We start from the raw sequence: 144,179 nt of genomic DNA, 5'->3' as shown, positions 1-144,179 counted from the left end.
CAGAGTAAAATTGACACAAAAAAACACTTGTCTTAAGAACGAAAGAAGAAGAAGATCACAGCACTGTCTTATAAATCTGAAACGCTGAAACTAGGATCTCTAACCCTTATGCTAAGCGTAAAGATTATCCGGGGCTGCGGACTACCTAGCGAGTTTACCGGGGCTCCGGCTTGAAAAGTAGAAGTAGGTACGAGGTTGTTTTTAGGCAGTAAGAGTCTAATACTCCCTTTCACCTCGCCTAAGGGGAGAAAGTTATTGGATGATTGCCTCCCTTAAAAAAAAAAAAAACACCCGCATCAAGCACCACCGAAAAGAAAATCCTAGTGGGAGCAACGTTTTAAAAGATTGCCCCAAATTCTTTTGAATCAGCTTGTTGTATATAATATCAGGAAATAACAGACAAAGCGTTAATGTATGCGTTTATGTATGTACTTACAGTTTTATGTTTGTATTCCAGCATTACTGTGGGGCAAGGCGATTCTCTTCCATTTAACTTTTTTCTTCCCAAACTTGGTTGCCGGCGGTTCTCGGCGGAGACAGTTTAGCATTTCTTCAAACTTTAATACAATGTTTATTGGAGACCACGGAAGATGTTGAATTATTTATAAATGAGGGTTCGATTATGTAAATTTTTCGGTGCAAAGTGAACGTACATAATGTTTCATAATAGCGGTACGTTTGATACTGTCTGTTGGTTGAGCGATTATACTGGGACCTGGGTTTTATATCAACAATGTTTGTTTATTGTTGTAGTTGATTGGTGTTTGACATTCTTCTAATAACTATTGTGAAAAATACTAAATTAACTAAAAGTAACGGCATGCTTACGTAAATATACTGAGAAAAACTCTACTAGTTTCAAGCCACAGAGGAACTCTTTCTTGTAAGCAGCGTGACGTCGTCAATAAAATCAGACGTCTGACGTCTCACTGGTAGACACCAGTGAGACGTCGGACGTAGGATTTTATTGTCTGTATGAGTGTGGGATCTTGTTTCATGAACCCGCTACACGTTACGCGGCAGCCGGTTGCCTAGCCACCGCACCAACCGTACAGTCAATGATAAACGTAATATAAAACTTCTGCGCACATTTAAAAGAATAAAAGCATTATGTGACATAAGTTCGCCTCTTAAAAAACTGTAATGTTCGTACTAAAGTTTTGCACTAAGACACTTTTAATCAAGAAATGTGTCCCAAAGGAATTCATAATTAAGATTTCTTCCATACGTTTCTTGGAAGAAGGTTTTGAATTTCTGCCAAATAATGTACTTTGTTTACTTGGAGATATATTTGTGTAGGACCATGATCAACTTGTCATTTAAATTTGAACTTTAAATCGTATGTCGTATGATATATTTCATTACGTCAATATAAAAAAAAGGGACGGTGGGTGGCCCGCGCGCGGTCCTCTTGAGTGGTTGTTGACTCGCCTGCGTGCTTCAAGGAAACGTGCGGGCCGGCCGTGCGGGCCGGGCGACAGCGAGCCGTCCGAAACCGGTGCAAGTGAAATCATCGCATCGTGCGCTTGCAGCTCACAGTCGGCGCGCCGAAAGCACGTTGGTACCTACCGGTAGTCACAATTCGAAACATGACAAACGAAATAGACAGGAATGCATGTAAAAAAATAAACATTAGAATACTTAAAAAAAACAGAAAATGTACTACTTTCATAACGTAATACATAACGTAACAAACGGTGATTGATTTTGTTTTACCTACCTCTTTTTTACTTAGATACTAATATTATTATTGTTCAATCCTAACTCCTAATAATCCTCTAGTTATTCGCAAAATAGTCACAAAATGTTTGCGTTTGCAATGGTATCTTTCACCACGTGGCCGCGTGGGCGAAACCGATGGTAACAGCTAGTGTTTGCATAAACGTTGCTCTATTCTAACAGTTTGCAGCCAGAGGCTATCATTTTCATTCATCATGACTACGTACACATAATTCCCTTGCGGCCGAATGGAGATAAGCGATCTATTGGATTAGATAATGCGCTATCTATTTACCAGGTATGGCGAATATGGCCGGAGGTCAATATACACTGGTGGAAAGTAGAAGTTATTTTTCTAGCATGTTTTTTCCTATTGTCTTTAGCTTATTACAAAGTTATTAGGATTGAGATGACTTTCACCTTCTCATAGTACCTATTTTTTTTCAATGGGTAAAATTCATGCAATGACTTCTCCCGCCCTGGGTGAGGCCAGAGAGTGTCAGACTATTATTGAATAAATACGCCTCGTTCCCTACTCCTGCTTTTCGAGCCGAAGCCGTTATAATATAGGTTACGTTAATTTTTAAGCTGTTATTAATTTTTACATCAAAACTATCGAGTTTCTGTTATTCAATTTTGAGCTTATTTACGATTCCATTTGAATACATATAAAGTTAATATGTACTGATAAAATTTGTTCGAAATACAGTGAAATATAAATGATCGGATTGACAAATTATTTTATTGAAGTTCATTGATTCTAAATATTGCATAAAATTAAATTATGAAATGGTTTCATTAAAAAAATATAAATTCTATGTAGTGCTCAAATTGATAGTCTAGCGAGAATCTAACTTCGTATAAGCTTTCAAAGAAAACCAAACACAATATTAATTCTAAAAATTCATAATTATGTTAACTTTGATATAAAGAATGTAAGAAAATACTTTATTTAAAATTCCATCAAAACATCAGTTTTCCGACGGTTTCTGTTTAAAAAATATAATGAAGTGAAACAATTCTGATATTTGGTAGAAGGATTTCCAGTGAAAACCTTCAAACCGTGACAGTTGCTACAAATTACTTTGACGTGAAATTAAATAATAATAAGAATGAAAACATTCTTCGTTGAGTTGACTGCCTCGTTGATCGAGTGGTCGCAAGTGCGACTGCCGGATAAGAGGTCTCGGGTTCAATTCCCGGGTCGGGCAAAGTATTACTGGGCTTTTTTCGGTTTTTCGAAAATTTCTCAGTAGTAGCACGGAGTCTGGAAATGTGCCCAGGAAATGGTGAGGTGGAAAACAAGTTGTATTAAAAAAAAACCATGTTTATTTTAGGTAATAATAGTTGTAATCAACTGGTTAAACCTAATGTTGCATGAATAACACTAAAACAATAACGATTTAATTTATAAAATCAAAAAAAAAATTTCTTTCAGGAGCATTCTCTTTACATTCTGTATAGTGTCCACTCCAAAACACTGTATTCCAAAATAAATAAATAGTTCCTGATACAAAAAAAAAAACAAGTTTGGTTGAAAATAAAAATATGATCACGCCGAATACACACTACTATGATTAGATGTCCAATAGCAAACATTCCAGAAGAAAGATTACCTACCGAAATCAGTTCCATGAAATTCACCATCGCACGTAATGGTATCGGGCATCAAATTCTTTGATACGCTCACAAACGGGCTTTAATATTAACATCAGAAACGTGACGCTGCCGACTATGAATAAATCAGGTTGGCTATGTTAATGTGTACTCTGTGGTTTGAGATATTGTAGGTAAAGGTAGACTTAGGCTGCGTTTACACTAGCGATGGGTAAAGAAAGTGTGGCCAGAAAAATTACATTATGTTAAATGTGTTAGGAATATTTTATCAGTCTATTCATGTTTTGGACTGTTATTACTAAAATCGGGTGTAATTCTTAAGTTCAAAAAATGTTTTGCACAATTTGCGGATTTAATTCAATATATTGGGCTTGATTACACTTGCGACTATTGGCAAAAAGAGACAATGAAACTCTGCCCAAAATTATTGTCGTTAACAAGAATACAATATAATGGTGATAAAGATGTGTGTAAAATTTGATTCTTTTTTTTATACTTTCTTATATACAGATACACATTGACAAAATTTCCCATTACAACCAGTCCTGAAACAATTTGTGGTTCAATATCGTGAAGTGAAATAGGAAAAAAAACCTCATCACATACCTACACCATAGCTTCGCTGTACACACAAATCTCCGGTGAACACGCACCCTTAATCTGGCTCAGGAAATGTGTACCTCTGAGGATGATAGACGATACGTGATGGAACTTTCTAGAATAGAATATAGGGTGATGGAAAACGTTATGATGTATCGAAGCGTTTACAATGATAAAATAAAATATCTACAGTTTAAATCAGTTACATAAAATTTTATAGGTTTTGATTTTTTTGGTGGTTATTTCGTTAACATATTATTATGCACATAATTGTGACAGTAGGTGTCAGGTGGTGGTAGGTGCCTATAATTATAAAAAGCATTCTTACGCGACACGCTGCACCGAAAGCAGGTCCCTCAACCGTAGAGTAAAACGTGCAGTATAACGAGTAAGTGCTTTATTGATGATCTAAATACATAATATTATTACAAACTACATTTTTTTTTGAGGCAAGAAAATCATCCAATTTGTTCTTCCGCCTTCTCGGGTGAGGCGACAGGGAGTGTCAGACTTTTACTGACTGCAAACTAACCCGTTCCTACTCCTGCTTTTCAAACCGGAGCCGCAGTAACCCGCTAGGTAGTTCGCAGCTCCGGGACACAAACAAACTTACACTGACAACAAGAAACCATAAGAAACTCACAAACACCAGACACACAAATAACACACCTAATTTATTTCAACCAAAATTCGAACTAGTTCAAGAATTTCATCCCATTCTAAACTCCAAGAACCAAGAAATAAACAGTGATCAAATTATTCGGATCACACACGAAACTGATTCGCCGTGGGCCCGTTACTCGCATGATTTGTACCGTGGATGTACTAGTAGACATTTGCATACCAAATGCTGTTGGTATAGAGCAGTGGTTCTCAATCGATGGTCCGCAGAAAACTAAATACGGTCAACGGCATTGCCGGAGTGTGTGTTTCTTACATAATAGAACTTGGGTGTCTTCAAGTCCCGAGTAAACAGGTTGCTCATAGGTAGGCGTGCTCCATCGTCGGCCACATTATCGCTTACCACCAGGCGAGATAGTGGCCAAGTATAAAAAAAAAACTAAGAAAAAATCAATAGAAAGCTGTCTTATTAATACCTCGGTTAAGGCTCGAATTAAACTCTCGTATATGTCAAATAAGACAACTAATAAGAACAACCTGATTTGCAAAGTCACGCCTTTTATCCCCGAAGAGGTAGGCAGAGGTGCACATTATGGCACGTAATGTCACCGTACAATGTACCATATACCACTTTTCACCATCTGTGTTATATAACCTGATTTCTATGATCCAAAAGTCACAATTATTATGAGAACGTTTAGAGAAAATCAAATTGGGTGAACATGAAAAAAATACCTCATAGTAAGTAGTGTTAACCCTAACTAGAATCCTATAAAAGTGATCCTTGACCAAGAAAAGGTTGGGAACCCCTGGTATAGAGGATTTCATTGGTTTAGAATTTCAATGCGTACGGATTCTGGGCGACGATATCTTCGTGCTGTTTGAACTGTTCAGACGCATTGTTTTGTAGAGTGTGAATTGGTTTTGTTAGTCCCAAGTTTGAGTTGGATAATGAAGTAGTTTTCTATTGAACATGTGTTTGTTTTTACTTTTATTCAACATCCTTTTTATAAGTTTTTAAACTGACATGGTCAGTAACACTAACATTAGAACTTAAGCCGGGATGTTTACCATGTTCATCCGTGAGCATGGCGCTTGCAACAGTGCCGAAATATCTGAGACTCATAGACATAAGATGGCAAATATCCTGCCTTAAGTTGTAATGTTACTATTATTTTTGTATATAAAATCCCGTTTTGAACATGGACTGTGTATTTCTTAGCATCGACAATCCTTGTGGTAATTTTCTCAATTTGGATATTGAACATTTTACTCAGTTACGTGTACAAGCAGTTTGATCGAGATGTCAGTAAAATTCTTAAATAAGAATGTCAGTAGCATTGTGCATCACTGGTGAACAAAGCTCTGCCCTAATGAATTTCGGTTGGTTAAAAGCAACCTGCATCCAACAGCTCAATGCGACCTTTATCAAATTGTTACATAAAACATAAAAATAAAAAATCCAATAATACATTAATTACACTCGCTCAAACGAGCATTCAGTACATCCACCTCATTCTGACGTCACTACTCTGACATTTTACTTATTTTAGAATCTCGACTTTTAAGGGCATAACACACATAACACGCCGCCTACAACCCAGCAATTAAATTGCCATTACAATTTGAACTTTAAATTATATGTCGTATGATATATATTTCATAATTCCAATACAAAAATGCCGACGGTGGGTGGCCAGCGCACGGTTCTCTTGAATTGTAGTTGAAGCATCCTTACGATTTTAGTCTACGGACCGCAAGCTGGTAGCGTGCGGTCTATGTGCTTACCATTACGTCGACAGCGAGCCGGTCGGCAGCGACACGCGATTCAGGCATAAACGAAACAACGTCACATCGCTTGCCGTCAGCGCGCCGAATGCAAGCTTGTACCTCGCGGGCAACGCACCGTAAGCATGCTGGTAGCCACAAGCCGTGTCGGAGCCGATCCGGAGCGGTGCTTGTTACGAGTAAATGTGCTTTGACCTTTACGCAATGTTACGATCACAAGCAGCTAATATGTTCAACATCTCTCAATTACAAATTCACGAAATGTTTTTACTCGAAAGTAACTGAGTTTCGCAACAAAATGAATATATTATTACACGAGTATGTCGTCTCAGCGAAAAAAAAATCGTACATTTTTTTTATATATTTATTAAGGTCGACGCACGCTCGCTACTTTTGTAGTATACGTGTTAATTTGTGTCGTGGTTGGCGTGTGTCGCAAATTTTGGCTTATTTTGTGTACCTATAACTTTAACACGTATATTTTTATCAGTAGGTAAGACTTGGGTGATGTGATATCTTTTTAGAGTATTACGGATGGAGATGGAGATTCTTGTTCGTTCTTCTCCATCCGAAGCTACACTTTGGAACGAGCACCTAGCTTCACTGACAGTCAGACTGACGGACAATGCAAGTTGACGTTTCAAAAGTGCCTAACTGAGAAATAATTTTAATAAATGCTTTGACATTGACTTTGACATTATTATAATTTCTGCTAAGACATTTGTAGTTAGAAAGGCAAAAAAATTGCGTGAATTGCATCTGTGCATTTAATTCAAAAAAGCCTTTATTATTCACACACAGATGAAAATATTGTGACTAAAAATGTCGTAACGACAAATCGTATGTTTAAGTCGCACCTTATAAGCAGTCATGTTTCTTATGAGCAAAATAATATGTTTTTATTTCGTATTCATATCTACAAGCAACGGATAATTATGTATCCAATCTTAATGTAGGGCTCTGCAGCGGAATGTAATCAAACAATTTTATTATTTCAAAAACGTTCGTTGTAAATGAAATTTTTCGGAGATTTTATTTTTTATTTTTTTCTTAAGTTGATGAAAATGATGAAAGAAACATTTGATAGATATACTGCATATTTTATTCATTTTGGGTATAAATGGAAGTGATAGGAAAATACTCTTAATTTCCTCTCAATTTGGAGCATTATTTTCAACTAATTATTTTTCCAGCCATTAACAATAGACAAACGGTTTCGTGGTTAACTAACCAGAAGACCACATCCTTAGCGACACACCATATTATATAGAAGAACTAAATAAAGTACTGAAGCACCATGAAACACAATAAAAAATAGAAAATACGTCTGTTATGCAGAAATTTATGGAATATGGTAGATACAGTTACGCTCACAGCTATATTCTGTCACAATTTAAATAGCCATCGACACGCTATGCGCTAGGAGGAGCGATCGTGCGTCATTGAAGCGTTGCGTGCACGTTGCGAGTAAGCGGGTCTGCCTATAACACCGTACTGTAGCAACCGAACATGGGATTAATCAGTTTATTATGAGATTTAAAGTTATGAAAGACTGAAAAGAATATCTGGTATCAAGTAAAAAAGAGAGAAATAGATTATAGAACTACCAATGGAAGAAGAAAGATATAGTGTACCTAAGCCTAATGTTTCTCACACACATAAAACGTTGATGTATTTAATGATAAGAGAACTACTAAAGGAAAAGGATTATGTGTGATTATTATCAACAGCGTATAAGTTGCTGACCATTGCTGACTAAAGGCGTCTACTCACACGAAAAAGGTTTGAGCATTAATCACCACACTTGCTCTATTCGGGTTGGCGATTTTATACCTATAATTAGAAAGAACAATTATTTTATTTTTAGAAAATTATTAAAATTTCGCCTTTCTTACGACACGGTGTAACAGTGACACACCTAATGCACAGTCATGTCGAACGCACGGCTGTGAACTCGATGCGTATTCCTAGTCGAATGTACGCACGTCCCGCTGTTATAGTCACGACAAGGGTGTCTATTGCTTTAGCGTAAACAGATGCATGGGAATTTATATTATTATGAAATCGCGTCCGATTCCCTTCTAAAAGTAAGCACGGAAATTGTACTTTTTTAAAAGTACAATTTCCATGCTTAAAAGAACTGAACGTAATCTGGTGAAGCCTCTATATATTTAAGTTAAGCTATAGATTTGCTTCCGACACCGACCGTTGTGTAGTATTTATAATTATGTTTATCAATATATCTATCCCTTTGGGGTATAAATCGTGTAATTTTAATTGAGAGACTTGTTATAATTTTATGTTTGGATTTATTTGCCCAATTACCTCCCTTCCCAATCCCCAATTCCTAACAACCCTTAAATTCCTAACCCCACAAGGCCGGCAACGCATTTGCAATGCCTCTGGTGTTTCATGTGTTCATGGGCGGCGACGATTGCTTACCATATCAGGTGATCCGTCTACTCGTTTACCGGCTTATTCCATAAAAAAATGTATTTGATTTTATTTTGCTTTATTTAAAAAAAAAACATATAGACGATTTGGTGTAAACTGTAAGTCTATAATATTGTTATTTAATTTTGAATAAATAAATAAATAAAAGGTGTGATGTTATGTAAATATTATTGGACAGCAAAATATACTCGTACAAACAATATTATATCAATATGCCTATCTTCGTTTAAATTTTCACTGTTACTAATTCAAAACAAAGTTTACAAACACAATACTCTTCATGCTTCCTACAGTCGAGCAAATAGGAAGACGAATACCTCCCTGTAGGTATTTTAACCTTGAACAATATGGTAAAACTTCCAATTCGAGATTGTGACGACAATATTGTTGTTGACAGACTTAGCGCTGGAAACAGTCTGATAAGAACTTAAATCAGCGAACAGAGGTTTGTAGGCTCAAACAGAAATTAATTGGCAAGTACTTTGGACACCTATAAAGTTAAAAATATAGTTGTATGTTGTTGACAAAAATGTCATGGTGACCCGGAGATTTACCGTCCGCTACTCATGCATGAGGGTGCCGACCTACCAAGACATCCTTTTTTACAAAATGATTTAAAATACTTTTTTTAAGAATAGAAAATCATCCAATGACTTCTCCCAACTTGGGTAAGAAGAAATATCACTTTTACTGACTAAAAAGTATCCGTTCTTGCTTGTTTCGAACCAAAGCCCCGGTAACTCACTAGATCATTCGCAGTTGCAGAATTAGTGTCCCTATGTATCTTAAGCCGCCAGTTTCCAATATAAATAAATATAACCCAGCACATCTTTCGAATCATCAATCTTTAAAAAAATACTTTTTTTACAAAATACTTCTTTTAAGGGGAAAATAATCTAATGACTTCTCCCACCTTGGGCGAGGCAAGAGGAAGTGTTAGATTTTGACTTACTAAAAACCACCCCGTTCCTACTCTTGCTTTTAGAGCCGGAGCTACGGTAACCCACTAGAAAGCCCGCAACTCAGTGTATGCTTTAAAATACTACTTCATGAAAACAAACCGCGAAGCAAGTTGCGCCTATTTATACATACAAGTAAAGCTATAGTGGAAGTTGTGCCGATCTTCAATTGTCAAGTTCGAACAAAAGAAACAGACAGACTGAACAAACTTGTTCATAGTACAAATGCAAGCAAGACAACCTACCACAATCTGTACAACGCAAACACAATGGAATTCCAACCTTAGTATTCGGTGATAAAGTTGAAAATTTGTTTATGAAGTTTGTAGTTTTGGGTAGCTTGATGTGCAAGTTGTCTACGATGTTCATTGTACGTTGAGTTAAAAGCGCAAATCCTTGTAAAAGTTTTGTATTATCATAATGTTAGGGGATGTTAACTACACGACGAGCGTTCAGTTGCTTCGTTTATTCTGATTTCAGAAATGGTGATATAATTTTGATTTAAAAATATGACTGGTTTTTTTTCAGCTTTTCAAACATTTCTCAGTAATAGCACGGAGTTGGAATTGTGTCCAGTATATAACAATATGTACACTCCTTATTACATAGGACTTATAACACAAATTGTAAATAGTGGATGTACACTGTACAGTGGTATTACGTGCAGTAATGTGCAGCTCTGCCTACCCCACTTTTCACCATTTGTGTTATAAGTCCCATGTAATAGGGGTTACTACTGGGGAAAAAAGCGCAGTAGTATTTTGCCACTAAGACCACTTCCACGGCACCGACGAGGCAGGCGCTGTAGCAATTCACAAAATTACAACAAAAATAAAAATTACCAATTTCCCTTTAACTGTACTAGTCCAACGACTTAACCCTTGAGGCAATAAAATATTTTATTAATATCGAATATTTTTCTTACGATCCTAGGTACAATTTTGAGGGCACCCTTCTACAGCAAGGAACTACACATCATATAATCGTAAAACGAAATCAGTTGGAATAAATAACTTTTGATCTGATATTTTACGACCATGTTTTATTATTATAGTCTTATAGTTCTGTATTTCGTATGTTTCATATACGTCAAAGTCAGAATCAAAATATTTGGTTCACATAAAATATTTGCTGATCTTGATTGTAATCTTATTAGGCAAAACAAACAAATCTATCGGATGGAATATCTTGGTGATAGTTGAAGGTTAAACAGAAACTACCGTATTATGTGGTAATAGAATACATTTTCCAACTCAACCTTTCCGCAGGTATTGTACCGCGCGACGATCTCCAACCACCTTAAATGCGGGTCTGTGGACTGCAGACTGCGACTAAAACCAGACCTCAAAGAGCTATCAGACCACCACAGATGAGCAGAAAGTCCGCCAGGCACCATCACCTCGCCTGGTCGGAGGATCCGCCTTTTTCTGGGAACTTTACTCTCTGTTATTCAGCTATTCAGCTTTGCAACATAACATTCATCCAAACAACTATCAAAACAAAATCACTCAAACGTCCCTTCAATCGCAGTTTTAAAATATAATTTATCCATTTCACCGCTCAAACTTTCCAAGACATTTCAATGGTCCGTCTCCTCTACCAATTAATCTTAGTCATGTTAGGGCACACGGCTAAACATCGAGCTATATATAACCAGTTTATCATGGTCTAGCTATGTATGAGCTTTCCGCATATTTGATGGTCAGTTTATACTTGTTGTATGTTGTGATGTGAAACCGTATGGTTAGAAGATCTGACGAATGGTTCCACGACTATCCTATGATTGCTTTCACAATTTTCTTTTGGCAGCTGTCCAGTCATCGTCTGTGGCCATATTTGTTTGATTGCTTACTACGTATCCTATTACTGATAACTTGTATGCAGCTACGGTTTCGAATCAGCAGAATTGTGATTATTGTGGATGGTGACCGTTGTTTATGTTAGTGGTTCAGTGTTCTCTGTTGTTTGGGTGTATCTGGGCATGATTTAATTGATTGTTTTTTATAAGTAGTTTAGTGCTTATAATCTCACCTTACTGTTATACTTTGAAGACAAAATTGAAAAAGAATTAAAACATCTTTGTTTACAAGAAAAGTTTGCAGAATATGTCTAGTACATACATAATACATATACATTAAATTATGTATTTTTTATTCAAAACGTGTGTATAGTCATAAGAATAAGAGAGTGTTCCAAAAATCCGATCGATGTGTATTGTCAGAAAGGGAGAAAATTTCCAATTACTAAACTTGACACAAACAAACAAGCAGATCAAGCTTAATAAAACCTGTTACGTGAGTAAGCCGATAACATAATAATTAATTTAGTATGTCTCACGAAAGTTACAATAAAATCTTAATAAAACCGTTTAGTAATAAATCCAAAACTGTTTGATTGAATTTAAACCTAAAGAACATTTTACATTCCTAATATTACATCCATATCATAATTTGGTTCATGCACGTGTTTTAGTTGGAAAGTACGGAAATGCTGATGTACGGAATTGAAACGAAATCCTTATTCCTCGTACAGTAACTAGATTGAGTTTCCTTTGCAGTTCACTTTGGCACCGACCCAAAGTTTTTAGATGCCCATATTTGTTTGATAGCTAAACTCATTTTCGATAACAGACATGGAACTTGCTAGAAAACGCATCCTAGACTAAAGTTTTTAATAAATTCAATTTTCTTCATGTCCTCATCCCAAACTACTTGGAATCGGTGCAATATAAGGTGTTCTAAATTGCTACGGCTTTACTGGAAGGTAGTGTTGTGTTTGAAGATTATAAAAGTAAATATAAATTATTGATTATATGACAATTTTTTTTTCATAAAAAAAACTACGTATGACAGAATTATTTGTGAACTACTTTATGCAGAGTAGAATCAATGTTTATTTAACTTCTTTATGTTTTCAAATTGAATTAACTCGTCCGTGGTACGTACGGTACAGGGTCCTTCAAACACAATACTAGCTCCCATTACACCTTATGTACCTTCTATTTCTATTCTCTTTTTATCAGGTGGCATCCTATTATAAATGTTTATGCCTAATTATTATTGATTTATTGTTTTTGTTTCTAAATATAAACGAATACAGGTTTAGTGTTTGATTGATATTACTAATCAAATGGATATTTGTAATCCGATATAATTGAACTGCATTGAATTTAATAAAATTTTGTAAAACATTGATAAAACAAATAATTATCATTCATAATATCCTTTCACGCAATGAAGTTATGGACATGCTTTAGAAAGATTTTTTGTTGGAAATTACTTCTTTTGTCTCCCTATTTCGTTTGATCCACGACTTCTTGACCAATTTGTATATTCGTATATTATAAGCATAATCTTATATAACTTTCATCAATCAAGCAAAACAAGTGAGAGTTTTTGACAACCCAAACCTAAACTATAATTAGGCACTTTATTCTTTCTGAAAGAAATGTTTAGCTCAGAGCAGAACTATTATAGAACTAGATGAAATAAGTTACTTAAATATAACTTGTCAAATACTAACTTCTATATTAGATCTTAATATATTAATGTTGCTAAGTTTTAGGTCTTTGAAAACATTAATCTTCATCTTCATATATTTATATATAGGAATAAACGGGAATATTTTTTTTTGTTAGTAATATTTCTATGTTCAAGCAAGGAAGGAAAAATCCCTCTGTAACTCGAAACTAGTGAGCTTTTCTTAGTATATTTACGTGGGTAAAACGTTATTTTTAGTTTCTCTGTAACTCGAAACTAGTGAGCTTTTCTTAGTATATTTACGTGGGTAAAACGTTATTTTTAGTTTCTATAAATCCCAGAATTCGGGCCTTTTTCGACCCCCTGGTCACCAGAGGCCAGAATATTTAAAATTTCAGTCAATTTGAGAGAAGAGAGAAATATACTCACTGACTCACCGATCATCAAAAGTAAGGCACTAATAATTTTTTCGATATAATATGGGAAAACTTAAATATTTTGTAATTTCGGTCCAGTTTTCCAAATACACCAACTGCATCAATAACTTTGTAATCCCATATAAATATATGGGATTACATGCAGTTGTGGCGGCTTAATAGGTGTTCCTACCATATGAGGCAAGGGAGGGGGTGGAGGTCTAATCGCGGGAGGCTCTTTGTTCAACAGTCAAAAGCCGTCTTCTATTTAGCTGATTCTGTCTTATGATTATCATGCCATCATGATGACTTAAAAATATATTACAATATTATATTAGAACCAGATAGTGGGCATCATCTTAAAAATCAAGCGATGTCCAAGTCGATCTATTTGTTTAAAACGTTAAATATTTTTAATATTGGCATGATAATAACTTATGTAATAACTTAAGACAGAAGGTCCTTCAAGTAGACACTAAATAGATTAACCGACTTGGTATTACATGGATCTCACAACTTTTGACGGTAGAAAGACTGAGCTGCGAGACTTGGGTTTTTTACAGGATGTTTTTGATGGGATTTCAAGTTTACTAAAACAATTGCGAAGCTAAAAACCTCAAGTTTGGCGTATACTACGTGTGATTAGTCAAAAAAATAAAAAGCTAATACCCCTTTAAAAGTCGTGATCGTCAACACTTTATGCTCAGCTAAAGTGCTAAAAAATATAAACACTCATTGTTATTATTCACAACTGAACATAAAAATGCCTTCTTAAAAACAGCACTATCACAGTAATTACCCAAGAGACTTGGAAATAAAGACTAAAATCATCTTGCTAAAGTTTTACATAGACACAGCTAAAAGGCTTTCGAACAATATATCTGTCCATTAGCCGCTGACTGGCGTGAAAGCGGAATAAGTGAGAAAAAAATAAAAACGCATTTTCGTTACGCTCCACTCCTTCCCTACCTACCACTCTCTATCTCTCTCTCTTTATCTGCGTTTGCTGATCGATACGGGAATACTATTGGAACAAATAATTTACTAATAGGCCGTCGTTTAGTGAAAATGTGACTGTTTGAAATGTACACTCAAATATAATATTACAAATACAGTAATTGTATTATTCGTGTAGCATGGATTTCCACAAAGTAACATCTGATTCTATTCTATATGTTTGAAATGTGAATTTTAACAGCAAACCTATAATATAGCCTGCTCCAATGAACCAATCAAAGCGCTGAACACGCTCTTGTTTCGATTACTTTAAACGTAAAGCAAATTCATACTAAGGTTACTGATCGGCCTGCCCTCAGTTAGTTCACACTGTAATACAATGTTAACCAAAAAAAATTCATTTCTAATCCTCCATGTTTGATGTAACTTTAGAAGTTATATTTAGAACACAATTAAAATTTCCCAGTAAAGCTAATTCAAATGAAAACAGTCAACGTCATAGTAATATGATCGCACGTTTTACATTCATACAAATGATAGCAAAACCTGTTTCGAATCCCGAAATAAAAATGTTACGTTCATTTGCTACTAATTATAATGTAACTTGAGTATTTACGTAGATTGTTGCGTACTGTGTTGTTTTTAGATTATTCTATTTTGGTTAAATGTGAAAAGTTTGCTATTAGGTATAATCAGATGTTGTGTAAAAAAAATATCGACACCAGCAATTTATACTACGCTAACTCGAAATTTGGAAAAAACTTTTTTTATGCCAAGTTGCTTAAAATGTGTGTTTACATACGTCATAAAAAAATTGAGAAGAAATATGCAAAAATAAGAAAGTTACAAATCTTATAAAACGCTAAGTAAAGGTACTTTTTGAAATCACTCGATTTATATTACGCCAACTATTATTAGCGGAGTGTGCGCGCGGATCACTTTGGTCAAAGTCCGTGCAACACTGCACTAACTCATAGTTAGCGTAGTTTAGTGCGTTCGTGTGTATAATTGTTCGTTTGTAAAATGAACGACTTAGCGACTTTTACATAGTAAATACTTATGTGTTAACGCATTAATTAGTTTATTAATGGTACGTTGACTATTCTTTTTGTAAGTAAGTACATGTTCTTTATAAAATATTGAAATATGCATCAGATGATTGATCATGCACTACGACGTCCCGTACTACACTACGCTAACTTTAGTTAGACGTGTATAAGATGTAACATTTTTTTTATGAATTACGCTTATATACGGCTAACTTGCGTTAAATCAAAAAATTGAAATAATTAAGGAAATATAAATATAAGATATTACAATGAATAAATTAAATATTAAGCATACCAAATTTCAAAAAAGTATCTTAATTAATGTAAAAGTTATCACGTTTTTCCCTTTAAACGCCTCTACTGTAAAGTACGCTTTTTGAGTTAGCGCAGTATAAATTGCTGGTGTCGATATGAAAGTTGTTTATTACGTTTTATGATAATATATTACTGGATTGGCATTACTGAGTATTTTTATAAAATTGCCGGGCCGGGTGATGCGACGAAAAATACAATGCAAGACTCCCATTCTATAACCGATAAATCTCAAAAAACCTGTTTACTGAACCTAAGAACCATCATTTATCAATCGCTCTTGAGACTCGATCAACGCCAAAGCAACAGCTAAAGCACATTACAAAATGAAAAAAAATCATAACAAAAATATAAAATGTTAAAAATATCTTACCAACTCCTCGTAACACGCTTAATTTACACGAACGCGGAGTAAGTAAGAAAATTTAATTCCATCTCTAAATTTTCATGCACAAGTTAATCATTCCCTGTGATGTTACTCCATTAATTATTAAATTACAACTTTTTTCCACCGATGTACGAAATTGCAAATTATTTCATGTTTCAAGGGAGTCGCTCCCATCTGTTCTTGGAGCTCGTGTTTAAATTAGGGGGAATTAAACGCCGTAACTAATCTTGTAAGGGAGTGGAGGGTGGGGTGAAATTAATTTGGCATATAGGTCAAGTTATGATAGACATTTATACGGTGTTCGAGTCTAAAATGAATTGTTAAATTAAGCTTTCGGAGATTGATTAGGATAATTTTTAATTTTTCTTTCTGTTGTTAAGTAATGAAAAATATTGTGGTGGCCCGCAAGTTTAAAACGTATGCATGATAGTGCGCGTTCGAAACCTATGTACCAACAGCAGTTACCAATGTGACATTTTTCGACCTGTTCGTACTTTCTAAGATTATTAAGACATTTCCAATTTTAAGTGGGAAATTACGAACCCACATTGAGCAAACGTGGTGATTAATGCTTAAACCTTTTACGTGTGAAAAGAGGCCTTTAATCAGCAGTGCCCACTTATAGGTTGTTGATGTGAAGTACCTAATGTAAAATAAGATCTATTTATAGATTTAGTTAACTAAGCAAACCCACGACACAAGAAAAAATTCTAATGTGGGGCGTTAAAAATAACTATCTATATAAAAAATATACATACATACACATTCAACCCAAATATTAACGACCTTGGACCCATAAACTTACAACACACCGTACCTAATAAGCCCTGGTTTTAACGCCTCACATTTATGTTACCCTGGTAGTCACGGAAATCCTTCACACATGCTATTAGTCTCATAAACCCAATCCCAATTGCTATAAATTACAGCTTCATTTACAAATCCAGGTAGCAAAGCGGTGGACAGAGCACACATCGGATCTGTTTCAGTTGGGAAATAAAAAATACGAGCCATTCAGAATCGTATGGGCACTAAAAGTTCTGGTTCCAATTTCTTATTTTATCACTTGTTAGGTTATGTCCCTGACTTCCGGGATTTGATTAACATTTTGTCCATGTGCTGCGTCGTGGTTAGTCTTAACTGTGGTGGTTGGGTTGAGATATAAGCTAACAGTTGTTATGTTTCTGAAAGAAAATCAGAGTCTTGAGGTGGCTATGTGAAACGAATACACACAGGGTTAAGGGTTGTCTAATTAATTACAGAAGTTAAACGAATACACACAATAAGGGTTGTACAATTAATTACAGGCCAATTTTCCTGGAGATATTTTTTGAAACGTAGTCCAACATGAAAATTTTCTCTTGTGTCGTGGATGCGGTTACAAACATACAATTTCACACACCCAAACCCGAAACAATAATTGGTGGATCACACAAAGTAGTTGTTTTGTGCGAAAATCGATTCCGCATCAAGTTACACGGCAGCTGCCTAGATAATGCATAAAAATGTATGCACAAATATATGTACGTACGTGTAAGTAGAAAATAAATGCCAACGGCATTATGTCCGCCCATGTATTAATAAATATTTATTTTTAAATAAAATAAAAAAAAATTTCAACACAACCTTGTTGTCACATATACTGTTGTCTTTCTGTATCATCCCAAGGTCGACTGATAGAAAATGCCAAATTGGCATTAAGTCCACCTTTGTATAATGTACAAAGTGTAAAATAAATAATTAAATAAAATATATACGCTCTGCTAGGCACATAGTCTAACATGACCAAAAACACATCAAAAGAAGGGTCACTATAAAAACATTTTCCCAAAAAATAAACAAAAAACTTAAATAGAAATTCTTTCAAGGTCAGTTACTCAGTGCACACCAACTTAACGTAGTCTAACAAAATATTCTGCGGAGAACGTTTCTAATGAATTTTTGTACCAAGTGAATGAACCTTCAGAATATTTTCATAACACCTAAAGTAATGAGAAGATTAGGACGCCCATTTGTTTCTAAAGTGCGATATTTTATTTATATTTTTACTTTCTTCTTTTTTTACTTATGATTAATTGGAACATAGCCTTAGTAACTTATATTTTATGGTTACTTTTTGTAACTTTGTTGGGTTGATAATTTATTATTCTTCAAAATTATGAATTTTGATATCAATTGCCTTATTGACCGAACGATGCTAAGTGTAATTGTTAAGAAAAGATACTTTTGGTTTTATGCCTAGGTATGTGAAATAATTATTAGGACTATGTTTCTAGTTTTCACATTCGCTTACCTGATTATCATCCTCATCAACAGCCAGAAGACATCCACTGCTGGACCAAGGCCTACCCCTTAATCCTCCACGCCAAACTATAGTTCGTCACCTGCATCCATTGGCTCCCCGGGACTCTGATAATGTCGTCAGTCAACCTAAACTTGCCTCATAATACAAACAATTTAATAAAAAAACACGAGTTGTAAACTACTGACGATCTTCGGCCACCGTAAGTGCGGGTCTGCGGCGGCGAGGAAGGATAGCTCCCGCCCGACTAGAACCAGATCCGTGTGTACGGCCCATCGCATTCCGCGCGCGCCACAAAGAGCCATAAGACCACCATAGATGAGGCCCAGTAGGGCTGATGCCGATCCGGACCTGCGGACTGTCTAGCGGGTTATCGGAGCTCCGGCTCGAAAAGCAAGAGTAAAAACGGGGTGGTTTTTAGTCAGTAAGAGTCTACCAGTTTGGTAAACTAGTGCAAAGTAACGTAATGAGAGTTTTGTAGCAATATTTAGTTTACTTAAAAATTTAACAGCCCGCAATACATACTGTCCCCAACGTTACAGTAACCATCATGAATAAACATATTACGTTCATAATAAACCTGTAGCTGAACTTTAAAATTACCTATGTGTACATTTTTATGTATATTTTAAAGCGGTAATGGAGTTAGGAAGGTTAATATAAATATTTATGTTCGTTACATGATTACATGAGTTAGTAGGTACAAGTATACAACGTGTAGACTCATGTGAGTATTACGCTGTGAGTATACTCGTATATGTAATTAAGCAACTATTTTTTTAAATCTTTTTTAGTTTTAGTGTTGACCTAATGTTGTGGATTGCATATTTTTATTCGGTGTTCGTTTCTGTAAATGCATAAAATGTTTCAGGTTTTCTTTGAGGGTGGAAAATCATTCAAGATTCGAGATCTAAAGTAACAATTTCAAAGATTACTGGAATTAGCATTACGTAGCTTTTCTTTATAAAATCAAAATCGAATATTGAAGTTAGTACAGTCAGCTAAATAGCATAAGAAAGAATTTGCTTTCAAAACTATTGCCTCTCGTCTTGACCCAATGAAATTCCCGTTTTCCTTCAACGAAAATTCTCTTAAAATAAAAAATTCTGTTTCGTTTTCGAGTCTCTAATTAGGCTGGCACTTAAGTTGTACTTTCTTTCAATTGGCAAACAGTCTCAACGAGAATTCTTGCAGAGATTCGTGGGGTATACAAAAAATATCTTGTCATGCTGCCCAAGTTTTAAGAGTTCCTAAGAGAAAACGGGTCGTTCTGACGTTGCGAAGTTTTTCGATGCTTTTTTTATTTTGTAACTGAAAGACGGGAAGATTGGTTATTGTTATAGTTTTTTGCTTTTGGAGATTGCTTGTCGAAATTGTTGGTTCCTTTAACATAGCTGCGTTGTTGTTGTGTAACAGTCAAAATTTTGTATTTGATGTAATAAAATTTGGTGAACACTGCTTGCATTTGAAATTCATCCTATGTGTTTAATAAGTCCTTTTGTATCATATGTTGGACCTTCAAAGCCTCAAACTCACGACTTTCGCCCGAATACCTACTGAAATGCTACTCAATTTTAAGTTGTACTTAAATTGGTGCTATCTCGATCATTTTATAAAGAATTAATAGAGACAGAACTTGTTTTGAGAGCGTCTTAAAATTGAGTAGCGTTTGAGTATTTGGACATTAATGCTTTATAGTACAACACATTGGCATTACCCTAGAAAGTCTCTTCACAAAAACACGATCTTCTTACTCTAAACCCACTATCTAAACCGTACACACCCAATTTTACATTAACTACAACACATCGCCGCTTAATGAAGCTATGAGAACGATAATATAATTTTACCTGACATTTACTACTGCCTAACTACCGTCAAAATGATAATGTGGGGCTCGACTAATATCCTACGTGAGCTGCGCATGTGACGAATTCTCAGCTACACGTTAGACATTTTAAGTGCTAAAATGACTCTTGTAGCCCCTTTTATATGCACAGGGCTGGCACTGGTCATTATTAGCGTTTTTAGCTTTGATTTTTTACTTTCTTGAAGATTTCTTGGTCTATTTTCTGTGGATTCTTTTAAATTTTCTATTTGGAGTTGGTAACTTTTCTTGTAAGCACACGAAAAGTAATTATTAAGCTATTGTGAAATAAATGATTGAAAAAAAGTAATTCGCTATTGTGAAATAAATGACATCCATACGGATGGGAGTTTATATTTTTTAATAATTCTCGTCGAAGTCAAAGAAGGTAGGATATCACGTGGTACAAATTTTAACTCATGAAAAAAAAATAAAGAGGTGTTTATGTCTCATTCCTTTTTTAGATAAATTCTAAATCTGAAATCCAGTATCAATGATGTCTTGGTCATCGTCTACAAACGACATACGTATAAATGTCCCATGAAAAAAAAAGCAACATTGCAAAATACCACCTTAGCGATATCGATCTAATCGCCCCAAAATCCACGTGTTCCCAATCCCCATAATAATCCCTTCACACCGTCCGCAAAACCGCATTCTCATAAATAATAACAAGGTAATTGCTTTTATATGATAATATTGTTGGTTTATTACTTCCTTTCCGACGCTGACGACTATTACAGCGGCAATTATACCGAGCCGCCAACATGTCTGCAAGTCGTCTTATAACAATTTGTCCGTATCGCTGATGTTCACTTCATTTGCACGATACAGGATTTGTTCGGAACATTATCTTTCTTTTGTTTTTTGGCTTTTAAAGAAGTAGATTGGAATTTGGAGGGGAAGAATTTTTTGTTTATGCATATGAATTAAGCGTCTTACTGTGGTTTTTAGAGTCGTTTAATGGTTGATCTTAAGGAAGTATTTTCGAAAGAAATCGTTACTAAGGACTTAAACTATTTTAAGTAATCGCATTGACAAAAGTGATACCTATCATTTTGCTTGGTATCACTTTTGTAAAATGAATATCAATGCTTTTATTCAATACAGTTACAATAAAGAGCTCAAACATGATCCGATCGTTCACAATTCCCAGAAAATCAATTCGTACTGAGTTGATTTCGAATTATTGACTGCAATTTGATGGAACAGTATTAAGAGCCGCACAGACAATGGAAATGGCTAATGTATAGATAGAGTTAATAGGATTGTGTTGTATAATTCCATTCCACAAAAGAGTCAACGAGTGAAGAATACAGATAACTTGCTTCTGCTAGCAGCTTTGCCCGTGTTACCGTGGGATAATAAGTACCTGCCTATCCTATCACCCAAGTCAGCTCATACTGTCCTGTCTGTATACTAATTTTCATTCAAATCCGTTCAATAGTTTCAGTGTAATAGACGGATAAATATGTAAACAAACAAACATTCACATTTATAGAATAAGTGTGATTCAATGAAAATTAGGTTTATTGGGCAACTAGTCACTTTTGTTACCATCATAATGAGTTACACTACATATAAATGATACTTTATTTATCTATTAGACTTTATACTAAACTTTTTCTACTAAGTAGTTACGCAGGATTTTACCTACACTGCAATATTCAGATCTGAATTGTCGTTGGCCAGCCCTACCCGATGTTGCATACGCTGTGGCGACGGCAAGAGCCCTCCACTGCACCAGAGGGCCCCGTAATTTGGGTCAGCAGACGCAAAAGTTTCTGTCTAGCAAAATTTTTAATTTGATTAGTCTTCATTTCTGGCGTTTTGAGTTCGTTTCGGGAGCTGTTATTTTAGCTTCGGGGTTGAGAGGCACAGATTGAGGTTTGACGGTCGAGAAATGGAACTGGAATAAATTTTTAAATGCATCCAAAATGGCAAGTGGTCTCTTTTATATTGTGGACGTTTTGCTCTGTTTTTATTTTCTGTTACATTTCAGAATTAATGACGAGGTACCAGTTAGAGATACGTAAGAAAAAAAATATAATAGGCCTGCTGTAATTTTTTCTGCAGTGCTATCCACAAAGTCTGACAAATCTTGAGTTGAAATTTGGGACTTAAGATTTTCACAACAGCAAAAGATTTTTATTGTAATGAGGTAGGTACATTATAATATCATAACCAATATTAAGGGAGCCTTCTGTCACATTGCGGTTAATCCGCAAGGGTAACCCGGATCATGGTTACAGACAGCGTGAGAAGTTCATAAGGATTTCCATTGCGTTACAAAAAGAGCCTTCTATCACACGAAGTCTGTAGAAAATTAGAGTAAAACAGTTTTGACTTTGTCTCATACATATTCCCCGTCTCTCCGTTTCCTACAAAAGGCGCCACATAACTTCTTCTAAGATAAAATATACTAAAGATAAGTTTGAAAATAATAATTCTTCATAAATGGTGACGCTCACTAGCCTATCACTAACGGCTATGACCCATTTTCTCCAGAGCTATCCAACGGTGCAGATTTTTATCGGCCATTAAAATCTTCAATATGCTGCCACGGGTTACAGTGTACACTTAACTTATTAAAAGCGTAAGATCTTATGAAGCTGGAGCTGTTTATTTTTAAACTGTCTTATAATATTTTTAATCTCTTAACCCTTTTGTAAATTGTGACAAAGGCGTTTTTTGCCTCCTAAATATTAAAGTAAGCGTTAAGGAAAATCGTATAGAACAGATAGACATGCCGTAGTGGCCCCGAGGTTTAAGACGCCTTCTTACGTGCTTCACATGCAACGGCAAGTACCTATGTAACTATTTCTGAGTTAGGTATATGTACTTTCTAAGATTATTTAGATACCACTGACAAACGGTAAAGAAAAACGTCGTGAGGAAAACTGGGCTTATAATCTCTAATTATAAGTTCGAAATCGCCAACCCGCAATGAGCAAGCGTGGTGATTATAACCGACAATTGTGATCGACATTCGTTATTAATTGTTATATTTATTAATGCTTGTTGTAACTTATTTATTAATTTATTAGATTCCTAGCTTTAATAGCAAACCAATGAAAAGTTTTATACTAAACCTCTACTTTCTTCCCATAAAAGCAAAGACGTGATTTTTAGTTGTGATTCAGAATAGAGGAGACTATCAAATAAACTTTCGTTCTCGAATGTGACTCGAGAGACCGTTTCTGTGTGAATTATCATAGGCAGCGTTTCTGTTCTATACGACAATTCTTACTTTACGACGGAGCTGAGATACTGAACCCTTTGTATGTTGGTTCGTGTACCTACAGACGAATAAAGACTTTGATATATCGTTAATAGGTACTATAATCGTTAATAACCCATGTTTCTTATCTCTTTCAAAATTCATACATGCCTACGATGCGTATAATTTTATAGATTTATTTTCGTATAAATATTTTTCTATATTTTTTCTATTTTATCCAAAATGAATTATATATTCTTAATTTTTTTTCTTAATTCTGGCTTTACAGTAATACATATTACAAATTAATTTTACTTAATCAGACACGTTTACCTATTTGGATGTGAATGAACCCCACATTTTTAGTCTGCGACAAAAAAATCGACCTACATACAAAATTTTATTCCTAAAATGTATTTAACAAAAATGTTCGCGATCCCGTTCATGTCTTACATCGTCAAAAATCGCGATGACCTACATTTCCCGTCATCAACGAAATGTAAAAAACCGTTCCCGCGTCGTCATGTGAAAAATTAACACCACATCAGATATCCTTACTAATATTAAAGTGGGAATTTACGTTTGTTTGTTTGTTACGTTTTATGCTGGAAATGCTAAATCAATTTTGATGTGCAGTTTAAATTACAACCTTGAATTTATAGGCTGACTTCTTTAACTTCATTTTCAATTTTTTTATGGAATATGGGGCAAACAAGCAGACGGATAAAATAATGGTAAGCGATCAGCACCTCCCATACTCACCCGCAACACCAGAGGAGCCACAGGTGTGTTGCCGGCCGTTTAAGAAAGAATACGCCTTTTTCTTGAAGGTTTGAATCATAATATGTTATTCTTTACTTGAATTTTCTCCTATAAAATATTTATCAAACAAACGCTCTGAAACTTAATTCTAATACTAGAAGACGCATTAAAAAAAAAACAAAACTAAATTTCAAAAAGACAAGCCTAACCACGGTACCAAAGCAAGTAAGTAAAGTATAAAAATAAAATATAGAGGAAAAATGAAGCTGTTATATTATACGCCGCTAAAACCATGGGACGTACGGTGACGTAATGTGTACCATGAAAAAGATGGGACAAGATAACTTCATCAAAGGTGGCTCTTTATAAAGATACGTAGGTATCCTTTTCTAGCTAAAAAGCATCAAAGTGCCTTTCACAAGAAAATGGACTATTCGCTTTTAGACGCGACTCTGGGCGGCATTTTAGATTTTTACAACAGTTACTAGTAGTAAGTGAACGTTTCGGACTACTGTAGATTTACGAAGCGATTTTTAGTTTATTGGATTTGAAACAGAATGGAGATTTGGGAATTAGTCGCAATAGAATCTAATTTAGTTTTAAATTTACATATCGCATTTATTTCGAAAGAAATGAAAAAGTTAATTTCTTGAAAAATTTCAGTTAGGAGGTATTCGTACTTTGTCGTCGATATACTGTTTTTTAGCTGAAGTGTTATAAATTAATTCAAAATTCTCAATCGCACATCATGTATTTTCGACAGAAATTGCACTCCTAATACAATGGTAACAGCATAATTTTCTAGCTATATGTTATAAAAAATGGATAAACCCACCACAGGTTCATCCCTACTTACTTTTAGGGCAATAATTATTCTACTCTTACCCTTAACCCACCATAATAACACCATCAATTCCACACACCGTCATACCTTCTAAATTAAATCCACACTGTACTTACGTTCAGTCCGAAAGCTATCAAACTTAGTTTTAAAATTTGAGACAAACATCTGCGCCTTCACGTTAGCCTAATCGACTTCTAAGCATGATGTCAAGTTGTCTACTTCTGTAGTCTTGCTTATATTCTACTTATTTTGTAGACTGTGAGGAATAATTATGTATGTTTGTAATATTAGTATATGAGTTAGTTTGTTTGTGAGTTTGTTACTCGGTCACGTTAAAACGGCTGAAGCTGAATTGGAATGTGATTTAGAACAGGGGTAGATTATAATTTGGAATGATATAATTATGAGCTATTTTTATCCCACGGAAACGCAGGCAGAACCGCATACAGAAGCTACTGCACTCATATAATATATGTAGTTTATACTTAAATGAATAAAAATATAGGAGCTATCAAAGACCCCCCTAAAAGGCCGGCAACGCACTTGTAACACCTCTGGTGTTTCGGGTGTCCAAGGGCGGCGCGTTTACCATCTGGTGATCCGTCAGCTCGTTTACTGGCTTACACCATAAAAAAATCAAATATAATCGTTATACCATAAAAATAATTATTATAGACGCTATTGTCGACAAGACCAATGCTAATAAATCTGACTTAGATTTGCGATATTGAAATCTATTACGATTTTCCTTTTTATCTTATAGTTGTATTAAATAGTACAGGAGCCAGTCGCCCTATTACTATACCCATAAGGACCAAATTAGATAACATAGCCTTGGCTACAATTGCTGTCGGATTTAACCAATAGCATAGGCTGAATTGAACTGATGAAATGTTTAGTGCACCAATCCGTTCCAGGAATGACAGGAGCAATTACTGCGTCAATTACGTAACTATGTGTTGATAACAATCTAATCGTTGTTGTCTAATAACAAGTAACATAATCGATTCGTGTATTAAAAAGTCGTTAACCATAAAAAATACTATTGGATCATTATTAAGTGTTGAGTTTTTAAGTGTGGAAGAGTCATGCTTCGGCACGAATAAGTCGGCTCGACCGATATGATACCACGGCCTCACAGAAAACTGACGTGAAACTACTTGCGTTGTGTTTTGTTGTATGACTGAGGTTACCTGAAAGCTGACATGAAACAACTTGCGTTGTATGAGTGAGGCTACGGAGGCACAATTACTCCTCTTTCCAATCTTCACAATCCCCGATTCCGAGTTTCAAATATCCATGGGCGGCGGCGATTGCTTACCATATCGGGTGGTTCGTCTGCTCTTTTGCCGGCTTATACATAAACAAGTCTACCGAGCTAAAAATCTGGTGCCAAGTGGTCCACCTGATGGTAAGTGATTACCGTGCTATGAAAGCTTGCAATAGAATTTATGCAATAGGCTTGCAATTGTATTTATGCAATAGGCTTGCAATTGTATTTATGCAATAGTATTTATGCATATTGCAATAGGATTTTTAAAAATGACTATCTGTCGGTCAGTCCCCTAATGAAGATATTTGCTCGTTCCAAAGTGTAGATTCATAAGTTAGACTTAAAACACACATACTGAAAAGTTAATTCCAATACCCTTATATGCCCTTTCGGATACTAAAAGATATATGAGTTACCTTCCAGTACAAAACGCTAACAGGTTAACATAACAAACTCATTTAGTACTGAAATCATAAAACAAATGAATGCCATATTTTTACGAGCCCAGCGCAAACTGTACTGAGTTCATGGCCGGTCAATGGGCGATCGATCACCAACCGGTCAAAGGTTTTGTAATGTTCCTAATACATTGCTGGCTTTTTTACATTCTATTTGAATATTGGTCCTTTAGGAGCAGACGTAGTCAGCATTTTTATTTTTGTTGAGAAAAGTTTCATTGGCCCTCACGTGTTAGTGTGTGTGTATTTATTTGGTTTTGTTGTTTGGGATGTTTTGTGTTTGATTTATTTGTGATAAAAAATACATATGTTAGAGGTGTGCATAACTCAACTGAATGGCGTTACGAGAAATAATAGACTATCAGTCGCATTCAGAGACATTCAATGAATACTTCAACTATTCCATAGTAGCGATTTCATATCAACAATTAAATGACTCTGAGTAAGACTGTTCATGATTATTTTACTTACCTGTTTAAGTTTTAAATATGTCTAAATGTACGTGTCCACGGGCCCGCATCGTACGCATAGCACGCCACGAATTTTAGTTTGTCTTGTATAGAAACTGCGTCCACTGATCCGCATCGTACGGACGGCATCATCAGCAATTCCTACATACGATGCGCGCTGATGACGTCATATGGAATGCGTACTATGGATACTTAGCTTAAGGAACCAAAGTTGTAAAATAAAACAAATCCCAAAAAAAGGTTTTATCACGAATTTTATTCTGTCTTATTCTTTTTTAATTTTGATACTTGTCATAAGATTTCATAGTAACGGTTAGATAACATGTTATCTTATAAATTTCCAACATATTATGATAATTACCAAGTTAATAATTATAATGATTTTTACATAAATTATAATTCAGACAAAAACATTTCGATACAAAACTTACTTTAACATAAAATGTTTCTGGCTCCTGGACTATAGCGAGTTTAAGAGCTTATACTCAAACGTCTAATAATTTTGTAATGTGTTTCTGTCACTATGAAACTCATAAACCTCGTCGCTACTAGGAACATCTGTCAAGCGACATGTGTCCCCAGAGACATCGGACGATGTCGGGCGACGTCGGACGACATCGCCGCGACATTGTTGTAACCGTTCCTTGTTTTACAGTCAACAATGTCACACATGTCGCTCGACAAATGTTCCTAGTGTGACGAGGCTTTATAGTGATAGAGACACCGTGATAGTTTCATCAAAAACTATACAAAATAACTAACGTTTGAGCATGCGCCTCTTAGGACAAAAATTAGTAATGAAGTCGGTAACAAATTTATTTACAGAATAAAATAATTAAAAGAGAAACAAGTTATTAAATTCTTCTATGATGCTTCATTTTGTTACGTCATAGCCAAGGAGTCAAATACACATAACACCAAAACGTATGATGATATTATAGTACAACAGTCATAAAAATATACATCAATATAAAAACGTAGAACAAGAGTTAAATTAATTACATACAGAGCACATGTGACACAGACTTGTTTCATTTTGGGTGAAGATTCAGTTGTTAGAAGCTGGTATTTTCATTATTATTAAAAATTTATAACTGCCGGTTATTGAGGGGGCCTAGTAGGGCTGATGCCTGATCAGGTTACAGGGCTCCGGCTCAAAGCAGGAGAAGGAACGGTGGTATATTGTCAGTAAGTGTCTGACACTCCCTCTCGCCTCACCCAAAGCGAGAGAAGTGATTGGATGATTTTCCTCCTAAAAAAAATGACTGCCCAGTTGGCGCGGTGGCTGGGTTTGACGGCCGTGCAACGTGTAGTGCGTGCGATTACCGCACAGAGTAACTCTTTGATCAAAGAATGATAAAATCCTGGTGTAGGGCAATGTTATAAAAATACAAATACAATGGGCTCGTTGCAGCATAATTTCACAAAAAATAATTTAAGAACCCAACAGACACAAAACAAGCATAACTTACCGTTTTCTTACACCTTGTAATAAAAAAACAAACAAGAACATTTTACACACATGTAAGAAAACCCTACAAAACCGACATTTCCCTATCACGGAGCCGTAACTCAGCCAAAAATAGGTGATGCGTGAGTCCTAAATCGGTTCAGTATAACATGTACACGCGGCAGCACTCTCAGCTATACAAAACCAGTTTACCATGGTCTCACTTTACACAATCTTCCCAAACATTCGACGGTCAGTTTATACTGGTTTGCATAGCTTCATGTGTAACCGAACCAACTGCCGACCTCGAAAAACTCACAGCCGAGCAAGCTATTCAACGGGCCTCTAGTTTATAGCTAGATTTCCTGACCTCATAAACACAGCGTGTTGATATTAAAAACCTCTGTGATTCGCTGCGAAAATATTTCCCCTTTTTTTTTCATATACTTTTCACTGATCCGCCTGTATATGAAAATGTGCTCAGTTTTTGCTAAAAATATTTATGTACAGTATGCTTTGAAGTCTGCGTGGCTTAATATTTTGCTTGTGTTAGTAAATTTGACACTTTTTTTTATTAAGATTTAAATTAGTTTCGCTTTTGTTAGTGGTTTTGTTATGATTCCATTTTTTGGTTGTTTTATGGACGCTAGTATGTTTTGGGGTTTATTTTGAAATCAAAGTCACGTTAATATTCTGTTTGAATTAATCAGTGGTTGGGCAACTGGTTGCTGAGCAAAGAGGTTCGGGTGTGATTTCTATATGGAACATTTTTTATACGGTTTTATTTAGTTAGGCCTGTTTGGTGATTTGGGTCTTTAGTAATTGGAATTTCGTACACACTCTTAATCTCGATGACCATACAAAATAAGCCCATTACAACCGTTTAACATAAAAAATAAAACTACATATTACTAGATGTGGGATCCGAAAATGCTTGTTCTGGGTCTAAGTGAAATGTGTGTGAAAGAAAAATCCTAGTATGAGGCGACAACTTTAAGATTTAACGCATTATCTCATAACACTTTCAGTAGTAATAACCGCTTTATCATTTTGCCAGTTCAAGCCCCTACTTCTCCAATATTCTCTATAAACAATTCCCTTCCACATAAAACAGTAAATACATTTCGTGGAACATTTTAATCATGTATTGTTTGAAAGCGATTCTTTTAAAAGGGGATTTGTAAGCGTATCTATAAATCAGGATTGTTCGTTCGTTCACGATAACTTCCAACAGTTTATTTATGAGTGAGAGGTAACAGAATGGTTGGATCCAAAGCTTTGTTTGGCTTTGAGCCATTTCAACTAAGTAAATGTTTTGTTCTATCAAAATGTTTGACAGTGACGTCTGTGCTAATTTCACTTTGAACTTCATTTATTTGATATTAAATTGAAATGTTAACTTTCCTACAAACATACCTAGTCAAACCCAGTTCAAATCCAGTTAGATTTTGTTCCCGAATCTTTCTTGTATGAAAAATCTATAATTATTTGACTGTGGGAATAATATTCATCTTATGTTGTAAAAATGGATGCGAGTCGCTAGTGATAGAGCAAAGTGGCGAATAATTGGACTATGTCCATCCGTACTGCTATAGGCTGATGATGATGCTGATGATGTTCTAAAAATGATTTTTCCATAATATTTATCACACACATGTTTTGGACTAAGCGATCCGTACCCTTAGTACGTCTGTTACCAATTGCGTTATCTGCCATATCTAATCCATCGTAATTCATTTAAGAAATATTTTATCAAAGTCAAACTAGAAAAGTTTTATTCATGACTTATTCACCGCGAGAGAAAACGCTAATCCCCACAATATTTCACCGAAACTCTCTTAACGAAACAATTTCAAAAAAATATTGAAACGAAAATATAAGATGATTTAAATAACGCTCTACATAATTCACCATCTTCGAACTCGAAACAAATAAGTAAATCAACGTCTGAGAGCTCCTTCATCGCTCGTACTTATTTTATTTTACAACAAATTCACGTTTTCTAGGTACTCAATTTAATACTCCGTTAGGTTCGTCGTGCAAATGAAACAAATTACTTTTTTGTTCTAGAAACTTCCAAGCACGTACTTAGAAGGAAAAATAAAGATAATTCGCAGCCCTAAAAACTTCCTAATGCCGACATTTTAACATTCCCAAGTAATTCTTCTGCAACAATGAAGTTAATGATCTGTGTCACATGGCTCTTTGAACCGAAAGTGTCTTATTTTAAGTATACAGTCTTTAAGATTCTAATTTATTTACAATAATAGTCATTTTCAATGACAGTACTAAGTGAAGTAACAATGTGTTTGTTAATTCTGCTGCATGCTCTGACTGACCCGTGGCGACAATGTTCATGTAGCTCATTTGCATGTACAAGATTAATTACAGTTTGAATCATAATAAGATTATCGAGTTTATCTTCATACAAATGACCTCTGTCATCCATTTAAAATGGCGATGAAATTACAATAATATTATTTACACGATTAACAAAAATGTTCAAAATGTACAGATTCATTGTTTTCGATTTCTGAAAAATTGGATTATCGTTTTAAAAAAGTCAATTTATTCAGAAACCTATAATTACAATTACATCTATGAATACTTAAAACTTTACCTGTATTACATATTACATTAATTTAACATCGTATGTACACTGTGTTCATTCGATATTTACAACCATGGCTTGTCCCGTGACACACACACTGAATGTTTTTCGGTCACTTTACACATAATTGTAAATATCTTCCATGTCTCATACATTCATTTCAGACATCGCCGCTTGAGGGACGCGAGACTGAGAGAAGTGTTGAGAGGGCGGCGAGGAGGGAGGGGGCAGCACAGACCCGTTCCCAGGCCCTTGAGACTGCCCCGTCTGAGCCTGAACGTCAGGCAAATTCCCCGCACTGCTCATAAAAGTCGCGTTCTTCGGTAGCGTCATACAATTCGACGCGTTACATATCTGATTTTGCTGATAACTGAACCCCACTTTTCTCGGCAAAGTCGTACATTGTCCCCTATTTGTTGGCGGGCTCGATTTCTGCGACAAATTCGACATTTGTATCCCCGTGTGACAAACGTTCGGGCAGTTCGCTGTAGTGAAGTGGGGAACTCGATTTGTCATTGCGATTATCGCGTTTTTGTCCTGATGATCGATGTCGACAATCGTACTCGAGCTCTGCGAATGCCCGACGAAGTAATGGGGATGCTTCGACGATACGCTATCGAACGTTGAGTTATGATTCCTTTTCTGTTGCTGCTGAAGTGCTTTTACTTGTAGTCTTGTTTTGTCTCTTTGATAGTACACGCCGGCGAAAATAAGGACATTTAGAATTAGAAGAGAGCATCCAATGGCGATGGTAACACTGAGTGCGGTGGAGTATGCAGTATAGCCGGCTACTTCCAAATTAGATACGTCCTGTGTGTGCGTATTGTTGGGAACTTGGCTCTGTGTGACGGCGGACCCTGGTCGCGCGGACATCACACTAATGCACGTCGTGACGTAAGTGTCCATCGTAGTCGAGGGCATGTCTAATGTGAGGTTGTAGGTCGGTTTGCGGTATAGCTCCATTGTGGGATCGAAATAGTTGGCGCGTGTGAGAGGGTCCGGCCTGACCAGCCCATCGTACAACTCTGGATCGTTGTGGTTCCTAAAAAGGTTGTGTTTCGCAACCACGTCTTTCATCCCTGCGCGGTGGATCTCTGGGATCAACCGAAGCCACACGGACAGCTGATGTGCCCTATAATGGTTTTTCATCCGCGGTTTCATGCCTGCAATGGAATTTATGATTGTGTAACGGGTTAAGGCATTTTGGAGGATAAAATTGTACGACCCGAACTAATGGGAAAGGTCTACGCAATTATCTTTTGGAATTGATATTGCCGCGGTCGTGAGGTGAACGAGATTAAAAGTCTTTTGTAAATTTAATGGGAAGATAACGTTCTGATATTAGATTTTTTGATAAGAACGTTCATTGGTATATTGAGTTATGATAATAGATTTCTTTGAATGGGTAATTTAGACAGACATCTAATAAATTCTTGTGGTTCACTTGATGATAACATCAATTACTTTACCTTCGAAGAAAATAAAGGAAATATACTAATATCTACGTAAATAACGTGCTGCTTACCTATTTCCAAATACTTCTGGTACAATGTATCATACTCGTCCCACAGGATGCTCTTGTACTTATTCCTCTCTCTTGATATTGGAAGCACTGACTCCTGGCGATGAACTTCGTTTGGATTTCTAAATAAAAATAAAAAAAAACATTGATTAGTTTCTTTTGTTTCACCTTTTACATTAACTCTTTTGTTAAAAGTAGTAGAGACATAATATTGAGCTGCTAATTCAGACCAGCATTCGTGACTAACAAGTTGTATCATAATTTCGTAAAATAAAGACGATTTTAATAAAATCAGTAATTCACGTCCAAATTAATTTATCATTCAGACAACTGGAAACTTGAAGTTAAGCATTACAAGTTTTATTCAAAACAGATTGGCACAGCCTGTCTGTCTCAAAATAGTTAAACTTTAACAATAATAAATAAAATATTTTCGACAAAACTTTCTCCTGTCGACTAGTTTAGGAAAATAACTGTTATTTCAATTAAAATTGGTAACAAACAAACAAACAACAAATGGTACTGAAATAAAGTTTCGTCGGGAAATTTTCAGGAAAACACTGAATTATACTCAGCGAGCCTTGCAATAGGTTTTTAGTTTCGTTCTGCTAATGTTATACACGTAGAAGTTTATGTTTAGAATTAATTTAAAAGATAAATAATAAAAAAAAATAGTCATCTAACCTAACTTTTCACTACAAACAAAATTATTGGTGTTACAAAAGTTAACTTGTAAATTCCACAACTTGTATGTTGCTATACTATGTATATTGTGAACTAACAAAAAATAACAAAATATGTAGTTGAAAATTAATTTCCGATAGTTTCACACATATTTCTATCGTTATTGCACGTAACCAAATGTGCTATGGTCGTTGCAAAATGTTGCCATAAAAATATCGGCGCGTTTTTAGATCCTTGTCATAAAATAGCAACTTTTTTTGATAGCGTAAAAACACGTTCAGTACATTAGCGATATAGTGTTTTGAAGACCATTTATTTGGTTATGGCGACACTTTCGATAAACATATTGAACTCTATATAAACTATATATAGTCTTATTTTGCTTAATTGACTGTCTGTGCTGTTTTGGGTTTCCTGTCCAGTTGGTCCTGTATGTATGTTTGTGCACGATTATCTCACGTTTGCCGTAGCCGCTTTTGATACTGTTTTCAGCATAGTAATTTTCGTACTAAGAGAAAGACTTTAGGTATATTACCGGACTAATAAAAGAAGGTTCGGCTTTTAAAATGTGGTTTTAGTAAATGAATATGAAGTCATTATTTTTAAACATAGTTTTATATTGACTTTTTAGAAACCCACTTTACTTATAAAGTAAAAACTAATGATAAAGTGTTTTGTTGTTTTTATTCGTATAGACTAAATAATGCGGTGTTGTGAGAAATAATGTTCACGCTAAGTGGTGTGACGGATATGGATTTACTACACACGCAAGTCTGATTTATTTCGCTTAGCCTAAAGCTTAGTATTGATTACCTTTTCTTCAAGTGGGCAAACTTATATTTAGCAATAATATGTTTTAGTACTCAGTTATGTAGGTACTTAAGTAAGTTAAATTTTCACGTCGACTAATAGAAGTTATTGTCAAAAAGATCAAGTTACAGAGAAATTCTGTAGTAGCACGGAGCCTGAAATTGTGCCCAGTATATGGCAACACCTTTATATTACATGGGTCTTATAACACAAATGGTGTAATATGGGTGGTACATTGTATAGCGGCATTACGTGTCGTAATGTACACATCTGCCTACCCCTTCGGGAATAAAAAGCATGACGTTGACGACGTAAATAGTATTGTAAACATAACACCGCAAATCATTTTTTAAATTAAACCAAAACTATAATATTAATTGAACGAATAATTTATCAAAATAATGAATTGACCACGACGTGTCATATTTTTCAACCTCTCATTACGCAGGTTATAATGGATCACTGTGATGGTGTGGTTGCATCAAGTGGCTACCATTGACCGCTGTGACTGACAGTCCATTAAGAGACTGGGTTTTATAGATATTTGTATACCGACTACAATGAATTAATTATGGTAAAGTATGGCGTTTTATACCGAGGATAAAGGTAATTTTTCAGTAGTAGCACGGAGTCTGGAAATGTGCCCGGTATATGGCAATAGGCTCACCACCTATTACATGGGACTTACAACATAAATTGTGAAATGTGGGTGTGCATTGGCATTATGTGCCATGATGTGCACTTCTGCCTACCCCTTCGGGAATAAAGGGCGTGACGTTATAAAATAAATAAATAAATAAAGGGAATTTTGTTTGTAGAAACTGGATATTAGGGTAAATAACAGTACCTAACAATCTCTGTTATCTTATTTAGATATCTTCCTTTGTTTTCAATGCAGTCTAGATTGCATGTTTTAGCTTGTGAACTAGTTAGTTCCTGTGTATTAGAAAACCAGAGTTACTATAACCCCAGACCATTTCACGCTTAATTTAATCTTGAGATAGTACAAAAAGCAGACCGTAATAATAACAACTATATATTGCTTTCTCTTTATACACATTATCTCAAAACAAAAGTGTGTTATAAGTCCCATGTAATAGGGGGTGAGCTTATTGCCATATACTAGCCACGATTCCAGATTCTGTCCTGCTACTGCGAAATTTTCGAAAAACCGAATAAAGCCCAGTAATACTTTGCCCGACCCAGGAATCAAACAGGAGATCTCTTGTCCAGCATTCGCACTTGCCACTCGACCAATGAGGCAAGCAACTCTTCAACACACAACTCATCTCAAAAACACACAATTTGATGTCACATATTCCAATCTAACATTTGAAAGCACTTAAAACGCGAACAGCTCGAAAATATGAATAGCTTCTAGCGCGACTATGAAACCGCTGAAAGCTTTGATGTCTCCAAAATACGAAACAAATAACAACGTTCGTTCAAATACAACGGACTGAGCATTTAGCAAACTAATTCTCAGGCAAGCAAACAAAACATTTGGCGAAACTCACCCGGTTCTCGCAAAATTAGCCATATAAAGTATGAATGCCTCTGACAAAGCCACTTCAGACTTAGTGTAGTTTCTCGGAAAATGGCCAAGCCCATCCACTAATGGTGCCCCGAATAAGTATGGCAGCTCTTCACCGTGAACTGACCCCATCCTCTGAAATATGAAAGGATATTAGTACGATAATTTAACAGCTGAATGAATATCTATAATGGAATTTAATTAAGGATTAAATCTATATAAATAAAAATGAATCGTCAAAATGTATGTACGCCCATAACTTCTGAACGACTGTACCAAATTGGACATTTTTTTTAAATGTATTCCTTGTTGTAAGGAGAAGGTTTGTATAAAAAAAATTGAAAAAATTGCTGTTCGTTAGTCTCGCTAAAACTTGAGAACTGCTGGACCGATTTGGTAGATTTCGGTCTTGAATTATTTGTGTAGGTGCAGGGAAGGTATAAAAGGTGAGAAAAAAAAATGTTGAATGCAAAAAAAGTTTGCTGAGTCAGCTAGTGACAAATATAATATATTTCCCTCAAAATTACAATGTTACAACCTTTGACAGAATTCTTTCATTCTTCAAAGAATGCAATGTGTAATAAATAGTTTGTAGTCGTAAAATGTTTAAGAGAAAACTATTGAAAGACTGCCACTCTACGCTGAAACTCATGCCGCACTTTAGAGTGTACTGAATGGAACATAATATTTTTAAGATCATTTCACAATGAAAGCAAGAAAAATAAGTAAAAAATATGATTCTGTACTATATTGTCAATAGTCGAAATGATAAGATCATCATAAAAAAAGGAGAAACAAATATTAAAGATTTGGTTAATTACTATTACGTAATGGTTTATGGAATAATACAACTAAGACTTTATGAAGCTATTCTTACTTCGTTTAATACTCTAAAATTATCAATTAAAAACAATGGGATTGAATGAAAAAAACAAAACGTTCATAACCAAGGTAATTCAAAATAATTTTATAGGTAAAATAATATAAAAACATTCTAACCCTCACCTGCGGATAATCCCCATCTTTCGTCTGGTAATCGAACACGTAGAAGAAGGTCCTGGGCGATGTGTCTGGGGAACTGAGGAAATCTCCAGTCTGTACCAGAGGGGCTACGTACTGAGCATCTGACAGCGCCAGTACTGCTGCATCTCTAGTGTTTATGGGGTGCTGGTGCGAAAGAGAAAAAAGCAGAATTACTGTGTTGTATTGCAACGTATTAATCACAAATTTAACTCATTGGGGGAGGACTATGTTCAGTAGTGGATGTGTAATAGCTGATATGATGATTGCAATGAATACTTTATGACTAACTAATAATGTATATAGAAAGTAGACATATCATATAGAAAGAAAAAAGAAAACAATTTTATTTATCCGTAGTTAAGGAGACAAAAGCACATACAGTTGTAACACTATCATGTAGGTTAGATATGTCAAGTCTGCAGCGAAAAAGGTTCAGCTTGTCCAAGATAGGGGCATACAAATTCCTCCGCTACATCTGACTGGATGATTGATAAGCTGAAGTAGCACAACCGTTCAGACTAATTGTAGAAATCTGGATTTTGGCAGGCGGTCTTTCGGGGTATAGGAAAGTACTTAGAGGAGATATTTTGAAATATCTACAAAAGTAGAATTTGCTTGATCTATTGAGGAATTGGATGAAGTAAAAGTGAAAGATGACATCGAAATAGAAGAAGAATCTAGTTAACATCAAGTAAATGAATTATGAGGATTATCTTACAAATGACTAAAGAGCCAGACAATATACTAAAATCATAACTAATCCTTTACCTTTATTTAGCTCATAACCCAAATCAATAAGCAGAAAGCCTTCATTAAAATTCCGTTTAAATTCTCGAGAGAAATATTTGTAAGTCCACCACAATCATTAGCAGGGTTGTGTTTGGACTTATGACCTTTTGATTGGCGGTGAACAACCTATATATATCATCATACCATTTTATCTTCTAAATGATCATGAGCAGAAGTCTACACATTTGATAATTGTTATCTTAATATTATTAACATATTAATATTTCAATTGTTAACATAAGATTTGGAGATAATGATAGAGGAAAAATAGCACAATACAAATGACACATTTATAGTGGTCAAAGAAATGTTCATATAATTCCATTTAGCTCAGTTGAGACATTCAATATATCGTCTGAACTGGAAACAGTACGAATTTCACAGAGGGATTTAGGAGCAAGTGCCAAAGCTTTTGAATTCTCTGCCAAGTCATCATAACGTGTCTCACCTAGTCTCATGTAGGTCAAGTTGTTGCAACTTAAGGTATTGTTTTGTGAAATTCGATTGATGGAAAGATGATGCAGAGGAGTTTTAGTCATGAATAGTTAAGGTCATAGGATTAATGCCTGGCTAGTATATCGATCTATTGAAATTAATTACCAATCTCAATCCATATCTTTGAATCGTAGTCGAATTATGACATTGATTAGTCAGAAATTCTATCAAAAATCCTAGATCCAATTGAAATTGGTTATTACTTTCATCCATAAATCACTTTACACATAAAATGAATCCTAACTACCAACCGCAGACGCAATACTATCAACAAACATCAAATATTTCACACAAATTATGTCACCTCTATATAAATAAATTCACATTAAAGTCCCAATAATGTGAACGAACAAGTAATAAAGGCCAGTGGCGAATAAATTATTGGACCTATAAATAAAATCATAATTACCTGCACAGTCCTTTCCCAGTCAGTGTACTCATTAACTATTGTGAAGAATATTTCGCTCAAATGATATGTGTATGCATTTCTGACGTAAGTCCTGAAACAAATGAGGTAATTAGTACTTGGAAGAATAACAAAAAAGAAATATTGTGAGAGTATAAAACTATACTCATTGTTGAACGTATCGTAAAATATATTAATTTACGATACGTTGATGGCATTTATAAAGAAGATGTTACACATAGGAATACTATTATCGCATTTTTAATACAAATCATAATGATAAAACGTTCCAAAAAATATTTATTACCAAATAAGAACGTTATTGCCAAATCAACCTAAAATATATTCAGTTTTACCAGCAAAATTCTAACCTACATAAAGACAACAATAGAAATCCCAAATTATATAACTCAGCACAGAATTCTCTCATTACATTAGGACCTATTATGTGCGTCGTATATATATTCGACTTGTCCTAGAAAAACCTAGACAATAAAATCTCAATGACACTCTACCAAACCCATAAATCAAAAACAATTACCCTATTCAACTCACTTTACCTTCTACACGAATAAAACCTTCTCTTATCTAACAATACGTTTGCAAAGGCCTCAGCCAAAACCGAACAATTTCTTAAGGAAAACTATTAACAAATACGGCGAAGAAAAAATATTTTTTCTTCAAGCAATTCTTGGGATATCGATTGGCATACCTGTGCCCAATAGTTATTACGTAAGGGAGACTCTAAATCGGTTCAGATTGTTGTACTTGCGGGCACTAGACGGTAATGGCCCAATAACCTGTCTCACTTCATTCGTATTACCGACCCTAACACGAATATTACTTGTTATTGGTGCGTCGCTTGAGAATTTGGAGCAAAATGTTGAAATGACGATTGAGTTTAAGATTTTGTAATTTTAAGAAGGTTGTGTTTAATTTTGTGTGTGTGTGTGTGAAATTTAATGGGAGTGATAATAATTAAGTAGGCAACCTATAAAACATTCTACATTAAAACAAATTCTAAATTAAATTCTTAAAAGAGTAGGTATTTAACAATCCGAGTCGAAGTACAACGATCGAAGTCACTAGAGATGTAATTCCCAAAAATGTTAGCAAAATACAAAATCGAAAGCCCATTTTTCACCAGTAATAAACTTCTAATAATCCTATCAGATTGTTAAACAAGCTCCATACAAAGACTTATCAAAATAATACAATTAATCACACACCCAGCATACGATACAACATCAAAAGACCGTTGTTTTAGCTTTATTAAAAACCTCGTATTTTTGCGTTGAATAAACCCGTAATTTGTCTGGTGAAAGACATCAAAGGGAAACGCTAGAGAGTTGCACATTCACATTAAAATGTGGATTTATAACGCTCATTCTCATAGCGGCCATTTTCCTTGGAAAGGAGACAGAGTAAACGTATTTTGTTAGTAATGTCCCATGTAATGAAGGCATTGCTTTAAGGTGAATAGGAATTAAAACTGTATCTTATATAAGACTTGACATGTTATGTTAACAAAAGGTCAAGATCTTAATAAGCTTTTGGGGATAATTTTCATACAAAACCCAAACCCTGGAACTGGCTATGAAAAAATACAATACTATATTTTTTCTCTGATAATAATCGCTCATGTACCCATTATTTCGTGTTAGGTATCTCCAGTGAAATATGACGAACAATAAAGGTATTCTTTATTCTATTAAATAGACTATTTTATTAACAGTTAGTTACACGAAAAGAAAATAAGAACCGTATATAAATAGTAGTCTAGTATGTTTATTTGAAAATGTTTGTAAACATCTAGTACTTGGTACCACGGAGGAATATTCCACGGTATTCCCCAATAACACGTCTACGTGACTATCGACTATTCAATAAAATTCTTCAAAATATTTCGCTATCCAACTCCACTACCCAATATGTTTGATGACAACCTATTCACAAGAAAACGTTCCATGACCGTATACCGCTCAAACATCAATTTGCTGAATAAACATCGTCCTTACCTTATTATTCTATCCCTTCGTTCGCCTTCGAACCCATTTTGTATATCCTGTGCGGAAAATTTCCACAGCGCTTCACTGGTGACTACTCCGAAGAGGAGATCATACTTATTCTGACCTCCCCTTATCCCAAACATCCTTTCTCCACTTCTTTTATCAGCTTTCATGTTGTTTACTCCTGATACACTTGAGAAACCCTGAAGGTCATTGGGAATGAAAAAAGTCAAGAGTTCTTTAGCATAATCAGTTTTGACGACCACACCGTCCACTGATGGACCAAATGCTGTTAAGTAGCTTGGTGTACTAATTTCAGCGGACATTAGTTCGTCTAGTGGCACTTCTCTTAAGCAGTCTACTATGAGCTCATGGTCTTTTACAATGTCTTCTGGAAGCGTGCAGTTAGCCTGTTTCGCTAATTGGACGGAGAAACTGACTGGGTCTTCAACAAGAGCCCACGAGCTTAACGCTGACCCTGATAGCAGAATCGAACGGTGAAATAGACCTGCAACAAAATTATGAGTTAATTTTTTTCTTAAATGACTTGAAAATTTTACTACAGAACATTTCTTTGGAAAACGTTAACGTCTTAAACTAGACAATTTAAAAAATTCCATTGCAAAGAAATTTAATTAGAAAGACAAAGGGACGTTAGCGTAAAATGTTTAATTTTTTTCATTGAAAAAGCAAACGCAGAATGCAATCAAGGCAACAACAGAGACATAAAGTACTGAGATCCTAGCTTCTACCCAAGTTCCTTTGTAATCTTTAGTTGAAAGGTAAAGTCTCAAGAGTATTAAAAAGACTAAGAGCCACGTTTTAACTACCCAGAGATTTAATTAAAACATCGTTTAGTTTACTTTTACATTTACCTGCTCTTTTAGCAACGGCCTACAATTTTATTACCGACAAAGAAGTTAAAAACTAAAGTCTATTCTTATTGCCTTCGTATTTTTATTAAACTTTTTTAATCCAGAACCATTTTCCCTTTTATATTCGAACCCTATCATAAATATTCAACTCAAAAGCTTTCCTAGTTCCCGAAAAATAGCATATCGATCGTAATAGGCAATTTCATTGAAAATTCTAGTTTGCACGTTGGAATAAATTTGGAATCCCAAAAGCGCCTCTAATTGTAAAAGTGAGGGAATAAATTTTGGGTTCAATTTTGCTGAATTTGTACAGGTCGGACGACTGATGATTACTTTAGGTAAACGAACACTTTGCACTACGTTTGTGCATTGCAAATTGAAATGTGTAACCATCAATTTAGGATTGATTTTTTCAAATCCTATTACGATAGGAATTGATACGGGAAAGATTTTTTATTTCAGGGATTTCATAATAAAGGCACTTTAAAACTCAAAAAAAAACTGAACTGGACTGTCCTGAACTGGAGTGATACCATGACCTCACAGACAACCGACGCGAAACAACGTTTGCGTTGTGTGAGTGAGGTTACCGGCAATTGCCAATTTTCCCAATCCCCAATTTCCCAACAACCCTTAAATTTCTAACGTCCAAAAGGTAACGTCCAGCATCTTACTTGTAACGCCTCTGGTGTTTCGGGTGTCTATAGGCGGTGGCGATTGCTTACCATCAGGTGATACATCTGCTCGTTTACCGGCTTATACCATTTTTTTTTCACGTACTATTTTACACATATTTTTCGTACAGTTTTTACTCCATTACACCCACATATGACAAAAAAGAATCTATGGAGTAAATGTGGGGCAAGCGATTAAAAAAAGGACTTCTAAAGATGAAAATGTCAATGGAAGGCTCGGCAAGGACCGCCTTTGAAGGACACAACGACCTTATCGTGTTATTGGTGTTTTTCAAAAAGGTCAGGTAATGTAACCCACAGCGAGGATCCGTGGTTGTGTTATGTGTTCTGAAGGTCTGACTACGGTTCCGTTAATATTATTTGCAAAAAATATATCCGTGTCTCGGTTTAAAAATAGGATGTGATCACTTACAACGCTGAGTTATCGAAATAGTAGGACAAACTTTGTAGACTTAAACTTATGAATAAAAGTTTCAATAAATTTATTGGTAAATTTTAAAATAGTAGAATTTATTATAGCAATTAATTTGATTTGGTTCATAGATGACTAGAACGTCACCGTTTAGAATACGAGATTTTTTTAAGTAAAATATGTTACTAATGGAGATCTTATTATTGAAATCACGAACCTATAGCATGATTCAATTTTTATTTCGTGTTCTCAATAATAAATCATTTTTCAATCAGGTAGTAATAAATATCGTTATAAGTCTCATGTAATAGAGGGTTTGCCTATTGCCATAAACCGGACACATTTCCAGACTCCGTGCTTAATTTCTCAATAGTAACTAAAAATTTTACAATAACCCACAAAAGCTTAGCAATACTTTGCGCGACCCGGTAACCGAAGTCCGAGGCAGTCACTCAGGTAATCATGCGACAAATCGACTAATAAGACACCAGACTTTAGGAAATATCTTAAAACACTTACCAGGCATAACAGTAGGGGAAATCATGAGGAAATTGATGCAGGCGGCTCCTGACCCATGGCCCAGCATAGTGACGTTACCCGCGTCACCTCCAAACAGGGCGATGTTCTGTTGCACCCAGTGTAGGGCTGCTATCTGGTCCATCAACCCGTAGTTCGCTACTCGGGCCTTTAGATGCGGTATGGGATTCGCGTTTAGGAAACCTGTTGGTAAAATTATTGAGGTTAGAAGAGATATGTATTTTAATAATAACTAAGTATAGTAAGATTTTAGTATAAATTATCTAAACATCACGTAAATTTATGGAGAAAAGCTCTACTAATTGCCAGTCACAGCGGTACTATTCATCATGAGTACCATGCGCAAACGCGACGATGACGTCGCTTAGCCTACTGATGATAATATGCCTTTTCTCCATTAATTTACGTGAGTAAACCGTTACTTTTAGTTAAGGTATTAATATGTATTTTGTTCGAAGGAAAATAATCAATGCTAACATTCTTTGCCTTAGTATATCGGATTTTGTTAGTAGATTTGGTGATATTATTGAGGGTACAAGAAAACTTTTTGGTTCAGGTCGAAAGTAAAGGATGCTAGCGAAATATGTTATGTAAGGTTGTCGGATTTCCATAATAGTGTAACACTATGTTTTCTAAAAACGATTGGTAAACTATTCAATATCAATAATTATATTATATTCAAACTTTAGCGAATAAAGGGCGCTTCTGTCAATGTCAAGTTACCTGACATTCAACTAATTTCCTTGTTTCAAGAAAAACACAAAGTGCGCAATTAAATTACAACTAAAACAAAAAATATAATAACTTTGATGAGATAAAAACCTCTATTTGTTGTTGTATACAATATTTTATCTTAGTAACAAAGAAAACATTTAAGTATCAAATTCTAAGAAAACACAATACAAATTATTTATTTTTGATTTTCATTTCCTTTGAAGATTTTCGTTTTCAAGGTAAAAGGGTAAACCGATCAAAGTGGAAATATACAACAAAGGTATTGAGGTTTGTTTTTAAGGTTCCGTACCCAAAGGGTAGAACTGGACCTTATTACTAAGAATCCGCTGTCTGTCCGTATGTCCATCAGTGGCCTTAGCAGATATGACTAGTTTTATTTGGAAAATTCTGCAATTATGAAATCAATGTTAAACAATAATGCAACTATTTGCAAAGCAGATTTCGGTATGCTGCCGCTGTCTTTTTTGTATGTCTGTGCATACAAATTGTCAAACAATATATTTCCACAAAATACAACTACCCAATAAAATTACAAAAAAAGTCAACACTTGTTAATTGAAAATAAATTTTATTGCTACGAAAATAGAGTTTCATATTCAATGAATCAAAACTATGTAGCAAAGTTCGTGAGTAATATTTGATTAGGCAAATTGGTACGTGACAAAAGTAGCAGTTCAAAGCTAGTCATAATATAATTACATTGTGTGAAAACAGTGCTTTTATATGGCAATATTCAACAAATACGTTTAGTTTTTTATGACACGCTTCATACTATGGACTGGCAAACGATATTAGATTTAATATACTCGGTATTTAAGTAGACTTTTACTTACACTGTCTTCAAATTTGTTAAAGGTAGTTGACTATTGCTATGATCCTTAGATTTCTTTATGAAAAGACGTAACTGCATTGAAGCTTCAATCAAAAGCAAACCTTGCATTCAAGGTCAAATAAGGATGCTTTTCAAAAATCACCAAAAAGGCACTTACCTAAAATACCAAGTCTGTAGTTGATGGTGATGACGACGAGACCACCATAGCTGGCTAAGACGGAACCGTCATACACGTTCCCTGAGTTCCACTCGAAGGACTCTCCATGGATGAAAATCACCACTGGATACTTCGCTTGTAGTGTTGGTCCGACTGCAACAAATATTTAAATATTAGATTTTAAGCAAACGTAGTGTAGAGGGTCCTCCAGTCCTTTGGGGCCGCGGGTGCATAGAGCGCTGATTGTACATAAGTGCTCATCTAACGTCATCAAGGAAGACGGTACTTGCAAGGCTTATAGGAGTCACATATCTCCCTAGGGATGTGCCATAACAGGCGTTGTTTAGGACTGCATACGATCAGGACCCAAGAGCAGGTGTAATTAGAGGACTCGGTGTCTCTTATCGGTGCTGAAGGTGGTCACCGGAATGGTTTTAATGAGATAAAAATCCCACACTCCCTAGTTTTTCTCCCCAAAAAGGCCTATATCTAGCAGTAAGGAGACATAACATTTCACATGTTGTTTAGTGAATGCTCTAGGCAAAAGTGCTTTAAAGATCGGTACCTACAACTAAATTGAAAAATGATTCTACAACAATCCCTATTGCATTTCGGATAAGCAATCATACTGAAAGTCGACACACCCCGCAGAACGTCTGTTACCTACAAAATTACAAACGCAAAAATATTATGTCAGACTCAGAGGTCGAATTTCAACCAACAAATAACATAAATCAACACTTCACCAATAACTGCTACACCACAAAACATTATAAATCAATCTACATCACACTCCCACAATAATGTAATGGAAAGAAAAATTCAAATGATTTTTCTCAAAGCGTTCGACTTTTCTACTACTTGCCTATACTTTTGTTTATGTTATCAAGTTCTCGCATGAAGGCTCGGCGTGCACGCTAGATAAAGTCGAAACATTGGATATGTGCCAACGGATATGAATTATATTTTTATCATTGAATAACAATGGATATAAACACAATGATATTGTTTTGTGAATAAATTGTTTACTATGGTTTATGGGTAGTCTGGACCAGTTACAAATGGACTAGCGATTGGTATCAAGATAATCGTTTCGAATCGAATTTCTTGGAAATGGTAGCAGCGGTAGTACCTTATCCATTCAAATAAAGAAAAATAAGTAATGACTAAAATTGTCTCTATTTACGAATCCAAAGATATCGATAGATAAAGGTCAATTTCGAAGTTGGTCTCATTTAAAAGACAACCGTAAAAAAGTTACATGTCACTACATTATGTCTGTTACTAGTTTCTGCCAGCGGCTTTGCCAGCGTTCCCGTTGATTATAAAGTATCCTAATCTAAGTTAGCTCATGCCCTGTCTGTATACCAAATTTCATCAAAATCCGTTTAATAGTTACAGCGTGATTGACAGACAAACATCCAAATAACACATTCACATTTATAATATAAATGTGATTAAAGAAACTGTGCGGTCTGTTCTTAACTAACCAACATCGTTTAAATGACGTCATTAGTTTAATTGTAAAACAAATCAACTGAAATACCTTCTCAGTAACATTAAATTGAAATAAAAAAATACCTAGTAATATAAACTCAAACATATCACGATCGCAGTACAATTTAAACTCCAATATATACGAGGAACTAAAGCACGATACCAATACTAGTTTCCCTCGGAAATATCTCGTGTTCAGTTCTCAAATAACTAGTATTTTCGTATCGAATTCACAAGTCACTGGCGTAATAACATCGATAACGTTTGCCTGTAAAGGCACGTTCAAATTGTTTTTGGAGTAGATTCTTTAGTTAAATATATGTTTGTATTGTCACCGAAATCGCTAACCTGCATTGAGCAAGTGTGGTGATTAATGCTCGAACTTTCTTGTGAGAAGAGGCTTTGGTTAGTAGTGACCACTAATTGATGTGATGTATCGTCACGCCTTTTATCCGTGTAGATGCCACCGTAGTATACAGGTACCCACTTTACACCATTTCTGTTATAAGTCAAGTCGAGTTGTGTGTGTGTGAGTATATTGCCATGCACGACTCTAGACTCCGTGCTACTACTGAGAAATTTTCGAAAAAAATATAAAATCACTGCAATACTCGATAGCCCGACCTGGGAATCAAATTCGAAGACTCCTTCATACTTCTTCGAGATTTAAAATACCGTTTTTGTAATTAATATTCGATAAATAATTGAACACAGTTTTACAATGAATCTCAACAATTCTTAAAGTACCGACGTATTAAGATAGTAACGTAAACGTAATAAGATACCTACAAACTAAATATAGCATTCTAGACACACCTTAATATCTACTCCACAACTACCCTTAGAAGGTAGGAAATATATCGCCGTGTTTAGTATTAATAAAATGGAGGAATGAAATGTGGTTGCCACTGATTTGAGGTTTGTGGCGATTGGCATCGATTGTGAATCGGATCGATGAAATGTTTGATGATAAAGGATAATTCAATGGTGCGTGAAAATGGATTGGAACTGAGAGGAAGGGATAGGTTGAGGTGAACGTATTATTGTTTTGGACGTGTGTGTGTGTGTGTGATTGGGATTTTTGTTTATTTCTTCTGTGAGTTTAGTGTTATGTACTAGCTACTGTATTTTTATATATATATCCTAATCAAGTTAGGTTTTTAGGGTACTTTTCTACCAACGATGTACTTTGTAGTTATCAGCTGTGTGACCGTTTCCACCGATATTAAGCTATGTAGCTGTGCGAGGAAGATGCACAGCTCGAGTATGCGATGTATCGATAGTAGGGAAGTCATCTATAGCACACATCCATAGCACGCATCTTTCCATATAAAAGCATAGCTTAGCTGAGTCCGTTTTCAACAGTGCTAAGCTATGTGTACCAATGAATATGATTGGTAGAAGCTATCCACGGCAAGGTAGGATAGCACATAATAGATGGAAAGCAGCGTTACACTTAAAAAATACTGCTAAGTATAACGTTGACATCAATAATATATTTACTCATTTTATATCATTATTCCCACACGAACATGCCATTTCACGTGGAAAAGCATGGTGTTAATTACCGCAACTAATCTAACAATGCTACATTGTACTCAAAATAAATAAACAACAGATAATTACTACACATTAATTATTATTGTTCAACTTTACATTCAACTGCCAGCACAATTCCAACTCTAAACACAAATCGTATAAAAACCATGTTTGTTTACAAAAATATTTTTATACTTATAAAAAAATAAAAAGCTGAAGTAAAATATTCGTCTTCAAATGACATGTTCGTTACACCCACTCTCTTGGTACAGACTGCATTCAATACCAACACACATTAACGAAAGGTATTCAGCAAGAACCAGTATAAACTGATCTTTGAATGTACTGAAGCATTTTACAAAGCGAAACCATGATAAACTGGTTTTGTACAGCTCGATGTGTTGCTTTGTTTACGCTCATGTTCAATGGAAAGAATTTGCATTTTCTCTACCCAATATGTCTGTCACAGAGCTTCAATGAGAATGTGCTGGCATATACGTATTTTTGTACTTTATAACTATTATTTATTTTCTTAAATATTTTTATTTTTCGATACTAGGATTTTGTCCTGGGACGTGGGTGCGTTTACAAGCACATTATAATAATGTATCACACTTAGACCCAGAACAATAATAATTTATGGTTCTAATGGATATAAGCTGACTATATTCAAGACAAACTTTTTTTTTAAGGGAAGCAAATTATCCAATGGCTTCTCCTGCTTTGGGCGAGACCAGAGAGAGTGTCAGCCTCTTACTCACTGAAACCTGCTTTTCGAGCTAGATCCGTAGTAAATCCGCTAGGTAGTCCGCAGCGCCGGATTTTAATTCACGCTAGGCGCTCATTGTCATGAGATACCTCATCAAATAAGTACGTCAGCAAGCACAAAACATTTTTTTTTAAATATAGATTTTGCAGTTAAAATATTAATACACATAGGTATACTGTATGTGGTTTGGCGTGAGTGCTATTTGAAAACATAATGTTAGGTGCTTATGTGAATTAGTACATTAAAGTGGTTTGGTTTTGTGGGAAAATTATGTGCATGTTTGTGGTAAATAATAATGAAGAGTGGGTACATAATGTATGCATACAAACTGTTATTTTATTACATCGTTGTTACGAAACTGTTTGTTTAGAGATTTCAAAATGCCTGTTTTTTGTTATGGTATAAGCTGATGAACGAGCACCTAGGTTCACTGGCGGACAGACTGACGGACAATTCAATTTGATGTTTCAAAAGTGCCTAATTTAGGATTAATTAAAATAAATGCTTTGACTTTGACTATGATGAATCCCCTGATGGTAAGCAATCACCACTACTCATGAACACACGAAACACCAGAGGCGTTACAAGTGCGTTGCTGGCTTTTTGGGGGTTAGGAATTTAAGGATTATTGCGTTATTGAATCGGGAATTAGGAAGATTAGGAAGGGGGATAATTGAGTCCCGGTAACTTCACTCACACAACGCAAGCGTTATTTCACGTTGGTGGTTTCTGTGAGGCTGTGGTATCACTCTGGTCGACCAGAAGCTAGTTTCAAATAATTTGGAATTTCTATAGCTGCTATTAGATCTTCGTGATTGAAGCAACATACAAAACAGATTATGTTCCCAATAACTTCACACTATAGTCTATTAACTACCAGCAATCCGCCCATCACATACTCTGGGAGTGTGGTCTCTGGCAATCTGAGCGTAACACTATGTTGGATAATTTAATTGTTTCATCAGGTGTAGTTTATTACACGGACCTTGTGGAGTCTCGAGCAAATTTCCGTGCGTTTAGGCGTTTTTGCCATACCTATTATTGGAAGCAAGTATAACAGCTCACGCATAGGACCCATTTAGTATTAGCATTTAATATTTTAGTTTTAAGTAAAATTTCCGTGGTGCTTGGCGACTGGGCTTCTCCCAGTTGTGCAGTCTCTTTTGTGCCTTAAGGCTTAAGTCATCCTGTCTCCTGCATTAAATTCACCGAGGGAAGTGGAAACTATCGTTTTCTTTTCTTCTCCTCTAATAACATCTTCTGATTTGTTTCGTTGCGGGATCCAAGACAGTCATTCATTTCCCTGGGACGCGCCGGACTTCAGTGTTCCGGTGTTTTCATGTTTGTATCTACTGTAGATCCTGGCTTACAGGAGTTGCAGCGGTATGGGAGGTTGTGGCGGGCTTGTCCCATTAAAAAAAATAACTACCAAGATCTTACCCATATAGACAGGCATACCATGAAATACGACTCATTCCATTATAGTAAGTAAGCAATATTTCATAAAGTTCAAAATGGAATTTGAGGATAACTTTGGAAATTAATTTGAATACCAGCATTTGAGAGCAACGACTGCTCATAACCATAAAGTTAAACAATTTGTTATTTAACAGCCAGATAACGGGAGATAATGAACGTTTGCGACGTTTTGACGTTAAATTGCCGATTATTTTAACCTTAAGTTTGGTTATTATTGAGTAAATGTATGAAAAGTTTGATGTAGATTGAGTTGTAATAATAATATTACATCGTCCCTTATAAAGTCATAGTTTTATACAATTTAATTTGCAATTTTTAAGTCGGTTTGTGTGTGTGGAGTTAAAACCAAACTCACAATAGGCAAAGAAATAAATTGTTTTATTTGACTTGACGAAAAATTCATAAAATAGAAAAAACACTAAGTTACAGTAAACATAGCCTCGGCAGGCCCTTTTTGAGGTGCGCGCGGCCACGGCTCGCTTGATGACGCATTCGACGCAAGTTTAGTGTTGACCCGATGGCTTGTTTGGCGCGTTACAATACAAAATATTATTCAGGAATTCGAAAATCAGAAACTCAAATCTCAGATTTCCAGTCAAACACAGTCAGTAATCAGTAAAATTACTCACTTTATCGTACAATGTGGCAAATAAGAGACAATAAGTAGGGTAACAAACACGTAGTAAGGATCTTAACCTACAATACATACCTATATTTAATGCACAATGTCAAACAAAATACCTAATACTTATATTCTTTCTTTTCTTTTCTTTTTTAAAAAACGTTGCCCCATATTAGGATTTTCTCCTGTGTCGTGGGTGCGTTTACAAACATACAAGTTCACATACACATGACACCCAGACCCGAAACAACAATTTGTGGATCACACAAAGAGTTGCTCCGTGCGGGAATCGAACCCGCTACCCGTTGCGCGGCAGCCCAGCCACCACACCAACCGTGCAGTCTATTAAAACACAGATATAAAAAATGCATACCACCTTTTAACAGCATATCGTTTAGAAAACCGTTTAAAACTTAGCGTTCGTGAAGTGTATCAAAAGATGAAAGTTGTTAACTCGACTGGATAAAAGTGAGTTGGTTAGACGTCGGCACTGTGCACAAAAGGTGTATTTTATGGAAACTAAAAGTTAGAATACAGGCATTGTTCATCTTGATACTGGTTTAGTATTAAGTTAGGAACTAAGTTTTTTCGTATGAACTGTTATAAGAATGCTATGTTAAAAAGGTAGCTTGATTTCTAACTTAAAAACAGTACTCTTAATATGAGTTTGTTTAACGTTGAACGAGATCGAAACAAAACCGCTTTCTGCTCTCTGATTGGTTTGTTCATTAGTGCTAATCAAAGTGCCAAACACGGTCTCGTTTTAATAAAGAACTCGTACTAAGCCCTCAGTGTATACTTATAAATTCTGTATAATGAGAATAGTACAAAGTCTGGAGTGTATGTCAAATGGTCATAGGGATCTTTATTGCAGAAAACTCATACAAAACATAACTGATGATAATTAAATGATAAATGGCTGTTAAAAGCGTATTTTGCATTTATCCCTAACCCAGTAGTGTTAAAAAAGATAAAAGTTGTATTATTATTAGTTACGTCATTAAATAGAAAAAAAAACTTCGTAAGTAACTACTTATAAAAATTATGTGCAGATATAATTTTCGTCCCACTCCCTAAATGAAAAATAAGCGCGATAATATTTCTCAGGATCATACGATTTCCGCATTAGGATGGTATAATATAAAATTTCGCTCAATTTTATTGGTGCTGTATATTCTGAAGGTTACAAGGAAAATGGAACAGAAAGATATAATAAAAAGAAAACAAACGTGCCAAACGATGATGTGAACACAAAAGGAAATGATTGAAGAAAAATGAGAAAAAGATAACGACGTAAGTATTCAAGTAGGAAAATATAAAAGAATCAAATACCATTATAATACGCACTCTGCTTATAACGTAGTATTCCATTAAAAATCTTAAGAACTGGCTCGTTTGTATGGAGTGGATGTAAGAGCTACTGCCGAACAATGAGATTCTGGTGCAATTTCGAAGACAGTAAAAATTATCAGTAATAATAGCATGGACATGGTACCTCATGGACTCATAATGCAAAACAAGTGAAAAGTGGGTGTTAGTGGCTTATCCCTTTGTTATTTTTTATGAAATAGAAGGCAGATAAGCAGACGTATTACCTGATGGTAAGCGATCAGCTCCGCCTATGGACATCCATAAGCGGCCATAATCGCTTACCAGAGGAGTCACAGGTGTGTGTATGGTTTCTTAAAAAGGAATACCCTCTTTTCTTTAAGGTTAGAAGATCGTATCGGTTCTGAAATACCGCCGATGACAGTGTGATAAATTAAAAGCGTGACTATATAAGTAAAAACAAAAACATATTTATTAGTTTAGCGTCAAAATACGAAGCACAAAATAGCTCAACATGAAAAATATTCAATATAAAATACAACAAAAATATAGCAGGTAAAATAACTACTAAATATTTTATGAAGGTTGAATAGTTAAAAGCAGTAACGTTTACAGGTTTTTATCATAGCCAACAAGTTGTTAATATTAACTGTGAGACCGTTACCGTCGTAAACGAATGGCTACTAACGTTTTGTCTATAAATAAGTTTATGATACAACGTAAAATTATATAATTTTCATTACATAATAACTTCAATGTGAAACACCATTCTTAAAATTGCATGTTATTATGTGTAATTTTGCCTACCAATTTGGTAGTAAATAATATACATTTCACTCACTTTTCACCATTTATTTTAGTCCTATGCGTATTAGAAGTATACCGGGTACAATTCCAAACTCCGCACTATTACAAAGAAGTTTTCAAAATACTCTAATATTATTATTTTACCCAACCCGGTTACCGTGCCCTAAACTACATAACATAACACTACTTATTTTTGAAACTTTAACTCAAAAAGTACAATCGTAGTCACTTAACCATACCCAATTTTTTGTTTATCAACTCTAGTCATATAATTGGTACATACTATAACGATAATAATGTCTTAAGACGCCTGCTTCTCATACATGAGAGTGTGCGTTTGAAACCTACCAACGACTAGTACCAATATGACATTTTCCAAGTTATATGTACTTTCTAAGATTATTTAGACACCACAGACAAACGGTGAAGGGTAACATAGTAAGGAAACCTAAGCTTATAATTTCTAATTATAAGTTTGAAATCGCCAACCCGCATTGAGCAAGCGTGGTGATTAATGCTCAAACCTTCTCCGTGTGAGAAGAGGCTTTGGTCAGCAATGGCCACTTATAGGCTGTTGATGATAGCGATAATAATGATATTGTTATAATATTACAATCAGTATGGAACGTCGAGCTCCGACCTCAATGTCCTCAATCATAAACCGCTGCAATTAACGATTTCGGTGCAATATCCGTGTAATTAATACGTATTATCGAATACTACACTATAATTATCGACTTAATCGTTTTTCTGTTAATGATCTCATTTATAATTATTAGTATTTTCATTTTTAAACCCATTAATCTGAACTACGATTGGTGGTTTTAAAATCATATGAGTGTCAGAATGTAATGTTTATTAGTAAACTGAGACAAAAACTGATAAAATATTTTTAAGACGGAATTCGAAAGCTCTAGATTTTCTATTGGTTCTATACTTCTTGCGGCATTCTGAATATTCTATCGCAGACAGAAGCAGATAGGTCTTCTGCACCCTTTATATATTTTACAGAACCTGTATGATGCCTCATATAATGGAATAGGAGGCAAACGAACAGACAAGTCAAGTTAACTATGGAATGAACTATCGTCAGCGGTATTTCCAAACCGATACAAACTTCAAACACACAGAGCGTATTCCTTTTTAATAGGCCCGCAACGCACCTGTGACTTATCTGATGTTAAGGGTATCCATCGGCGGCGCTGGTCGCTTACCATGAGGTGACCTATCTGCTCGTTTGTCCGGCTATTCCATGAAAAGGTCACCTGGTCGAGAGCAATGATCATACCAGACACAGTGAAACCAAAAACAACCTAAATAATAATTGATAATATGACCCAACATTCCATTCCAAATCTTATACCAACACCGCTAAAATCACAATTCCCAAAACCAAAACTACAACCTGCCGTAACGTTAATAACTTCTTCACAAATACTTTCGCTCACGAATCACAGTCTTGCGCATCTCACGTGTCTATTGTTAAAGAACAAAGGGACAAAACTATTTGGATGAAAGAGGGGGACAAACATTGCGAACTGTGATTAAAATGTTCGAAGAAAAGTTCTGCTCGTTGTAACCGTGGTTATTGATGCAAAACGTTTCTTCGGGTTAACAATGGCCGTTTTGGTTATTAAAAGTGCAGGAGTTTTGATTGCGGAATGTTCTAGAGCATTTTGGTTTTAATTGGTATTTGTTGCAGATAATTCTTTGTGTTATTTGGGGTAAGAGAGTTAAGGGATGAAAAGTGGACTCATTTTCTGCCTTACGTAATTGATTGCTGAACTATTATTGTCGAATGTATCTGCTGGTTATACTCATAGTTAGTACGTTATGAGACATGACTTTTTACAAAGTATGTTTAGTTCACTATCGCCAATTACCCCCTTCCCAATCTGTCCAATTCCTGATTCTCCAACAACCCTAAAATACTTAACTCCCAAAAGGCCGGCAACGCGTCGATTACTTACCATCAGGTAATTTGTATGTTCGTTTATACGTTACGCGGCTTATACCATAAAAAGTTCAGACATTACCCTAATTCATTTAAAAAGTTTCAGATTATTAATAAAAGAAAAGGTATAAAACAAGATTCAATTTCAAATCCACCAACTGCAGCTTTAAATCGACAAATTCTTTTGATAAATAATCAGTCTATTTTAATACCCATCAACATATTCATTGCAGAAAACCTTGTTATCCAAAATTCAATACGCTTCATGCATCGCTTTGACTAAAGTTCTTTGAAACACAAAACCTATAATGTTACCCAAAGCATGTGTTAAAAGCGTTCAAGCACCGTGAAATTCATTTTAAAATTGTCTCTTTAATTCAATTTCGAGGTTACATTACAAAGTCATTGAATGCAATAATACCACGAACTCACCAACATGCCGTGAATGCATTTCGCGAATAAATTGCATGGAAATATGAAGTCAAACATTTTCTTTTAAAACGTAACTCAATGTTATTGCATTTTCGTTTGTAGAGAATTTCGTCGAGTCTAACTGTAATTGAATGGTTGGGAATCTAAGCATTTGTATTCTGAACTAAAGTATTTTTATGATGAAACTAGCTTGGCTTTGTTGTTTGATATTAAGTATAGGGTGAAAGATCGACCTTTCACGCTAGCATAGTTTTTTTTTTTAGGATATAAGCCGGTAAGCGAGCAGACGGATCACCTGATGGTAAGCAATTGCCGCCTATAGACCCCTGAAACACCAGAGGCGTTACAAGTGCGTTGCCGGCCTTTTTGGGATTTAGGTAATTAAGGGTTTTTGGGGAATCGGGGATTGGGAAGGGGGTAGTTAATCTCATTCACACAAAACAAGAGTTGTTTTACATCGGTTTTCTGTGAGGCCATGGTATCACTTCGGTCGAGCCAGCTCATTCGTGCCGAAGCATGACTCTCCCACACTTAAAACTAGTCAAGTTACCTCGTCAAACAGTTATGTGAGTAAACTTTAAAACTTAATAAAATTATTCATCAATCCATTTCAGTTTATAGCTTGACATAAAATATTTCTCTTCAATAGAGCGCCAATGGATTGCATTCATTTTTTATAATATAGGTATTCAAACACCGACGATGTCGCTATTGTTAAATGTGTACGCATCATACGTTTTTAGCAAATAATAAATTCTTTAAAAATTGTAAAGGCATTTTTGTCCTACTTGAAACCAGAAATACCGCATTTCATATCGACCAAATCAATAGTCACGGGGTAAGATGGAAAAGCCATAGGAAACAGCTACGGCATAAATTACACCGATTTCCATAATTTATCAATTTGGTAATCGTTATAATTTCTATCATTTGAATCTTCAATATTATTCAATTTTGATTCTATCTGCATTTGTAAATCATTTTTGAATTCATAAATCAGATCAATATAATGGTAGGTAAGTTGGTAAGATTCCACGGTACGTTTTGTACCCTACGTGAATATTAATAAAAAATATTCCATTCTTGCTATTCTTGGGGAACCGTGCTTGTAATCGATTATGAACATACTTAAATGTTTTTCTTATAAAAGGCTGTTTTAAACTGACCATTCAATATATACTTTTTTAAAGTTTGTCAACTGTAAGCGTAATTGATCCAAGACACTCCGGGCGTCGAGGATTGCTAGACGATCTTCGGTCACCATAAGCACAGGTCTGCGGACGGCGACCACGGGTAGCTAACGACGAGTACGAGTGGTTCTGGTCGACTACCCCGTCGACCAGAACCAGACTCGAGCGTAGGCATGTTTTTAGTTTTAATAAAATAGTGCGTGAAGGAGTTTCAGACTCTAATGAGTCTGACACTCCTTCACGCACTATTTTGGGTAACCAAAGTCAGAGAAGTCATTGGATGATATTCCCCCTTCGAAAAAAGCGTATGTTGAAGGTGTAATGACATTGCTATTTTTAAAAATTGAATTCAATTTAGGGCACAATTTCAATGAATCAATGACTTACAACAAAACAGCTTTTCAGCGTTAAAATTATTAAACTAAACGCTGCGTTTATATTAATGCAAATGAGATTAACAGATTGATAGAAATATTGATTTCAATCAACATTGAATTAGAATTTAATTTAATATGAATAATCTGATTAGTTTGTGTGCCTGACCAACTGATTGTAATGTCAATAACGATTGTTATTTCATAAATTAAGCTAATCCTTTTAGTCAACATTGTAAAATTATTGTTATTTATCTGATAAATAATACTGTGTCATGGGTTTCAATCTGCGGGAAAAGTATTGGTGATAGCAGGATAAAAATAACTACCTATGCAACCGTGAAGCCTCTTTTTTTTACATTTAATGGGTCGACGTTTGGCCGATGATGCGGCCTACGGTGGAGCACGCCTCTTCTCATACAGGAAGGTTTGAGCATTAATCACCACGCTTGCTCATTGCTGGTTGGTGATTTGAATCTTATCCTTCACCGTTTATAACTGGTGTCTAAATAATCTTAGAAAGTAGACATAACTTAGAAACAGTTACATTGGTACTTATCGTTGGTGAGTTTCAAAACGGACTCTCACTATTCTACCATGACATCGTCTATAATGGACAGTTTTCACAAATCTATAGTAAACAATAAAGCAAAAGAACAATAGGAAAACCATCCAAAAGATTTAAGACAAAACCCACAATCAAATACCAATCTTAAATTATCTTAGATTCGAAAAAAGACTTATGTCAACAGGATTACATAAGCAATAAGGGGGAAATTGGGTCAAAACAGGGACGTACGTGATTTGCCAACTAAACAGGCTGCTTTTGGTTACATCTATACCCACATATAGGGATGACAAAGCATTTGCACGGATGCAAGCTGAATTGTAAACGAAGGAAATTAGAAACTATGAATAGGGTTGCGAAGGCGAGACATATTGCTTTCTGAAGATGCGGTTTAATGAAATGTTTCCTGATGTATTTTGGTAATGGGAATTTGGGAGAAAGTTGGTTTTGATTAATACGAATTAATATATCATTGATAGGTATTTTTTATTGGCATTCCTAGAACAAAAGGTAGAAGTGATGATACAATTTAATATTTGCGTAGTTTCAGTTAATTCTATAATCTGTTATACCGACGGTTGAAAGGCTAATTTATATCAGTGATAATTTTTGCGATATTGAGTTACCGGGAATTGCGTTATAGTCGGAATCACCGAATTTCACTCCATCGAATGATATAGAATTGTAGATAACTCAATATCGTAAAAAAATTGCTTACATTAATTAGGCTCTCAACCGTCGGTATAAGTCTAGCCACATTTTGTCCAGGTTAGAACCAGAGATCTCAAGCTACAACAATCAAATACCAAAGCGAGAAGGAAACATCAACAAACATAAATTCAGACAAAGAACACAATAAAAGTATGAAAGTGAAGAATCACCAAGTTCACCACTAAGGAGTGCCACGTAAAAGTGTTATATCACTGGAAACTGGAACTCACCCCCCACTTTAATCTAGGGATGGAAGAACAAAGCACTTCGACCACTTACCTTCTAGAGTAATTTGTAAAAGTCAACTTGAACTAAACTTTCTTAGCTCTTTGATAAAGCTGAAGTGTTTCTGTAACCCTAGTGCAATCTAAACTTATCATATTTGAGGATGATCACGCGATCACCAACTTCTAAAGCGACTCGAATGTATAAAGTCAAATTTAGTTACAGAGATCGATATCAGAAATATAGTTTCTGTATATGGAACTTTTGTTAGTTTTATTATGATTAAAATAAATACCTTTATTTATATGTAATTTCCATTCTCCGTTCTAATATCCTTAACCACTTTAACTACAATCCAGCCCTAGATAGAACTATATTATACAAAAAATCCATAATATTTTTCTCCATCGTCATTCTTGTAATAACTAGATCAAAGCAGTAATCAAGTCAAAAAAAGTGTTACATTCTGCTTACCAAACTTATCTGTTACTTAAACCACATAACAAAAGTTAGTAACAAAAATTCAATATTTACATCCAACACAAAAGACATCTACGGACAGAGTTTAAACTATTTTCAACTTTAAAAGCTAGAAAAGGGGACCGACAAAGAAAATATTACTTTTCCTTCCAAAGGACTTCCTTACTAAGTTACTGCGAACGATCGACTACAAATACGACAAATGCGACAAACGCCGCGTCTTCGTTTCTACATGAATGGATATCGTCTATGATTTTCCAGAAAAAATATTTCTTTTGACGATTTGGTTGATTTAGTGTTCAGTGCTTATAAGTCTGTGAATGTGACGTAGATGTTTGTCTATTAATGCTCATGTGTATGTGTAGGTATTGGCACAAATATAGTGTGAACTTATAAAATTAAATTAAATAAAATTCAACAATATTAAACTAGTGTGGGACGCCATGTTTCGATACGAATGAGCTCGACAATAACTACCAAAAGAACAACTCTTGGTTGTGTTTTATTGTGTGCAGGTTACCGGATGCCCGATTACTCTTCTCCCGATTCCCCAACAACTAGAATAGTAATCCCCATAAGGCCGGCAACGCAATTGTAATGCCTCTAGTGTTTCAAATGTCCATGGGCGGCACCGATTGTTACCTTATATCATAAAAAAAAAACTAACACTGCATAAATTTTCGAAACTGAATATAATTATTCTCAGAAATTATAAAAACTATCTGCCATGTTAATGAGCATAAAACTACCAATAAACATAATGATACAAACACATTTTCACGGAAAAACAGATCTTATGAATACAATGTTCTATACAAGCCCATCAAAAAATGTATTTCCGTATCTAGCCTCAAGGGACCGGGATTGTGATGTTATGATACAATACCGAGAACCAGAATAAGATTCAGAAAATAAGCCTAAATGAAAGCTTGTCTGTACAAGCGTGGGAGGATTACTAGCTTGTTCAGATGGAATGTTAGGAAAATCTTTTGATATAAAGGTCAAATGATGATGGATATTGTAAAAAAAAAACAATAAGGCCCCATCCATACTAGTGCGACACGGTATCAGCTAGTACGGTAAAACTTAGTGGACGGAAGAGCCCGAATTTCTATAGAGCCGAATTGCTATGCGAAAATCATCATCATCAGCAGCCGAGAGACGTCCACTGCTGAAAAAGGCCCCTCTCTTAGTCCTCCATGTCGAACGACAAGCCGCCACTTGCATCCACTGTCTCCCCACGACTCTGACGATTACGTCGGTCCATTTAGTGGGAGGTCTGACCATGTTACCTCTATGCAAAAAGCTAAATCATTATTCCGTATCTGGTAAGAAAACCGTGCTCAACATTTTAACCAAGTATTAAGTGAATGCGAGGCTCCGGTAGAACACCCGGACCGGAGAAACCTGAACATGTTCGCTCTGGTACCAAAGAGTAATGTAGACAGTTCGGTTTTCTTGTGTGATTCTGTAATATGTGAAAATACTATCGTCCCAGAGATATAATCGGCTTTATCGAAATGGAGTATACTGCCTTGAAGTGTTTAGTCATGTTCAAGCTCTTATCTGCTTAAAGGAAGGTTCCAATCACAATATTATTGTATGATTTTTTTGTATGCACATAGGTAAATCCAGTAGAACAACATGCGTATCGCAGCTGTATGGATGAGTGTCCTTCACCATCTGTCCCCAACTCGCCTAGTCCACGAGCACCTAATAAAATAGTTCCATAGCCGGTTTTTCAGCAAGCTGCCGGAATAAACCAGTTTGAACGCGACCTAAGATATTTTACAAGTGCGTCACGGTTTTTTACAAGGATATTTACATTGGTGAGTAGTTTTCAATTAAATAGAGTGTTATTCATAAATTGGAGATTTGAGTTTTTGTCTAGAAATTGTCTATTTTAGGATCTGAATACAATGATAAGTTTTTCTTTTAATATTTTTAAAGGTCAGAAGAATCTCAACCTATAATTTATAGCTCCCAATTTAAGAGCATTTATCTAAAGTTTTTTACGTGAAGTTATGTTATATGACATCATTATTTTATCGTCTAAATAAACTTGGGAAAAAATATAAGGTTGCTTTTCTTAGAAAACAATATAAAAACCTCGCCGTACTTTATAGGATTATAACTCTACGAACCCCTTTAGGGTAAAAGGGGGAAGTAATTTTAAAATACATTTAAGTCAGCTATTTTACACACGACGTGGCATGAGAAGGGGAAATAATAAAAAGAATTATATATAGAGCATTTGTTGTACGTTTTATGTGTAGCAATGATCATTTAAAGCATAATGAATGTTATGTTAGTTACGAACTAAAATCACACCATGTTCTAATCACCTACTAATGCAAATTGTTTTTATTGTGACCCCATAATACTTCAGAATTGTAACAAAAGAAGTTAGTTTAGGTAGGGAGTGCTAACTTTAGTAATAATTGTGAATATGAGGCAAATACAAAAGAGAACTCATAACTGGATTTCCCTAAAACATAATGCGTGACGCTTTACGGGGAGCGCGGGACGATTCAAAGCAACGCACCTCTCCTCTCTCCTCTATTTTTCAACATGCAGTCCCATATTAAAACCACGTTTTGATATGCCACTTTCTGAGCGCTTATAACGTAACTGCACCTTTTTGCTTATAATATAACTGGGCAGGGCCCATTTGTTTGGCATGTAACTTACCTTGCACAGGAGTGTAGATATTCATATACAGGCAGTCTTCGCTCTGATTCTTCAGCCGAGGCAATAATCTCCTCAAGTACTCCAACCTTCCTTTTGGCATCCTCTCCAAGGCCAAGGTTTCATTGGAGATGTCTGGCAGTCTTTGAGGACAGACTGGACCCATTTGGTCCACTGTCTTAACGTCATCCCATGGAGCTGGCGCTCGAGTTGGCGCAAACCTGGTGACAGACAAATGTTGGATCAAATGTTGGGTAATATGAAGATCTATTTTACTGTTCGAGACACAAAAATGATCGTCAATTTCTTTTTATGGGGAATTCATCCAATGACTTCTCCTGCCTTGGGCGAGGCAAGAGAGAGTATCAGAATCTGACTGACTAGAAACCACCCCATTCCTACTACTTCTTTTCGAACCGGAGCACCGATAACTCGCTAGGCAGTCCGCAGCTCCGGAATTTTATGGGGTCTTATCTTCAATTGATCATATTTTTTAATTATTTTTTTTGTTAAATTATTGACATTTAAGACGAAATGCAAAAAAGCATTTATTTATGTAAAATTAAATAAACATATAATACAAAATAGTATTTCTAGCCTAAAATTTAATAAATTGATCGCATTATTTCCAAAAGGACAATGGCGTTAAATTTTCGTAAATATGAAAAGTTTCGAGCTAATTATGTACATAAATTAATAGGCTACGATGCTGTATTCATAAATACTCAATTCATGAAATTATATTGTCCCAAAAGTTCTATTATTATAAAGGAAACTGCTTATTGGCATTACAACAATAATTTAAAACAAGTTTGGAATCGACAATTTATTAATTGGGCCTATATTTAAAACGAATTGGGTAGTTACTCTATTTTAATAGCTATCATGTCTGATACATACATATATATAACCTCACGCCTGCCTGCAATGGCGATAGGCAGAGACAATGGAACGCCAATTGCTACGAATCTGACATACTCTTTCGCTTCATCAACAGTCATCAGTCTTGTCATGCATGCTCGTTGGTCTTAGACAAGTAAAATAGTATTTAAAAAATTTCCGTCGTGAATTTTGTCACGAATGGCCAATTTCAACAACCTATCATATTATAATTTCCATATCAAGCAAATCTTCGGATAAACAACAGTGATAGTAACAACTATCAAAGTCAAATGATTTATTCCAACTAAGCCAATATAAAGCACATTTAGATGTCAAATAAAATTATGAATGTGTAGTTAAAGTTGACTGTAAACTTGTACCGATTAAATAAACAAACCAAATAAATAATAAAAACAAAGCAACAATAATAAATAAAATAGCGATGATCATAAAAATTAACAATGTGCCGTACTATTAAATATAACATGAATCGCCCGCCAATAATTAAAGATGAAATTAATGCAATGTCATTAAAATGATAATATCATCCACTTCCGATCGTATGTAAATAATTGACGCGATACTGAATATCCAATCATTTCGACAAAAGTTCCCATTATAGGTGTGAATTTAAAATATTCACATAATGATACTAAATAATTGGTAGGTGCAGTAACAATATTTGGAAAGTAGCTGCTAGTGGTTGGATGTGAAGGGTTTGACATGCTATTAGAAAGGTTTAATGATATACCCAACAATTAAATGGTTAATTCAATTTGAGCTCTAAATCGTATGACGATGATATTATATTTCATAAGGTCAATAAAAACATTGAGTCCTCTTTCTTGAGTTGTAGTTGAGGTTGCCCTTCCAGCATACGGACCACACACTGGGAGTGTGCAGGCTACATGCTTACTATTTGCCAAATGGTGTGTGGGCGGCGGTGAAAACTAAACAACGTCCCTAGCTGAATAGTGCATCAAAGCCGTGCTTGTATCCAGAAGTGTAAGGCAATAGACTACTAATGAAAAATGTAAATTTACGAACTGTGCCATAAGGATAAAAGACGAATAAAAAAGAAGATCTTGCTCTTGTAGATCTCTAATAACTTAAGAATATATCTATGATATCAAAGTATAAATATATGATATCAAAGTATAAGTGTTATTTAATTTTATAAAGGACATAATCAGTTATATACTTGAAATACTGACTCGAGCAGAATCTAAATTATTCGCCTAAGATGGCAAAGTAAAATGAAAATTCTCAAAGAAAAGAATTATTGCGTGGGAAGAGTTCATACTCTTCTTTGTTTAAGCTAACGATAATCGTAAGACAGCTCTTAAACAAAAAAGTAAAGCACTCACTAACCATGAATGTTTGATTTATTTTTAATGGAACCATTGAAAAGTTGTAAAAACTCTTTATATAAGAAAAAACATGGAAGCAAATACAATGTAATTTTATGTGAAAGAGTGACTGAGACACTGAGGTTGCGTTTCTGAGATATGCTGATTCTATAATGTTATTTAAAACACACAAGTCCACATACACATGACACCCAGACCCGAAATCTTGCAATTTTTGGATTCCCCAACAACGATTGTTCCTAACGCGGGAATCGACCGGCATCGCACTTATGGCGTCGCTGGTGTTTGCTTACAATCAGGTGATACGATTGCTCGATTGACAGCTTATACTTTAAAAAAAATATTAGGATAGAAATGAAATGCGTGATAATCCAAAACATATTTCATTTCTTAGCCCAATAATGCCATTTTAGATTATATTTGATTTTAGAATTTCATCGAACAGACAGTGGAATCACGCAACTTCAAACAATCGATAATTCATTGTTAACACAATTAATTTTCTCTTAACAATAATAACAGCTATACGTACATTACTACTACCTTAACAAAACAAAAAACCACAGCACGTTTTTGTTGAAAAAGTTATTAAAAATTCCCAACACAGTCTCACTTCGTTAATGAGTTTTCTGTTTTGACTTTGTCTCCGAAAGCTGCAACTGAAGGAACTGTTTCCTCAAATTAATTTCCACTAATTGGACGTTTGCAGTGTAATATGAAATAGCTGTGATGTATTTAAATACAGTTTCAACGGAGTTTCACAAATAGTCTTGTAATTAATTTTAGGTTTGCTGCAAATGATATGTTTACATACACATCTTTGAGAGAAATAGAAGATTTTTTGTAAAATAGCCTATCAAAGGTGAAAAATGTGTGGTGTGAACTCCTGTTCATAGACATTTTAGTAGAAGCCTTGAAAGAAATAGAAGTTTTTTGTTAAATAGCCTTTCAAAGGTGAATGAAGGAGGTCAAAATGTGGAATTGACAATGCATAATGTACGTACATGGACTTTAAAACTACAAACCAAAGCCAGTTTAATACAACAAAGTAAGTGGCTGTAATAACCGATCCGGAACTGCCTAGCAGGGCTCCAGCCCAAAAATCATTAGTAGGAACGGAGAGTTTTTAGTCAGTAAGAGTCTGACACTCCCTCTCGCCTCGTCCAAGACGGGAGCTGCGGCAGCTGGCCTAGCGGGTTACTAGGGCTCCGGCTCGAAGACTGTAGGAACGGGGTAGTTTTTAGTCACTCGACTCTCGCGTCGTCTACAGCGGGAGAAGTCGGTGGATGATTTTACGCCACAAAAAAGTAGCTGTAATAATGTCAAGTGACGTTGAAAGAGAACCCACGTTTTTACGTCTATTTCATGTTGCTCATTAATAAATGATTCGTATTTTTTGAGAGTAAAACGCTTCTACATTTTTATTATGCTAATATTAAAATTTGCTTTTGCTAGTAATTTGGGCCGCCTTAGGGCTTTGGTATTATGAAACAGGGTTATATAATCAGTAAAATGTAAGCGGTAGACTACCCTGGTTTTAGGGATCTTTTTTGTAAATATTATTAGCTAATCTCTTGTTGATGTAGTGGCTGTGAGCGCTAAAGCTTAAGTTTAAATTAATGATTTGCGTTCATTTTTTAAGTGGATTACTGTATTTTTTGTATGGTATAATTCTAAAATGTTAAGATTAACCATGATCACTAAAACACTAATGTGTTGTCCAGTCCAGTAGTACGTCTAATAGTTTTGTCTCTAAGAGACATTTCGTCTAAACTACTTTAAAGTCAGAAACAGGGAATAAATTATAAAGTTGTGTGATACAAGACAAGACCGCGAAATTGCAATAACAGTTCTGTACGACTTGTGATGATTACAAAACGACTTTGCTACTCCAACTATTCTAACGACAGAAATAATATCCTAAACTTGTCTCGTTTCCACTTAAGTACCCACCACAGTTCCAAACGTCTCCGCAAATAAATTTGTTCTAAGAAAGCTATCCGTATATTCGACATATCCACTTTACCAACACGTCGGAGCCAAGCCAAGCGTTTAATAAGATGAAGCTGACCGACCATAAAATAGACGACATACCTGTTTGACCCCGTTGGTGGTGTTGCATAGGGCACGCCAAGATACGCCTCGACCGGCTTCAAGTACTTGTGTTGATCCATCGGCAATATTACTCCTTGAAGTTTCCCGTACCGAGTCCCAATCACCCTTGTCCTTAGCATAGAATTCCTGCCACCGAATCCGTTGCAATCTGAGTTCTGTGTCATCAACAATACGAGTAATATTACTATCTTCAGTTTCTCTTGCAAACCTAATTCCAAGGTCAACCTCCGTTTCTGCTCGTTTATCTTTCTAAAGTATGTCTTTATTATCCTTGAAACTATATCTATGTTTACCATATACTGTTTTATTGAATTGCAAATGTGTAGTGGCAGTTTGTGGGTGTCCATTTTCTGTGAATATCACCTGTGTACACCCATTTCTTTACTACGTATCCGTTTTATTTTCTTGTGAATTCATTTGTTTTGCTATTATGACATTGTTGGTCAGAGCTGGTTTCCTTGGCACTGCATTACCGCGTTCATATTAATATCTGAAACAATAGAAAGTATGATTAGATTCAAAGCAATTCTGTTCACAATTTCCTTTAGGGATCTTTTTCAAAAATACATTAACAACAATGTTTGCTTTATCAGAAATTCAATTAAGATCTATAATAATTAAAACGGATTTGGTGACGCTTCTGAATAAAACGACATTCTCATTATCGAGGGTAACGAATTTGAAAGATCAAAATGAAAGGTAAATATTTTCTTTGCAAAGCGATTGCCTTGAATATTGATTGGAGCTTTCCATTGTTCTTCTATAGCCACAGAAATAAGTACGATAAAGCCCATTGTTAGACTAACCTCATTGTGGACTATAGCACTTTGAATTAAATATAGAATTTAATATGGCCTGTAACTGAGCCTAGGTATGATTAATGCTATGTAGCATACATTATACATAATTTATGATCTTATATAACCTGTTTGTTTTATAGCAAAACATTACATTACCATTCTTCTTTCTTTTATTCTTAAAAATGGGAGACTACTAAAAGGACATATTACGCAAAAATGTTCATAGACTTTATCTTACCAAATAAACAGTTACATGTCATACATAAATATGGGCGAAATTATTGCTAAAAAACTAGTATATTTAAAACTCACATTTACACAAATGTGAGTGTGAGTGTTTATACCGGAGGTCCAATTACCCCCATTCCCAATCTTCCTAAACCCCGAATCCCCAATAACCCTTAAATTCCTAACCCCCAAAAGGCCGACAATGCACTTGTAACACCTCTGGTGTGTTTCAACAGAGGTGTTACTATAGGGCGGTGGTGATTGCTTACCATCAGGTGATCCGTCAGCTCGTTTATCGGCTTATACCATAAAAAAAAAACATTACGGAAACCAAAACTACCCATCAGCTATACTTATTATTTCTTTACTAGGATTTTCTCTCCACCTCTTCCCACAAACTTTTATGTCTCAAAGATGTAACGCTTAGAAAACTTAGCATTGAAACGACAAACAAGTTAAGCACTCAAATGGACGCCCCATCGCAGTACAAAGACTTGGCAAAAATTCTTGACATATTTTCTTAAAGCTTGATAGCACATAACTTGATTATTCTTACAAAAGTATTCAGACTTGAAGGCCATTACTTAACGAAGTTCTGTTTTTTCTAGCAAAAGAAAAATATTTTTATTGGCTAAACTTAGTTTCATTTAATTTCATTTGTATTCATTAGTCTTTTTTACTTTTTTTTATGTTTTGCTCTTTTAATTCTTCTATGTCTACTGAGAAATCTAGAATAAGCACAGTTTTGATAACATTTTAAGTGATTCTATTCATGTGTTTAAATGAAGGTTTAATTTTTGTATTTTTTCTAGATCTCTGTGTATAAAGATAAGATGAAATGTTTTGTTTTCTCATATTACAGTTGGAATATTTCTTTACAAAATTGTAGAACTAAAAATACATTTTCTATGTAGGCATTCTTTTTACTAACGTTTTTTAACTTAATCACAATAATGAAAACGGAGTACAAGCACATTAAAAATAATTAAAAAATACCAGTTGGCAATACTAACATAAAGGTAATTAGTTTTTCCAGGTAACATAACGAACATCAAAGAGTCTGATTAAATTCCACGGCACGGCGACGACACGTAACGACTAAAAAATACCGAGCTCGTGTCGTCATTACCTCGTGATGATATTTGACCGTGTTCATCCGGAGCGTTCAGATAACCTTTACCCATACGACTCATTAATATGAATTAATAATGCCTCTCCGAGCAAAAATTCACCCCTTTTTCAACTACATAGATATTGATGCAAAAGGGTGCAAGATTTTGCTCCATATGTACTGGAAGACTTATTTATTTAGCTCTTCATGCACATAAATGTGTACAAGGTGGGCTTAATGCCGTAGGCATTTTCTTTCAGCTAAACCTTTGGGTGATGAAGAGACAAACTAGTAGGTTGCACGAAGCAAGCAAATCCAAAAAACAAGCATAAAAGTAGCCAAAGACAACGTTATCACTTACATAAATATGTCAAACTTACTTACACAAAAATATACAGTTGTCTCATTTCGTTTGAAAAACATAATAAATTAATTTCAAAATGTTGTTTTTTTTTTGTTCGTTGTCTACATTTGTGGTGGGAATTAATTTTTCAACAGTGAAAAATGTGTTTAGTACCTTTTCGTGTGTAAATGGGCATACAAATTGTTTTGTTTGTGTATAATTGGGGTGACGCCACGAGGCAGATGCTGTGTTATTCTCTGTGTAGGAGCAAAGGTTGTCAGGGGACATGTTTAGACTTTTTTTGAGGATGAATTAACATACTGTTTGTTGGATTACGTAGAATTTTGTGTAGAAAAATTAAGGTTTATTTTTTTTTCATTTTTTTCTTTTATTTTGGATTTAATAGAGTTGTTAAATTGGACTGTGGTGAGCCACCGTCAAAATGGAGGAGGATTTCGAATTTAAATAATTATGTCGTTGTTTGAGTATACTTATGTATATTCTCTGTAAAGAAACCTTAGTAAAAAAATACGTTTAAAATCTCTCTATTTGGTATGTGTTATTCACCATAAACTATCACATAACAGTAAAACTTGAAACTAGCCATCAGCTTCGCCCCCGTTCTTGTGGAAAAAATATCCTATCACCTAAATCAGTTCATACCTTGTCTGTATACCAAGTTTCATCAAAATTCGTTCAGTAGTTTCAGCGCGATGAACGGACAAACGAACGAAATAACAAACTTCACATTTATAATATTAATGTGATAGTGTGATTAGGCTTTGTTGAAATGCTCCTATATCTTCACACCTCACCGCTTTACTATTCACGTCAAGCCAAACCGTTAACGAACAATTTTCACGCTTCCCACTTTTAGCCTAGCTCAACAAAAACTAAAAAACTCGATAGCCCAAGCATCGTTTGACAAAAACGATAGTTTCAATATCAAAAGCACTTAAGCGCTGAAAAACTGGCTCCCACAAAGCTTTAAAACAAAGTACTGCAGATAGTCTACGTTCTACCGTAAAGCGGTCAAGCGCTTTAACGCTGGCTTTAATTAGACGTCTTTATTTTCCCATCAGTATTCGTCGGGTTTAATGGCGGATTTATTGATTTATGCATTTGCAGTGAATGTAAAGTGAGTAATTTGTCATACTGTAATGACTATTTTGTTTGGTTAGGCCAGGGATGGCGAACCGATCTCCGGCCACCGTAAATGCGGGTTTGCAAACGGTGAGCCAGGGTAGCTCGCCCAACCAGAATCAGACCCGTGCGACCGGCGCATCTTGTTCTTCGCGCACTTCAAAGAACCATCAGACTTACACAAATGGGGCCCAGTAGGCCCTGATGCCTGACCCGCAGCTGCAGACTACTTAGCGGGTTTACAGGAGTCATTTGATGAATTTCCCCCTCAAAAAAGGGATAGTGAACCATTGATAGTATCATTGATGGCAGGGAACACAAGTGTGTTCGCTCAACGTTGTGGTTGCTCAACCAATCGGACACCAGATGAGAAACTCTCTGTTGAGGTAGATACATTTTGTTGGTAGCGGCAACCAGTCGCGCTATCGTAGTGTGCCCTAAAATATAGCCCTTAATATTACATCGAAAACATCACAACTCATTTTCATAACCTTTCACAACAAAAAAACGATATAACGATCACATTATTCTTTTCATCTCAATAAAATTTACTCGATTACGTATCAAACATATTTATTCATAAATCAAGTTTTTATTTATTCAAACAATGTATATTGGTATTTGAAAAATGGGATCTTCAAAGGGCCGTGACGTCACTGGATACATAAAATATTTGCCCAAGGGTATAGGCCGATGAAAAGTAACGTTATCCATCATATAAATATTTTAGTTTACTTCAAATTGTAGCTCATGTTGATGGAAAATGGGTATTATGTAAAATATTTTGTAGTGGAGAAATTATTTGAGTTCTTTTTTTTCAATAAGAGTTGGTTAAGTTGATTGAATTAGTGTTTATTAGAGTTTTATGTTATTATTATTCCATTATCATGCTAGGTTTCTGTATGTTTATAATTTTAGAGTAGATTGATGACCATTTTGATGACAATGGGATCAGACAGTGGTGCTTTAATTCTTAGCTAATATTTATTTGGAGCTACTGACTACCTAGCGGCTTTACTGGGGCTCCAGCTAGAAAAGCCGAAGTAGGAACGGGGTGGTTTAAGTAATGGATTGATGCCCTTTCATAAAAGAAAAACGCTTATGTTTCTGTTGCGTGCTATGATTAGCATCATACTAAAAGGGATAGGGTAATTTATCTACCTTGTTAAGTATTCAATATCCAATAGAATTAAGGGCACATTTATTATTCACAGCTCACTTTCATGAACAAGATTTGTTATTTAATCTGGGCATATAATATTGCATAGCGCGTCAAATGAAAAAAAAAAAATTTCAATAGACGAATAACAGAAACCCAATTCTCCCTTGCCAATCTTCCCAATCTCCGATTCCCCAACAACCCTTAAATTCCTAACCCCCAAAATGCCAAGACACTTGTAACGCTTCTGGTGTTTCAAGTGTCTATAGGCGGCGGCGATTGCTTACCATCAGGTGATACGTCTGCTCGTTTACTCAAAAATTCAGATTGTCGTCTCCAAGGTTTCACGATTCAGAGCCAAGTATTCATAATAGCAGTGGTGTATATAAAAGAAACATTTACATATCTATCAGTTTTGCATGCAAAATATAGGCAACCAAGTGAATGCAGAATGGATCACGTTTTGCCCATAAATCTATGAAGCGTTGTTATATCGAACTTGCGAACTATTGGAGGACTAAGTTCAGCACGTTGTTTCTCTTACTGTCTTTGAATTTGTGTGTAAGTAAGTGCTTGAGGAAGCAGTGTTTATGGTGAAATTATGCTCATTTACTATTACTAGTGTGTTCTGGGTTGTGATTTCTGTGAATGGTGTTTTGGTTTTTGAGTAAATCTTATAGAGACATTCTAGTTTGTTTTGTAGTATTTTTAAGTGGGTCATTATAAATGTTTTTGCCATAGCAAAAAAAAACTAATATTTTATTAGTGATTGACTCAAGTAAGATTAGTGATTGATTACGACAAGTTCAGGTAAAGAACAATAGTACTATATATTGATATACGTACGTGTCTACTGTAATCCACATATAAGAGGCAAGGAACCTCAAATAGTTTTCGACATAAAAACCATTTGTGATAAAAAATAATTCCCTTAAAACTTATTTCACTTAAAAATAATAAAACAACTGGTGTATAAAACACAGATTTATTGTTAGAGTGAACTACAAATAAAAGGATTCCACAATTTTTATCCCCATACAAAAGCTCGTTACAATAAAATTGCTTTTAAATTCAATTCGACACGAAGTTTTTTGCGTTTTTTTTTTGTATAGGCTCAGAGGACAGGTGCAATGCAGAGAATTTTTTATATCAAATACTCTTATGTTAAAATCATATTCCATGGATTTAATAATAAGACTTGACAATAAAAGGTATTCATCTGTCTTTGTCGTAGATTGAAAAGGTGAATATCTGATTTTGGAGCGTCCTTACGTTCTTTATGATATTTTTGGACACATGGGATATTTTCTAAAAAAAAAATTCTGCAGAGAAACTTCATGATCTTGATAATGTAGAACCATATAAAAATGTGTGTAAATTGTGAAAGAGGTTAATTTCAAATTGATAATTCTGGAGTATTGAGCCGTTGTGAATACTTGACATCTTGCAAACCAAAGTCAGAACAGCAAAACAAGGCTTAGTACGAGTGTGTTTTATATTAAATGAAACCGAAGCAAAAATGCGTTCGGTTCTTTGTTGGTTGGTTCATTCGCGCCGCCCAACTAAGAGTACTGTTATACTATAAAATTGCCAGTTCAAAGGTTTTCCTGCTGACTATTTTCAGAACCCGATACAAGATTCCAAACTTTACATTACACGGATCAATTTTGATTTCTAATGAAGCGGAATAATAATTAATTTCGATTGGGTGGGCATCACGAGGATAATATCCTTTAACTGTGCAATCAGATAAGATGGGATAGTTTATTTAGATGGTTGGATACGGTTGGTTCGTTACTAGGGACTTGTGGTCAATTAGCTACCTCACAGATTGGCAGAGGTCGGCTCCATCGATCTCTAAGCTTGGTCTTAATCTGGTTGTGGTGCCGTCAGATTTAATTTGGACAAAGCCTCGTGTAGCATTGTTTGTAGTCTGACTGGCTGAGAGTAATATAGGAACTAATTTTGTTTGGTTAAACAGTTATAATTCTGAGAATAAAATGATCGTGTGGTTATGTGAACAATTTACTTCATTGCTATATTTTTAATAATAACTATCGTGAGACATACCTAAACTAAAAATCACGGCTTAGCAGCATACTGATTAAACAAGCTGTATAATGTCGCTGCGTCTACGCACGCTGCTTATGATGAAGAGTCCCTCTGTGATTTGAAACTAGTACAGTTTTTCTTCATTAATTTACGTGAGTAAATGGCATTTACTTAATTTTTTTCATTGCTTTCAAAAGGCTAGTACATGCCTGATTACGATTATCGTTAGATAATATTAGTATGTCTTTGTCTTATTTTATTTTAATGTGACACACTTTTCTATTACCCTCCCATCACACACACACACACACAAATTCATATTTAATAAGGCCTTCATTCCTTTCCATTACTCTTAAAATCACAACGATATACAGAAATGCCATTCCTTTCCATTACTCTTAAAATCACAACGATATACAGAAATGTTTTGCTTGTTGAGACTAGAACAAATATTCTGAATCTAATAAACAACATGATTCTAACATGACAAGGTTCCAACTTAATTTGATAAACATTACGTTTGAAACCTTGTCACATCACATACATCATTCTCGAGAATTAACCCTCAAGCTATCGAGTGTAATCAAAATGAATGATTTAACTTTCGCTTTGTAAAAGACTAGACTTGAAGCCCTTTGTCAAAGTTCACATTGATATTAAGTAACGAAGTATTTCTCTATTTACTTGTTCACATACGTTCGCTTTTGTGTTTTAGCCTTTGTAGGTACATAAGGATACTTGTATCAAGATCCAATATGATAAAATTGGGGTACAGACTAAAGATGGTACAAGTTGGATGGGATGGAACTTTTATCGCGCAGGGATGAGAGGGTTAAGATGAAATAGTGTACCTAGGGCATACGCGAAGTTTGAAATACGAAACAAAATTTAATGGAGAACTCACCAAGGGATTGTGATTCGCGTTAGGTTTTGAATACTTCGATTTACAATGTGATTGTTTAAAAGTTTAGCTTTTTGTTTTATTTTGATTTTAGTTAGTTTTGTAAAAATAATGTTATAATAGAATTTGGTTTTTATACTTGTGCTTCATTGGTTTTTTTTTGATGGGAGGAAATCATCCAATTGCTTCTCCCGCCTTTCACAAAACGAGAGGGAGTGTCAGTTTTACTGATCAGACTTACTGACTAAAAACCGCCCTGTTCCTATTCCTCCCTTTAGTGCCGGAGCCCCGGTAACTAGCTAGGTAGTCCGCAGCTCCAGACCAAGCATCAACCCTACTGGGCCTCAACTGTGGTGGTCTGATGGCTCTTTGAGAAAAATACACATTACGTCTATATTTCTGTACTTATAGCACCAAGTATAAAAAACCTCATTAATTGTTAGATAAAAATCATATCCAAAAATGCTTTTTACTCTCAAAATAAAGAAAGAATAAGAACATTTGGAAACTAAATAAATAACTCACCTGCGAGAGCATTTGCCGCAAAATTGTGTAACTTTGGAATTTAAATTAAAGTTTGTGATAACAAAAGAATATTACAGATGAACGATTTATTGCCTCAGGGACGAGAATTGATGACATTTTAATGCTGAGTTCTTCAAATTTCCACCTTCTCAGATACGAACTAAAGTACATAATGGATTGATGGTTTCGAATAAAAAAGTAATATAAAAGAAATATTGAAAATGTATTACTATTATTTGAAATATAAGTTTAAAAATAATATTCTCGTGAGAGATATAATTATTTATATTTATATTATTTTTCAATATTCCAATTCAGACAGGCTTGTTTTATGTTGTATGAAATTCGGAGAATACTGTAGTTATATGAGTCCATTTTATTAAAGTTATTTATTGAATCTGTTCTGAAATCAACTCAACAGATTCGAAAATTTTAAAACATACAATTGGGTGATAAAGCGAGTAGATGCGTTAATTGGGTAAATATGACTAAGGTTAATTTGTCGTTAAAAGGCGTCAATTTGAATATTATTTTGCTTTATTTACGTTACGTGCGAATAAATCACACAAACAGCTGCTTCGTGCGGGAACCAAACCCTCTGGCACGTTGCACAGCAGTCAGTTGCCTAGCCATCGCGTCAACCGTGCAGTCGATTACATTTAAGCTTTTTGCATAATATTTTATATTAAATTTGATTCAATATAAAATATCAGGACTCGAAAATCTAAGTAAATCTAGAACTAATGACGTCAGATGGGGCCTAGTAGGTCCGATACCTGATCCGGAGCTGCGGACTACTTAGCGAGTTTACCGGGGCTCCGGCTCGAAAAGCAGGATTAGGAACGGGCTGGTTTTTAGTTAGTAAAAGACTGATAGTCCCTCTCACTCAATGCGGGAGAAGGCATTAGATGATTTTCAACTTTCAAAAGAAAGCCCTAATGACATCACAGGCACAATTTCGATAGCACAACTAAACAACGACGAGTGTCGCTGGAGTCTACCTTTCTGTAAATGGTAACTGCAAACGAAATAGCCGGCCATATTGGCTAAATAACCCTGTAATGGTCGATTCTAACGACGCCCGCCGTTCCCCCTTTTCACAGCAATCACACGGTCAACAATTTGATTGGTCTAAATAAACTGAACGTTTTGCTTTTTATTCTTAAACTAAGGTAAACTATGTAGGTAATTCGTACTAATATTATAAATGTGAAAGTGTGTATGTCTGCTTATTTGTCCGTCTTTCGCGACAAAACGGAGCAACGAATTTATGTGATTATTTTAAATGAAGGTAGTTAAAGGGGTAAAAGGAGGCATAGGCTACATTTTGTCCTCTTCCAACACCCACTTTCCTAAAATGGGGGTTGGGAGTTTGTATGGAGAATTCAAGGTAAAAAGCTAAAAATTGGTTTGGAGTAGGAACGGGGTGGTTTTTAGTTTGTAAGAGTCTGAGACTCCCTCTAGCCTCACTCAAGGAAAGCAATGGATAATTAGATTTTTAATTTCAATTAAACTCTGATTATAAATATTACTTAATACGAATACTAAATCCGAGAGTTTCTATTTAGTTTGTGTAAAGCATTAAAATAAAATATTCAAGAAAGTGTAATTTTCCATATACATAAGTGTAATAATTTCATTTTCAACAACAACAACCCATTTTCCTCGAATTATCAACTTTCAGTGTTGTTAGTTGTTGTTTTAAGTTGCCACTGTAATACACAAATTCTATTGCCTTGCAAACTTTAGGGTTTCTAGTAGCAAACTGAAAAGTTTAGTACACACTAAAATCGTTTGTTGAATCTTTACGAGGTCCATTATTAATGGACATGTGTGCTTCTGAGAATATTTTACTTTACCTAGCGTAAGTAAAAATGTTGTTTAGCCAATCAGTTTTGGACTCAGGCTCTGGAAGTGACTGGCTAAACAAAATTTTACCCATATAACGTAATTGGAATAATAATATGTACCTGATTAACGTAACATTAATATGAGTATTACAACAATCTGATATAAACACCAACTTCAACCACCTCTTTTTAAGTCGGTTAATATGCTAAAATTTGCTTTAAGTGTAACAAACACTTTTCTGCAAAATTGCATCATAATCAGTTTGGCCAATTGTGATATAATCGTGTACAAACATAGATACATACATAAAGATCAAACAAAAGAACTTCCTTCTTTTTTGAAGTCGGTTAAATATACTGTTTTCTTTTCATTACTATCTGTAGGTACCTTCTTTTTTTATTCCTTTCTTAGTCACTATACTTTATTATTGCTCTTATACGGTTTCGTTTCTACGAAAGTAAACAGATACCTCTGAAACTCCCACTCACTGCTAACATGAGGTTTTACCATTTCTTGTAATCAAATAAGCACAATTAAATACAACAGTAATCCATAGAGAACTTGCTATAACAACCGTCCTTGTATAATGAAACGTAAATGTTTAATATTAATGTTAATTCTAGTTTCCAGAAGATAAATAAATTATACGGCGAGCTCCAGAATCTATTAGCAATCACGATTATATTACTAAGGGTGCTATGTAACTATGCTACGAAGATGTAATAGCTAAGCTAACTATCTGACCGTTTCCACTGTAGCTGTGCGAGTAAGATGTACTACGAAGATGCTCCGCCGCAAAGTAGCTGTGCGAGGAAGATGCGCAGTTCGAGTATGCGATGAATCGTTAGAAGAGAAGCCATCCATAGCACGCATCTTTCCATATAAAAACATAGCTTAGCTGAGTCCGTTTCACCAGTACTAAGCTTTGTATACCAGTGAATATGATTGATGGAAACTAAACGCATCCACAGCAACGTAGAATAGCACACCTCTTATGGAAAAGCACCCTATTGCTATCAAACTACCATTAACAGTGAAAACTCAAACGATATTCCTAGAATTCTTAATTAAATCATAGCAAAATAATATTTTTAGTCTAGAATCTAGAACAAATTATAGAGAATTAGGTTCATAATTGAATGTTATTCGACATTGTCTAGCATCGTGACCTTGAAGTTCATGATAGTTAGAACTGAGCAGAAACTAATGAATCGATGTAATACATCTTTGTCGAATCGTTAGCTAATGTTCAGCTGACGTTTGTATTAATGGCGCCTGTTATTGAGGAGGCTGGAATAGGAATGTTGTTTATAGTTTGTAAGACACAAGTATTTAAGTAAATACTGCTCAGAAACTCCAATCTGTTTTAGGTGATAAATTGTTGGTTAACCCTAGACTCCCTTTTTCACCTTATTACACCAAAGGCAAGGCATTGCGCGGACGTTCCACAACGAGGCGAACCGATCAAGTGAAAGAGTCGTCCTCAAATTTTTATACGGTTGTAAGAGACGCGTTTAACAGACACTGCTAGAAGCAGATCATCCGCTCCAAATGCAATCTTGATGCTGACTACGATCTATTGACATGAGGTAACGACCCAAGAAAGAGAGACACACATATGATATAAATAAATAAATATATCAATAGCTATTATGCTGCAGAAAGAATTTATTTATTTATTTATTTATTTATTTATTTATTTATTTATTTATTTATTTATTTATTTATTTATTTATTTATTTATTTATTTATTTATTTATTTATTTATTTATTTATTTATTTATTTATTTATTTATTTATTCATTTATTTATTTATTTATTTATAAAATCTTCCTACACTCTCATGACAGGATTTTCCCAATTCGACAGTGAGGCTTAACCTAGGTACATAATAAACTTAAGGAACTAAAATAAATTATACAAAAGTAGCTTATGTTACTCTCCAGACTCTTAACTATCTTCAGGTACAAACATCATATCATTGAATTGCTCCATTGCAACACTAAAGTAAAACAATTAAAATGGTTGTATCGAATTCAAATAAAATCCTCCATCTTGTACATTTCTCTTATATCACAATTACAAAATTCAATTCTTTGAAGTACAAGCGATAAATAATTCCACAATCGAATATGATATTACAAGGTAACAAGAAATTGAGACGAAAAAAAAAATTCTCATCAAGTAAAAGGCCAAGAGGTCTATTTAAAAATTAATTCCTGTTTTATAGAAGCACTTTCCAATAAAGATTTCTAATAAACTTGACGAAGGTGAGACTTTTTACGAAGTGAAACCTGGAGAAGTCAGGTGCGGAGGAAACTTAATAAGACCCGTCTGTTATTTAGTACAGAAACAGTGAAAGGAATTTTAATTGTTCTAGAAATTTTGTGTTTATTTGCCTCGGCCTTGAACTAGACAGATGTCATTGGTTGAGTACTTCATGAGAATTGAGAGTCTTCAATCTCTTTACAATAATTTTAGGCTTTGTTTTAGGTCCTATTTGCAAGTCAAATGTTTGTGTGAAAATTAACTTTAATGTCTTTAATGAGTGTCGTGGTGGCCTGGAGGCTTAAGACGCCCGTTTCTCATGTATAAGGATTCAAAACCCACCAACGGCACGTACCCATGTGACATTTCATTAGACACCACTGATAAACGGTGAAGGAAAACATCATGAAGAAACCTGGGCCTATAAATTCTATTTCTGGGCCTATGAAATAAGTATGAAATCGCCAATACACATTGAACAAGTGTGGTGAATAATGACCAAACATTATCCATGCGACAAGAAGCCTTTGGTTAGTGTTTTACCATCTAGCATAAATATCTTTACCAGAACTCACCACATCCAAAAAGCCTGTCAGCTGTACCCCAGCCGTTGGCAACACAATGCATAATGTAAGGTCCTGACATGTTGCCACTCGGTTTTAGTGCGACGTCCCCTACGGCGCGGCGGCTAACTTCGTAAATAATTTCTAGGTAGACGCTAGGTTAGACAGTATGGAGCTGGATATGGTTCATAATCTTTGGAGTTTGTTAAATTGTATTTAAGAGTAGATTTTGCCCGCATTTGGAGTTATTGTACATTATACATATAAAATATTTTTATACACCAAATGTTAAGCTGCAAAAAACATTTGTGAAAACCGCATTCGAGTCTGATCAGTAGTTTTCAAGTGTGTCACTGTATGTTTGGGACTGTCTAACTAGACTAGGCCATTGGGCAGGAGCAGTCGTTGGTACTTAGCTCTCTAAATCCGATGGGACGACATACGATAGGTATAGAGAGAGATCCAGCGTAGGACCTACGGTTTTTCGTGATTTCCGTAGCATCGAGCATACCCATTTTTCAGTTCGAAAAATTATTTAAAAATACTCACTTCCAATTACAAGCCAAGATTTTCCTGTAAGTCTTCCTATAAATAAAAGTGAAGCCTACCAATAACGGTAAAAACAACATTACCGAGCAAAAAGTTCTGCAAACAACAACGTGACGCAAAATTGCAAAGAGAAAAACAAATTGAAAAAAATAATAAAAAAGAAAAAAACGCAATTTTTCCGGTATTTAACAATAAGTCGGGGAAACACCAAAAGGACGAGGTTGTGGCAATCAATTGTTTTCAAGTTTTTAATTTTCCTTGAGTTTTCTTTTTTCCTTGACACTCTTCTACTTACCTTGCCCTCCCCAGGCATTTCTAAGTTTGTCACGTTTTAATCTACTGAAAGAAATTTACAGGGAAAGGTGTGCCTTAGTAAGTGTTTAATTAAGATTCTTGTATTTTTTATGAACTGCCCTGGATAGTGTTGGTGTTGAAGACGAGAAAAAAAACTACATTTTTAATTGGAGACTATAAAATTCAAATAGTGTTACGTCTTGAGTATTTTAATATTGTAGAAGGAGTAAGTTATGAAACACTAGCTGCCTTGAATAGTAAAATTATAGCCTTTGAAAAAATGTATGACTTAGAAGACCTAGAAAATGATACGGTTCAGAAAAATGTCCAGTGTAATTGAATTGCTCTCACGCATACATCAACAATGCATTCGTATCTGAATAATTCATTAACCAATATTTTCATAGCTACACAATGCAAGCCAAAATTCAACTCCCGAAAATTCTAGCACTAGCATGCAAACAGAAAATAATAAACAAACAAAAGAGAACAATAGATGTGGCAGTAGAAAGCAAACCAATCATTTCTCATATTCCATAAAAAATATAACGAAATGTTTTCAAATATTGTTTCTGTCGCCGAAAATATTGTTTGTCCTTAAGTAAAGAAATAGTATGATACGGATGCAGAACAAAAAAATATTAAGAATGATGAGGGCAAACGAGCAGTTGGATCACCTGATGGTTAGCAATCAGAACCGCCCAGGGACACCTGCAACACCAGAGGAGTCACAGGTACGTTACCGGCCTTTTAAAAAGGAATACGCTCTTTACTTTCAAGAAAAGAGCGTTGAGGTTTAAGGGTTGCATCGGTTCGAAAATGCCGCAGATAGCTCATTCTACAGTTTTGCTCTGCGAGGCAGATGTTGACACATTCATTGTAATACCATCAGTTAACAGAGATAAAAACGCATATTGATGAAAAGTTAAACAGCACCTATTACTGCTAAGTCAACAGCAGCAACCAATCACAAAACGCCCTACTACTTAAGTCTCCCGCAACCACCAATCACTAAACTCCTTTGTCCACAAGACTTTTCTTAAAAACTGCTGCATTTTATGGAACAAATATCCGATCTGCACCAAACACAAAGGCCATTTCAATGATAGTGAATTACCACATAACTATGAGGGATCGTTCTAAACGATGTCAATATCAGCCTCTACGACCAATTTACGTTCATTTTATAGTAAGTAGACATTAATCTTACTTATCTAGTGTAATTTATACCTCGTTTGGCTGCATTTCTCTCGCTTAACCAACGAGTACTTGCTCCAGCCCCTATGATGTATGGAAGCAATTCTGTTTAAACGCCTTTTGTCAGCCCACATAACGTGAGGTATGAGAATTGTTTCAGAATTACACCGTAATTTGTTTATGGAGTTTACATGGGGATAGAAATTAAATTTCTATATGTTGTATGGTAATTGCTGCCTCGTTGGCCGAGTTGTAAGTGTGACTGCCAGGTAAGGGCCTTAAATTCGATTTCTGGCTCGGGTGAAGTATTGCTGGGTTTTTTTTTCGGTTTTTCGTAAATTTCTCAGTCGTTGTACGGAGTCTGGAAATGTGACCAGTATTTGGAAATAGGCTCACCCCCTATTACATGGGACTTATAAATGGTGAAAAGTGGGTGCACATTGTACAGTGGTATGACGTGCGCCGTATCTGCCGTCCCCCATCGAGGATAAAAAGCGTGACGATAAAATACGGTAATGGTGTTAGAAATTTTGATAAAGGCAATTTTCACGGAGATTTCACATCAAAGACTGTTGATGTATTCAATATTGTGCTATATTTAATACAGTTTAATGATATAAACGAAGCTACAGCAGTATTATTTGAGCTCGTAGAATGTAACTGAGACGTTTTATTCCCTGAAGTGATCTCCGGTATCCGAATATCTTACAGGATGGTATTACGGCCCAATTTTAGCCCGGATATTAATATTTAGGCTAAAACTTAGATTACTAATCTTTGAATGTATTAGAAATTTTGTATCTTTGTGAAAATCTGGTAACCTTTATTTGGTTAGACTCATTACCGATTCATATAAATAACTTTTCTACATATTTATTAAAACTTAATTTTGTTATTCTTAGCGATTCTACCAAATTGATTCTGAGAAAGTTATATAATTATGTTACTAATATTACTACGAATAATATTTAGGTATGCGATTACAATAACTAATATTGGTTAATCTCTAAATTACAATCCAATGAATAATTGAATTATTCAATATTAGCTAATATGAAATTATCTAATCATTGAACTGCTTCAATAGCAAGCCACAATGGGAATACAATAGCAAGTCTCGTTATCACTTAATTAGCAATATCTATTCCTTGATCACACATTGGAATTAGCGAACAAACGTGAGCTGTGCAAACATCAACTCCGTTAAAACTTACATAACAGAGCGAATTACGCTTACACTGAACAAACATTACGTAATTTCGCACATTTGTAAATTCATTGCGTCACAAACATTCACGTACAACAACGACAGTAAAACAAAACCAGCATTGTAAGAAGAACAAATTCAAATTACACTTACGAATATAACCTTCACAATACACGCACACATGGTACGGTGGCCGCTGATTGGTTCGCTCACGAGGTAGTTGCTTCTAAAATATTCAAACACACACAAAGCATTTTAAACTGCAATGTTCCCCGAGGGACGGACCTTAATTTGAGGTTTGAAGTGTAGTGTTGAAAGCGGTCAAGTGCGTGTCGTTACGAGAGACACATTCAAAATGTAATTGGTGATATTTCAAATAATGAAGAGTAATTAATGTTGATGGCGCGCTTTTGTGTTTAACCGTATGGCCGGCGATAAAGGTTTTAAAAGAAATTATGATGTTTGCATAAACTCACGATGTTTGGTATGCTTTTATACTTACTACATAATACTACATTCTTATTTATTTAATGTCATGATGGTGGGCTAAAATCACAGCGTGTCTCTTCGTACGTTCTGTGTTTCTTCGGATACTTTTCCACCAGAGATGTGCTATATGGTTATGCTATGAAAATGTAATACATAGCTTAGCTGTGAAACTATGTGACCGTTTCCACTAATACTAAGCTATGTAGTTGCCCTATGTAGATGCGCCACCACGAAGTACACGAGCTATAATACAAATAAATTATTGTAGTTTCGTTTTCGTTGTAGCATGCTATACGATATGCTATCTACAGCATTGTCTGCTAATCTCTCCGTACATATATTTCGGGCGTGAAAACTCTTCCGCGAAGCGGGCGTCTGAAATGTCAGGATCACAACAACTATGGTTATCAATTTTTTTGAGGTTGGAGAATCATCTAATGTCTTCTTTCCTTAGGCGTGGCGAGAGGGAGTGTCAGACTCTTACTGACTAAAAACCACCCCGTTTCTTCTCCTGCTTTTCGAGCCGGAGCCCCGATAAACCCGATAGTCCGAAGCTCAAAGGTTATCAATACATTGCCGATACTGACAAAATTAGGTCTGTCTCCATGATCCCTTAATTATTTTATGTAAATGTATTTCGCAAAGTGGAAATTAGACATTTTGTTAATCTAAATTTTATTACTATGAAAATGAATGATTAGTCGGCAGGTCATTAGTGTAACCATTAGGCTGGTTGTAGCTCGGCGGCTATACAGCGGTGTTCTAAATTAAATCATTGTTCAAACTATGTTCTATTGTTCTTGAGTAAAACTGTGCGTAATTATAATTGTTATAAATACTTTTGTACTTTTAACCGACTTCAAAAAAGGATGTATGTTTGTGCGCGATTATATCATGAACCGTTTTTGATGTGGCTTCAGTATAGTATTTTCAAAAATAACCCAAATAAAAAATGAGGTTCGCACGTAATCAAAAAACTAAATTGCGACCACTTTATTAACAAAGCGTAAGACCTAAATAAGGATCAATAATAAAAGAGATTTTCGAAACACAAAAACTAATAACAATATGAATATTGTATTATTGTTATAGTAGCATTTCATGAGACATACTTTTTTTAATTATTATATTTTTTGGCTTACTCACGTAATTATTTGAAAAAGAACTCGACTAGTTTCAAGCCCTGCTAAAGGCTAATATTCATAAGCAGCATTCCGCGACTAATTAATCTTGTCAAATAATTACTCGAGTAAGCCGGAAAACGTAATAATTCATTTTTATATATTCAAAAAGGCTGGATAACTATTTCACAGTAATCAAAAGAATTGTAATCAGTAGTAAAATAAACATTAAGCCGTAGCAAACCTAAGCAGCTAACAAAATGAAATTTAACGTTCAGTCACGAAGGTTACCTGAAGGTAGTTTTTATTCCTTTGTGCCCTAAATTATATTAGGAAGCATTATTAAGTTTAACGATTTATAAATCTTAGGTCACATTAATGTTCTAGTATTTGAAAAGGCGGTATAATTCAAGGTTTAGGCTTAATTAATCAAAGTTTTTTTTGAGCAAAATTTCTTTGAAAATAAGAATAATGATAGTGGTTTAGCCACGTTTCGTCACGCCTTTTATTCCGGAAGGCGTAGAAACATTACGGTACTTAATGCTGCTGTACAATGTATATTCACTTTTCACCATTTGTGTTATAAGTTCCATAAAAGGGTATAGGCCTATTGCCATATACTGGGCCCAATTCGTAATTTTCGAAAAACTTCAGAAAGTTCAGCAATGCTTAACCCGACTCGGAAATCGAACCCAGACCCAGCGACCATTCTACCAACGAGACAGGAGATAGTGGGTTAACTGTATAAGTATATATTATATCTAATCAAAAATACAACTGGCTAAAATGCTTATCTATGAAAGCTCCTCCGGGGAAATACACAAACGTGTTGTATTGTTACATAGATATATCATTATGTTGTATGAATAATAATATTATATTCGTAGTAAACCCAATTTAGAGCATATACTCCTACCAAAATTATACAAAGCAACCTTATGTAAAAACCAATTGTTTTGCCTATTCAAGTTTTTTAAGGGACTAGCCCGCCACGTCCTGCCCTGTCGCTGTAACTCCTGTAAGCCAGGATCTACAGCAGACACAACCTTGAACACACCGGGACGTTGAATTCCGACTCGTCTCAGAGACATGAATGTCTTGGATCCCGCAACGAAATAAATCAGAATCAGAAAAAGAAAAATAATTTTCACTTCCCTCGCAGAATTTAATGTAGGAGATAGAATGCCTAAAGGCACAACTGGGACAAGCCCAAACACTGAAATTTAACTTAAAGACTAAGGTCCCATGTATTAACTCTTATACTCGCTTCCAATAAAATAGGTATAGCAAAAACACCCAAACACACGAAAAGTTTCCAAATTATAAAAACTCAACCTCAACGTGACTTTAATTCAACCAAAACAAACCACCATTAGTACTAGTCACAAATCCCGGAAAACATACAAACAGACCCCATTGAAGCATTATCCCCCCCACACCAACAAGGAAGTCGACAGATTGTAAAAGAAAGTGAGGTCATTATGATCACCCCCTTGTGGTAGTTTTATTATTACTTCCCTCCCATTACTTGTAAGGCCATCGTTGGTTCTCACGTTGCTTTTCCGTATGTGCCCGTAATAAAACTAGAGATGTGTCGCCAACATGTGTGACTCACGATTGTTGCGTGGAAATCGATAGAGGTTACATTGTTGGCTGTGTTTGAGCTGATCTTGATTGGGATTTGCTTTTTGGGGATGTAGGGTGTGTGTTGGTTTGCGATTGAGATGCGTTTGAGGAGTAATGTCTATGAAATTGGTGTAGAAAGATTGATTACCTGATAAATCAGTGTAAATATTGCAATTTTTTTTTCAATGTTCTTATACTTTGTTCCGGATTTTTTATGCTATAAATGGATGGTAATTTTTTATATTTTTATCGAGTTTTGTATTAAGATTATTTTCAGTAAAGAGTCTAAAGATAACTCTAATGTTCAATCATTATTATAAATGCCATCATAAATTAACATATTATATGAGATTACATCGACTATGTTATCTTAGCCACGTCTTACTTCATCTTCGAGCACAAAAACGTAAGGTATTGTGTTATTTACGTACTCAAAAATGCCAATATCAGTACCTATTTAATATCCGTCACGATTTTCAAAAGGAGCCTATCAGTCAAGCTCAGTGCGTAAGGCAGTGATTAATACTTAGGGACCCTAAAGACCTTCAAAGCTGCGTAAATAGGTATCCTAAAGAAGATTTAAGTACTGAAATTCATTGTGAGGAAAAATCGCTTTTGGCGTTGAAAGGTGAAAAGTGATTACAAGTTTAATTAAAGGAAGTTTTAAATGGCGTTATGGCGTGTAAAGTTGACAAAACTGTTGGAAGCGACGAAATTGGAAAAATGACAGGAACACGCCTTACTTGATTTTTGTTGGGTGATTTGACATTTTCAAGCATTAAGTACGTAGTTCTATTATAGGTATAGTAAATGAGTGACAACACGGTTGGCGCAGTGGTTGGATTCCCGCGCTGGTCAAAAAGTGATATTAGCATTTTCTGAGTAAAATGACCATTATTAACACAGAGTCAGGAAATGTGTACGTAAAACTATTGGTCTTGCGTCTGATCTCTCTCCGCTCTGCCGTCCCATTGGGTTTAGAGAGTGAGGGAACAGAGAGTGCACCTGTGTTTGCGCACACACTTGTGCACTATAATATATCCTGCGTAGTGGGCTAGTCTAGTTAGAGAGACTGACCACCGAGATCGAAATCGATCGGGAGATTTAAATTATTGTTACAGTTAATGACTAATGTATTAACTTACACTGTTTAGGCATACTAGTAGGACGTTATCCTTAATGTAACTTATGTGATAAATCGTTGGTCTTGGTCTATATACGAGTAAGTGCTCATCTACGCAATAACAATCCTAAATAATTCTAACGGGGAAAATCTCCAATTTGTTTAAACATATTTATATAAACTTTGTAGTTTAATTTAGACCCCAATAAAGTAATACGATACACTTCGTCGAACCTTTTCAAGATTGAAAAGAGCTTCTAAAACTAGATTTTAATCTGAAACCCTAGCCTAGTATTGTCAGGTCATCGGTGAGTCGGCGAAAAGTACGAACTTTAATATCTGAAGAGAAAAACTCGTCGGTAGTTGTCAAGCGGCAGAAATCTGCAGTGTAATGCCGCTCCTCATCGTCGGCAAAAACAGGTCAAGATGGAGGTAGGGAACAGGGTTGCCAAGTAAATAGTGTATTGAAGAGAATCCATTTTCTTTTAAAGGGAGACCTTTTTTTGAGTGATGATGATTTTTTTGCTGCCGTCTTTAATCTTGTAGTTTTATAAAACGAGTAAGTATCGTAAGATATACTCAATTGATTTAAAGTAATGGTTTACTCACATAAATATACTGAGAAAAGCTATACTTTAGAATCATAGAGGGACTCTTCTTCATGAGCAACACGCAGCAAGCACAGACATGGCGACGTCGAGCAGCTTACGAACTCAAAAGAGTCCCACACTCTAGTTACATGTAAGAAGTACACAGCCTAAATACCTAAGTTTTACCTAAAATATATTTCATAATGTAGGTCAAGTCTACCCACATCAAAGCAAACATCCAAAAGAAATTAGTTTCACGTGGGACGACCTACATCAAATATATTCTTTTGAGGATTAAACAAAATAAAATGTGATGATACGTATAATTGAAATATTCATATGTTATTGTTCACTCATAAAACGTCTTCATAAAACTCTTAACAAAAAATCTAGATACATTATTAATATTTTATAAGCATTCTCTAGAGTATAACGTAAGAGAAAGAATTTTCTTCAGAAAACCTAATTCGTAGAACTTTCAACAGAACAAAAGCTAATTTAGTTCATAATACAATTTATGACACATGTCTTGTCTTGTTCTATAAAGACGTTCACATATACGGAAGACATCCCATCTCTTAGCCGTAACCCAAGATGTGCACAAACATCAGCATTATGCAGTGTAAAGTATATTCCATTAAACAGACAGCTATCATATTACTAAGAGTCCATTAGAGAACAAAGAACGCCTTTCATACTTCATGAAAAGCAATTTTAATTACATATTGTGAACAATGTGGTATTGTGTTTAGCTTTACGCGTTAGTGTACGGATGTTGAAATATTAATGTGGGATTAAAATTATTTCTGTATCTCGTGTTCTAGGTATTGTGTTTTTTCATAGAAACGGTACATTGTATATGTCCATTGCTTGTTTAACAGTTATAAAACAGAAAAGCAAAGTTTATTACCAAGAATATAATCAGTTTTGTGAACATTACAGTAGGTAACCAATATTTAAAACTTCAAAGAACGTCGAATAAAATTATAATTCGAAAACGGGCGAAATATAAACACACTTCTTCAAACTGACGCCCACACAATAATATCAATTGTATAAATTACACAAAGGTAGAAAATCGAATGGCTAGAGCAACTCTTCCCATCAATCATCATTACACATTTCATCACGAACGACCCCGAATACTTGCTAATAAAAACCTTTAATTCTGGCGTGCCTTTGCAGGCAACTCATAAAGTAAACGCGAGGACATTTGCCGATTCTATCTTGACAGTAAAAAAGTATTTTTGCACGTAAAACGAGACAGATTCATATCGGTTGCGCTCCTTTAACAAAATCGTCCGACTTGATTGAGTTAAAATTTTACTCTTCTTAGAGCGTTGTCGTAAAGCGGGCCTGTTTAGATTTTGTGGCTTTAAAAGCAGAAGTAATTTATGGGATTTTAATGACGGAGTTTTAGGGAGTTTTGGGAAAAAGTTTTCAAAGAAATTATTGATAAGTACGGCTCCTTTTGAGGTTGTGTTGATTGTGGATGAGATAGATTGAAATATTGTTGGTTTAGAATTATCTTTAAAGAAGCATTTTAAATGGTAGTATGTACCTATTTAAGTAAACGAAGTAAAGACAATACCACTAGTACAAGAAACTCGTGAAAAGAAGATTCGAGTAAGTATTAAAAATACAGATTTTTTCTCAGTGCCAGACGTATGTAAGTAGACTACAATATCTGAACATTTCAATTATTATATTCTCAAAAGAATAGAAGCACTCAAAGTACTACTTAATTTCTTTTGTCAGAATTTTTCTTTTACTCTAATTCCTACAAAAATATAATTTCATTTCTAACAACTCAGTATTACGAAACCCTCGGATTGTCAAAACCATTACTTTGATTGACATGAGCTTTACTTATTAGGAATGTTCTAACATTTTAAAAACAGAATTCTTCGTGACTAAAAAGGAAAGAATATTTATGAGGAGAGACATTTCGCAAATAATGGCTGGTAACTGATCAAGAAAAAATACGGGGAAACGCCAAAACCAATAACGTTATATTTTATCAAAAACTTCACGTACTAAAAGATATTGAAGACAGGGATGAAATATTTGAAGCCTCGCAGGAATGGAAGTCCGGGTAAAATTTTCACACACAACCCGAAAAATATTGTTCAAAAATTTTGGGTCGCGAAAAATTTTCCGTGAGGTAAAAACTAGGAGCATAATACACATAGATTATTTCACATAACAAAGACTCGAGCGAAGAATTTTGGCGAGAACAAATTCTTATCTACCGCATCATTCTTCAACGAAGGTCGACGAAGTAACTGTCCCATTTATATTTTTGCACAACCCTTAAAATGGCCTCTACTATTTGTGGCAACTCACAAATACATCGCCTGTGTTTTATGACAGCAAAAACTGTATTTAGTGAGGACCAGCTAGACAAAAACTGGTCTTTACGAAGGCGGAAGGACCAATTTTTGTTCATGTTCATTATTATAATGTTACGTGTGTAAGAAAGGGTTGAGGAACGTATGTATGCTAAAATGGTTAATTAAGGTCAAGTAATCCCTCATGTTGGTCCTTTCATTAATACAGACCTTAATTAAGACGTTTATTACGAGATATATTAAGGTAGCTTAACCTAAATTGTGGTAAATGTTGATTTTTGTTAAAGAAGACTATTTTTAGGGTTCAGTCTTTCTCATTAGAAACTCTGTATTGTAACCATTCGTAATTTAGTATACAGTCAAAATACTAAACTTCGTACACAAAACTTTAGTACAACTCGTAGCAGCAAAACCATTTTTTGGCAAAACGTCAACGGAAATCTGCATCATGCCTTATGTCCCAATTATTGCCAATCGTAAAAGTAAAGCTTGGTCTAAACAAACCAAACAACTGGAATTCACAATGGCATCGTAACTTCGAGTATTCACAGTAAAAGCTAAAACGTTACAGATCCATTTTCTGTGAGCAACACAACAGACCGCGGCAATTTTGAATGAAAAACTGAGGCTGCCTTTAACATTGCATTATTTATAGCTTAATTTATTTGAACAGCCATCTTGGTATGTATATGTGAAGTGATGAGATTGGAGTCAGTTTAAAAGTTAACAGTTAGTTTAAAAATACATTATAAGTTAACGTAGTTACATTGTTATCTATTTTAGAGTTTTAGAGTTGAATGGTCACTTGTGGTACTGTGTTCGACATTTGAGTCATTTTTGAAATCACATCACATCAACTGCCCATAAGTGGCCACTGCTGACAAAAGCCTCTTCTCACATGCAGAAGATTTGAGCATCAATCACTCGCTCGCTCTATACAGGTTGGTGATTTCAAACGTACAATTAGAAATTATGATCCAAGGTTTCCTCACGGTGTTTTCCTTCACCTTCGTCTCAATAATCTTAGAAAGTACAATATAACTCAGAAAATGTCACATTAGTACATACTCGCACTCTCACACATTTGTACGCACTCTTATGCATGAGAAGCACGTCTTCAGCCACCGAACAACCACGACATAGAAATCATTCACATTAATGCAATGTTTTGCAAAATTTTTGTAAACTCATTGCTTAAAGTGCCAACAGATTTCTGACGATGCCTCAATACGAGGTCAATATTCTTTTACGATACTTGGTAAGTTGCCAGTTTATTTTCATGGTTAACCAAAGTATATGTGAATGGAAGCCACTGAATCTATGTCACTGGCTGAATCACAAAAACCAGTATCTATATAAAGGACAGTATATTGATTACTTTTGAATTTTGTGAATCCCTCAAGTTTTGGAAATTCGTTTTCGTAACTGCCTTGCTTAAGTTCGACTTATTATAGTATATTATAGTAATTTGTGGAATGTCTTTCTATTTGAAATACTTCATTGTATTTTTTCTTCCAATAACGAACATACAGATGTAGACATTTTCATACACAAGGTACAGAAATGGTGTCTTGCGTCACACTACTCTGAACATTATAAGATGCGATTACCATAAAAATTGATTTTTTTACTGAGATTTTTTTACGAAAATATTTCGATGTAAACTTTGTTCCTAACGTTTCAAGGAATGAAGGCGCCTTATATTTATGAGGCACCTTAAGCACTTAACAATAATAAGTTTTATTTCATTCTTTCACTTCCAAATCAATACCTATTTACAAAAAGACTTAACCGAAGTATTTCCCTAAACTTTTAAACTATTTTCCATATCAAGGCTTGCGTGTTACATGGTTCACGTCTAGATAATAATAATGTTTGTTTCTTATGGTGTTCATTTTTGTATCACGAACATGGAAGTTTATGGGGAATCGATTATATGGTGTATTAGAAACTGTTACAAAACGTTTTATTTTTTTTGGGAAAGAATTGACTTTGTAATGTGTGTTTTGTAGTTTTTTCAGTAGACTAGATTGGTAGGATAGGATTTAGGAGTGTTATTTGTGAAAATTGACAATCTAAATGCTCCGTCAGTCAAGAAATGAAAAAATATTAGACACGTAGTTCTTATTTTGTCATTTAAAATGACAATATTTAGATAATACTAATAAAAGTTTAGGAGTGAGAGCAAATACGTAATTTCTACGTATAAAACGTACCTAGAAGTGATGTCACGCAATATTTCAAATCAATATAATATCTTCGAAAGTATTTGTTTCTGTAAGAAAAAAATACGTGTCTAATGTAATAAAATAATCTACAATACCGACATTAAAATAAAAGAAAAATGTTTATTATTAGTTCGAAAACACTAGAACAAAATATTTCCTAAAAAATATAGCTGTTAGTTATTCGCTTTCTACCTAAGCCATTACGAACATTTAGATCTTTTGAAACGAGTCCTTTCGCACAGTTTGGCGCGTAGGTGAGTCACAAATAATATTTTCCACCAAATATAATGTATATTTCTGTATCAATGTTTGTATAATATGCTCCAGGGCTCTCAATGTACGCAACAAAATATATGATAGAAAAAATCCTTTCATAATTTCTTCTAAATTCTTTCTTATATGGAAAGTAATTGGATCGAAATTCCTATACGTTCAATGTAGTACGTTCTTTTGTGTAGTAATAAATAATGTCCCGCTGATTTAGGCTTTATTATGGATAGAAAATATATCTTCTACTTATTGTAGTAGAGTGCTTTGTTGCTTGTAGACAAATTATAAGAATTATCGTTGTTTCTGTGGACCGGCCTCTATTATGGCCATGTCGTGTAATTTGATACATTGTATAAATAGCCTTAATATATAGGTATATTTTAGCTTAACTTAATGGAAATTTTCTTTATATAACTTTTACTCTTGTTTCTGTATTATTTCTTCCATGACCTATGTCTATAAAAGGGGTGTTATGAAAACATTGAAAAAATTGTCAGTAGTAGGTCTGGACTGTCTCGTTGGTCGACTGACGGACAAAGTTCGATTCCTGGATCAGGCAAAGTACCTGGGCTACCGGGCTTTCTTCGGTTTTTTGAAAATTTCTCAGTAATAGCACAGAGTCTGGGATTGTGCCCCCTATTACATGGGAATCACAAATTATATTACATGGGAATCACATATCACAAAATAATAATGAAAAGTGAGACGTTTTATAGCAGCATTACGTACCGTAAAATGCGCTTCTGCCTACCCCTTTAACGATAAAAAGGTGTGACGTTGAGTTGTGGTTGTAGGTCTGGTATTAAACCAAAGGCTTATCCCACAGTAAATACTCGTAGATACAAGTACTTGTACCAAAACATACTATTTTGTATATCCGTATACATATAGGTACCGTCCTATCACATCACTATCTCATCTTTCCCAGAATTCCCTGTTATCCCGTGTATTTCATCTTTATGATACCATGTCGGCATATAACTATACTTCTTCCTAGTAAAGGCTATAAAGTGGCTTCGTTACGTAGGGAACATTTCCTTGAATCGGTTTGTTGACGGGTGACAGAATGCCATGTTGGTCGAGAGACAAGCTGCGAATTTTGCATTTGGCCTTTAGGACAGTTATGCAGTGGTATCTGTTTCTGTTTTTGATGCGAGGAGTATAAAATTTGAAGAGTGATACACTTTGGAACGAGCACCTAGCTTCACTGATGGACAGATTGACAGACATTTTTTCTATTTGTTGACATTTCAAAAGTACGTAGGATTAATTGGAATGAATGATTTGCCTTTGACTTTAAAAAAAGTGCTGATTGCAAATTGAATTATGATGTAAGTGGTAAATAATTTTCCAAAATAAAATCGTACTCGTACACTCACATATAAGAAAGATTGGATATGATTTTTCACAATATCACACACATTTTCCTTCTCGTATCTCAAGATAACATAGATTTTTTTTTATCAGACAATCACAAACTAAGGCTTTCATCACAAATTCCAAGATGAAAGGATTAAAAAGCACAGAAAAGTGGAATCATACTAAAGAAGTAAAGTGGGGCAAAAATATCCCAATTTTTTACGATAAAAATTGAGTGAATTTACAAGGGAACTTTCGTGGACGAAGCAAATAGAGGAGAATGGGGAAAAGGGAATGCTTAATGGCTTCTGGATGAGTAATTGTTTTGTTACGTATTGTGAGCTGAAAATAAAAATAAATAAATCATGCTTTTTCCCTTCTTAGTGACCATTGAAAATGTTTTATGGAAAATAGCCATCTGCGGCGAGAAATGCACGTTGTGGTCGACGTTTTTGTACCGAAATGTTAATAAAATTGTAATTTACGGGTTAATGCATTGGTTGCTTTATTATTTTGCTTATTCATTTTGCGGACTAAGCATTATGGTCAGTGCAATGGTTGAGCGATTGCCTGCTGTGAAACAAATATTCTGCTAGGGTTATGCAGGACTGGTTACTATTTTACAAGGCCGTGTTTTTATTGATAGTATTTTTTTTGAATTTATAATTAAAATTTAAAATAAAAAAGTATAATATGTAAGGATTAGGAAATAAATAATAGTAGAAATCCATTAGATTTATGATTTGTGTGTTTCGAATTTTACGTAAGGTAATTGAAGTGTAAGTCTTATTTCTTTGAACTAATGAGGCACCAACAAACCAAACTATAACCTATTTAGAAAATGATATGAAAAGCTTAAACCCAATTTTTAGTGGGAAGTCATAAACCGCGTCAAACCTTGGGAGCTCGGAGATCACATCAGTTGGACCCTTGCCAACGAGGCTACCGACCCTTGGAACTACTTCCTCAACGTATGAAGGTGACTTCTAACCTCACCTTCCTACTGCCCTACTGCTGCGTCGGTAGATACTAGAAAAGGATAACTAGAAATAAACTGAAAAGAGATAATACGCTTGAATAATTTTTTACTTATTTGTACCTATAACTGTTAGATTTTTTAATCAACTAACTTTAAGTAATTGTGATAAGTCCACTAAATCTACACTTTATTTCATATTGTTCTCCTAAAACTATTTATTGGTAAATTTAAGAAAGTTTCCTAACAGTAACCTTTCAAACTTTGACCACAATACATATATATCTTTATAATCTTCCATTTAACTTGAGAAACGATTACATAAAATCTTATTTACCAAAGGAAATAACAAAACAGTTCCATACACTGTTTTTCCTTAACCCTCTCTGTTAAAAGGGAAAACTAATCCGCAACACCAACTATCCCAGAAAGTTAGCACAATTCGATTATATGGAACTACATAACACGTATCCTTTTACAGATTGAATGTAATTACATAGTTCTCTCATCCAATATTGAATAATGGTTGGTATATTCTTCACAATGTATATTCGATCTTATTGAATCACTATTCAATGTTCAGAAATTGAGTAGTTTTGTTGATAGTTGTCAATGAACCATGATAAGAAAATAATGTACAAACTAAAGTGTATCTGTAATAATATTAATAAATCTAACAAAATAAAGGCTTGTGTTGTTCCATAAGTCCTATTCTTCCTTTAAAATAAACTAACAATGCAGAAAGATAACGTTTTTTATGAAAAACTCGAGTTATTTAACTAGTTATGTATTTTATCTTCTTTTATACGTATAAAAATCAACTCTGTACTCATTACGAACCATGCATTATCCCAAAGTCCTTCAGCTTCAACACCTAACAAGACCTAAGCACCCAACATTTGATCTTACAAATCCCAAAACACAAATCTATTTACAATCCCAATTACAATACATCACTACAATAACGCCGTGTTAATACATTGTACTAATAATTCACGAAACTATACGTACTTAGTGTGTGCGCATTCGTGGTTGGTCCATACGATAACTTGCGGTGAACCGCGACGCGTCCCGCAACGCGCAACCAGCCTAAACGTTATACATTTAACCAATGTAATGTTACAACCTTTGCTACAGGCTTTGTTACACGATGAATTGTGATTGTATCATCAGTGTCGACTCGTTGGGTACCGAATTAAAATACAATAAAGACCCGCTCATTTGTCTTTTTAACTCTTTTATTAGTGTTAATAAAAGGTCGGAGAGAACGGTTTTTTGCGATGAAATTTTAGCAGTTTATTTAGTACAAATATTTATTTCGGGGTTGTGATTTATCTTTTGATTTAAGCCTCGGCTCTACTAGGAACATTTGTCGAGCAATATGTACCCCCGGAGAGATCGAGCGATGTCGCCCTACATCGCGCCACGTCGCCTGATGTCTTGTCTTCGTCCACATCAGTTTAGTCGGACCTATCATGTCTCAGAATGAGGTAGTGTTGTATAGTACGGCTTATATAATGATAAATGCCTCAAGAACAAAAAAGAAGACAAGGTGTTAGATTAAACAGAATTAAATATGAATATAAATAATATAATCCGTCCACACTCTATCACTAATCTTCATCGACTGTGCGACAAGGAAGAGTTTCAATAATGTCGCCCCACATCGCTCGTTGTCACCGGGGACAACTGTCGCTCGACAAATGTTCGTAGTGGCGACGAGGCTTTAGTTTTGTTTATTTTTTAAGTTATTTCAAGCGAGGTTTGGTTCATAGTAACAATGTTAACCTTCAGTATGCTTTCATGTTCCAAAGTGTTAGGTTTCAAAGGAAAAACTTTAGACAAACAACGGTAATAAGGTATAACCTCTTAGGTATAACCTTTTAGGTATAACCTCTAACTATACTTAAAGGTTAAAAGCTAAATGACTGTACGTTTTCTGTCTTACTTTAGAACAAAGTTAAGTAAGAATCACTCATTCTACTGTCAAAGTGAAGCGAAATCTGCCCACGTCCTTGGATCGGTCAAATTAAAGACGTTTTTCTTTTAAATATATTTGTTTGTGCTTTTGTTTAAGTTATTTTTTTTATCAAGTGTTCTATAATAGTATTTTTAATTTAAGTCTATGTAATACTCAGAGTACCTATTATGAGTCTTATAGGTATGAAAATTAAAATCAAAGTAGGTTAACTGCTTACATCCCATTTTTATTATGTTCAAGTTGAATTTTTAAAAAAATACTTCCGTACCGTCTAAAAAGATCTTATAAAATAACTGGATTTCATAAGTCACTTTAGAAATTCACAACAACATTTTTAATGTGAAAGTTTATTTGTTTGTTTGGATGTGTGGATGTTTGGATGTTAATCCGTCAATCACGCTGGTAGTACAGTGATAAAATACTTTTATCTACGGAAACGCAGGTAAAGCCACATACAAAAGCTTAGTGTGAAACAAAAACTACACACACTAATTTATCACATTCCAAACCACACAACCTATGAATTTTCGTGTCAAAATTATTTTTTAATATTTTTTGGTCCACAATTTTCCGCATGTTGAGAGTTTATTAAAAATCGTGACGCACGAAAGCGCGTTGTCGTCACGTGAGGCGCTAGGCAGGGAAATCCATTACCAGTAAATGCGGTTTCCTTTGTTGGGCAAATTTAGAAGCGATAGCGGGGGTGTCCTTGTACTTTAGATGACAAAACTTGAGAGACGAGATGGGATTTTGACACTTTTCGGGCACAAAAACTGCCGAGTTCATTTCTAATCTTATTGATTGTAATTAATTGGTAAGTTATACTGAAAATGATTCATTTTAAAAACATAAATAAGCAATAGGTACTTATTTTCTTCCACAAACAATGTAAAACAAACTTATCAGCTACACATATGCATTAGTTAAACATATTAGCTTATAGAAGACTAGTGCCTAAATTAGGTCGAGACTTGTATTTCTGGACACCAGGGGTGGACTATTTTAATGATAGTGAAACAATTAGCGCCTTCAGTGGACATCAACAACACCAGAGGATTTACACGCATTAAAGATTTTGAGAATTTGGTTGAATTTGTAAGACAAAATAAGTCACAAACACCTCGATTATACATTCCCGCTACCTCTCCTAAGTTAAGTCATAATTTACACGCCAAACACGGATTGAAACTAGTAACGAAATTCGCCTTGGGACCGAAAGCATCACCTAACTTACGGGCGTACGAAGTTAAACCTGTGTAAGGGTGCTTTTCCACCAGAAATTTGCTACGCTACGTTGTTGTGGATGCGTTTGGCTTCCATCAATTATATTCATTGGTATTAGAATATGTACTTATCACTGGTAGAAACGCATTCAACTAAGATAATTATGTTGCTTATATGGAAAGATGCATGATATGGGTGCGTGCTATGGATGTGCACTATAGATGGTCGCTAGTGGTGTAGGTATGTTCAGACACAGGTGCAGATTAGAACACGTTTGCTAGTAGTTGCTTTGCGGTGGCGCATCTTCATAGCACATATTACTCGCACAGCTACACAGCTTAGTACCAGTTGGAAACAGTCAGATAGTTTCACAGCTTAGCTATTACATCTTCGTAGCATAGCTAGATAGCACATCTCTGTTGGAAAAGCGCCCCAATAGTTCGTACGTTTTATCTCCCACAAAGTTTTCTGTTAGAAAATAGTCATGTTCTTAGTTTGTTACTAAAAGATTTTATTGCTGAATCCTAACCGCTAGAACATGTTCGCCATCTTATATATATATTTTTTTTCTATTTTTGCCTTTCCTTAGGACAATGTTCTGTGGTTGTACGAACTTTTGATCCAAAGTGGTTTATGTCGAATGATTTCGATATCTCTTTGCAAGTTTTTGTTCAGACGATTTATTACAGAGATGTCTGTTTTTTTTCTTTATAAATGTGAGATCAATTGATGTGTCAGAAAAAATATTGATGTGTCTATTAAAGATACCAGTATTTTCGGTTACACTTTAAGTGTCAAGTTATTATTACTGTGAGTCGTTGTTCTTTTATTGTAAAAAGTCAATCGTCTAAATACGACTTGATACTGAGTGCTATTGTGAAATATTGAATGTCGGGTAAAATATAGAATACATGCTGTTTTTAAAATTGGAAAATTTTATAACTCTGCTAGGGGATTGAACTCCTGAGCTGCGGGCTACTTAGTGGGTATACCGGGGCTCCGGCTCGAAAAGCAGGAGTACGAACGGAGTGGTTTTTAGTCAGTAAGAGTTTGACACTCCCTCTCGCCTCGTTCAAGGGAAAAGTCATTTGACGATTTTCCTAAAACAAAAAAGGTGATTGAACTTTTTGAAGGTTATCCTTAAGCGGCAAGTCACACTCATCTCCAATAACAAAGCATTCCCACAAACACATTTTAAAATAATTTACAGTATTCACTAAATTACCATTAAAAATACACCTAAAACCACACAATAACAAAGTTCAAACCAGAACAACACTCCAAATTACCCACTATAATGTAATGTGAAACTCGATTGAATTCACAGCAATCTCTACAATCCTAATGTCACAAACATTGGCATGTTGCACACATACATATCTATAACCATGCATGCAACTTAATCAGTGATGCACGAAGCAATTATCCGCCTTAGTAAACACATTAAAGAGTCATTTATAGTTGAGTGAATAATATATTATTGTTGTAGTTGTAGGGAGGGTAATAATAGTGTTGAAATTGTATTTCTAAGTAATGTTCTAAAGATGTTTCTTCAACAGATAATATTATTTGTTTGTTACGCTTTTTATCCTCCAGTTTTCAACATTTGTGTGATAATTCTCATGTAATGATGGTTGAGCCTATTGCCATATACTGGGCACAATTCTAGACTCCGTGCTACTACTGAAATATTTTTCGAAAATTCGAAAAACGCCCAGTAATACTTTGCCCTACCTGGGAATCAAACCCGACACCGACACCACTCGACCAAAAAGGCAATCGAGGCATCACAAAACAAGACACTACATATAAATATAAATATAATATAAGTAGGTACGAAATAACATAGCTTTATAAGTCAATCTTTAGCACAATGAGATTTAATCAACGTTTAATATTTGGCGCTGACAGACAATTCTAGATGAGATTCGTCGCTTCACAGACAAAGCGGTGTTCTGCAATATTCCATGATATCTCACTTCAAATATAATAATAATGTTGTTCGAAATTTTCGGTTGGAATTGAGGTATTTTTTTTTATTATTTTGGAAAAAATCTTCGGCAATATTTGAGAGCATTTTTTTTTGTATTTTGGGTTTCTTTGTAAGTCTTACTAGACTACTACCTTCAATAAAATTAGGTGTTCCATTAGTTCGTTTATCGATTTATACCATAAAGTAAAATGTGATTTTTTTATTATTTTAGAAATAAATGCCAATAAAACACGTTCTTCAAAAGAGTACCCTAAGGTTCATTGAAAATAATTCGTAGAAAATCTCAAAAACGAGATTTTCGGTAACAGCTACGAGTTGCCATTAGGTGTAGTGATACCATAAAATATTAAGCGATCTTGACACTCGAGAACTTTATTTAAAATAGCTATTTCGGGATTCTGGAAGCACTAGTATTAAATCTCAGTAGAGATATTCGTACGTAAAAATCTTTCTCAAGTACACACTATCTTTTTATTGGTTTTTCTTTATTTGAATTGTCAAAATTTTCTTGAAAATGGACATACTGAACTGACTTTGAAGAATAAAAACTAAATTGCCAATCATAAATATTACCAATGGTGAATTAAAATGTAATTTATAACATTTTTTGCAAGTCCAACCTTTACTCGCGCCAAAAACCCACACTTCTGAGCCCTTTGTACAAAATTCGTTCACCTATGAAATTAAAACACAACACATATAATACAAAAATGACAAAAACGCGAGGGTACCGAGTATACGCCATCATTACCCTTAGTAGCCTTGTCATTACCCTGGCTTTTGTCATTACCGTGGCACAGTAAATTAACTTTATAATTGACTGTTTTGACAACTGTAATAAAGGCCAATTTCGTTTGAGAATACCAGTCGAGTCTTTGATGGTAGCAATTAATGTTGACAGGAAACTCCTTTAGGCATTATGACAAAATATTCCCCGTTCTGTGGAAATCCGATATAGCAGAGTAAACGTTAGTTCATTTTGTGCTTTTGTGAAACTGGTTACCATGGCTCTTGGGGGCATTTGAACAGAAGCCCAGAATATTCTTTTGATAATACAAAAATGTAGATTTGAACAGTGGTTGCCGTTTCTCGAAAGTTGAAATTTGAAATTATCGTAAATATTCGTTCGTTTAATTATAATCCGTGGAAACAAAATAATATATTGGCTCGTTGGTCGAATGGTTGCAAGTGCTACTGTCCGACTGCAAATTTCTCAGTTGGTCGGAGCCCGGAATTGTGCCCAGTATATTATGGCAAAAGGCTCACCCCCTATTACATGGGACTTATAACACAAATTGTGAAAAGTGTGTACAGTGGCATTACATGCCTCTGCCAATCCCTAAAGTAATAAGAGGCGTGACGATACATTTGATACAAAATAATATAGATAGATGAGCAATATACTTTTATTTACAAAGCATTGGTTTGTGTCCTACACAAAGGTTGTAGATACACACAAAAATAAAATGTATAAAACGTGACAAGTTATTCAATAACTTCCAATATTTATCGCAATCATAACGTTTTATATATAAAACAAAGAATTACGTAACTATTGTTTCACAGAAGTAGGTCGGTAACAGTCGTGTTAGGTAACGATCGAACGATGCTAACTATCCGTGACATGTAGCTAAAGGGTGTGGAACTTTTGTGGTACAACCATTATTGTCTGCCATATTGATATTTTAGAGGTGTTTTTTATAAAAATATTTTGTTTCAAAGAGAGGGGAACAAACACCAGATATAACATGTATGTGAAGTAACTTTGTTGTGTGAGTGAGTGAGGAGGGATTCCCTAACAACCCTTAAATTCCTAACCCCCAAAAGGCGGGCAACGCAGTTGTAACGCCTCTGGTGTTTCGGGTGTCCATGGGTGGCGACGATTGTCTACCATCAGGTGATCAGTCTGCTCGTTTACCCGCTTAAAAATAGTAATTTGCTACTGCGTTCTTGAGTGAAAACAAGTACTGGGTTAATTACTGTTAGATACCATTAAATTACTGTTAGCATAATAGTAAGAAACCAACGAACGTGTTCTAATTTTAATAGGAATGAAAAACATCTTTGTTGATTAATACAAATATTGTTTCAAATGCAAAATTGGTTATAATACACTTCATTGTTATACAGTTCAATAAAACAAAAGAACTACGATCAAGTTTGAAACTACCAGCCTGTATATTAAAGTTCCATACCCTGGCCAAAGTTTTTTCAACCCATACTTGGCCAACACATAGCGTTGGTTACAAACATATGCCAAATATTACGTCATAGAAAACGTTTTGTTTCGCTTGTCGACGGGAAGCGAAAAAAATAAATGTTTGTTACAAAGATTGGTGTTTGTTTTTGCCTTGAAATATATTGTGTTCGGGGGTCAGGGTAACATATGACCTTGGATAGTTTATTAATATTATTTGGAGTAAATCTTTTTGGTTGTTTCTGGAGAATGTGTTCGCGTAAGTGAATTTTGATGCTTTGTTTTTTGTCGTGTGTGTGGATGGCGGTGATGATGAATTGAATGTAAGTTTTTATAGTTTGGTAAAAAATGAATTTACCACAGAAGCTTCATTTTTTAAAAACAATCAGAAAATAGATGTCTTCTAGGTAAATCGTCATAAGAATATTATTTCAAAATTATATAAAACTTAAATTTAAATAATAATACTCATTTCAAATTTCGAATAGAACATTATGCCATATAATAATATTTTGTTCTTTAAAACTTAGTTAAGTAAATCTGAAATTTTAAAATACACAATTCTTAAAAAAACTACAAAATTCAAAATAAATGTCACTAACATATTTGTTAAAGCTGCAAAAAGAGATTCGAATTAAAAAAGTAATGTTACACGCGCAAAATTCTAAGTAAAAAGTCGCCTTTCAAGTTATTTACGTTGCCTTATTATTACACGCATTTTTTATGAAAAAAACATTACTCTCGTTAAAGTATATTGAAGGCTTTGAAATGTTTTGTTAACAAGCTCTTCTAACGAGCCACTTTTTTCAACATAATTCGATACGAAACAAAATTGTTCTAATTTATGAACATTTTTAGAAATATGAAGCATTTTTTTACATCATCCCTTTGGAAAAAATATGATAAATGTATCCCTTTTGCTAATGATAACTTTATACCTTAGGTTATCAAATATTATCCGGAGCTGCGGACGACTTAACAGGTTACACGGATTCCGGCTCAAAGCGGGACTAAGAATAGGGTGGTTATTAATCAGTAAGAGTCTGACATTGCTTGATGTTCACCCCCAAATAAAGGTTATGATATATCACACCTACTTATAGACATCTACTTATAGATATAATCTCTGCCTACCTAAATAAATACCTACATAATGTTAATATATTTATAAAATTTTATACTTATAAGAATAAACCATTATTATTTTCTATTGTTGTTCACCTAAGAATTGGCTAAAGACAGCTCTGCACAGAGACTAGTGGAAGGAGGGTAGGGAGACCTTTGCCCTATAGTGGGATAACCACGGTTAAAAATTAAATAATAAATAAATATTGTTCACTATCCACATTAAGTATTTAAAGAAATGCTATCGTAATCAACTCCAGTTTTTGCTTGCCAACAATCCTCTAGACACTAAGTACGAAGAAAACTCCAAAATGGCGGCTTGCGTCACTCAACCGACACGAGGAAAAACCAAAATGGCAGCCACTGAACCGAACCTAACATTAACTTTTCTTACGAAATTGATGATATCCTGAGATTTAGAGTCATCAGCTGTTACGCTACATTGACTCGAGGCCACAAATTAATTTACTGACTTGGAAAATACAGTCTTTTGTTTCAAATGTAGAAGATATTGGGCGAATGAGCGAAGATATTTTTCTATTAGATGAAATAGACGGAAAAATTGTTTGTACTGCGTTTGAGTGGAAGGAAGGCTATTTATTTGATATCTTTCGAAGAATTTTCGTCGCTTTCAAGGGCAATTTACTTTTCGGTAACTAAGAAAAAGTTATTGCTTTGAGTTTCTCCTGAGTTGTGGGGCGATGGTTTATCACTTAGGCATAAGTATGTCTCGAATGAATTGATACGGCGATAAATTTATGTAAGTGATAGTCAATTCACATCACTAAGCCTAAACACTAATCACGAGTTTGTTTTATCATAACTATTATAATCACAGTAATATTACAAATGTATTTTTTTAACCGTGTTTGAATATTTGAACGTCAATCTAAACGTTAAACTACTAACCGTATTTTGATAAAAATTGGTATACAAACAAAATATAAACTGACTTGGGTGATAGGAAATTTTATGTTCAACGAGAACGTAGACAAAGCTGCTGGCAGATGCTTGTATAAATATAAAAAATAACAACAAGTCACAATGAACTAGAGACACATACCATAAAATTACTAATGAACAACACAATACTCATTTGCTGTAAAACCAAAATAAGAGTAAAACAAATCCAATAAACAAAATGGAAAACATTCCTCATTTTTACTGCAATATACATTGACCGTCGCCGGTGGTAATTAAAATATCTATTGTTTTAAAAACCATCGTTGGTTACCGGGCATTGTGTGGGCTAATGGCTTTCGTGACGTCACAGCGAGATTGGTTGGTTTTTCGTGATATCGCTAATGAAGCGGTGTATCGGTTGGTTTGAACGTTAATTCTAGATAAAAGGGTTTAGAGTGATTGGCGGGTTAACTATGCTATTTAAAATCGTATTAAACATTAAAAGAACAAAAAAGACACAAACTTTCAATGTAATTAACGGACTGATTATATTTTTATTTTCATACCTTGTCTATTAACCTTACTGTAAATACTTTCACACCAAAAGGTGACAATCACGTACCAAGGTTTCATCATTCTTAAATATTTTTTTGGGAGAAAATTTTCAAAAATGTAAAAAATGCGTGGTTAAAAAGGGTCTTATATAGAAGCATTGATAATTTTTCTTTAACATACGACGATGAAAACATTGCGTAAAAAATGCGTCAAAATTCTTAGCCTCACCCATCAACAAATAAGTTATTGGATCAATTGAATGCACCTTTTGGGGTTTAAACCACGTTCTACGTCATTGAGTTTAAACCTGAAGCCTCACCATTTAAGTCGTGTACAAAAATTAGAAATCAAAATATCAGTACGGCTTGTCTACTGAGTACTTATTATTAAGAAGACTTTAATTCTCATATACAAGTTTGTCCTGTTAATATACATACTTAATATTCCCAGCGTTACTTTTTACGGCCGGCAACAATAACAAAAATGGCTAGTTTGGACAATAGCCAAGGTTTTATTATGTCCAATGTCCATAGTAAAATATGTAGTTGTAAATACAAATATACATTACAATTGAGTCCTCTGGGCGTGGGATATCCTCCCTACGAGCGGGGGAATATCACACCCCATTCCTACGAAAATTTATTAAAGAGTTAACTCATATTGTAATGATATTCCTCCATGTGAACATGTTCTGAATACTAATATAAAAATATTCGAAAGCTTTTAGGGACCAGTCACTTGTAAATTATTTGAAAAAAGTCTTTATAAAATAATTTTTTCTTCGTCACATTTTTGGCATAGCTATTGCTAGACGAAAATACGTCATATAGCTATATTATTTAGATTTATTTTTAAGAACCGTATTCTTTTAATCGCTCCCATAAATTCCTATTGTTGTACACTATAATAACACACCAAACTATTTTTGGTTAGTTATTGTATTAAGGTCTATTGTCTCCACAGATGGGGCCCAGTAGGGCTGATGCCTGATCTGGAGCTGCGAACTACCTATCAGCCTCCGGCTTGAAAAGCAGGAATAAGAATGGGGTGATTTTTAGTCAGTAAGAGTCTAACACTCCCTCTCGCCTCACCCAAGGTGGAAAAAATCGTCGGATTCCTCCGTCAAAAAAAGGTCTGTTGTCTAACACCAGATGTAATTTTGAAGGTATTAGTACCATTTACTTTATATCTTTTGATTTCTTGATCCAATTCAACAATTTCGAATTCATTCTCTAAAACGTATTTTAACCAATAGGTACAAAGTAATTCTTCTAACCACCAAACAAGTACAAATACTACCCCTAACAAATTCCCCTTTGAAAATATGTCGGTATTGGACAAAAGTTTAGTAATTAAATTAGTAAGTTGTTGAAGTAACAAATAACAAATGTCTTAAGTACCGCTCAATTATAAGTTGAAAGGAGTTTTGTTACAAAAGTATCAATTTTATATGTAACGACTGTTTGAAGTTCCATTCATTGTATGTACATTCCCATAGAGAGAACAGGGACAAAATGGCTTAGTTTATTTTGTTAAGTAATTGTGTAAATGAGAGATATTCGATTCATAATTGTTTAAATACTTTACTCCGTGATAATTATTTTCTATAATTTAATAATCGTCCACCTCTTGCCTATGTAAGTCTCTCTCGTGAGCTAACATGCTCTTGTACCATTACTATAGTCACTAAAACTGATATGTTCAATGATTTGATACTAATACATTCATACACATACATAAACAACAGCCTGTAAATTTGTCAGTGGTGTCTAATCTTAAAAGTACATATAGCTTGGAAAAAGTCACAATGTACAGGTACAATAAAACCTACATGAATGATAAGTCATTAGTAGGATATTCTAATTTAGGTAGGACATAGCAAATTTCTATACAGCAATAGATCAACTCCAAAACTCGTTATAAACGTGGTTACTGTTGACCTCTATCTACTCCATTCGAAAAAATAAAAAGACATAACCAGAACATAATTTTCAACAACAACGACAATATTCACTGTGCATTGTACCTGACAACATGTCTCCTATAAACGACTGCAGTAAAATACAAACTGCTTATCATTCAGCAGAACCAACTAACGTCTGACCCAATTTTCTATCTAGAAGTACTACGTGTCCCCAAAAAGACAAAGACATAATTCACAGAGCCAGGTTTTACAACGGAATTAAATTTTCGAAAAGTTCTACAAAGATTGTTGGGTACAAGTACCTATTTCGTAATAATTCTGGACTGAATTTTTACTTATAATGTTCTATGAAAACGTATTTGATTGTGAGAGAATCTTCTTTTTATACATTGGATAAATGGGTGTCAAGTAATTGGATGAATACTTTGGATAGTGCAATGTTTTCTAATAATAAAATAGTTCAGTAAAAATGCCGTGGCTTCTCTCCCCTTAGGTGAGGCGAGAAGGAGTGTTTGACTCTTACTGATTAAAAAACCACTTCATTTTTACTCCTGTTTTTCGAGCCGGAACCCCAGTAGCTCTTGGTGTTATACCATACATAGCTCTCTGTACGTTGGTATCAGTACACTTAATATTGAAGAAAAAAAACTTGATATTTGTTACAATCTATACATATAATAAAATCGTAGAAAAGTGCTGTCTGTACATTGAAAATAAAAATAAAAAAATAGCAGGGGTTATTGTTATGTCGATGTCGAACCCAAAAATGTAATTAACTGAACAGATATCCTAAAAATAATGTTGTCTCCACCCACATAGGAAATTTACATATGCGAGAATGCTTAAATTTACAGTTTTACCGTTTGTTTCATGTCAATCGGTTCATAAAAAAAAAGTTATGTCAAATTAAAGAATCAAGTCGAACATTCTATGCTTATACCATCTAATCTCCGCAACTATTTGACGGATTCAAATTTGGTACAGATATAGTTTGAAAATGACAAAAATAGACGCTCACTTTACCGTTTAAATATTCATGATTGATTGAATATTACATCGTAACATTTAGAAAAAAAAAAGTTGACAATTTAAATTGTGATTTGAGTTCCAACGCAAATAAAATTATTGATGTGAAATTGATAGGTATGTATCGACACGTCCTAAGTATAAGTAAGTAACTGAAAAAGTTAAATTAATTAAACTTTTAGTACAAAGAAAATGCCCGAACGGAGTATAAATAAATAATCCAAGTTGTCTTTATCCTCGATAGATGGGATCGAAATAGATCGCGCTATGGTTTCGTTACATTCATTTGGTTGGGTATCGGCCGAGCGCTTCGGTACTATCGTAGAAAAAGTGTATTATCAGTCGTATGATTATTTGTCTGTAGTGGTCCTGCTGTTTCGTATATTCTAAATTGGTTTCGTTGTATTTGTCAATTAATAAGTTTATTTGTTGGGTTTTCCTGGTTTTCTGGTTAAACTATTTAACGTAGGTTTAGTTTGATATCGATTATTAGTAGTTACTGTAGTTAGTTTTTTTAATAAAATTGTAAGTCTAATTTATAAATTAATTAGATTAGATTTAAGTCGTTTCTTTTAAATTATTTAGTTTAAGCTTGGTTATTATAGCATAGAGGATAGGTTGTAATATAGTTTCTTTTTTAATTGTTATAAATTCGTAATTCGTAGCTTACTTTAGTTTTAAGTTAGTTTAAGTCCGTTTTTAAACTATTTTTTCAATGCCCTAAGTGAGTATACATCTATTAAATTCAAACGCAGAGCTCATTACGTTGATTTTTGAAGAGTTCCCTGGAATATCTTCCACATCTCATTTTTGAAGAGATCCCGCGAGATCGGGAACTATGTGGTTAAAACCAAAAATTTGCCGGAAGTCACTATTCCACGCGAACGAAGTCGCGGGCAAAAGCTAGTTCTCAATATATCTCTTTTTTGTTTCACAGTACTTAAGGGGAGACAAAATATACTGAACAGATATCCTAAAAAATATTGTTGTCTCCACCCACATAGGAAATTTACATATGCGAGGACCTCAAAAAGTACAGATTTCAAACGATACAAAAAATAAAGTATTTTGTTTCATGTTAACATCAGATACATCTGTGTCCAGTTTTACAAATCAAAAATACATTTGAAAATGACAAAAATAGACGCTCACTTTAGCGTTTAAATATTCATGATTGATTGAACATTACATCGTGACATTTAGAAAAAAAAAATTGACAATTTAAATTGTGATTTGAGTCCCAACGCAAATAAAAGTATTGATGTGAAATTGATAGGTATCTATGTAAAGTGGGATTAGTATAATAATATTATATTGAATAGGTACTGTTTGGTGCAAAATTTTTAAATAAAAAATTTGAAATATTGGAATAGAGATAGTTAAACTTTATAATACTGAACAAAATATCGTTGATTTTTTTTATAAATTTTTGATAGATTACGTTTGGCGACAATCTCGCTTGGTGGTAAGCGATAAAGTGGCCTACGATGGAGCACGTCTGCCTATACGCAAACTATTCACTTGGGCCCTTCTGGTATTACAGATTCTGACAAAGATTGCTACTCCTTAGCTGCAGACTACTGAGAAATTTTGGTGTTATTTTCTCGCCATTGGAACAAAAGTTTAAAAATGCCTTTATGTGTTTAAAACACGATGTAATTGTATTGATTTGAATTAGAAAACAAGTTTCACCTAAAAAACTCTATTTACAAAAAACAAGAAATACTACTACATACGTTTATATGTTACTTACATATGTTTATATGTGATGGTATTTCTTTTTTTACACGTAAAATTACAATAACAGCATTGCAACATCGTCATAACTACAACAAAAGCGTGAGGGATGCACATAAAACTAGTAAGTTCCAACCCTGCAAACGCCACCCAGGTCTTTAAGACCGTGCGTGACTATAATTATGTGCGTGTCCCTGCCTAGTTACACAGTACCCCTCCACGGAAAGGGTTATGTACTATAATTTCATGTAAGGAGACTTATTGTTTAATAATAGTATGAGATTGGATAATTATATTGCTATTGCCATTTGAATTTGATTTCAATTTGTAGTGCATGTTGGTAGCTTTTTGTTTGATGTTGATTTATGTAGGAAATTAGAGGTATGGTTTTAATTATTGTTTTCGTTTTTTGCTATGGATATGGTTTACGTGTAATTATTTGCATGTTAAGTATGGATTGTCTGGTGAAGTATTTGGTCTCGAAGCTAAGAAGAATTTATCTTTTTTTTTCCAAATGAAGATGGGTGGAAAATTTGGGATTTGGAGCAATAAGGAATATCTTCAATCTCTCTTTTCTATCTCTATGAGGCTTGAAACTAGTCGAGTTACATGAGTAAGCCAATAATATAATAATTAATTTAGTATGACTCATGATAGTTATTATAAAATTAAGGCATATCTTATAAAAGTAAGAGACATCGGTTTATTTGTTTAATTAAGTTCAAAAATCAAATATTGTAGCTTTAAAATTTTGATTGCCCTCCATTTTTTAACCTACCTTACACAAAAATGTACGAAAATCGTCTCAATTTAAAGTAAAAGCGCATCAAACATTACAAAAACAAACTTTTAAATGTTAGATGCAACATACTTTACAATCTCATTATGAACTGGCTTAAAACACAAACAAAATTTTGACGAAACGAAACATTCTTAAAAAAGATTAAGACTTAATCGAAGAACAAAAAATAAAGAATAACTCAAAGAAACAAGTGAACGAAGAATAAAAAAGTAAGAAAAAAAACGTTCAATTAAAAATAAAACAATAATACCTAACTGTAAGCCATCTTAAGGACTGGCTGTAAAAACTCCAGTCAATTAGAACCTTCATTGATGAACTAGTTAGAAAAAGTATTTAGTTTGAAATTGTAGACTCAATACTTTGTTTTATGCGGTGAATAAAATCGAAATGGCTGCGAAGGGACTGAGAGTCGAATTTTCTAGATTTAAAAATGGGTTTAGTCTTTGATTATATGGTTTAGTAAATAAAACTTTGTTTTAAAGAAGTATTTTGAAGAGAGCTTTGTTGGTTTATGGGTTTATAAAAGACTTTGTTTCATTACTGAGTTAATGAAATCTTTGTTAGGTTTTTCCGACAGTTGAAAATGTAGTATAATAATTTTAGAGACAAAGAGAGTAAATATTTTAGGATTTAATTTGTCCTAGAAGTGTTAGGTTGCTTTGTTACTTGAGACGTGCTATGCAATATTATAATGCTACAAAGATGTAATAGCTAAGCTGTGAAACTATGTGACCGTTTCCACCAGTACTAAGCTATGTGTACCAATGAATATGATTGGTGAAAGCCAAACGCATCCACAGCAACGTCGCATAGCTCATATCGAACTAAAACTAAGTAATATTTATTGTGATTCATAAATTCATACACAATTTTTCATCTTTATACAATACAAATAGCAATATATCATGGAGACTACTAGACTAGGCTTTTATGGTCAAACAATATCATAATAAAAATTCTAGTCACGTACCTCTACATACAAACATTATAAAAGCGTATAAAAATAAAGTGAACTATTGAATATTTTCCCAGCAACATAACGGGTCATCCATTTTATGAAGTGTTCGACGAAAAATATTTCAAAAAAATTCAGTTGTTTACTTTCCAAAATGAAAAGTGTGGTTCTCAATTTGTGTGTTCGGCCGTATGTGAGCAAATTTTCAATATTTAGAACTCGAAAATGGCTAGGTATATTTTGTCTACTATAAATAACAAAGTAATCGATCAAACTATTTGAGTTGGAGAAAAAATATAACATATAAAACGAAAATATTATGTGCTAAAAATAAGCATGTTGCTAAAATGTAAATTATATAAAATGGAGTAGAAGCTGCGAAAAATCAGATTCATCAATATAATTTCAACTTAATTTCAAAATAAAATAAGGTTAAAATTGTATCGAAGAAACCTTTCATTGGGATAGCTTGATATGCGGCTGTCTGTAACAAACTCAGAGACAAAAAGGTTTTATCTCAAAACTTCGATGGTACTAAATGTTCCAAGCAGATAATCTTGAAAGTAGCGAAACAACTTTGCATACTGATTCAAGAATAAAGGAAAACAGTGGATCAATCTCTTATCGTTGCGCGCAATTTGTTTGAGATACTGTCGCAGTTGTGAGCACAGATTGAGTCTCTGTGATGAATAAAAATTAAAGTAAAATTCTGATTTTATTGTAACTTTCGTGAGACATACTAAATTAATTATTATGTTATCGGCTTACTCACGTACCGTTTTGACGAGGAACTCGACTAGTTTCAAGCCATGCTAGAGGCTCATATTCATGAGCAGCATTTCGCGACACACGACGCGGCGACAGTCGCGAAATAACGATCCAATTTGTATCAGGTTAAAAACATTGCATCGAAAGTAAAAATGATAATTGTTACCTATACGTTAAAATTGTCGTAAATCTATAAATGATAAATTGAACTAATCAATTATCCAGCCATACTATTTCTGAGCCGCGAAAGACTTAACGGGTTACTGGAGGCTCCGAATCGAAGCAAAGGAGTAGGAACAGGTTGTTATTTAGTCAGTTATAGTCTTGATACTCTATGTGTGAGAGGAGTCATTGGATGATTTACCCTCTCAAAAAAGGCATACTATTTCTCAAATTGTATGAACTTTCTGTCACATAATTTCATCGAGTTCTTATGTGAAGTGGAAACAGGCGCAAAGGGAAATAAATTGTTCGGTCACAGCAATTAATTACTCATAAGCAAGAAGACCAGCTTTATTCATAATGTAAAACAAATTATTATTAACCCCTACCCTAATTAAGATTGTTCCAGAATGGTTTTAACTCATAAATACAGAAATTCATTTCCTCTTCATTTAATTTGATTACCTCACACCAGCAATGCCCGTATAATTTAATATTTCATACAGTCATATATACTTACGATATTTATTTAAAACTTTCTATTTGTTCAGGTTTAAATTCTGAGATTTGCTCACATTGAAAAGTTATGGCAGATATTTGAGCATGATTTTATTTAACTAGTAAATTTTGAGTAACGTACAATTTACTAGTTAAATAAAATTTGCTAACTACGTAGTATAAAGTCTTTTCAAAGCATATCAATTGAATTTTAAGGTTGAAAAAAGTGTTTTTGATTTTCTTCTTATACGAAGCTTAGTTAGCACGATGTTTGAAACTAAGTCCAATCAAATTCAAGGCATTTAGTTCGATAACTACACGCTCTATCAAATATTAACTCAACTACTTCAAATACTAACTTCAATGACGGATAGACCGATGAAAATTTCGGTTTTGACGTTTCAAAAGTGCTTAGTTAAGGATTGAACTAAATGTTTGACTTTGACATTGACATTTAAATTAAATTTTCCGATAGTCTGTCAATGGAAAGAAAAACTTTTTTATGGTATAAGCCAGTAAACGAGCAGACGGATTACCTGATAATAAGTTATTGCCGTCGCTCATGGACACCCAAAACACCAAAGACGTTACAAGTACGTTGCCGGCATTTTGGAAATTAGGAATTAAAGGTGCGTTGAGGAATTGGGGATTGTGAAAATTAGGAAGGGGGTAATTGGGCTTGACCCATCTCCCACCCGACCCGTCCCATTCGTGCCGAAGCATGGTTCTCCCAAACTTAAGCATGCTCTCCCACACTTATTCTGTTTTTGACTTTATTTATCTCCATAAATAAAGTTACTATGTATTAATCATCGTGCACGAATTAAATAATTATATGCCATACTAATAATACGTTTCTGCCTAAACCTCTTGATGTAAAAGCTATATAGGCTTCGTATGTACGAGTAGGTAAGGTTATTTACAAACGACTGTACATAACTTTAATTATTTCGTTCCCCGTTCCATTTGTTCTACGCGGTTAATTAGAGCGGGCTTTAATTTGAAAATATATATCTTCAGGACAGTTGGTATCTGAGAATTGTTTGGTAATTAAATTCTACGGTCCTACCTTGAAAGGTGAACGACCGATTTTCCATTATATAAACGGTCAATATTAATTAAAACTTATATTTTGAGAAGTTTCATCCATTTCTGTTATATTGATTATGAACGTTCCCAGTTTATTTGATTTATTTATTGAGTGGCTCGTTTGTTTAGATGGTGTAATAGAAATGATGATGGGGTATGAAAATTAAAAATATATTTAGCACGTAATGAAAAAATATTAGACACGCCTTTTTTCATTTTGTCATCTAAGATACATAGATAAACAAATCAAAGCTTTATTATAATCAAAGTATTATGTTATACATATAGGTATCAATAACTTACTTAAGTAACTATATTTTTAATTTATTCACAAAAAAAATACAGACTATTTGTTTAAAAACAAATAAGCCCTTTTGAATCTCAGTTCAAACACAAAAAATGAAGATCAAATAACACTAAAAGCATTGAAAATAACTACAGATTTCTATACGTTTATTGTTTTTGTACGCGGATGGTCCGAAGGGTCTATCTGACCCAATTAGGTACTTCTAGTATTGCGGAACGACGATCGCATTGGGAGGGTTGAATGGGGCAACAGTGCCAGCATTTTTTGTTCGGACAAAATTAATTTGTAGGTTTTGGTAGATATTGCAGTAGGTATATGCCATGTAGGAAATATTTCTCGTGTGCTACTGTATATAGGTAGGGTATTCAATAAATTATGTCGCTGTGTCTCTGTTCGAAGTGCAGGAGTAGGAACGGGTTGACTTTTGGTCAGTAAGAGTCTAAAACTCCCTCTCGTCTCGCCTAAGGCAGGAGAAGCCTTTGGGTGATGTCAAAAAAAACCTCACCATACTGTTTTCCATTGTCATTATGTGTGTACCTAATAAAAAAACTGATAGAAAACGAATAAATCACACAATTTCCAAATTAATAAAGACGTATCACAAAATAGCAATAATCATTTTTTATTATCTTAATCACTATTCAATTTCTATTTGAACTGAAAATAAAATAACTTGAAGCTCAATTCTTGCCTAGAATTCATTTTTCGTATTACATTTCATATGTCTGCTCAATTGTAAAGAACTAATATGTCTTCACAAAAGTATTTCATACGTTCATTCATAGATTTAGATATTGTACTTCGATGCGTATCTCTGGAATATTCCTTTAGACGTAATAACACCGAAATATTACTTTTACTATAAAGCAGTTAATAAAATAGTAATAAAATATTTTACAGAACATTACTTTCTATGGATATTTTATTGAAATTTTAAAAATAAACTATATCTTTTGATAAATGTCACCGAAAAATAACAGGAACCGTAAGTTTATAAAATTTCTAGCACAGCTACTTTTCTTGGAAATGGTCACAAACATAGTTTCACAGCTTAGCTATTATATCTTGCCTGATCCGGAGCTGCGAACTACCTAGCCGGCTCGAAAAGCAGGAGTAGGAACGGGGTGGTTTTTAGTCAGTAAGAGTCTGACACTCCCTCTTACCTCACCTAAGGCGGGAGAAGCCATTAGATGAATTTCCCCCCTCAAAAAAAAGCTATTACATCTTCCACATAGCTCATGTATGGTGGAAAAATCCAACTTCGTGGGCGTGTCGTTCCAACATTTCAATAAAAAAGACCTTTTACGAAATGAAATGTTCATAAAATTTCAACGCTACGTAATTTGGCCAATTAATGTTCGATTTTTGGAAAATTGACTTATAATAAATGGTTCGACATTCCCTACGTTTACATGAATTCCTCTCTTTAATAGACCTCAGTTATTTAGAGGTTTCTTGGGTCAATTTCTCTAAGTTTTTACGGCCATTTTATATAGGTTTTTGATTGCTACTGGCCCTGCGTTAATTTATTCTTTATAGCCCTACTTTGAGTTTTCGTTTTTAGGAGGGAAATTAAAATATTTTCCGTAATGACACACGCCGGATGGGGTTCGTTAAACTCGGGCGACATTTTCGTGAATTTTTAGATTATTTTTTTAATTTCTTTTTTGATGAATGTAGTGGTTGATGTTTTTTTGATAATGTACTGAAATATGTAAAGATTTTCGATATTAGATGAATGTACTAAAGCGTTTGATGTGAAAATCATTTAGCAGAATTTAGTTTAAGCAATTTAAATAATCAAAAATAATACACTGCTCTTTGATTGGTTGATATTGAAAATAACAAACAGAATACGCAACTTATTCAACCAATTTACAAAACAATCCTGCAAATCTTAAAACAAAAGAATTCGTAAAATCTTGGTAGTCTGCTGCACGCCTACAAATTAAATAGAAGTAAGACATAATGCACATAACAGCTCAAATATTCAGTCTCCTACCTAACATTACCAACTTGTCTATACTTAACACCATACCCTGACTATCCTCCCAATATTCTAGCTCTCGTATTTATACTTCCAAGTAATCCCTAACTTGTATCTTATGACACCGACAGATAAAAGGGATATTCGCAACTAAGCCTGGGTCTATACAGCCAGAATTTATTGTTAGAAACAGGCGATTAAGGAAAAATTGTGCGTAATACGTTATAACCTCCAAAACCTGCCATGCGTTCACAGCTATTAAGACTTCTCGAAATTTCCCCCGAGACGTCTTAAGCTTTGTAATGTAATACCTCGGAACCATTATCAACATCGAAGAATTGTGTTGGTTTTTAAATTCTTATATTGGCACGTTTAAAATTTTTGTTAGTTACCTGCTTGTGAAAGAAAAAAGTAAATAAGTTAACTATGTCTTGTTGTCAAACTTTTCTACCATGGCGATAGCGTATGAATGCATTAGAAGTTTACTATACGGATCCTTTGTACCTTACTCCATTCTAGTTTGACACTTATAGATATCTTAGACACTACACAATTTAAGTGCAATATCTCAAAACTCAAGATTTACACACACCCGGCCTAAAGTAAAGGTAACTAAGCGGTTAAAATTTTTAAGTCCAATTTTGAATAAGAGTTTTTATTTAGCGGTTAAAATTTTTAAGACGCCTAGTCAGTACACGAGGTAATATTAAAAAAAAAAATCTCCATAACCCACAAAAGTATCAAATATTACCTTTACAGAATTAAAGAATGCTGATCGTGGAAACGTCGCATCAAACGTTGATGATTTCTTCCAATAGGAAATTGGATCGTGTGTGCCTACGAATTCCAATTGGTCGTAATCAAATAAACGTATGTCTTTAGGGATAATAGAATTCCTTACATTAGGGCTGACATGATAAATGTCTAGGATCCGCTAAGTAAGGGACTTAGGCACAGTGTTATATGTAAAATATGTGGTAGTGTGCTATTGGTTTTGGAATTTGGGTGGTGTGAATTATGTTGGAACTAGTGAGAATGTGTAGCTTGGAATAATATACTGGGTGTCTTTATTAACGTAGGAATGATTATCATATTAAACAGATGTGTCTTAATTTATAGATTACTGATTTATGTATAGACTAACAGTTACAGTTTTATTGTATTTGCTCACCCCAATGGAAGACAGGCGTGAGGTTATGTATGCATGTATGTATGTACTAACAGTTCACATTATCAAATTTTACTAAACAGAAAAATTGAGCACATTTTGTTAAATATTTATTTTGATATAACATTTGATTTCTGGGATTAAAACCTGCCAAGAATAGACTCAGTACTTAACATACAATGTAATACAAAATGTTTACCAGCTACAGCTGTTATCACTCATTAATTATTTGTCAAGCCCGGGAAAGAGACTAAAACCATTTACTAGGCCCTTTTTAATAGTCTTCTTTTTAATATTATTTATTCGGTTGTTGTGTATTTTAGTTTTACACGTCTATCTTATGTTAGCGTAGTGTAGTACGGGACGTCGTAGTGCATGATCAATCATCTGATGCATATTTCAATATTTTATAAAGAACATGTACTTACTCACAAAAAGAATAGTCAACGTACCATTAATAAACTAATTAATACGTTAACACATAAGTATTTACTATGTAAAAGTCGCTAAGTCGTTCATTTTACAAACAAACAAGTATACACACGAACGCACTAAAATACGCTAACTATGAGTTAGTGCAGTGTTGCACGGATTTTGACCAAAGTGATCCCCGCGCACACTCCGCTAATAATAGTTGGCGTAATATAAATCGAGTGATTTCAAAAAGTACCTTTACTTAGCGTTTTATAAGATTTGTAACTTTCTTATTTTTGCATATATCTTCTCAATTTTTTTATGACGTGTGTAAACACACATTTTAATCATAAAAAAAGATTTTTCCAAATTTCGAGTTAGCGTAGTATAAATTGCTGGTGTCGAAATGATCGCATGATTCTAAGTCTGTTTGACCTCGTATCACCCTTGAGGGGAGGAATTTTATAAAATTCTTCCTTAGCCGAATACTCACGCTCCATTTTATTAGCTTTACATTTCATGGGATTTATTTGTGTAAAAGGATGAAAAAGGGGCGCTGGCAGTTTGTTTGATAAAGTCCGAAATATAAACGGACGAGATATTTTGATCGAGAGTTAGGAGTCAAAAATACGGTGTTAATATTGCAGATTTACAATAATATAACTTTAACCTTTCCTATTCACATAAAAATCCCACATTCGGATTTTCTCCTGTGTCGTGGGTGCATTTACAAACATACTATTTCACATAAACATGACACCCAGAACAACAATCTGTGAATCACAAAACGAGTTGTTCCGTGCGTATCAAATCAAACCCGCGACACGTTGCACGACAGCCACCGCGCATTCAACTGCCTCAGCAAACAACAGGCGTGACATTAAACAAAACTATTTGCTTAAATCAATACTTATACAAATCATAAATAAAGCCAATGCGTGACACCACAACATTGCGTTTGAACGTAAACCGAAAACCTATAGTGATCCCAAAAACTAACATTTACTTTTATAGCCCCTTTATAGTTTAGCTTTTATTTCTAACTTTTCTGATCACGGAGCTACTGTAAACGGTACAATAGTGGAAAAGTCTCTGGGGTAAATAAAACTACAAGTCTTTGAAGAAAATCTTAAATTAGATTTGTTTCTTAGCACGGTGTTAAAGGTTGTAAAGTCCTCTCTCTATTGCATTTACAATATATCCAGACCATGAAGCAAGTTCAAAGAGGAGATGTCATAATGTGATTGTGCACTGCGACAATACAAATGGGTAATCCAATGATGATAAGTAAAAAGGTGTAGATGTTTAAGCACCAAGATATGGGCTTATCAATTGGCAACGTTTTCGTAGTATGGCACTGCATGTTAGAAAACAGAAAAGGGTGTAGTTTGCACTGTCTCACGCTCACCGTAAAAAGTCACGAATTATGTCTAATGGAAATCTAGTTATGACAACTTCTCTTTGCATCCAGGCTCAAATTTATTGGTATTTTAATATGCTCTAGGTACGTTGACCTCATCAACATTATCAACGGCCCATCTTAGTCTACTCCTGGATTATGACCTTTCTCTAAATAAAAAAGTTTGCTGTAACCTCCATTCCCGGCAAGTTGTTGACAACCACAGTTAAAAAACATTCAGGTGTAGCCAAGACTACCTAGTGAGTTTACCGAGGCCCTGGCTCGAAAAGAAGTATTAGAAACGGAGTGGTTTTTAGTCAGTAAGAGACTCACTCTCCTACTCGCCTCACCCATGGCGAGAGAAATCATTAGATGTTTTTCCCACCTCAAAAAAAGGCGTAGCAAACATGCCCGATCTCTATCAAACGTAAGTTCCTTCGAAAAGAAGGTCGTATCCTCCTCAGAAGTCAGTTTTTAGGTACAAAGCCTGTTTACTGTTGTCACCATTCCGCTCAGTGACATTATAATCTGGATAATGTATATTAAACATTAGGTACAATATTTGCAAATAAAATCAACTATCCAATTCGTATAAATATTACTTTAACATTATGTCCACTCCAAGGTTGTCTGGTAGAAATCACTATCAGTGATAAGCCCGCCTTTGTGCCCATTATTTTAATTCTTCTTCTTTTGTAATCTTTTTTATTAATGGTGTATAATCAAGATTAATAATCTATCTTATCTATCTTTAACAAAATGTATCGAAATTGTTTAATTAACTTCGAAAACATACGAGATTACTAGTAAAAAGTAATATAAATTAAAGTAAGTGACGAAAATAACTGTAAGCTCATTATAGTTATTCACGCAGTAGTACTAAAAAACAATGTTTCCATCAAAATAGAATAGTTCGATCAAATCCTACAAAAATCACAAAATATTGTATTACACAAAATTATAATTTTACCAAATACATACAAATTATTATGATAACTAAATTAATTATTAAAATGTTTCCATATATAACGTTAGTACTTATATAAAATAATTATATAACTATATTATAATGGCACTAATTTATAAAATAATAATAAAATGTAATTAATTTAAAATTGATTTAAAATCACACTCGATATTCATGCACTGCTTTCTGTAATCACTGGTATAACCGATAAACCTCGTATCCAGAAGCTAATATAAAATTCTTTCAACAATATAAACAAAATTACTTAAATGTATAAAAATATAAATTTAAAATTCATGTCACATACATAAATTATAACCCCAAACCAAGTCTTTAGCGTGTCCATAATTATAGGGTTAGTACTCAACTATTTAAATTTATTTATAGATTTTAATAACTGTTTATAGTCAACACAATTTTATAACCATCACACATTATATCAGATTTATTTAGATGAAATGTAAATTTTATGGCATTTCACATAATAATTTTAATGTATAATACCGGTGTGAATATTAAAAAATAATGTCGTATTTTGGTATAAATTCATTTTTATCGCTACTAAAATGGGTGTTATTCTAAACTGTAAAGACAAATATCACCAAAAAACGTCGAAAAAATCTTTAGAAAACGTGAAAAAATACATAGAAATTACTCACATAGAACGTGTCTAGCGGGAACGAACAAATCACTGGGATACACTATAGACACAGCACAGAAGTTTAAACACACTGAATCAATTTGGGAAACACTGCACTCGACTGCACTCCGTCGACCAGTCAACGAACACCGAGTCTATATTTTGGCTATTTTTTTAACATACGCACGTGTATAGTGAAGGATAGAGCCGTACCGAGGCTTTCCAACGTTCAGGCTACACTGAAACGTTCAGGCCGGGCCTTTCGCTCCGTTACATCTATCCCTTTCTCTCTCGGCAGTTTTCAAGCGTTTGGAGTGTTCCATCTCGTTCGCACGCCCTGAAAGTGTACGGAGAGTACTCGTAATACGTATAGGTCAATATGAAAGCTCCTCGGTTGCTGGAGGCTGCAGTTAGGGTGGATATGTTAAGGGATTTCCCGAGGATATGTCAAGTTATGTCATAAATGGTGTTCGGTTCTTGGGGATTTGATTAGGAATTGTGTTTTGATGTTGTGTCTTGGGTATTTCGTGTGGGGTTTTTGGTGTTTTGTTTTTTTGTTTATAGTTTTGTTTAAAGGGTTTTTTATGTTATGTGTTTAGTAATTAAAACTTTAGTTAGTCTACAGTATCATAAAAATACATATCCGCTCGTGTTATTAATGCACCAAGCCATCTCTAGTTATAATACCCTTTGATCATATTTACTTCATTTTCATTCTTTTAACTTTTGTAACTTTTGTGTTTTTGTCAGCAGCTAATAAAACTTACACCAATACAACTTGACCAAAATACATTCCAACTTAATTCAAAGAAAGACTTTAAAATAAAAATAAAATAAGCATTACCAGACACATTTCCCCCAATTCAACATAAAAATATCGTCCTGTATATTTTGTCTCTCGGTTTACACACCCTATTGAATCCAGTTCGTATCAACGTTTCTACGCATGCGCCGTACAGACATCACCGCACAGTTTCGTCACACACCCCTGAAAATTAATTATTCGAAACACTAAACTTACTCTTTCATTGATACGATTTTTTTTAAGACCTTTCAGTTCAAAAAAAAAAACATAAACAGTAATTGAGACTGTATTCAAAAATGACTTTTAAATTGATTTAGTATAAGTTACATTTTCCCGATTTCATTGATAACTTTTTATTTATTACCTTAAAAAATAATGATGGAAATAATCAAGTGTATGCGAAATTGGCTTCTATGGTCTGGTAAATAAGTAACATTTTGCTGATTAAGTTATAAAGTTGAGTCTAAGTGATGACGAGCGTAACGTTCGGAATATATTAATACTTAGTCGGTTGTTCGCAGAAGGGTTTGGCATAGGTATTCGTTTAGTATAGACAGGTTTCATCAGATTTTTATTTGGTTCATCGAGTATGTATTCGATGGTCAGTAAAAACTGTTACTATAGGATTTATTTTAAATATCTAGTGAAAATTTGATCTTAGTTTGTATTTATACACCCTAGAAATTAAAAGGTATGAGTTTATTCAAAATGGAGGTTCATATTGCCTTGTTGGTCGAGTGGTCGCTAGGGCCACTGCCGGGCAAGGGGTCTCGGGTTCGATTCCCGGGCCGATCAAAGAACTGTCGAACTTTTTTCGGCTTTTTGAAAATTTCTCAGTATTAGCATGGAGTCTGGAATTGTGCCCAGTATATGGCAATAGGCTCACCCCCTATTACATGGGATTTAAATACAAACGGTTAAAAATTAGTGTACATCCACATGTACAGTGGTAGTAAAAAAATATGAAATTTATATTGATAGAACTTAAGTTTAATTTTGTATGTGAATCGTGACCGAATATCGTATAGACATTTTTGCTGTATACGGGTGATGGACAATTTCGACTTCCTTGAAATAGTTATATGTCGCGTTAGAAATATTTTTTTTTTCTCGTAACATAGAACGATATTGCTAAGTTGCTGGGTTTTATTACCTGAAACTATTTGAGCAGTGATGGTAAATGATATTATATTCACTGTCACATCATATTAGGTTGATTTTTGTGTGAAAATTACATTATGAGCCGACCATTTGAGAATTATTGAAAAACTTTGTATTTTTTTTTTGATATTTTAGTTGTATTATATTCACTGTATGTATTGTTATGTGGGAAAAATCATCGAAAGACTTCTCCCGCCTTGAATGAGACGAGCGAAAACAGAAATTACTCGTAATCAATAATTTAAATTTACTATTGTAATCTTAAAACAACATTAAAAGTTAATAATAATCTCATGGCTAACTAACTCGTGCCGATCAAAGACTGTGGCAAAAGTCACCAAGATTGAAACGTCTAAAACAAAGTCCCCTTTCAATCTAATTGAAAACAAACTGTACCTCTTGATCAGTCCACGAGTAAGCGAATTAATTTAGAATTTACGTATTTTGTTGGTACGAGTATTTTTCTTTGGTCAATGCTTTAGTAGCAGTTTTTAATGGATATGTTTGAATTTTTCTTTAAAGTGAGTTGAATTTGGAAATATACATGAGTATAATGTTATAACGACTGCCTCGTTGGTTGAGTGGTCGCTAGTACGACTGCTGAACAATGGGTCTCGAGTTCGATTCCCAGATCGGGTAAAGTATTCCGGGCCTTTTTTCTGTACTACTCTGGAATTGAATTGTGCACAGTATATAACTTGTAACACAAATGGTGAAAAGTGGGTGTACATTGTATAGCGGCATTACGTGCCGTAATGTGCACTGCCTACCCCTTCGGGGATAAAAAGGCGTGACGTTGCGTTTCGTATATTATAATAAATTTCGGCTGACCTCATAATTATCTCAATAAACTTTGCCTGAAATCAATAACATAATAAAGCAAGCCCTTTAAAATACAATCTCCAGCCCACCAGCCAAGCGTGGGGATTTAAAGAATGCTCACAGTAAGATTTATGTACATTTTCTCTGAGAATTTTGTCTCAATGGTGCTTATTAACATTCTACGTAACAGTACCTAAAATGTTAGGTACTGCTAAGGACGTGGGTAAATGTCTTAAAAAATAAAAAATAAAATCATACTGTGTTCTTATTTTCCTAGAAATTGTAAGCAAAACTTGGTTCCTAAGAGTTGTATTCTAGAATACACGTTTAAGTTTTCTTCTAATTACAAATCCTGTCTAAATAATATCTTAATTCTCAGTATAAGCGCAAAATTTAAAAAATATATTTTCAACATATTTTTCGGAAACAGGCCGGAGTTTCAAATTGTGTTTAGGATATAATTATTACAATAGAACCTATTGTAACAACCATTCTTCTTAAAAGTAAAAGTCCTTCTTGGAAAGGGGTTGATATATGAAGCACTTATGTGTATATTTCTAATTACTATTTTCTTAAATTGAGATTCACAGATAACTTGCCAGAAAACACTATCTACGAGTAATAGCCAAGCCTAAAAGTAATGACCTGTTTAACCGATCACTAAGGATCTGTTTCACAGTGTTTTAGAAACCCCGATTTTGTCTCATGCCCTTTTTATTGTTAAAATCGTTAGTATATATCATTCTAAGCATCACAGCGAAAATCCGGCATCGATACGACTAAGACTTTGAAGAATTCTTAGTTTTACCTAACTCTTGAATGGCATAGGTTTTTTAAAATATCTGTTGAGTTGAACTATTTCTGACGAACGATTTCAATAAATAATTGCAATAAAAAACCTTAAGATTATAATAGATTTTTGACATTACTTCTGTACTAGAGTTTCAGTCAAAAATCAACATCGATCCAAAGATTTTGAATCGATGTTCTGATCTGTTATTGATATTGGCAATTAGTTAGTGTGATCTATTGTTTCCGAACATAAAATACATTTATTTATCACGATTACAAAAGGTACGCCTTTTGTTTCTTATATGGACTTACATAACACAGCTAAACCATCCCACACGTAAGCACATGTAGCCCATCATTTTAATCGACTGATCGATCATCGTCCCGAATGAATCATTGTTGCAAGTATAATTAAAACACGCGGCTCCGTCCGTCTGGCCGTCATCTATCATGTTGTCCGATCGATGACTGAATAATTGTAGGAGTACACGTGGTAGGAGGAATAATGGTATTGTCAGCGGATGAAAGGAGTTATGTAGGATGATTTGTCAATTTTATGCGCGTGTTAGAGATTTTTTATGGCCTCTACTTTAGCACGTTTTAGACACTATTCTTTTTCGATTTAGCTTTCAATAAAATATTCGTATATGCTTCGGTGGCAAGATTCAAGCCCTTTGAATGGAACTCAAAGTTGAATTGAGCTTTATGCAAGTGAGTTGGGTGTCTAAAAGAAAAAGTCTGTCAAAATCAAAGTCAAAATTAAATATTTCAAATAGACCGGGAAGGCACTTTTGAATGTCACAGCAAATATTACTATAATAAAAAAAAAAACACGATGTTTGTCTGTCGATCAGTCCACTAATGAAGCTATTTGCTCGTTCCAAAGTGTAGATTCCTACGCAGAAGAACATGTAGATATATCAGAGAGTTAGAACTGTGTATTGTGTGTATGATGTACATCACTAGCAATCTTCTACATTGAATTCATAAATCAATCGGCGAAGATTTAATAAAATATGAATGTATCTCCGTAAACTACTTGACTAAAAATCGATTTGGTACTTTATTCAATACGAATTTGACACTGAACCAACCGTTATTTTCAATCCCTCAAACACTTAACACTTCAAAAAACAAGTTTTGTTTCAACATAAAACGTTTCAACACACCAAGCGTCCCATGGATAAGATCCTTAAAAAAACATTGATTGATCTTGACGTTGCTCGTCATCCATCTTGATACCTCATCGAAGAAGAGGGATGGTGACTGTAATAAATTTATTTACCTCATTTAAATTGATACAATATACAGCTTGTTTTTAAAAGAGATTGATACGTCAATGTTGAAGTTTAATAAAGGCTGATTGGTTTTAGATGATAAAATGTGGTTGAAAAAAATGGTTGTCGTGATTTTTGTCTCTTTTAGCTGTAGCTGTTTTAAGGTAAGCGTCCACAGGCCCGCATCGTACGCATCGTACGCATTCCGTATGACGTCATCAGTACGCATCGCATGTAGGCATGGCTGATGATGCAGATCAGATATAAATATCTATACAAGACAAACTAAAATCCGTTGCGTGCGGTGCGCGCGATGCGTACGTTGCGGGCCTGTGATTTCCCAAAAATCTGATTTTAAATAAAAGGTTCTCAATTCAGCCAATAAGTTTCTTATTTTATGTACATCGATTACGTCGAAGTTTATGGACCGATTTGCGTGATTCTTTTTTTGTTCGTCGCGGATTAGATGAAATTTGGTCCTGTAAAAAATAGTTTCAGATTGGTTTTTTAGTTTTTATTTTATTAGCATTAGAATGATGTCATTTTCACGATAGTTCGTAGATTTGTACATCGATTACTTATTACTAGTTATTATTGGATTAAAATTTATGAAAATCGGTTTTTGTTAATGTAGTTTTATTAAAATGTCGTGATTGACATAAGTCTCGAAATTGGAGTAAAAATAAAGTTAAATTTTTCATATACACTTTTCTAGGGAAAACGTCAATACAAATGAAATATAAAATTGCCATTTTACAGTTTCATTGAAGGAATCAAAGAGAAACAGAATTTACCGATTTACGCCTCACATTTTTACGAAACTGATACATTTAATTATCAGTATACAAACGAAATTTTCAATTATCTGAAATTAAAATTTCTTTAGCTACTCGTAGATATATTAAAGCCGAATACTTTCGTTTCAGAACACTTAATAAACTATTTTGGATTGAACACTATAATAATGAATTTCCATTGAACAATACAAGCAGTTTCGTTTTAATATAATTCGTGCATACTTGTGAACTATAAATCAGTCGACGACGGCGCTATGATCCTATTGTTACTAAGAAAACTGAAAATTAAGCATAATAATATTATCTCAAGCTAGTTTACGATGTACAACAAAATTGCTGCTATAATATTTGATAAATAAAACGGAGAACTATTTAATTTTGAATAAGATAAGGTATAATTTGAGCGTACAAAGTTGCACACATTAACGACAGCTCTTTACTTTGTTGCTTGTTAAGGTATGAGTTGCATTGTAATAATGTAGAGAGACGATTGCCATACATAAAGAGTATCAAGAGTATCGTCACGCCTTTTATCCCCGAAGAGGTAGGCAGAGGTGCACATTACGGCACCTAATGCCACTGTGTAATGCACACCCACTTTTCACCATTTGTGTTATATATACCTAAGATATATGTTATAGGGGGTAATGCTACTGCCATATACAGGACAATTGCCAGACTACGTGCTACTACTGAGATAGTTTTTGAAAAACCAAACAGTCAACCGAATATTGAATCCAACTTGGGAATCGAACCCGAGAACCCCTTGCCCGACATTGACATCTGAAAAACCCTTTTTTCTAGAGAAGTACGATCATATCAAATTTTAGTTTGGATACAATGCAAACTGCACGCAACGGGGATTCCAATTGTGTAATAATTATGTGTATCATATTCAAATACTTTTTCAAAAGAGACCCAGAATCAGAGGCTCATAATCCAACATAAATCAAAATCCAAAGACGACGAAGACTACAAGACCCTTTGTTTGGCAGCCGAGCAACAAAATAGCTGTTATCACAACAAAATTCAACGCTAAGATAAAACGAAGTAAATAAACCTAAGATGATTTAATTTTAGAGCCAACCGCTCTGAATACTAATTTTCTAAAAGACCAAGGTGAGGTGAGTAAAGCAGGGCCGAGAGTTACGATGTTATTCTTTGGTAGATACTTGTTTGTATCAAATTGTTTTGACGTTCAGAATTCTTGTGTTTATGTGCAATTTTTGAAGTTAAGATTTTTTTTATTCGTTGCCCCACACTAGGATTATTTGGGAGATGAGTGATTATTGGTAGGTTTTTATTTTAAGTGTAGTATACTTGACGTGGCAAAATTGTAGCAGAAGTGCACATTTATTCATATTTCGTCTATTGATATCAAAAAACTTCATAAGGTTTTCGAACTTGAGATAGGTACAGTCTTCATAGTACTCGATTAAAAAGACAGTATTTGAAATGTAACTTACATACATCACCTCACGCCGGTCTCCCATATAGGTAGGCAGAAACATTGAAATGCCAATTACTACGAATCTTATATACCTCTTTCGCTTCATAAACAGTCATCAGTCTTTTCATTCATGCTCGTCATTCTATTAAAGTTAAATTTAAACAAAATCAAATCCGTGATTGAAAAAAACATCCAAAACAATCTCCTTAACCACTAACTCCTTTTTTAATCCAAAACCAAGCAACATTCAACCCTAATGTCACATCAAAAGCACTGCCAAATGAATCCGTTTAACCAAGAAGCTTCTACATAAACATCAAAATTACCATTCTACCCTCAATTTCTGATATCATAGCAACTGCATACGATTGAAGCAACTCAATTGTGGCACCACGTTATTGGAGTTTGCGAGTTGGAGATATTATACCAGACTCTGCTTGTGCAACGTGCTGTTTGCAATCTGATTTTTGGTCTTTATTAAATTGGAGAAAGATACGAAATATTTTCGGTGTTCTCGGTTTTAGAAGTCAAAGGATTTATTTGTAATTAGATTTGCGAAGATTTTTGGGAGTTGAGAATGCATTAAAGAATTAAAAGGTTTTATTGACAATTAGGTCGCCGTGACAATTTCGCGTGTCTATTTTGATTGGAGGTAATTAATTGGCTACATTAGATTTTTATGTCATTATGACAAGCCTCTCTCATCCTATACGCTTAGTAGATTTTATACGTATAGTAGTTGATAATCGTAATGCTGCTGGTTGCTTTTTATGTTTTTAGCCGGTAAACGAGCAGACGGTTGAACTCTTGATGGTAAGCAATTGCCGTCATCCATAGAACACCAGAAGTAATTACAAATGCGTTGCCGGTGCCTTTTGTGATTAGGAATTTAAGGGTCGTTGGGGAGTTGGGCATTGGGAACGAGGGTAACTGGTGGTACCTATTTGGATTATACTTATGCATGTCTACTTTTTGTGATACCTATTAAATTAAAATTAAATTATCCATACTATATTTAACATACGTATAAAAAGAATAAAATATAAACAATTAATCGATGGCTAAGAGAGAACCTCTTTATTTAAAGCCGCTGAGAATGTATTTTCGTATTTATGACGTCACAGTTAAGGTAAACATGTTATTAGATATTGATTTCCAAGGCCTATTATGGACACTCGGTGACTAAAATAGTGTTGATAATTATATCATCAACCTTGAACAGACAAATACTAATACAAATAACACGTCTTATAATTTCATACAATCGAAAATGGACTTAATAGTTACTAATTATTGTTTACCAATAACGTCGAAGGTAAATGAAATTCAATAAGGGTCATTTTCAATTGGTTTACTACAATTACTATAATGATATACATAGATATAATGTTTGAAGCTATTTGTAAGTGTTGTTATATGATTTGATTGTTGTTGACACTTAAAAATGAGATTTATGAATGACTAGCTTTTTGCCAGCGGCTTTGTCTACATTACCGTGGGATTAAAATAGCCTATATGTTATTTCTCTACACCTTCTCCAAATTTCATCTCGAATACTTCAGTCGTTTTGATGAGAAGGAGTAACAAACAAACATACAAACTTTTGTAATACTAAACAATATTAAAGTTTTTGAGTTTGATTGTGAGATCATTAATTTACGCGGTTATTTTTTAGTTAATCTAGTATGTCTTACGATAGTCATTATAAAAATTCACATTAATGTCATAGATTTAGAAACCACAAGCCTCTCTTGTTGACTCTTTAGTCAATAACATAAATTGGCAAAATTGCCTTTCATACACAACATTACATACCTCGGCCTGCCCTACTCCCTTATAACGTCTGACCCAAAAATCTACTGACATCTGAGTAGAAAAAAAAATCTGCAAAAACAAAAGTCATTCACATCTGTGACGCAAACAAAACTGTCCCACTTTTGAGCAAAGAGATTCAAAGTGTAGTAGTGAATGGGTAGGCAAGTTTTCAAAGCTACGCTACTCGTATATGTATGTATATGTTGGCTTCAGTTGTACTATATAAAGTGAATCAAACTTCAGAAATACTTCTGAATCTGACTGGTGTTTTAGTTTAGTTTCATTTTATTTTGTTGGTTTATATGTTGTATTTGTATTTTGTTCTTGAAATGACTGACATGTTGCTTGAGTTGCTATACATGTATACATATGTATAAACTTATCTTCCCATGTTGTTTGTCTCCCATGGGGGTTCGCAGAGACTATGGCACGCTAATTGCTGCGAATTTTACATGCTTCTTTCGCTAAATTAATATTCATCGGTCTTTTTATGCATACTCGTTGGTTCAAGGTGCTATAGGTAATGCTACACTACACATACTATAGATCATAATTAATTAAGTTTTTGAGTTTTGCAAGTTGAAGTTTCCAGTAAATTTGCAAGTTGGAGTTTTCCTCGGAATTTAGGCTTAAACCTATTATCTGAGACTTACAACGATTCTCAGAAAGGTTGAGACACTTTAAAGCCTTGATGAATTTGTTGTTTTAAGCTTTACCATTTTGTTTCTTAGCTTAACCTAATAACTTGATATACCCTGTACTCTTCACTATGGAGTGAACATACAGGGGGTTGTGGTCATAAACATGACACAATTACATAAAAATCTATTATACTTACTTTAAAGTAGACCTCAGTGAAATAAAGAGGAATGAATCACCTGAGGAAAAAGCAAACATGATTTTATATCCACATCGCATCACACGAAAAAAATACCAGTACAATCCAGGATAACAAAACAGAACACCAAAAAATAAAATTCCAATTACAATGACCAAAGAATCCTAACAATATCTCTTAGCTTGTTTATACGTTTAAATGCCACCCGTCCATACTAATTTCCGTATCGCTTCCATATTGATTTTATTTCCCATTACAGTCCTTATTCTGCGATAGGGAAGTTCTTTAATAAAATTGGTTGAAGGAAAAATTAACATGAATAAATTGTCCAAAGTAATTTCCCGGAGGTAAGGACATTTTGATACGAGGTTAGTTTGTGTACCTTGAAGACCTTTTGGGAGGGTTTTTGGTAATGACATTTAATTTTTTGCGATGGTTTATTTAATAGCTGCTCGTATTTTGATGTTTAAAGTGTGTTAAAAAGATTTTTGAATAGAAAGACTCATCGAAATCAGCAGAGAAGTAAATTTGGGGACCCGAAGACCCGAAGCAACAATTTGTGCATCACACAAAGAGCATCTCCTCTGCGGGAATCGCAACCGCTACACGTTGCGTGGCAGCTAGTTGCCCAACCACCGCGCCAACCTAGCAGAAGAATAACCAAACTTATGACCATGCAGAAAACGAATTCCAAGTATTTCTTTTTCATTCATATTCATAGACTAATGATCAGGCCCAATCTTCCCAATCCCCGATTCCCCAACAACCCTTAAATTCCTAATCCCCAAAAGGCCAGCAACGCACTTGTAACTAGTTTTAACGATTCTGGTGTTTCAGGTGTCTATTGGGCGGCGGCGATTGCTTACCATCAGGTGATTTATCTGCTCGTTTACTGGCTTATATCATAAAAAATTACCTTAGATCATAATCGAAATAGTCTACAAAGGTAGAAAGGTATCTTGGTAGACTATTTTACAACTTAAGTTTGAATTTAAAGAATAATAACCGAAATATTATAGTTTTCATTTATAACAATATCTGCCCATAACTACGTACCTATTTTTAGTCTTCAGTCTGTCTGTATTGACGAAACTGTCTGCTAGCTCAAGGCTATGTTTTATTGGATACTAATTCTTTGAAAACACAGTGTTTTTATTCCTTAGATTATAGCCTGATGGCTATCTTATGAGTTATGACCGTGACTTCACTAAAACTGGCTTTGTAATGAAAAAATGTATTATTATTTCGTTGACCAGTTGATCATAGCTCGTCGTGAAGGGAAAGGGTTTTAAGTTAGATTCTTGAATCATGTGAAGTTTTATAGAAATTTTCTGGTTTCAAAATTTCAGTACTTATGGTAAGTCAAGTGCAGAGCTTAGAATATTTTTGTATGACTCAATTCACTCTTCTCCTATTGTAATTATGGGACACATAACTTAACTTATAAACTTCATATTTTATATGGATCCACGTACAGAAACAAAACTACTGATATTGGTACAGTGGTGGTGGTTAGTCGTAGCGTGATGTTTATAGCTTATAACTTTACTTGATAAATGTTATATCCAACACAAAAAGAATCATTTAAATCGGTCCAGTAGTTCCGGAGATTACCGCGTTCAAACAAATAAACTCCGCAACTTTATATATTAAGTATAGATCACATTTTACTATCCCACTCCAGTGATTAACACTTTCAAACAAAGAAACTTGAACTTTATTAACTTAGACATAACGACGTGCCTACCTTGTAGGGTCGATAGTATCAAAACTTCAGTTACAAGGGACGTGTAAAGCCTAAAAAGTTTTAACAGTAAAATGGTGTCTAAAATGTTCAGTGAGACATTTCCAAAAAGTTTTGTATTGAGCTGTGAGTAAAGCAATGTATTTTTCAAACTTTAGTTTAGTGTACACATTACCGGTAGGTTGAAGTTTATTTAAATCAAATTGGGATATTTTTAATTTATTTATAACATACAATATATAGGGGTGCTTTAAAATTATACTCCACTGTCTGTATACCACCAAATTTAAATCAAAATCAGTCAGTAGATTCCGTGTGATTAATGAACAAACATCTAAACAATCAAACTTTTTTCATTCAAAGGTTATCATTGAAACAAATAAAGATTTCTAATGTATATTTATATCTGACTGCACAGATGGCGCAGTGACTTAGCAACTGGCCGCCGTTCAATGTGTAGCGTAGCAACAGTGCGTTTCCCAAATTGCAACTCTTTGTTTGATACAGAAATTTTTATTTCGGGTCATATCTGGATGTCATATGCGTGTGAAATTGCATATTTATAAAAGCAACCACGACACGGGAGAAAATGCTGGTGTAGGAAAATGTTTAAAAAAATCTCTGGATAAAATAAGTCCTATAAGATAAACCAATATCGTTACTACATTTATAAATACACATTCGCATTCAAAGAAAAATATTTCCGCAAAAATATTTGAATTTGCTGATCAAGATAATAATAATAATAAAGTCCTTAGTTCCGCATTGGTCCTTCAGAAATACGGACGCCGCCGTGTGAGCGTTGAATACAAATCAGCCGTGATCCTCAAGAGTTCGGATTTTGCAGGATTTTAAAATTATCTCCGACTTATCATGTTTTTTTTTTATTATAAGGACACGATAGCTGCTGTCGGGTGAAACGTTCTGACCTCATTTTTAACGTATATTTATCTCATCGTCGATAAATCGTTTGATAAATAAAATAGGCAGTTTTGTACTATTAAGTCATTATTTTTTACGTGGAAATCCTTTAATTATTTGGGTCATGTTAACAATTTTGGTTCTCTGTTCACCTCGTTTCGAATACGTTTCTACAGAGATACTCTGAACATAGACCCGTCCGTAGCTTGTTTTGTGAACTTAAATTGGTAGATCAGGCAGCAATCTTATTGACCATATTAAATCGATGCCATTAAACGTATTAAAAATTCTAGATTATGTAAATACCTTTGCAAAGAATGAGAAATAAAGAGAGAAAAGATTTGAGAAAATATATACAACATTGGTAATGATTTTACTACCATTCCATCCTAACCATCTGGGATCAAGCGTAGCGTTGAAAGCTTTTGCTTCAAAACAACAATAAAATTATACTATAGACATGAACTGAAACCTAGAAAATGTGGTTCATAAGTTAAAATATGCGTAGACAGACGAAGCAAATAAACACTAGGCTCTAGACTCCCATTCTATTTCCACAAGCATAATGAAATGAATTCCATTTACAAAGCAATCTAGGATAGAATATTTTTAATGAGAAACGTTAGAATGTTGATCAGAAGAACTGGGTTATTTAAATAGAATAATAATTATTATTCAGCGAATTGTATTGTTGTGTACAATTTTACTATTTGATTTGTTTTAATAAAACCGTTCTTTTGATTTTTCTGTGTTTTTTATGGCGAGAAAATCATCTCTTCTCTCGCCTTAGGCAATACGAGAGCGAGTGTCAGGCTCTTACTGAATAAAATCACCTCGTTCCTACTCAGGAGTACTCCTACAATAAATCAGGATCTTATCACATTAATTCATACTTACTTATGTAAAGTACATAATAATTACATTGTGTGACAACGAAGTGAACGCGACAATCGATGCGATCGCCTTTCACGGACTTGTCGCATACGTACCTTACCTACCCCGGCCAGCAGTAGGCAGTGTCATCTGTCTTACGTTTTTATTACAATAATATCATCCACAAAACGTCTATTGTTAATGAGAATGCCTTCCAAACTAGAAACTGCAGCTCCCGGCAATCTTTATTAGGAAGTCTTTTCGCCTTATGAGTAGTAGTAGTAGTAACCACATTCTAACAGTGCATGACGTCCACCTTACGTAGAGACTAATTTCATATTATAAAATAAATAAATTATTTCTAATCCGAAGCTGCGGGCTACCTAGCGGGTTTACCGGGGCTCCGGCTCGAAAAGTAGGAGTAGGAACGGGGTGGTTTTTGGTTAGTAAGAGTCTGACACTCCCTCTCGCCTCGCTTAAGGCGAGAGAAGACATTAGATGATTTTCCCCCCTTAAAAAAAAAAAACTACAATTTCTTCAAAATAACCAACATTTATAATATCAATTTATCGTAGTCGATATTTTTCAGGAGAATATCAACGAAAACAATGTACCAACTAAAGTTTCTCGGAACTTTGAATTGTATTACAAAAATTACCTGTTATTACAGAGATGTTCAGTTCATCATTATTCCACTTGTTATTTTATAAGGAAGAGGAAAAACATGAAGAGTTTCTTCGTAAATAACTTCAAGTTTATTAATTCGATCGTTACGTAAATTGGTTACATTTTCTATGTAGCTACATAGCTTTACATCAGATATAAACAAATTCCTAATTCTTGCATCAATATTCTTTCATATAACATTATAGTATTTTGTTGTTTGATTGCTCGGTTGGTGCGGCTGGGCAACCGGCTGCCGGGCAACGAGTAGCGGTTATGATTTTTGCACAGAACAACTCTTTATGTGATTCACAAATTGTTGTTCCGGATCAGGGTGTGATGGAAGAGGTCAGGAGAAAATACTAGTGTAGGGAAACATATCATTTAAAGAAAAAAAAACATCGTTTTAGAGTTAGAAAGAAATTATTAAACGTGCCCAACAGTCCCAACACCCAGATTTTGGCAATCGCAAGTAATAAGGCACTAATCTAGTCTTTATATTCCACTACTAAGAACAGTGCGTATAAAATATTCCACACAAACGTAAGTAACTACGGCACACAAAACAAAAACCGTACAACAAAAAACAACAAACCACTTGTTACTTCGAAAAGTATCTGTGTGTACTACTCTTGGGCCTAAGACACATTTCTTTCACTTTGTTTGCCAATCTAAGGGTCACTGTCGTCCTAAGCAAACACCAGGGAAACTGAGGTAATCAAATCACAGGCAATGTTTATACTTAGTCCAGACCTTTCTTCAACAACCAAGAGTACCTGTGTGATTGTCAATATGTTTGTAAGACGGTAACTCGATTGTTCCTCCATGCCAGAGGAAACGAGTGTCAGAAATAACTGCGAACAATTTTCGCGTCGATATTTTGATGGAGTTGTTTGCTGTGTTGTTGATTTGACCTTGGGTATTGATTTTTGTATCAAGTAAATAATTTTTTGTATGGTATAAGCCGGTAAACGAGCAGACGGATCACCTGATGGTAAGCATCGCCGCCCATAGATACCCGAAACAAGAGGCGTTACAAGTGCGTTGCCGGCCTTTTGGTGGTTAGGAATTTAAGGGATGTTGCGGAATCGGGGACTGGGAAGATTGAGAAAACACAACGCAAGCTTTGGTCCCCATCGGTTTTCTATGAGACCGTACGGAGAGGGTTAGAGCTTTAATTACCACGCTTGCTCTTGGAATTAACACATCAAAACATTGGACCAACCCTTCCTCCTTCCAGATTTTAACCAACAAACAAAGGAATCACAAAATCAAAACTCAAAAGACAAACATCAAGCTACACACACTCATTAAAGCAAAATTTCAAACAACAACATAATTTGTTTGTGAATTACTTTTCGACGCTAACATTGAGTCGTTTGAATCGCAATAATGTTCCTCCGCTACTCTTTATTACGTCTTGTATTACCCGCGGGAGGGGTAATACTACAAGTAATTCTGCTGCTATGAGAGTGTGGAGAAGTTGAAAGTAATTTGAGGTCTCAAGAATGTTTTGATTTGTTTTCGAGACGGTGATGTTTCATGAAATGTTTTCCGAAAAAATTTGGACTGAATAAACTGAAGTGGTAAATGTGTACTGATTTCTGCCACTAGAATTCTTCGATTGCTTCTCAAAGAGCCACCAGACCACCACATATGGGGCCCAGTAGCGCTGATGCCTGATCCGGAGCTACGGACTACCTAGCGGGTTTACCTGGGATCCGGCTCGAAGGGCAGAAGTAAGAACGGGGTGGTTTTTAGTCAGTAAGAGTCTGATACTCCCTCTCGCCTCGCCCAAGGTGGGAGAAGTCATTGGATGATTTTCTCCCCTTAAAAAAAGCATTCTTCGATCACAAAGACATGGTATCTTTCAGAAAGTATCCAATCTAGAAGAATTTTCAACTTCGAAACTTGAAAGCAGTCAAGCAAACAAACAAACAGATCTTGTCTCCATCAAATCTCCAGGGTGAATAATGTATATACACGGCCCCAATTAGCCTTTCTAAATCAACAAAGAGAGGCCTTGATGCGTTGCGGGTTTGTTCCTCAAATCAAAACTTAAACGACAAACAAATAAAGTATAAAGGCTTAATTTACATAATCCACGTCCCATTTCAACCAGTGCTGAAGTCTAGACCGACAAAAGATCTAGAACAATGAAGTGCCCTTGGAAATTAATTGACATCCTCGGAAAATTTTGTTCTGATGGTTTTATTAAGGGGCCGCGCGTAGTCCTGACTTCTGGGACGAGTTGAAGGAGCAATTTTATTTGGTCGAAGATTGAACCTTATTTCAGTTTACTTAGTGGGCACATTTTTATAGACGATCAAGAACACATTTGAAACTTAACCCGAAGATGAAATTGATATGCAGAAAATTAAGAGATTTGGAAAATGTTATAATCATCATTTCTATAATCGTCAGGCAAATTCGCATGTAAACTTCATATTTGTGATGTAGGATTTATGTTGTCATCCGTTGATTTCCTCGTTGATCAGCTATACGCGATTTCTTTCATTTTCAACCTGTTCCACTGCTGGACATAGGCATCTCCAACAGCATATCATGGAGCTGGAACTTCATTTCATTCTTCATTTCTCTCATTACCTTGTAGATATTTCAGTCATTACCAGCCACCTTGTAGATATCAATAAAACCTACCAAATTTCTTTTGAGCACCAAAAGTCAATATTTCTTTTATAAGGTTATTGAAGTGGAAATTCTAGCTTTTCATCTTTTAATTTAGTCTTACAGTAATTTATTCTGAATCAACTTTGAGATTATGAAGCCTTAGTCCTTGTACAAACATTACATCGTATTCAAGATTAGATTAACCTCTGAAGTTACAGATCGTAATTTGATTATGGGCTCTTAACTTTTATTGCGTACATTCCTGTTTCCAGTAGTGATTGCTTACGTTTTTTTTTTCTATATTTCAGAGTATTTGAGACGTTTTAATATGGAGAATTGAAATATTGTGTTACTTTATGGAGAATGTTATTGAAGTGATTGTCAGAAAAATATTGTTTGGTCATAAAGTATCTCCGTATCTCGGTGTGATTCTAACTGCCGTACTCAGAGTCATTCAATGGTTACTTAACTCAGTCCTTAGCAATTGTTATCGGAACAAAATCCTTACCAAGGTATAGTTTAAGTTAATGTCTCTGAGTGCGGCAGTAAGGTGTCAAAGTAATATAAATTTTTTAATGCAACGGTATCTCTGCTCGTATGGGGGATAAACCACGCCAACCGTTATTGTATAAGTACCAAAATTAATGCGCTAATTAAGTCTAAGTTTACATCAAAATAATATGTAACTAATGTCCTTATACTCAAACGCAACTCAATTTTACAAAATATTAATCTAATCACTATGATGATAATGTTTGAACAAGCCCTCTCCATACAGAGTCAAAATTTTCATATCATTGTGGAGGTAACACAACAAACGACTCCTCAGATTGCACAGTTTATTTCATCTCAGTCGACAAGTCATGTCATATTTACACTTGCCTATGTGAGGTGAGAATTTGGGTGTGGTGGTAGTAACAGCGAGAATAAGGGCATTAAAAGAGTTAAGAGTTATTTTACAATTGAATTTTGGTATTTATTATCGGTTTGTCAAGGATACAACTTTTTCTTTTATCCTGTTAAAATAACAACTGGTGTTTTTTTTTGGAAAATATTCTAATGACTCCCGCCTTGAGTGAGGTACGTGATAGTGTCAGACTCTCACTGACTAAAAACCACCTCGTTTCGACTCCTGCTCGCGCCGAAGTCCCCGGTAACTCGTTGGGCAGTCCGCAGCTCCAGTGTCGGCAGCAGTCGTACTGGGACTAATCTAAGATGGTCTACTCGCTCTGTGGAAAGCGCATCTTCATGCGGGAGAATCGTCTTAGTGCGTCTTAAACTTCCAGCCCACCTATGAGTACCCATCCTATGAGTCGTACTTCAAATAGTGTGCCTTAATAAATAGCAAAACCCGTTACCAAGAGAATGCATTGCATCTAAGTAATTCATCGCCAACAATCACACCTCACCCAAAACACAGAGCCAAATGCGAACAGGCGCGAATACCACGTTGATAGAATTCTTTATACGTTTCCCAGAGCCTCTATTTTGAATTACTCTAGATATTACGCCCTTCCAGCATAATGCGGTGTTATACTGCTATGTATACGATATTTATATCGTCGGATGTATTTTAATAATATTAGAGATCTTGTTTTATGACTGCGATCCAGTTTTATGATGGCAAGATGGGGTGTTCGTTCAACTAATTGGAAGTGGTAGGATGCGAAAATGAAGGATGTATCTGTTGTCGAGTGTTTGTGGACTTTGTGTTGGTGTTAATAAAGTTAATAATTAAATGTTAGTTAATTTGGTATATTTCTCTATAAAGTAATCAGAGGCAGTGTTATTGTCGGTTGTTTCATTTCCTCGCAGTTTTTAAGAAAGTCACATTACATATGTTTAAGAACCTTTAATAAAATAAAAAGCCTTTAAAAGAAAAACCTGTTATTACTAGCATATGAATCATAAGTAGTGAACGCTAAATGTACTGCATGCATCTTTGTTGACTGCTTAGGAAAAAGGCACAAAATCTCACCACTAATTCTACTCCACCATTACCCCCAAAAAGGACAACAAAATTAAGAAAAACCACCCCATTCACTTAAAGCAAACATCCCACAAAAGTAATGCATAAAAATAAAGTCAAAATTATAAATTAGACTGTAAATTAAAATGCACAATTCATAACCAAAGAAAGAACAAAGAGTAAGGAGGGGGGAGTAGGGTGAATACACAAAATCTTGTTAAGGTGTCCAAAGGGTCTCTTGGGAATATAGGACAATAAGAAAACTTTGTGTTTTGGTAAAATCTTGTTTATAAGCTCTCTCCGTTTTCCACGGGAAAGGAAATTTTGATTTACATCTTGATTCGTTTTCCTTTAATCCTCTGTCGAAGATTAGGGTGCTTTTTCGCCAGAGATGTGCTATGTAGCTATAGTACGAAGATGTAATAGCTTAGCTGTGAAATTATATGACTGTTTCCACTGATTCGAGTACTTAGCTATGTAGCTGTGCGAGGAAGACGCGCAGCTCGAATATACGATGTATCGGGAAGCCATCCATAGTACGCATCAATAGCACTCATCTTTCCATATAAAACATAGCTTAGCTGAGTCCGTTTCCACCAGTGCAAGTGCAGCTGTGTGTAGCAATGAATATGACTGAAGGAAGCCAAATGCCTCCACAGCACATCTCTGGTGGAAAAACGCTCTTATGGCGAGTTTATTCTATCTGCTCGAGAATTGTTTGTTTTGTTGTTGCATTTTTTTCTAAAATTAGATTATGTGGAATACCAGCATATTTTTAATACCACGAACCACTAATGAACTCCTTCGAAAGTAATTCAGCAAAACAAACAGAAATTCTTACAAGAAAATGTGCTAAAAGGGAAATCTATCAATATCATGACAGATTTCTAGCTCACTGCTTTCTAGATACGGCAAAAATCAATTTTAGCGAACCGACCTACAACCACAGAATAACAAGTTGAAACTGTGAGTGCCATTTTTCTTTGATTACTGACTTATGAAGTAATGACCAGAGTTGCGGTCTAGGCATAAAAAAAAAAAAAGTCCGCAGTGAATCACTACCGAAATATGAGCCAATAAAAACTCCATTCAATGAACGTTTTATGAAACTACAACAATTTTGCACAACCCTAACGTCGGACATTGATTGATGTTCACAGTTGTTAACAACGTTCTGCGATCTCGATAGGGTTGTAACTCCAGCGTTTTTTAGATTATGTTTCGTGCTTTTTTTTCTATTCGCGAGGAAATTGCATGCATGACAGTTTTTTTGTTGGATTTCTTCTTACAAATACATTATACAAATTGTTTGGGGGTAAAAGTAAATCGCTTCTGTACTGGCAGTTTTTGTTTTCTGTCTTGATAAGAGGAGTTACAAGATCCCAAATGTAATGTGATGACTTGACAATTTTACTGGTAATGTATTACGTGGTTGATGTTAGAAAAAAAAATGTTTTATTAAGTTTATAACATTAATAACGTATGTAATGCCACAATTGTTGCAAGCGTTCATAGGCCACATTCACCACTTACCAGGTGGGCAAAGTGCATTCTTGCCATCGTCATGGCTTAAAAAAATGTATCTTAATTTGTGGAATACAATAGTTTATTTTTGTCTTTAGTAAAAGATGAACATTGCGAAAAATATAATAGTTAAAAAATACATGTTATTAATTTAACTCTCAAAGAACTCTTGCTATCAAAGAAACGTTTTCAAAATCGATACGTATAGACTCAATCCACAAAAGAGAAGAAGATACTATTCCATTTTATTTTTAGACCTCAACGCGTCTATTGTTTACTTAGGACGTTTTCACACGCTAACACTAGTATAAAACAAACACGAGACCCAATAGAGGTTTCAGCGGTTTTAAATCTAAAGTGCTGGCAAATTAATCGAATTCCTTCGGGCAGAAATGTTCCTCGGAAAATTCCTAGAGATTTTTCCCTTACACACACTTTGAACTTTGAGGCGGAATTTTGGGTGCCTTTATTACCTGACGCCTCGACGAACTGTTTACGATCCTACCCGTACTAACTTACTTGAACCTACAAAATATTACGATACATACATTCCCTTTTTTGTTTATTCCTAAAACGACATATTTTATTTGAATAAATCATATCATGACAAGTAATGATCCCGAATATCTTGTAGCAGATGAAATATTTAATGCCCTTTTTTGCGTTTTATGATACCAAAAACGTAAGGCCGAAACTGTATAGATTTTTCTTTATTACATTTTGTTTGTCCCTAGATTTATTAATCGAGATTATGAGGTCAGACGACGAAATGTTTTGCGCAAAACAAGATTATTAGCTTGCCAAGACATGGCTGACGGAATCAACTGATTAATAATTTAATATCATACAACTTCAATATGAAATATTCATTATTCTGTTGCTTTATTCAGATAATATACAAACATGTTGTATTGTGTTGAAGGACTAACTTTTCTAGGTTAAACATCGTCTTTTAAGACAGACTACAATAATAACTAATACTGACCGCTAAGGAGTGGAATTCGACTTGGAGCTGCGGACTGCCTAGCGGTTACCGGGGCTCCGGCTAGAAAAGCAGGCGAGAAAACGAGTTGGTTTTTGGTCAATGAAAGTCTGACACTCTCCCTCGCCTCGTCTAAGTCGGGAGAAGTCATTGGATGATTTGAGCCCTACCAAAAAAAGGAGTCGAATTTCTTGTCTGTATGTCTAGAAGGGTACATCTTGGTTTATTTAAGTCTCGAGTGAATAGATGGTTTATAGATTGGCGTGTTCTATCGTCGGCAACTTTACCTTACCACCAGCCAAATTAGTGGCCAAGCGCTAACCTGTAAAGTATAAAAAAAATACTTATGAGCACTTATTTTAACCTCAACTTAATATGGAATGTTAAGAACAATACAAATGTCTAAAAACAGTAAAGATATAAATAATTTCAGTAGGGATCAAAGGTACAAGAATGTAGATAGCAATCATTTGCTAAAAGCGAAGGAAGCTGAACAGGGAGTGACTTAAGCCCACGCGAATCGGTTCCAATGTACCTTAATCCGTTTCGCTCAATACAAGTGGGAAGGTGGGTTTTTTGTTATAGAGTATTTATTTTTATTTATATTAAAGTTTTTGACTTATTTAGAAGGGGCTAGGTGCAAGAGATCTATTAGGTTTTTTTATGAAACTGGAGTATAACTAGCAACCTTTAGCATAGGAGTCTTAATATTAAAGAATGCACGGTTGATCCTGGCCTGGGCAACTGGCTGCCGTGTAACGAGTAGCGGGTTCAATTCCCGATCTGGGTATCATGTTTATGTTTAATTGTATGTTTGTAAATGCACCCACGATAAAAAAGTGAACTTCTGTGTACAGATTCGAGACACGATGCTTAGATAAAAAGACATAGAGTAGAGACTTCTAAAATACTCGAAAAATATTTATCAGACTTTCAAACTAAATCTCGACATCCATTTTGCATTCTTTTTTGTACTAGTGAAACTAAAGCTTTCTAGAAAATTCCACTTTTCTTTAAAAACATTCACGTGTTAGGAATTTAATATGTAAATTGCTTGAGACCACGAAAACCGCGTTATGCATCCGTTGGGAAGAGAGAAGGCGCATACGTGTCATGTCGTAGATACCACACTATGTACCTACGTATGTATGTACTAGTAATCCTACTAGTATTTATGGAAAAAGGATTTTTGGACTTGGTTTTTTGTAGAGATAAGGTTTTCGAACTCAAGGACAAGTTCTTAATCGTACCGATGTAAAAAAGTTTATAATTTGTTTCTTTATAGGACTGAATATCATAAGCTGGTGCATCATATATCGTAACATGAAATAAGGATTAATTACCTCCTTCCCAATCTAAGCCAATCCCCGATTCCCCTAGAATTCTTAAATTCCTAACTCCCAAAATACTATCAACGCACTTGTAATGCCTTTGGTGTTATAGGTGTCCATGGGCGGTGGCAATTGCTTGCCATCAGGCAATAATCTGCTCTGTCTCTGTCTGCTCGTTTACTGTACCGTAAAAAAATCACGAATCTGGTACGAAAAAATCTTCCTGTTTTTTTTTCAAATTATAATACTTATGTCATAAATTAAATAATTTGCCTGGAAAAACACCACACCACAATTAATGTTCCACGTGGATACCTTCTCAATGCCATAAATAGTCCAGAAGGGCTTCTTTTATATGAGTATTAAATATCTATCTTACCATTCTGTTTTCCTCGTTCTAGTTACATCTTCCCATTGATTGTATGAGGGGATTTTGATTACATTTGTTTTGTATGAACATCAGCATGTTTCCTGATTATATGGTAAAGAGCTGATCTGATTAGGTTCGGATATAATAAGGTATGTTTTTGTCTTATTTTTATTTTGAAAAATGTGAGGGCTAAAAATAGAAGGGATTATTTGTTTGTTTTATTCTTGTGTGTTTTGTGTGCGTGATTTGCTTAAGAATATTATTTGGTTTGGGTTATTAAAATTTAATTATGTATGCTGTATTCGTAGATGTTTGAAGAAGGAAATGATTTCTGGTTTTTCATGTACTCAGTTAAAGAGAATTGCGAATTGGTCTTTCGACTGCCTCAATGGTCGAGTGGTTGGAAGTGCGATTGCTGGACAAGGGGTCTCGGGTTCGAATTTTGGGTTGAGCAAAATATTACTAGTAGTGCACAGAGTCGTAAATTGTATCCAGTATATGGCAATAGGCTCACCCCATAACATACTGACACTTATAACACAAATGATGAAAAGTGGGTGCACGTCTGCCTACCCTTTCGCGGATAAAAGGCATGAATTCACATGACGATAAGTTACATGGAAATTATTGTGCCTTTCTCTTTTAAATCATTCCCTTATAAATTATAGAAATTAACAACATTATTATACATTTTGTTAAGGAATAACATCTTGACTAGGTTCTTAAATTACAAAAAACAAACAACAAAACAGGTTCATTATTTTTTTTATTGGGTTAGAAAACTTAAGTTTTTCACAACACGGTCTGTATTGGACAGTAATCTATAGAAGAATTCTCAGTTTAAGTTTAGTTACCTTTAGTCCAACTATGTTACTTAACATAAATTATATTTATCATCATCATCATCAGCCTATAAGTGGTCATTGCTGACCAAAGCCTCTCACACGGAGAAGGTTTGAGCATTAATCACCACGCTTGCTGAATGCTTGGTCGGTATAGTACATTATATTATGCTCTTAGAAAAAAAGGTACAACACACAGACACTTTACTAAAACGTCCAAATAGGCATTCAATAAAAACACTTTTCCATCGTGCCGGTACATTCG

At 34.7% G+C, this 144,179-nt stretch overlaps 1 protein-coding gene across 2 annotated transcripts; it reads right to left on the bottom strand.

Moving 5' to 3' along the window:
* Window positions 1–30,596: 30,596 nt before the first annotated feature.
* On the bottom strand, window positions 30,597–120,535 carry LOC118262889 (neuroligin-4, Y-linked). Of its 2 annotated transcripts, none has more exons than XM_050697243.1 (11): window positions 120,327–120,535; window positions 66,142–66,652; window positions 61,799–62,016; window positions 45,132–45,284; window positions 43,390–43,590; window positions 40,898–41,396; window positions 38,883–38,973; window positions 37,166–37,333; window positions 36,150–36,301; window positions 33,142–33,260; window positions 30,597–32,779 (listed from the first exon to the last, which is right to left on the bottom strand). In XM_050697243.1, the coding sequence occupies exons 2-11, from the start codon at window positions 66,507–66,509 to the stop codon at window positions 31,764–31,766; spliced, it is 2,985 nt and encodes a 994-aa protein (XP_050553200.1). In that variant the 5' UTR covers window positions 66,510–66,652; window positions 120,327–120,535; the 3' UTR covers window positions 30,597–31,763. The 2 variants fall into 2 exon arrangements, with proteins under 2 accessions (XP_050553200.1, XP_050553201.1); XM_050697244.1 differs by having other exon boundaries at window positions 37,172–37,333.
* Between the last annotated feature and the right edge of the window lie 23,644 nt (window positions 120,536–144,179).

This window comes from Spodoptera frugiperda, chromosome 12 (assembly GCF_023101765.2).
Source record: "Spodoptera frugiperda isolate SF20-4 chromosome 12, AGI-APGP_CSIRO_Sfru_2.0, whole genome shotgun sequence".
Classification (NCBI taxonomy): Eukaryota; Metazoa; Arthropoda; class Insecta; order Lepidoptera; family Noctuidae; genus Spodoptera; species Spodoptera frugiperda.
The sequence above is the reverse complement of the archived record's forward strand: the minus strand, read 5'-3'. Positions and strand labels throughout refer to the sequence as shown.

Excerpts from the sequence above, each read along its gene's own strand:
- LOC118262889 (XM_050697243.1), bottom strand. The coding sequence starts at position 66,509 with ATGGACACCCACAAACTGCCACTACACATTTGCAATTCAATAAAACAG. Across the intron at positions 36,302-37,165 it reads GGGATTATCCGCAGGTGAGG|AGGATGGGGTCAGTTCACGG; the intron begins GTTAGAATGTTT and ends TTCATATTTCAG. Across the intron at positions 33,261-36,149 it reads GCTAATTTTGCGAGAACCGG|AAATCCAAACGAAGTTCATC; the intron begins GTGAGTTTCGCC and ends ATTTTTATTTAG.